Source organism: Diplotaxodon limnothrissa, linkage group LG13, assembly GCF_057381915.1.
Source record: "Diplotaxodon limnothrissa isolate DT_005_m linkage group LG13, D_limnothrissa_male_GT1.1, whole genome shotgun sequence".
Lineage (NCBI taxonomy): Eukaryota > Metazoa > Chordata > Actinopteri > Cichliformes > Cichlidae > Diplotaxodon > Diplotaxodon limnothrissa.
Genome location: NC_140608.1, coordinates 1,706,899 through 1,851,077, shown reverse-complemented (window position 1 = coordinate 1,851,077; position 144,179 = coordinate 1,706,899). Strand labels below are relative to the sequence as shown.

The 144,179-nt window shown below is 39.9% G+C and overlaps 1 protein-coding gene across 2 annotated transcripts; it reads right to left on the bottom strand.

Moving 5' to 3' along the window:
- Positions 1 to 55,169: 55,169 nt before the first annotated feature.
- LOC146619656 (uncharacterized) lies at positions 55,170 to 138,916 on the bottom strand. Of its 2 annotated transcripts, XM_085369715.1 has the most exons (6): positions 138,806 to 138,916; positions 76,039 to 76,143; positions 68,624 to 68,760; positions 61,951 to 62,075; positions 59,058 to 59,458; positions 55,170 to 59,009 (listed from the first exon to the last, which is right to left on the bottom strand). In XM_085369715.1, the coding sequence occupies exons 1-6, from the start codon at positions 138,914 to 138,916 to the stop codon at positions 55,170 to 55,172; spliced, it is 4,719 nt and encodes a 1,572-aa protein (XP_085225841.1). The 2 variants fall into 2 exon arrangements, with proteins under 2 accessions (XP_085225841.1, XP_085225840.1); XM_085369714.1 differs by having other exon boundaries at positions 55,170 to 59,458.
- Positions 138,917 to 144,179: the final 5,263 nt, after the last annotated feature.

The window sequence follows — 144,179 nt, the reverse complement described above, 5'->3', positions numbered from 1 at the left end:
TTAATTTAAGATTTCATGTTATTCATATAAACTTAACCAACAACAATTTTAAAAAAAAAGTCAGTAAACTTGAGTCATGAAGAAAGGAAGCAAAGGCAGAGAGAGGTGAATATTACTGAGAATACATCAGACTGCCACCTGCACATGCATACATCTATAAACATATACATATTTATTGTCTTTTCTGGCCCTTCTGTTATTGCAGCAGGGATGTCTCTGTCTGTCTTTATTTCTCTCTCACTGAATATTTCTTTTCCTCCTTTCGATCTCTCTCCTCAACCATGAGATTACCTGAAGGGACAGCAAGCTATCAGTATAACACACACACACACACACACACACAGACAGAGAAATGCTCACTTCAGTGAAAACACACACACGCACATTCACAAGGAAGAATGCACAAGAATGTCCTCCCAAATGAGCGCATGTACAAGGGTGAAGATTGGAGGCACACACATGCAGAGGCAGGCAGTTGTAACAGTCAGCAGGGACAGTTAGTTGAATAGCACTCATTTAGATGGAATGGCCATTTCACACTGTGTGTGTGTGTGTGTGTGTGTGTGTGTGTGTGTGTGTGTGTGTTGTGTGTTGTGTGTGTGTGTGTGCGTGTGTGTGTGTGTGTGCACCGTGCAGGGCTTTGGGAATAAGACACTATTACCTGAGAGAGTCTATGAGAAACTCTGTAAATATTGACAGAGAGCAAGAGAGAGAGAGAAAGAGAGAGATGAGCCAGCGATATGAACCCTGAGGGGGTTGTGGATTGATAATTTGATGGTTTCACTGGGAGAGAAGATTGGATCGAGAGGAGAGAGAGAGGGGTGAAGATTGGAGGAGGAGGAGAGGAAGAGGTGGGATTTGAACCCTCACTGTTGCCATGGCAGCATTTGGCTGTTAGACGAGTGCAAAGCTCGAAAGAATTTGTGCAGACAACACTGGAGCGAGTTGCATGTCGTTGCCGTCAGCGCCGCTGAACAAAAACAGAATCTCCGGGAGATAAAGGCCTTCAACAGAGAAAATAATTAACTTTTCTTAATTTAAAATTAGCAATTGTTATGAGTCAGCTGCTAGGAGCGGTGCTACGGCAGGACTTTAGGGCTTTCGTGTTTATGTGTCCCATTGAAAAGAAGAATTAAATGTTCCCAGAGGAAAAGGCAGAAAATTAAGTTTCAGTCCCACAAGGGAGTTTCGTCAAACGAACATAAGATCACCGGTGTTAAAAAGAGACAGTAATTATCATCAAGCCTTAACTATCTGGAAATATCAATAGAATCAACTCACTAATTAAATGCTTATGTTACAATTAAAGTTTTGGCAAATCTGTTCATAACTGATAATTCATTAAACACTGTTCACCTCAGTTACTGTATCAAACTTATCAGTGACTTTTTAATACAGCCAATCCTTGATTTGGGTTGTTATTGTAAGCATGCTTTCTACTCACCTGCTTTAAAAATTATAAGAAAATCATACAGATTGGATTGAGACTACGATGACTAGGCAGCGCAAAAGACTAGAAAACATGACACATTAATCTGCACTGATAGCAGTGGATGGACGATATACGTGAAAGGGCTGCCAGTTAAACCTGAAGCATATTAATAATCTACACTAGATGTCACACCTAGAAAATGAAGACTACAAAATAGGACACGCATATCTCAGCCTCAGCTTCTCTATGACAGATAATGAATATAAACCACAATGTGATGTAGGTCTCCAGATATGACCTTCTGACAGCATGACGCAGAACAAGATAGCGCACCACTATTTCACCACTATTTCATCAAGTCACTTGTTCATTTTTTCTAGTAATGTCACACATTGAAGTTGTGTTTCTGCCCCTATAATTAAAGTCAGCATTTCAAAAGTAAAATCTGAAAGGATGTGCATAGCATATTCAATACTAGTATTGTGAGTATTTTAGGAGGTGGGAGCTTGAATCTGGAAAAGGGTGGACCTGCTGAGAGAGTTTTCATGGTCCTGGTTCTTATTTAACTCTTGTTTGTTGATGTATTTCCTTCATTTTCTTATCTCTGACTTTCTCCGTTTTGTCTGTTTGTCTTGTTATCTGCTTTTTTGTTTAGTGTGTTCGTGATTCTCTTAATCGCCCTCAACAGTTTCCCTTGTGTTTGTTTCTTCTTTTTGCATTTGGATCCTGTCTACAGCATAATGCTGTTGGCATGAGTCACATTTCAAAAGCAACCTTCCCATGAGTGCTGAAATATCAGTTTCATTTCACAGTTTTCATGTTTACATTTTTGTCTTAGTACAAAATCTCACCATCAACCTACGATAAGCGATATCTTCATTCATTTTATTATGGGCTTTCTTTCATAATTTGAAAAGCCTTATATTTAGTATTTACGCTACACTCTAATGCACTTGAACTTGAGTGAATAAATAATGTTACAAGATGAAAATCTGGCCTGATCTTATGTAAAGGTTCATCGTGAGCTTGATAAATGAAGTGCACAAGGTTCGTAAAACAGGGTGGTTCTCACTGCCTTGTGATTAGATGGAGGTGGAGATGACTATTGATTTTACTGAGCACATGTGACATCAGTGTTTAGATCAGCCTTTCATTGATCCCATGTGGGATGAATAATTTCCAATAAATCTGACAGTGAAACAGTTGTTCATCTTTCTCATTCATTTTTGATTTTAGATGTGCATGTGTAATCTATCTAACGATGTTAGAAGGTTTGGCAATAAATAAGACACTTGAGTTTTACAAGCCCATGAGACCAACTAAAGCTTTTAAAAACATTTAACCCGGAGATGCTGTGTTTAACACTGATAATGACGTGCACAGTATATTTTATGGTTTCCTTAAAGAACCGTGAACTTTCACTCTCTTTGAGAAGTCAATACTTGATGAACAGCAAGTGAAACGCATCTGTTGTGTTCCGATTTTCAGTTTAAATCTCATCAGCTGTTGTTTTAACAATTTACTCCTCAGTGCTTTTTCCCACCTACCAGTCATCAGCCTGGTCTGGATCTCGTTTCACTTCGGCAGCTTCTCTACTAATGAGCTGCTGCTGTGATTGTCAGCCATAGGAGAGGCTGAAAGTTACTGGAAGTTTGAGCTGAGTGGTCAATTTCAGGCGGGTCAACACTGACACTGCAAGAAAATCTGAGATGTTTACCCGAGAACTTTCTTTTTTCTTCTTTTTAATGTCAGAAACTCTTACAGTTTTATGATGAGTCAGCTTTTCACTGACGTACTAAAATCAGCAAAATTGCCTGAATTTTAACACTGAAGTTTTAACAGATGGTTATTTTCTGTGACGGAATTATTTTTCCTTTTTACAGTTAATTAATGATTTAATGTTTGAATATCAAAAAACTCAGTTATTTCATATATTTCTTTGCCTGTTTGTGTGGTGCAGTTATAATCATTGAGTCAACTTAAACTGCTGTAACTTTTTTTGCTGTTATGTCGTTGATCACCTAGGCAAAGGTGGCATTTTGAACTTTGCCTTTTTTATGACAAAGATATTTCACCTATTTCATTCTCTCTTCTGCTCAACTGAAATAAATGTGTAACAAATGACAAATTTATTTCAGTTGAATTGCTTTGTGTACAGTCATAACACTTTCTATTGCTGCTGTCATACCTCCTCTGGTAGAGTGTGACTGTATATAATTAAACACTTTTCAGGTGCATAATTTGAATATTTAATCCAAAAACCCATCTTACTTACATATTATTTTCTTGACCAAACAGCAAATTGGCAGTGTTCAGGTCAGAAGTGCAATCTTACAGTTTTAGACAGAAAACCTACTGGGCACTCAAATTCAGCATTGGGTCAACAGTGAAACAGTGAAACAGTGGTAAAAACAGTGCAAGAACAGAACAGATGCAGAACAAATACTGCATGTGTATTTTACCTATATGAAACTGCTGACCATGCTTGAAATGTCACTGAAATGCGTAGCATTTTGCACCCTGTATACCTCCCAATTAGTTTGCAGATTTTGGCTAACCTCAGCAGTGCTAGCAGCCTTGGCTTCGTACATGCTAACAGCCACACTCTGGTTGAGAACTTGATGACACATTTAGTTCAGTTGCGTGATTATACTCCACTGTATTCTGACAAAGCCAAAACTTGATGTTTTTAATCAGAATCAGAATCCTTTATTTATCCCCAAGGAACAATTAAGATACAACAGAGCAGCATGACGTAGAAGATAATGACAGGGTATAAACAGGCAATAAGAGTGAGATAATAAATACACAGAATATACAGTATATACACAGTTTTAAAATTACACAGTTTTAAAATTAAAGTGACTGAAGTACTGCAGAGTAGTGCTGGTTAGCATGGTTGTTATCAGTTCACAGTTCACATACTGTCAGTGCTTCATCGATTAGTGGCCAGTGGTGTGGTAACATATTTCAACTGCTAACTGCTATTGTAAATGAATAACAAATAATAAACATACATATGTCTGGTAATCATTAGAAATGGCCGCAGTGTTTTAATGTCTAATCGATTTGTATAGTTAACACCTTCAGTCATCTGAGAGAGAACATTTCGTAGAAATGAACTAACTGTCTTTTGGTCTCATGTACCGCCTTACGGCTCAGATTTGGCTCAGCTCAGCATTATCCTCTTCCCCACAATGAAATTCAAGTTGAAGGATCTTTGATGTGACTTAGAAGAAAAGATCCAGTGATGCACTGGCAAAACTGACAGCTGTACTGAAAGTGGTCCAGTGCTCCTTGAGGAGGAAACCTTGAAGGGGAAATTGGGTAACAAGATTAGCAATCCAAGTAGTGACAAGTACACCTCCCTCTCCTGGGGTACTGCCTATATCTATTTTGAGGGACATTGAGGCATTCCCAAGCTAACTTAGAGACAAAATCTCTCCAACACGAGTCCTCCAGCCAGTAGGACACCGCAGTTCCAAAAAACATCTTAGTTAAATGGCTCCTTTCAAAGAGTAGCAGAATCCGCTATACTCTGAGCTCCACCCGACTAACTAAACTCATCACCCTGTCTATAGGGAAGATTCCTATCCCCTTACATTAATCAATTTCCACTGATTGTTTTGATCACAGAACTTTTGTTACTGCAGAATTACAAATTCTCAAAATCCCCGAATTTCAAAAAGCTGGAATGAACCCATATATGTTTGCATTTTTTACTCAGCCAGTGCTTATCAAAACAGTCAAACCAATAATCAAAAATAATTAAAAAAGAAAGAAAGTGTACTTTATTGGTCCCCGTGGGGAAAATCCCTCTCTGCATTTAACCCATTCATTCAGTGAAGCAGTGGGCAGCCACTGGGCGCCCGGGGAGCAGTGTGTAGGGACGGTACCTTGCTCAGGGGTACCTCAGGGTAGCTGTTCAGGGGAATCGAACCCCTGACCTTCCAATCATGGGGCCACCACTCTACCTACTGAGCTATCCCTGCCCTAATTATTGCACTGTTGCATTGTTTGTTATATTTAAATAAATTATGAGCATTCTTCTTTCACCACTACAAGTACAGTATTGATGTATCTTTTGTTCCAGTCATGCTGGAGGGACCCAGATGCTTTCAGTCCGTGTGATCCTGACTGTGTCCTTCCTGTCAAAGCTGAAATAAAACCCACACTCTAATTTTTTTTCCCCCATCCCACAGGCCCACTTAGCATTCTGGTTTTAGTTGCTTGGCTCTATCTTGATTCACAGTAGGCATATCTTGGTGGACAGACACACATAAAACACACACACGCACAAAGGCAGGAATGAAAGGCATCTCAGTGGAAGTGTGATGGAATCAATGCTGTTGATTTGTCATTTGGTTGGTACACTGCAGGCGGCTGCCAAACAGCCACTGATACGGTTGCCATGGAAAGAGGACTGGTTTGATGCATGCGAGGCAGAAATCTGATTTGCTGCCATTCTGGGTCTGGTTCATTTTTCTGTTAGATATTCACTCTGCAAATTTGAGCACATGCAAAGAACGGATAACGCCTGCTATCATTCACTTTCTCCACTTCACAGCATAACAAACTTATCATTTTCTGTGGTTTTACAGTGTAGCTGACAGGAAGAGATGGTAAGATATGTGCTCCAGCTCAAGTTTTGATAAGTGAAAAAATCAAAGCTCATTCACTGTCAGTCCATCAGCGTTAGGCTGTATTTACCTTTGAGATATCTATATTTTAGTGTATGCCGACCTTCATATCACTAAAGAAGCCAAAGTTAGAAAAAAAAAAAAGTCTCATCTTTCCTTGACTTGCCTTTTCTGCTTTATTTACTTTTCATTTTTCAGAATAGTTTTTGACAGGCTTCCAAAGTGAACTTGTTGCTTTTAGCTTTCAGCTTTTGCAGCAGGACATTTTGTTTTTCTTGTCAAGAAAAGTGAGATTTGTGTGAGTCGTGTAGCTTAAAACAAAACTTGTCAAGTGGCAGCATTATACTCCGTACTATGCTGGCAACTACCACTGCAGGAATCTACACCCCAGTCCGTTTCTTTGGAGGAATTTTGTTTTCCCACCCAAATGATGTTGTGAAAAATGACAAGTTAAAATTTGGCAGTTTCCATGACATCATGCTCATGCTGGCAACTTGTATTTTTCTGTGTAGATGAAAAGCATGCATCCATAGAAATGACATCTGATTTAAACTGCTAATGACACGTGCAGATTGCAGTTAGTCAGCCATGACTGCAGTGAAACATAACTGACTGTATGAATCAGTCTCCTCTGCCACACTCCTTAAAGCTGTATACAGTATGCAGCAATGGTGTCAACTGCATATAGATAATATGTTTGTTTTCCACATCATATGCATATAAATAGCAGCAATATGCAAAGCTCAAAAGGCTCAAAACAGTTTAAGGGTTTCCAAAGCATAAATGTTAAACAGTGTTTAGCTTCATCTCATCTAGTATGAGGATTTTTTAAATGAGAATCTGCTAACATATAAAATGTGTTTAAATCCATTTATTCATTGTATAAGATCAAGTAATCATTATTATCATCACTGTTTAATGAACATTTATTTACAGATGCATTACAGAACATATTCCAATGACCCTCAATAACAAAAATGATCGAATAAAAAGTTTGTATGAACCACAGTGTACACGTGAAATACACGTACTGTATATGTAACGTCAGCAACATATCTTTTTTATATATTATATAATATAAAAATAATGTCACTGTTCATTTTGAGATAAACGAATAGTCATAATATACATAATTTGTAAGGAATTAAGATTCCCAAAAGGTATAGAAATGTTGATAATCCAGATAATTTGTGTAGAGGATGTCAGGGTACAGACATACATACACTGTCATCATTATAATAACAGTCTGTAGCATTTTAGAAAAGACAAATTAGATGTTAGATTCTTAAAAAAAACCTATCTGCTTTGATAACAGCTTTACACACTCTTCAGTGTCTCAGCCAGCTTCAGGAGGTCGACATCCAGAGCTTTTCCAAAAGTCTTGAAGGAGTTCCCACATGCTGAGCACTTCTTGGCTGCATTTTGTGTACATGACAGTCCCACTCAGCCCAAACTATCTCAGTTGGGTTTACATAGAGGTGATTGCAGAGGCCACATTATCAGAGGCAGCACTTCATCAGCGTGATTCTTGGTCAAACCTCTCCTATAGAGCCTTGATGTGTGTTTGGGGCCATTGTTCATTCAACAAAAAGAAGAAAAAAGTCTTGATTAAGTGCAGATCAGATGATAACCTTGAATTCTGGATAAATCTCCAACAGTGTAAGAGCAAAGCCCTGCACAAACCACCACAGCTCCCCATATCCTTTTAAATTTACTTTAAAGTTAACAAAGGTGACAAAAGTACAGATACTAGCATTAAAAAAATACTCCAGTGAAAGTTGAATTACCAATTTAACATATTTTCTCAAGTAAAAGTGGAAAACGTATAATGTATGCATTAATAGATGGGAATGTAGCAATGTAACCTGTTTGTCTTGCACTAAACTCCAAGTATTTTCATACAATCTTACATAACATAGTCTAACTTAACTTGTCTTGCGGCATGTTTCACATTATGAAAAAATATTATGTCACATGTAAAAGGCTCAATATCTGATTCAAAAACATGAGCACTCATGTAAGCTTTAAATTTGCAGTTTATCAAATACCGCTGAGCAGTCCTTACCTTTAAATATAACCTCTCTTCTTCCTCTCCTCTCCTGTCTTTCTTATCTTTTTTCATCTCTGAGTAAAGTTACCTCTCTTTCTTTCTTCTGCCTGTATAACACAGCAGCTGGACGTTTAGCTAGTCACACACTGTGCGACAAACTGTAAACACAGACAGTTTGTGTGTTTGCTGAAGTTTGTTGAGTTGGTAGAAACATTGCATTTGAAACTGCCTGCCACTTAAAAAAATATTACTCCCTTTATGCTCGCTCTGCTTTTGTAGGGTTAGCTGGCTGCTGAAGTTCCGCAACTTATGGACATTTGCAGTCATTCCTGTGTTGTGTTAAAAAAAACCCCAAAACATAAACCCCTGATTGTGGCACACGGTTTTGCATCTTTAATTTATTTTCATGTGATTAATACACAAATAGGATTGGCTTTCATATTCAATGTTTTATGATTCATGCAAACTGGGAAGATTTGTTGGTCCATTAGGAGCTAGGATAGCAGGAAGTAATCTAAAGCATGAGCAACCATGTTTTTGACATTGTTCCCTGGTGAAAGTAAACATCTACACGATGGTCTTCAAGGTTGCACATAGGCTCTACACTGGTCCAAGTCACAGCCATGGCAATCTCTGGATTCAAACATTTTCCTCCAGCAGTTTATATTGAGATGCTGCTGCTACTTGAACTCTACAAAGCACTGATGTGGATTCTAATCTGAGGTGCTATTAATTGTTACCTCCTGAGGCAGGTCCCTCTAATGAGCTTATTTTTGGCAACAAAGAAAACTCTTGGTCTTCCTTTGGGATCCTCACAAAGGTCAGTTTCATCTCAACGTTATGTGGTTTTTTACCTCTGCGTATGAAGAAATCTTTCAGTGTTTTTATTAAACTTAATTTCTTCAAGTAATGGCAGATTTTTTTCTATATATCTGAGTGATGCTTTGCTATTTAATCCACAAAACCGATGGTCTCAAACACCATCAAATGGTTACCTTGAAGATGGGGAAACAGGTTTCAGAGTTGGATGTCTCGAGACCGGTCTAGGTCTCAAGACCACTTTTACGTGGTCTTGGTCTTGTAAATGGCCTGCATGTGTATAGCGCTTTTCTAGTCCATAGGACCCCAAAGCGCTTTACACTACATTCAGTCATTCACCCATTCACACACACATTCACACACTGGCGATAGCAAGCTACATTGTAGCCACAGCTGCCCTGGGGCGCGCTGACAGAGGCGAGGCTGCCGGACACAGGCGCCACCGGGCCCTCTGACCACCACCAGTAGGCAAACACGGGGTTAGTATCTTGCCCAAGGATATTTGGCATGCAGCCAGGATGCAGCCTGGGATCGAACCACCGACCTTCTGATTAGTGGCTGACCTGCTCTGCCACCTGAGCTACAGCCACCCAGTCTTGGTCTTGTCTTGGTCTCGGATCTCTTGGTCTTGTCTTGGTCTTGCTGTCTCGGTCTTGCCATCTCAGATCGACATAGTCGTCGGGAGATTTGGAGACAACAGTATCCATGACACACAACGTAGCGTTCGATAATGTGTCATGTGCAAAAGCATCAGCTCTAAGAGCTGTGCTTACAGAGTGCTTTGTAGTGAATCAGAAGAGTCGACTCCCATTGAGCGGGAGCCGGCTCCTCACTTAATTTCCTTTCGCTGCTCAGCTCTCTCACAGTGCTTCAGCTATGCTCCAATCCTTCCATATTGTGGCCAATCACATGCAAGGATATAGGATAATATCATTATGTGAAAAACAGAGAGGGTGAGAGACGCGACAGTCAAGTGGAGCGTGCATCTCTCCTCTCAGTAAGTGAGTGAGACAGTAGACAGCGGTGAGGAGGGCTGTGCGAGTGCATCGCAAAAACACATAAATATGCCTGACACCCGTAAACGAAGCAGCATCTGGCTGCAGTTTAAAGACTTTTTTTGTCTCGGTCTCGGTCTTGGTCTTGACTCGGTCTGTCTTGGTCTTGGTCATGTCTTGGTCTCGATACCCTCTGGTCTTGGTATTGTCTTGGTCTTGGTTTAGGCAGTCTTGACTACAAGTCTAACAGGTCTGCAACCTTGCATGCATCACAGCAATTTTGGTTCATCAAGCAAAAAATGTCACAGTCCTGGGTCGGTGATTCAGTGTTTTGTGTTATTAAGAATCTTTGATTTCATCATGGTTTATCACTACTACTCTTTTTGGTTAATGGTTCTGTATTTCTAGCTCTCTAGCTCTTCTTTGTTTTGTGATTTCTAGTTCTCGGGTTTTGTTCCTGTGCCCCTCATATTTAGTGTAGGTTGAGTTCTGTCTTCATGTTTATTTTCCTGTTCCCTTGTCAGTCGCGTCTCATGTCGCAGATTGTCACTCCTGTCCCTGTGCTCCGTGTTTGCTCTGTTCAGTGTCAAGTCTGTGCCTGTCATGTGTTTCCTGATAGTTTCCTGATAGCAGACACACTGTCCTGTGTGCAGTTTGCTTCCTTGTTTCGTTAGGTGTGATTTGTCCCAGCTGTGTTACCACCTGTTCCCCATCCTCTCATTGTCCTGCTTGTATATTTTAGTCCTGTGTTTCTCTCCGTTAGTTGCATTGTACCCTCACGGTGATGTGTTTCTTCCCTCCGTGTTCCGAGTTAATTCCTAATTCTCAGTTCCTGGTTTAGTTTCTTGTGTTTTCTTGTTTCTAGTTTTGTTTTTGTATTTGTAGTAAGTTATTTTCAGAAAAACAAAGCTCTTGTATCTATGTATAGAAAAAAAATCACATTAAAGAGAAATTAACAGAACCTAATATATTTGAAAATGAAGTGGTAATACAGCTATTTAACTGCAAAATTAGATATTACGTCCATTTGCGACTACATGAGTTTATTTATTTATTTTATTTTGAGTTGTGCTGCAGTCAGTCAGAGTTGTTCCGCAAGAGTTTGGAGACAGGTTGTCTCCCACCCGGCCAAGCATAATGTGCCTGAAACATGCTACCCAGATGTTAAGGGTCCTGCGTGCTCAGCCTCTGACTGAATATTTGGATTCTACAGATATATTTGCAAAAATAAAATCAATCGAATCCCTAATTTTTTTTTCCTTAACATGACGTTGTTATGCTTTTTTTTTTTTTTTTTTTTTTTTATTTATTTATTTTTTACCCTTATGAAACTTAGCCATAAGATATTGTCAGTAGTGAAAGTGGTAATCAAAGAGTGGGTACTCTGATGGAATCTTAAATATGCAATATTTTTTTTCTTTGTTTATTCTATTCTACATAATTTCATTTGTGTGATTTCTGTGAAATAGCTTGTTTTATTTTTCACAAGATCAGTGTGTTATCTGTTTAGTCTGTGGAAAGACCTTTTTTTTTTTTTTTCCACAGAAGATATCTGGAAAATGTTTAATTTACTTGTACTTGTGGAAAGATGTTTTCCCAAGAGACATCTAGAATGATGAGGTTTCATTTATCATTCTAGATGTCATCTCCTAGCATGTCATAGTGAGAGATGCCTAGAGTATCGTAATGAAATGACCTGACTAATAATACACACCATCGAAGTGGCCTGTGCTTCAGTTTTGATGTTGAAATTCTAATAATTTACTCACATCCACACTAATTAGTTAGTTGCATTGGAGTGCATCGCATCTGTACAGTTATGGGTGCAGCTTGTGTTTGCTGATACCTTTCTTCACTCTCCTACCAAAAATAATAATTTTTGCTTCCAAAAACCCAACAAAGTGGCACAGAAAACACTTAAGGTTCAAATTTTTACTCGTTACCTGAAGGTGTTAATTCATTTGTTACCTGTAGGTTAACAATTTAACACCAAACAACTTTCACCAGACCGGTGAGCATTAACCAGGCATTAACAACCACATCTCCATATGGCTAATTAGCAGGAACAACTCAAGTGTTGTTCCTGCTAATTAGCATAACATTACATACACATATTACCAAAGCTATTTTCAATCTATATGTACACCTATGCTTTACAGCAACACAAAATGTACTCTTGAATTAAAGAAAAGGCTTACATCAATGATGAAATGATCCTTTCCTTTCTCCCCATGTGGCTGGGACATAATCCGCATCTTTTGCCTGTGTTTTCATGGCTGAAAACATTGTGCCCACCATGACTCAAGACTCATACCAAAAAAAAATTTTATTAGCAGGATTCTGTTTGCAACATAACAACTTTAAACTGTCTCACTTGCAAAAATGTATATGATTATTTACAGTGTTTTGGTACTAGTCAATCAAGCAAATGGTTAATGATTAAAAAAAAAAAGATCTATTTTAGAAAGTAGTGGCAGTCTTAAAACCAGTCACTGGTTTTCTGGTATCACTGCAGTATTTTCATTCCTATTGCAAACCCAGTCCAAAGGAAACCAAAACAAAAGAACAATTTTCACATCTATTACATTAGACAGTGGAATGTCTAAACAGCAAATAAAGCTAAATTCAAGAAGGCAAGCACACTAAGCGAAAATGTGGAACAAAACAGAAGAAAGCTGAGGGAGCTTAAACGACTCTGACAAAGGAAGAAAAAGAAGACTAAATACACACTCCAGAGAGGGGTAATTGGCCACAGGTGAACTCAATCAAGGCAATAATGAGGGCAGGAAAAAAGGAAAAAATGACTCAAAAAGCCACATTAGGAACTAACCTTCAAAATATAACAGGAAATAAACTAAAAAAGGGGCAATAAATGAACTCATGCTGGCAAACAGAAAGACACATGACAGGGGGAGCAAAGCATGAGACAGAAAAAACAATAATCAGAAGGAAAAAAGAATTTGTTTTTCAACACAAACACAATTTCAACACAATAAATTCACTTATCCATTAAATTCATTACACCACTACTGTGTGTGTGTGTGTGTGTGTGTGTGTGTGTGTGTGTGTGTGTGCAATACTTCTCCTGTCAAAAGGTTCTTTTGATCAGTGCATGTCCAGACCACTGAGGAGAAGTTCGCCCAGTTGTTGAAAACAATACTCTGATGGAAATTCACAAAATAGCATGTCAAACTAACTGCATGGGATTCGTGATTTTAAAAAAAAATTCTTCTTTCCTTTTTTAAACTAATCTCTTTTTTTAACATAAAAATTATTATATTAGGAGGAAAAGAACTAGAAGAAAAAAATACATGCATTTTATTAAGCTTCTAACTTTTAGTTAACGTGTGTGTGTGTGTGTGTGTGTGTGTGTGTGTGTGTGTGTGTGTGTGTGTGTCTACACTTTAATATCATGGAGCACAAAATCTGTCAGAACCTTTGGTAATTATCTTTTACATTACATATAAGCAGTTTGCATATTAACCAAACACATAAGGTCAAGTTGATTAAACCGTCTTACTAAATACTAAATAAGGAATAGATACTAAAGAAGGAATAAAAGAATTTCATAGCTCATTAGAGATTGATTTCTTCTGGCTTATACTCGAACCCTTTGTCATTTCTGAGCAGAAATACATTAGTATGGGTTAAAGACATGGAGGGCCTGCCACAGAGCCAGCCGATATGTGACAGCTTTAAAAATATATCTGCGCAACAATTAGCAATACTTAAACTTCTCTGTACTGTCGTCATGACAACACTGTGACAATGTCGGTCAGGGTTCAAGCAGTTACAAAACAACAGAATGCGATTGCAGAGAAAATAGACTAGAAGAGGAGGAGTTACAGAATGAGAGAGGAGGCAAAACAGATGGGGCTGAGGAAGAGAAGTCATCAGATTTGTTAAGAGTTAATTTTTCGCCTTGAGTCTTAATTCACTGCACAATTACAGGAATTTGTGTTGCGGACATTTTAAGAGCTAAATAACATGAGAAACTGGAAACAATGAGGAACAAAAAGTGTAACTGATAGTAATATGAATAAATACTTCAGAGAAATTATATTTTTGCATAAAAGTTTATCTTTTTTTCTTTTATCACTCTGTTCTGATTTAAATCTCACTGATGACAACATACAGATCGTACAGTTACATCGTTACCTTCGTTCTCTGAGTGAGAGACTATCTCTTCACTCCGTTACATATTCCATATGTATGGGGTATAAACCCCCCCCCGCCCCGGTCGTGGTGTGTGGATACTTCTTTAAGACACTCTGACTAGCCTGGCCACCAGAGATGGGCAGTAATCTGATTACTTTTTTCAAGTAACGAGTAAAGTAAGGGATTACTATTGCAAAATCGGTAATTAGATTACCGTTACTTTCCCGTAGGAACGCTGCGTTACTGCGTTACTAAAACCGTGATTTTTTTGCCAGAATGTCTCATGACAGTGGCGTAAGCGAGTGCGCCGTTGGTGACAACAGCTGTGTGCAGATCAACAATGGATCATATATCGATTGTGGGAGAGAGTATGAGCGTGCAGCATTTAAAGCGTGGAAGTACTGACCTTATTTTGAGTTTGATTCCATAAAAAGTGACAAAAACATTAGCGTCCGTTGTGCGTGGGAAGAAAACTTTTTACAACGAAAAAAACCCCTAAACTTTCAAGCAAGCACCGAGTGCGCAACGACGTAATGAGAAATTCACAGAGAAACTCGCGGATTCTTCAACTGACCGCAGCACACCTGCACCAGGGTAAACCTCCGCCTACCCAGTCCTGCTTTACAGGTGAAAATAGAGCAACAGGACCGCTGAGTCTTTGACTTTATTTATTTTCTGCTGTGTTTTACTTGCATCTATTTGAAAGAGTGAGTGTAAACACAAAAAATATTTTATTTTATGTGCTGGAATGTGCAGAAAATAGGTTTAAATGTTAAACTAATTTATTCAAGTCAGAGAATGTTGCATATAATTAAATTTTTGCTTGATGCATAAAGTTAAGATTAAAACTGATAAAACAAGTTTAAAAAAAAGAGACTTTTCCATTTGATTACATTTTGTATGATGGATTATGCAGAAAAAGTAGAATTGGGCTGAAAGATCTGTGCTTTATCACCTCTTCAGGTTTTAAATCGTGTTTTTAAAAAGTAACTAAGTAACTAAGTAATTAATTACTTTTGAAAATAAGTAATCAGTAAAGTAATGGGATTACTTTTTGGGGGAAGTAATCAGTAATTAGTTACTGATTACTTTCCTCAAGTAACTTGACCAACACTGGCCACGCCCCACAGCTTACGTATGAAACAGCTGTGCAGACGTGAAACCGGTTATAGTTTAATCCGAACAGTCTCTCATTCAGAAAACCAAGGTTACAATGTGACTGTATGTTCTGTATTATATTGAGACTATCCCTCACCTCCACTCCATTACATATTCCATATGTATGGGGTAACTCTTTAAGACACCCCGCGAGGAGACAGTACAACCGAAATCCCAAGTGTACCAATGAACTCTTTACAAATATACATATATATACATGCCACCCCGATCAAGGCCTCGCCAGATGCAAAGGCTGAGCCGAAGGGCAGAGACATCAGTCTGCCAGATGCAAGACTGGCCTGAGCGAGTCCCACAAGATGCAAGGACCGCAACTGAGCGGCCGCTGATGGTCAGTTCACAAGTCTTTAGGCTGACCACGAAACAATGCCTACCGCTGATGGGCACCCAACATCCGCTCCCCAAAAGAAGGGCTGACTGCCACGTTCAAGCAGTAAAACCACGTAAAGGTGGTAGCTGAGGACCATGAAACAACAGCTGGTCCATCATCCAAAACGGCTGGGTACGTGTGACGTACAGCGCTACCCTGGCCTGCAAGCTCTTAGACACTGGGAGCAACCCCTGGTCGAGCCTTTTAGCCCAGGCCCTACTTCTTCAAGCTAACACCACCCAGTTTTCGCTGGCCTCGGCAATCCCTCCTCCCAACCCAACGGCCCCAATTCCTTCTCCCGTGTCCGCTAACCTTCGCCAACAAATCATTGGCGGTAAATACACAGATTTAGCCGAGCTCATTCCTCCTCTCACGCAGCCTGCTCTTCCCAAGCTGATTGATAGCCATGACGGCGTCGTCATCATTTACGGTATGGCCCCTTCTAGGGTGAAAGAGCTCACTGCACTTGAGTTTGCTTTTGCTTTCTTGTTGGACAGAGACGTTCTCTTCTCCGCGTTTCCATCCCGAAGACAAGAGTTCAACTCCTACCTGTCGATCGTACTCTATCTCGCATTACGATTCGGTGGCACTGGCTTCTATCAGTACCACATCCAGTTTGCTTCTCAGGCAGCTTCTCGCAGTTTAATCAAGATGCCTTCTGGGGCAGTCTCGATCAGGAACTCTACTGTTGCGTCTTTGCCGCTCGTTCTTCTCTCTCCTGCAAGTCATGCGGTGCTCCATCGCATCCTGCTTCCGCCTGCATCATCCCAGCCCAAAACGACTCTCACCTCTCACGCCATCTTTCCATTCTTACCCGCTCACCCCCGGCTCCAGTACCAGAAATTCCCGATCCCACGACTTCCACTCCCTCAATGCCTTTGCCACAAGGTTCGGACAAGTGGGACAGGCCCACCATGCACCTAGGAGGCTGCTCCATCTGCAATAACTTTAACAACTGTAGCTGTTCTATGTCTCATTGTCCACTCTTGCTCCTTTTGCGGTGCCGGCCATTCCCGCCCCGCATCGTGGAACCCAGCAGCATCTCCAAGTAGCGATAATAAATAGTCTTGCAGCAAGCACATCGTCCACCTACTGGACCGCTGGGAACGCGTTCCGTTCGTTCCATAGTAACTTCAATCTTTCCTTCCCGTCATTCGACATCGGAATCGTTCCAGCATCAAACCTTACACCTTCCGGTTTCCATGTATCAAATTCCCACGATAAAGACATACCTCAGCGGCATCAACTTCTTCGCCAAACTGCTCACCGAATCCGGCCACCCTGCACACATTTCTCGCATTCGTCCCAATCTCTTCTCTGGCCATTCCTTCTGCATCAGTGCCACAACTCCTGCCTCCCGCAAGGAATCCCCGACGACATAACCAAGCTCCTCGGCCGATGGTCATCACAAGCCTACCAGTTATACATTCACATAACTGGGGGATGCCTTCTTTGGGGACCTGCCTGGCCCGGGAGCCGTTGCCAGTCCCCTTCAAGGCCTTCCCCAAACCGCAGCACCAACTCGTACTTCCTCATTCCTCCCTCTCGCTCATCGTTTCCAAGGATGTGGTCCCAGCTAGTGAAATGGCATGGTAATGCCACACTCCACACAATTTTGGGATGAAGAGGCCGCCATACTCCAGCTCAAAAAAAAGGGTCAACTGTTAGCCACTCGAGCATTGGAGCTTCTTATTGCCTTATAAGTGAGAGAGGAGCTAGGGGATAGGCAGCGCGGAGGCTGTGGAGACAGGCTCCCACAAGCGGACACCACTGCCATACACACACCGTCATGCAGTACCATACATAGGTACCAGACAGTCAATCACACACACATACTCAAGTGGAGATCAAATGATCACCAGTTTCACGTCTGCACAGCTGTTTTATAGATAAGCAGTGGGGCGTGGCCGGGCAAGCCAGAGTGTTTTAAAGAAGTAGAGTTACCCCGTATATGGAATATGTAACGGAGTGGAGAGATAGTCTCGATATGATAGAGAACCATAAACTTCTCTGGTAAGTTACAGAGCATTATACACACTTCCTGAGGCCTTAAAAGGGCACAGTGAGCATATGCTGGGGTAATATAAGGTTGTGCACACAATGTAAAGCAAAGTGATATTGTGCAATTACTACCTCAATAGCAAAGAACAGCAGGGGAGCACTGCTGCAGGGGGGTGGACACAATAACACGAATATCATTCAGTCTATAATGTGCGATACAACAAAACAACAGCTGTGCAGCAAATGCTAATCCTACAGGCCTAATGGGGAGGTTTGGATGAGATAGTGTGCAGAGGTGAGAGTGACTCACATATAGTTACTCATGGAGATGGGTATGCTGTTGAAATAATGGTTTTGTAACAGAGAAAAAGAGATGTTAAAATTAGTTTGGGAGAGTCTTCTATGATAGATATATGCGAGTTGTACTGAATATCATAAACTCTAGATTGTAAAGCCCCCTTGAGACATATTTCAAACTTGCGATAATAGGCCAAAGCTTGAAATGACTCAAATGACTTTGATAAGGAGTCTTTCATCAACAGCCTTCAAAATTTCTTTTTGACTTATTCTGATTATTTATGACTTTTAAGGTTCTAAGTTAGGTTTAGATTCCCAAACTTCTTAGGTTTAGGAAAAGATGAGAGGCTGGATTAAAACAATAAACCACACAGAAGCATCTTTTACATTTCAAGTGATGAAAACCTGTCCATTTAATATGTGTAATATGTTTGGCTAACTTAAAAGGAACTAACAGTAGTAAACACTCTTTACTGACAATGAAGTTTAGTTTGATGAAAAGGCACTTTTTAAAAGGCAAGGTATATTATAGGTGCACAGGTAATCTGAGATGAATTAAGATTTTATGTTTTTAATATTAATGTCATGTAATTTAGAAATACTTGTGTTCATTTGTTTTTAATTGAAACTCATTTTTACAAGCCAAAGCAAAAGTTGTTTAGACACTAAAAGCAATTTGCAATGACATGGCAACAAAAGAGCATACAGAGTGATGATCCAGAACCTCCAGCAGCTATGGGCTTTTTTTAAGTCTCAAGGATGTTGCTGTCATGTTTTTACTGTGATGTGACTCATTAGACTGCTGAATAGGTGGATGAACACACAAAAAGCTGTTCTAACATTCAGTATTTGAGTCAAAAACTCAAAAGGATTCCTTTAAAAAAGGAATACAAGAAAAATGTTTCCATTTGAATGTGTTGTTGTTTTTAAAGGTGTTCAGCACATTTATTTTGTATACAAATGTAATTACTCTGTATTGCCAGATTTATAGGTTGTATAAAAAAATCTAAATGTTAAGCTGTTTCAATAAGTCTTCTTGCAGTCCAAAAATTTTTACAACTTCTCAGGCAGAACAGCCACCTCACCTGAGTCCTCACTGCATCCGTTTTATTCATTTTATTCATTGAGTTGTCGTACAGTGTGTTCATGCATGAGTGCCACTTCTTTACCTTGCAGCCCAGCAGAAGGTAATTTGTGGGAGTCTCTGCTTATGGCTGAAGGAATTCTTCCCAAGGCGGTCAAGGTGAGAGGAAAGCAGTGTTTGATAAAAAGTAGGTGCTGGATATAGAGAAATCACAGAAAACTGTTCTTTAACTATTTTTATGCATACATATACATATTCATGAATTTTAAAAAAAAATTCTCAATACTTGAAAAACTTCAAAGTACATTTCTTGAAAGATTTATCAACTCTTACCAAGTCTTCAGTCAGAAAAGCAGAAATTTAACATCTCTTGGGGCAAAAATTATTGGATTATTATGTGTTTTTGCTGAAAATAACATAGAGTTGTATTATTTTGTACTTTGCATGGGTGGACTGGTAGGTGGGTAAAGGACCGACATCCTACTGACAATCAGATTAAAGAAAAAAAAATTAAATTCATGTCCTTCATTTTGCATAACACAGTTAACATTGAGCATGTGAGGCTGTGAGCCAGTTGTATGGGAGGTACGAGTCCAGATCCTGTGGAGGTGTGCCGAGCTCTGCAGAGGAAGCCGAGCGGTTTGAGAAGGGTGACAGAAAAGAACAGTACATTCCCAAAGCGCTCCTCACTATAGTTCCTACACTCAAAGCAACACAATGTTTCCTTCACTCTTCAATTGGCTCCCATTACCAACCTCCTGACAATGAAAACACTGGCTGTCTGCTACAATAAATCATCCTCTGTTTGTGTTATGGGATGCCTGTGCTTGTGAGAGCTAAATTCAGAAATATACTGCAGACACACTAACACATACACACAAACAGAGAGAATCAGCACAAGTTGGACTTCAGTAAAAATTCAATGAAAATACAACCACAGTGGAGTAACGGCAGATCCTTACTTGAGAATGTTAGGGTGAAAATTACTGAAAGTTGCATTAACATTAACTGATTTCAGAACTATACACTGAGGAACTCTTGTTTGTTTGTTTTTACAGTTCACAGCAGTCATTAAAGTCTTTAAGATTCTTGGAAAGCAGGCGATTACAGATCTTCTATACTGTACTTATGCGTGAGCTTCATTTGTGAAATTTCCTCGCTACTAAATACTCCACAGTCAACTGTTAGTGGTATTAAAACAAAGCGGAAACAACTGGGAATGACAGCAATTCAGCCAAGTAAAATCACAGAGGGGGGTCAGCAGATGCTGAGGCAATTGTACACAGAGGTCAAGTCACTCACTACCGACCTCCAAACTTCACAGGCCCTTCAGATTAGCTCAAAAACAGTGCATTGAGAGCTTCATTCAGTGAGTTTCTTGAACAGCTGCATCCAAGCATCAGTTTAATGCAGTGGTGTACAGCACACTGCCACTGGACTCTAGAGCAGTGGAGACGTGTTCTCTGAAGTGACAAATCACACTTCTCTGTCTGGTAATCTGATGGACAACGCTGGGTTTGGCGGTTGCCAGGAGAACTGTATTTGTCTGATCGTACTGTGTCAAGTGTAAAGTTTGGTTGAGGGATGATTATGGTGTGAGGTTATTTTATTTTTAGGAGTTGAGCTCGGCCCCTAAGTTACAATGAAAGGAACTTAATGCTTCATTATGCAGAGACACTTTGGACAATTTCATGCTTTCAACTTTATGGCAACAGTTTGGGGACGGCCTCCTCCTGTTCTAACATGTCTGCACACTAACGCACAAAGCAAGGTCAATAAACTTCTTGATGCATGCATTCAGTGGTGCTAGTTTCATTCATTATGGTAATGTACTGTTTATAAGATTGGGGAAACCTGCAGTCAGTTGAGACTGAAGAAGTCACTTGGATGAGTGACGAAATCTTTCTCCCACTGAAAACGCTACGTCCAGATGAACAGAATCAACTTTTGGGGACAAGGTCAATAAAAACATGTATGATTGGTGGTTGCTGTATCAATCATCCATGTTGGATCTGGGAGAACAACCTAACTGAGAATCAGAAAGTCAGTTTTACGATATTGGGTGCATTTGAGCGATGCAGGTAATCTTCTATACATTAACATTTCTAAATTGCACCACAGTAATACTGAAAGCTATAATGAAATCATAAAGTGTTTTTGTGAAAGTAGCTCCCCGGCATATCAAGCATGCTAATGGTGCTTTTATTTCCTAATTTTCTGAAGTAATAGTCCAACATCAAGTGAACTACATAAATGTAATTTATTAATTTAAGATTGATAGCTACCAAATAGCTTACGCCTCCAGCTGTTTCACAATGCTAGCCAATAAATATGTCATACCGATTCTTAGGTCTCAGCACTGTAGATGGTGTGTGTGATTCACAAAGGAAATACGCAAGCTTTAGGTAAAGATATAATAACTAAAAAAACAAGTTTGTAGCGTGCATGGACACAAACTGTAGGTTTTTTTTGTTACAGTGTTTGTCAGTAGGAAGGATGCTGTACCATGTAAGTTCTCCTCAGAGTCTCATCATGCAGTCAAGAAAACAAACTTTTCAAAAGTGGCAGAGAAGTGAACCAAGAAGTTTTCAGCACCTAAACTAACCAAAGCACAAATGAAAATGTGTCTGAAGTGTGAAAGATTAACCAAAGAGAGTGTAAAAATGATTGGTTCTATCTGGGACTCATGCTACCTCTGACCCTCCCAGCCTCCAAATGCAGTATTTTCCACTTTCAAACCTGGAAAAAAAAATCCTTCTGTTTACATGGGTGTGTGTGATTTTGAGACCGGTCAGATGGAAATAGGACAAAGGACAACATTTGTGTCCAGGACTATTAATGAGTTAATTATTACATGAAGTGACACAATGTGTCGAAATATCAGTTCTTCTGATCTAGATGTTTCTGTTTCGGGAATGGATTCCTACAGTTTAAGGACATTTCAAACTTGATGATTTATAATTTTATTAATAAAGGGGAACAGAGGGGAATATGAATACTGTAGAGCACCTGTTTGGTAGGAACTGCTTTTCTTTCCTCCTGCCATGTATGCAAACTCTCTGATAACTGCATGAACCACTGAAGCAGGTCTGAAGAGAAGAAGAAAGGCTCGTCAGCATGTGACAGACTTGTCACTGAGATCTTTCGGCAGTGGCATTCAATATCTAGGTACAGTGAGACTTCAGCTTGTGTGTGTGTGTGTGTGTGTGTGTGTGTGTGTGTTTTGGAGAAAAAACAGTAGTGTGCCTTTATTTAAATCAAATAAATATGCCACTGACATAAATACAGAGTCATGATGTAAATTGTTAAATAAACAAATGCAATAATAAATAGACATATAAACATTAACTTGGCGTAAGATTTGCATCATCTTACATCGACTACCTTCTACTACATTCATCTATTTTTTAAAGATTATGTGGCTAAAATCATTTGTTTATACAACAATATGAGTGTACAAATCCATTTTATTTATACATTCTGAGCCAGTCTAATTTATTTTTTTTTGGACTGGCAGCTGAGAATTTATTAACTTAGCTATATATTTACCATGGCATTTATTATCCCTGGATGGATAAACATTTTTAATTAAAATTCTATAAATATAAAAAATATCAAGCCAGTGTAACCCATAGATTCTTCTCTTCTTATCTTCATAATATAGCACAATCTACAATTAAGGAAAAAGAGCAGCAAGATGGCTGGTGTAATAAAATGTGTATGAAAAGATCAATGTTTTTGTATGCAAGAATGTCCATCGTTTTTATAGTACAAGCCTAAGTTTTACTGAAATAAGTGCTATGGCACATCATTGGTACTCTATGCGCTATTCATTAATAAAATGAAAGCTGGAGTACTTCTTCAAATGTGATGGCTTCTCTAAGAGCGCAAAGTGTTCTAACTATATTATAATTAGATAGCTGGGTCATTATTATTGATGCATTAACATGTAAACAGTACTTTTAAAAAGTGATCTCTCTCTATAATTAAGTTGAATTACTGACAGAGATACAAGTCCTCTCAGGGCTTTCATAACGTCCAGAGCAACTGTGTTAAACATAAGGTACTAAGAGGTGCATTTCACTCGTAGCTTGTTGTACTGATTAAATGTATGTCCATAATTTAAATACCTGACCACTACAAAAATTTATGGAAGGACAATAAACAAGCTAACGTTTTAATATCTGGCTGAAGTCGAGTGGAGTTTTTACTGCAGTGTTTACTTTGGGTTATTTCAATCAATATAACACCATTACATGCACACGTTACAGATTTATAAAGTGTTCAACAAGGTAAGATATTTGCCTCTGAAATGACTATAAAAGAGCAAAATGAAGAAACGAGTCAACGTTCTGGGGTTATCAAATTGTTACTGGTCCCAGAGTAAATATTTAACCTGAAATAAAACATTAAGCAGCCTTTAGTTAACACAGTATACAGTATAAAAAGAGTGGTGACTCTTAACAGCTCATTAAAAGGTTTAGCTTGTTATTTAACCCCAAACATACTACAGCATTGTATGAGATTCAAATGCACTTTTCCCGTGTTTCTGTGTCATCTCAAAGCTCAGACCTCAGAGAACATAGTACTGGGGTCATGTTGTCATGGAGAAGAAAGAGCTGGCAATTCTTATTGAGGTGTCACAGTTTGAAGGCTGTGTGAACTTTAGACTTCAACGGGCCCCAAAGTGTGGAAATAAGAAGACAGAGTTTATTTGAACCATGAAAAAACCACATAAGCATTTAGTGCTGATGCCCAGTTTTCGAGTATAACAAAATCCAAAGTCCAATCCAAAGGAGACCAAAAATAGCAGGGGCAAAAGAATTCGACATAGTAGTACTGACAGACAATGCAGACTAAACAAACAATCTGATAGTAAAAATGCAGGGCTATTTATACACACAGACACACTGACTGGGCAAAGGAGACACAGCTAAGGAATGAGACTGGGAAGGATGTAATGCTCAAAGCACAGGGCACAGGAGACAGCAGCTTTCAAAACAGGAAATACAGTCAGAACCCAGCAAAATACACAGATGAGACAATTCACACGCATATTAAAATAAAGGTAAACTTTAGAGGCTGAAAATCAAAACAGGTATCAAAAAGTATGATAACACACAATCTGAGCCATAAAAACATAACTGTAGCTGAGGTATTTACAAGATAAAACTGAAATGCACAAAATCAAAAACTGAATAACTCAAACTAATACTCCACAAAAAGAATTGAGTGGAAAACCAGAGACCTGTACTACAGAAAGGATTTGGACTTATCCTGGTAACTTTGGGGTTAACTTTAGGTTTTCTGCACTACAAGGATGATTCACTTCTTACTGGGGTCCATTGCCGTGGTAACTTATTCTGTATACTTTACTTGCTCAGAAGCATATTAGAGATCAGCACTTATGAAAGCACTGCCTACTGTAAAATAACCACCATTCCTGTAAGATGCCTCGGCGTCTGTATGTAGAGAGTGGAAATGTCTACATTTTTCAGTAAAGTCTTTAATAAGATTCCTTGACACAACTTTATTCAGTTGGACAACAACATATTTATATTGTTCTATAAGTATGAAAATATGATGATAAAATAAGACATGATTTACACGGTTTATTTCTTCACAGTTTATGACTTATAAGATTGCTATTAAGCTGTGCAATTATTACTTTTTTATATACCAACTACACTCGACCTTGCAAAAATAGGCACATACTGCGACTGTCAGTTTTCCTCTCTTCTTTGTGCAGCCTACCTGCTTCATTCAGCGCTTATACCACTGTCACAGTCAGAATTTGATATTATGAGAAAAAGCAGGCGGCTCTCTGCTGCTCTTATTTACCGACTCAAACCGGCTTTCATATCTGCAGCTCAAAGTGTTTTGACTGTGTGAGATGCTGTTCAGATGTGGTACTCTTTCTGTTTTACTGCACTGCAAAGGAAAACAAAGACTGGTAGTGTTTTGTCTGCAAATCATGTCTGCAAATCACCACCTACTGCTATCCATAAGCAGATAAAAGGAAATTAAAAAGAATAACATTAAGAATGGAAGTAAATGTGCTGTTGTTTGCTTTCTAAAATATACTTCACAGAGAACAGTAGAGCTTAAAGTCAATTAGTTGATTAACGGAAAGTTAATTAATTGCTTTGATGGGTGATTAATTAATCTTTCAAGTAATGTTTCAAACAAACATGCAAAACATTTTGTTTTGTGATTTGTGATTATTTGCTCCCTTTTTTAAGTGACAAACTGTGGCTGTGAACTCTTCTTTGGACAAAACAGGACACCTGTTGCTTTATATAAATGTAACTCTTCACAATTTTCTGACATTTTACAGTAATGTGGATGACCTCTAATAGTTGGCCACACACTAATCCCTGAGAAAAGTCTTAGGTGAAAAACTTTATTCGCTTGTTTGGTCCGAGGGGAAAAAATAGATTCACAAGAAGGGCCAATGCTCAGTCACACAGTCTGTTATGAACAGTGGCTATCATTTACACAGCTGGTCCTTGCTTTTAATGGATTGTAATTGCAACAGCAATCAGTAAGAAAAATCATAATGTATGTAAGAAAATCCAAAGTGTGTGATAATTCCTGGAGTCACCAAGAAGGTAACTTGCAAACTCTGCAGGCAATCATTCAGATTGCCTCATTTGAAACACATAAATAGCTTGGCTTTTGCTCGTGGTGACATTAGACAGTCCTCCCTGCTGGTAGGTGTGACATTCAAAATTAGTACAACTAATGTCATTAACATGCTGCTCGATCTGTGCGCGCACTTAAAAAACAATATTTTGAAGGCTTGTTATACAATTTGGTATTTCTCTATCATGATGTCCTGTGTCAAGGCTGTTTCTTAGAGAACAATGATCTTTCTTACCTGGCAAATAAAATTATTTTTACTCTAAAATATCTATTTAAGTAGTTAATTAGTCACCGCATGACTGTAAAATATATATATTAACTAATTGCTTGAGTGATTACTAGTCTTCTGTCTCTCTTTTGTCTCTCTCTTCTCCTCTTCCTGGTCTTTATCTTTGTCTCGTGTGTGTGTGTGTGTGTGTGTGTGTGTGTGTGTGTGTGTGTGTGTGTGTTGTTGTTCTATCAGTGATAAATGAAAAAAAAATGCAGTAAAAAAGTAACCTGAAATGCACAGGAGGAATCAACAGTACTGAACAGATGAATCGCAATACTTGGGGGCTGCATGTCGGGTCTGCAGTTATGATGTAGCTATAGTGTATAGAAGCACAAATCCGCAGGAAGACTAGCTTCTACAGGGTTGGCCATTCTCCTACTCAGTGCAGAACAGTCGTTCTGGCCACTTTGAAATTAGTTGCCTTGATCTGGTTCTAAACTTTTACTTTCCTTACTTGTCTTCTTCCATCATAAAATGCCAGCATCCCCGCCTCTGGAAATTAATGCCCGTATTCTGGAAAGAAACACACCTGCCAGGCAAAGGTGAAAGCTGTGGTACAAATAGATCTGGAAAAGCCGTAGAGGCCTTGAAAACTGAACTTGAGTATCCTAAAGGAAAAAAATCTATTGATTAATTCTTTCTTGAATGCACAGTGCACAATCTTGACCTATAACACCTCCCTGAGTGCCTCATTAATACCTGTTGAGCTTTCAGCTTTTTGACTGTGAGTCCTTTCAGCCCACCCATAACACAACCTGTTGGCTGCTCCTCATGAGTCACGGTCAATTTTGGAGAGAGATCACTTTTTGAAAATTCTGACTTTTTAAAAAGCCAAATCATTCTCAGACTCTGGCCTGTGGTTACCTGATGCATTCTGAAAAATGTCATGACTGTTTCTTTCTATATAGACCATTTACCTGCATGCATCCAAAGCTTGCTCAAACATTATTGGTCACTGGAGCTGGGACTGAATGTGTACAACAAATGAAATCCCAAAAAGCTCCCAGCACTGAAATCTTGTCCCTTGCCTACAGACAGTTCAAATTCAGTATATCCATTTGCAGATATGTATTTGGAAAGATTAAAGTGAATAACTTTTAATAATCTTTAGTTGAGTTAATAATGGAAATGTTTCCACAGCAAAGAAAACTGTTCTATTTCAAGCTGAAGTAATCTTGTTTGAACCAGCTTGTTAACCGAAACGTTTTGGGATTTTCTTAATAATTTTTTGGGGCAAACAGAGTAACTTTAACTCCCTATTGGAGATTTTTTTTGCACACTTGGATGTAAGTTTGTTCTCTACAAACTCAGGATGAAAACATCTGACTCTATAGGTCCTATGTACTCATCTTCAGTGTGATCTTTACTGTGTCTGTTTGGTGATGCACAGGTAGTGAACAGTGGTTTATCGCAGTGTGTTTGTTGAAAAGGGCTGCTTGCTGCTGCTGCTGGTAAACGAGGTTTCTGAGAGCACTGAGGCTGAACCATACTGTGCCTTAAAATTTAAACTGAGCTGAAAGTGGCTGAAAACTTCTACAGAGCTGCAGTGGTTTGCTAAGAGAGTCTTCGTTTTTTTAAGAAAAAAAAACCCATAACCATCATTTAAGTTTGGTTAAAGATATACAGTATTTTAATATCCTTAGAGGTTGAATTTCCACAGACATCAGGTAGATACTGTACTTCCCATCATTTGACCTCCTGTCGCCCTTTTCTCAGTAAACTGACACTGTCCTTGTCACTGAAGGTGTGTGACAGAGTTTGTGTATGTACCTAAAGTGGCCGACAGCCTTTGTCCCTCAGCACTCAGACTTCCTGATTGCTGCTATTTGGTCAGCCATGGCACTCGCTCACTGCAATTTAAAAGATGCGAGAGGTTGGGTGTGTATGTGTGTGTGTGAGCGAGTGAGTGAGGAGAAGCGGGAGAGAGAAGAAGAGGAGGAGTGAATGGAAAGAGAAGAGTATGGCAATTTGGAGTAAGCACAAGTGTGTGTCTCCAAATGTGTTTGTGCGTTGTGTGTGCAGACAGTTCAAGCAGCAATTTGGAGTAAGCAAGTGTGTGTGCACATGGTATGTGTGTGTCTGTGTGTGACTGTGTGTGTCGACAGCTCCAGCAGCTTTTCTAGTGGCTACTTTGATGTCTGACCCACTTTGGCTGTTGCTGAGTATAAAGCTATTTATTTAGTTTCGAGTGTGTGTGTCTGTGTGTATCTCTGTAGTGTGTGTGTCTGTGTGTATCTCTGTAGTGTGTGTGTGTGTGTGTGTGTGTGTGTGTGTGTGTGTGTGTGTGTGTGTGTGTGTGTGTAAAGCTATTTATCTGGCAGTGGACTGGGAGAGTTTTGCTGTGTGTGCGTTTGGACCGTCAGCATCTGCTGGTGGAGACAGCAGAACATCTCAAACCCGTCTGCTTCGCCTCCCTCTTCTCCTTTTCTGTTTCCTTTCTCCATTTTCAGTATTTTCTTCTTTCTTCAGCTCCCCTGCCTGTGCTGCTGTTTTTCCTCCTACTCCTCCTTCTCCTCTTCACTTAGTGTAATGTGTTCTCCTCTTCATGCCTCGTAGTACCCTGTTCTTCCATCTTCCTCGTGCCATTAACTCTCTGTGATATAGTGGTTAGTTGCGGTTCTCAGTTTTGATTGGTCGAATCGCGTTAGAAGCTATTACAAAGCACCAGATAAATCTTTTTTTTTCTCCCCCTTCCAGACTTGAAAATGAACGCTGCTGTCTAGAGTTGTGTAAAAGTGCCGTCATTGGAAGGGAAAACCAGAGCTTACAGTACCTTAATAATAATACTATTAAAAATCTATGTAAATGCTATTAAAAATGACAAATCTCACCAGCTTTCTACTCTCTCTTTAATGAGCAATTTTATTTATTCGCCAATTTCTTAATAATAACCACAGCACAGTCTCTGTGATGAGGGTGTGAGGATATCAAGTACCCCCACAGATCTACTAACATCTTATTATTAAAATAGTTTGGATTTCATGTTACTATAATCCTGGCACACCTTGACCACAAAAGCTAGCATTTTCTAATGAATGTGTACATTTTTATTAATAACTTATTGTTTTTATTAATATTTTTAGTTTAAAAAATATTTCAGTAAATCAGTCAAGAGGAAATGTTGGGGCCTGTTTTCCATGCAAATGAATCTACACTACAGGTCCAAGCTGCAGTATCATGCATAATTCAAGTGTGTGGATATAAATGAGATGTCATTGTTGTGAAATTGAAATGATACAGTCCTTTTGTAAGGTGTTATAAGTGCATAAATGTTATACAAATTGGTCCTTTTAGCTTGTTCGTAGGTAGTTGCTAGGCGACATGATGCCATCATAATTTGTGATATAAAAGACTATTCAGGGTCGTAAGATGTACCTGTGTGCCGATTTTGAATGCTCATCTGTTCGAGGACAGTACAAATTTGTACATTTATGGAAGCGGGGTGATGGGACTGAATTAGAATAACCAGTATTACTAAATACATACTGCATATTAGTTAACTCAAAATTACTCCTTCCTCACAAAAAAGCGACTGCTTCCAGCTATAACTGCGCAGCTGTAATGCTACACTTACATCTGCTGCAGAGAGTGCTTGGATACCATTTCTACATTACACCCAAACAGCTTTTTTCTATACAAAAATATTGGAAAATATCAGCCAACAAACACATTTACAGTATACTGAGAGAAAGGCCAATATGGGCTTATAAATGTAATGATGAAAGAATTGGTGTCACAAAACTATATCAGTGTAACATCTGTGGGTTGAATCATTTCATTTTAGGTTCTGATATCTTCATGGGATTTATAGACAATAAGAAAAGACTTTTTTTTTCGAAAGTTCATGTGAACTTGATTTTTGTCTGATAAAGACGATAAACGGTGAAGCAGATAAGCACACTGTTGTTTTTAAAATGCAATCATTAATTTAATATTTTAGGAAACCTGCTTGAATAAAACGAGTAAACCTTTTTGTGTATTTCATCTGTACTGAAAATCTGTTAATGAAGGTTTACAACAAATGGTGATAATACCACTAACTTGTTTTGACATGTGACAAAGTAATCTCACTAAAGTCTGATTCTGTTTTCCTTTTTTTGTTAATATCATACAACCCTCATTGGTAGATGGAGTTTGCACTGTTTTCAATGGCTCGCTTTGACATTATATGCTGACATTTACATTCCTCTCTTTTCGTTATGTGTATTTTCTGCAACAATGCTGCTCTGTGGCTATTTTTGTACTGCGGTTTTTAGAAATCATTTGTCAGCGCAGCCAGTGCTATGACGTCTTTTTTTTTCTTTCTGTGGATAATCTGTCGACCACAGGAGTGCCCTTTTTTCCCTTTGTATGTGGTATTTCAGGGCATGCTGACTCTTCGGTGCTTTTTAAGATATAAACTCGACCTCCAAATACAGCTTAGACATTTGGACATGCATCATGTAATACTATAGCAATGTGCCGTGCATATCGATTAATTGTTCTGGTTTTGTTTTGAATGACCTTTACAGTTTTCAAAAGCCCAAGAATGACTCTTTTGTTTGTTCTGTTCCAACATCCGTCATTATCACAAAGATAGTCAGATTACACTGCTTTTTAACTTTGAAAAGCAGCAAGTTGTCACAGAGTAGATATGTCTGAAAAATGATTTCCATTAAATGAATTATTAAAATATAGATTGATTTATTTGCATTGATCTCCTAATTATTGTTATTTTATTTAACACATTTAGGACCATAGGTTTTTTTTAGTTTAGCTTTTTGGGTAATGCGACAATTTTTGGAATTTTCCCCTGGTACACCACCACAGCAGACTCTAAATAAGAAAATCAAATATGTGACTGCATTTACTTCAAAAGGCTTTGGCATAAGTATTGGAAATTATGTTCAGAAATTACAAACATTTTTACACAATTTAAGCTAATAAAAGATCTTGAGTGTTGCATTTGATATTTTTACTTGAACTCTCTGGTCCAAAAAGATGCTAATGCAGTGGAAGGAAGCTATCATTAGACTGGAAACCAAAAAGAAACCTGTCAGAGCAATAGGAAAAACTTAAGTGGCCAAATAATCTTCTGCATTCTTTAAAATAATTAATACACTAGCCAGTTCACTAACACTGAATGGCCAGGAAGACCAAAAGTGGATGAAGTCTTTGTAGAATTATTTCCTTGCTTAAGAAAAATCCCATCATAATACTAGCTCAAGTAGAGAAGACTCTCAAGGGGGCAGGCATATCATGCCTCATGCCTTGAGGTAAACAGTGTTTACCTCAAGGCACTTTATACTTGATATTGTACTTTATATCAGCAAACACTTGGCGACAGTGGGAAGGAAAAACTCCCTTTTAATAGGAAGAAATCTCCAGCAGAACCAGTCTTGGGGAGGAATGACTGTCTGCAGTGACCAGTTGGGGGTGAAGGGCCACGTTTGACATTCGTAGTCCTTTCTGAAGTAACTTTGAGCACGTAAAACACCCTCAGATGAAGTTAGACTCCTAAATCCTTGGATGAGGAAGGGGAAGAGGAAGACTGACTGCATGGAGTCATATGAGTTTAACCTTTGATTTAAAATGAAAACTTCCCTGACAGTAGAAACCTTGGCATGCAATGGGATTTGAGTCAGGTCACTGGAGTTGAAGGTAAATACACACTTTGATCCACCAGCTCAGCCTCCACACTCTGACTTTGCACTTTGCAATTTCACTCTTAGACCTCTGACTGTATGTGCCGCTGCCTAACATATTTTTCCCATTTTTCATGCATTTAGTCATTTCTCACCATACCACATTTCTTCAGCTCTGTCTGTCACCCTTGTTTTATTAGACAACACATGAAATAGTATTATCTGTATGTATACACTGGCAAAATTTAGAAACCCACCACTCCTTTTATTTAGCATGATCTTCAAAGTAAAGACGCATTACGCCATAGGAACACTGCGCCAGAGGTGTGGACTCGAGTCACATGACTTGGACTTGAGTCAGACTCGAGTCATTAATTTTATGACTTTAGACTTGACTTGAAAAAATGTTCTAAGACTTGTGACTTGACTTGGACTTTTACACCAATGACCTGGGACTTGAATTGGACTTGAACCGGTTTACTTGAAAAGACTTGATATTTCACCCCAAATATAAAATTTAACATGCATATTATATAGAGATTGAAAATGTGACGTCATTCACGGGTAAAACCGCAAAGGATTCTGGGAACTCGTGGCAAGAGGTACTAGCGCACGCAGGCTTTCAATTGAAATCAGTCACACAGCGATAAAAAGAAACACAAAAATGTCAAGAAGCTGTTGTATTATTAACTGCAATAGCCGGTCGCATGACAGCCACGGGAAGCCGACGGGTAAAGAGATCGGTTGTTATCGGATTACGTCGTTGAGGAGAAATTGTTCGAGCCATGTTTCCGAAGTAACAAAGACGCGACTGGATTGCAGCCATTCAAAGACCAAATATAACGTCCCAGAACACTCCAGCTCACAGGTTAGTCTGCTCCAAGCATTTACACGAAGGTCAGTCTGCTGTTGTAGTTAATGAGTCATTTTCATAACATAATTGGTGATATAGGTTACAAGCAAGTCTGGCGCTGAACAGAAATTGTGGCGCTATGCTCCTTTGTTTATTGTGCATAAATAGTGAATTGTCCTGACACAATATTGCGTTTCGCTTCTGTTATTATGGTACACTGACAAAAACATATACTTTTATTCACAGGATAAAACAGGGTTTTTGTATCACTAATTGCCCAGTACGATTACAGCATACAGTATTATTGTCACTGCTACATTTCTGTGATGGGTACCAGAAATTATTTCCACTACTAATTAATTATTGTTGAGCTCAAAGGTCCTATTAATAAACGGTTAACGAATGTGTATTTATGACGACGATTTGTGAGACTGGTAAACTTATGATACGTACGATGGTCTTTCGTTCTACACGGTGCATTTCAAGGTCCTGCACCCATCCGTCGGTAAACTGTACCTGGGCTTGTTGCAGTGACCTGAAGTTACTAAACTTCATGAGTGTATGCACTCACTCCAAGAACCGTATGATTATAAATATGCATATAAATATGCTAAGATGAGATAGCTGACTTCATCTAACTAGCAAATGTTGTCCAGGCTACGTTGGTGATGCAGTTTTTTTTTTAATGTGTATGATATTTTTGTCATGCGATTTTAAAGCCGGTCCTACAACCGCATCCAAGAATAACATGCGGCTTATCTCAGAAATGTCGGTGAAAATTATTCTTGGAGCTAGGTTTAATTGAGCTGCATTTTAAAGAGGTGCAATTTCACAATTTGTGTATATTTTCTAAGTTCACTATTTTGTCATGTGTTGAGAAAAACACAGATTTAAAAATTACATGGTCTAATATTTACATTTAGCATAACTGCAACATTATTTTTTCATTTTTTTTTTTTAAAGACTCGAAAGGACTTGAAATTCAAAATTTCAGACTTGTGACTTGACTCGGACTTTTACACCAGTGACTTGAGACTCGACTCTGACTTGCCTGACATTACTTGAGACTTGACTTGAGACTTGAGGATAAAGACTTGAGACTTACTCGAGACTTGCAAAACAATGACTTGGTCCCACCTCTGCACTGCGCCCAATCAAATTTTAGATTCCAGCTTTGTCATATATAACACTGTAGCCTTTTTATTACACTGGTGATAAGACTATTTTATACAAGCAATAAAAGAGCAATAAACTGCTTGACAGCTTTCTTTACTCTGATGTTAAATCAGCTAACAGGATTTTTAAAAGGCAGAGACTTCTCTTCTGAAATCACTCTGGCCTCTCGTGGTTTATTCTTTAATTTTCTGCTCCTCCAGTCTCCTCTCAACTCGATCCCTTTCTTCTTCCTCCTACATCTCCCTCTTGCTCTCCTCCTCCTCAGCTCTGTGTTTTGATGTAATTGAGGAGGAGGTGGTGTGCAGTTCTCCCCCACAGCCAAGGGTCCAGTGAGCAGAAACGTCTAATCAGTGATGTCAACAGCCGACACTTTACAGCACTGCAATAGATGCTAGAAAAAAGACTGACTTTGTGGACTCGTAATGATTGTCTGAGCTCCTGACAACCAGATCACATTCATTTCAGCAAGGCTACAACAGACAGGAACTGTAAAGACACTTCTCTATACTAACCCCAATGCTAATGCAGGCATACTCTCGCTTTTCCCCTTTAATGTGACGAGGCTTGAAGTGATGAAAGCCCAAGAGGCTGAGGTGGAGATGTGAAGCCTCACACCAAGCTGGCTGTTATTTCTTTAACAAAACAGGCTGTAACACAGAAATGCTCAATAAACGGACCTCGCTCCCTGTCCTCTTCTCCTTCCATCGAGCAGTTTAGCTCCCGTCAGGGTTTGAAGGCTGATCTTCTTTTGGCACATTAACATTTAAATTAACATTCATGCGGTCACAGGTGTTCGTTTATTGGGTATTTAAAAATGGCTTCAGCTCAGCCAATCAGAGCCTAGGACAAGAAGTATCCATTTTATAAGTCATCATTAACATCGGCGAGCGGCACAGATGTCATACTCGCTGATGTTTCTGGGGAGCACTATCTGCGTTCACAAGTCTATTTCTGACTTTCTGGGATCTCGTCTCAATTATTTTTTTACACTTAAAGGCGGGCAGGACTGAAATCACCTCCCTATCTTTTCTTTATTATTGAAGGGGGAAGAAAAAACCTGATGAATAAACAGCACTTAAATGAGAGACAGAGCCCTGCACTGTCATCTGTAGAGCTTCAGCTCAGATGTCACACTTCAGTCACTGTGGATTACGTCTTTAAAAGGAGCCTCTGTGTGCATTTCTGTGTGCACATTTTCAATATATACGCAAGGCTCTTACTGAATTGTACTTCAGCCTTTACTCTATTAAGTGATTTTCTGAAAAAATACATACACTTAAATGGCTGTATGGTTATTTTGTGTTCAGCTCTGAATGCACACATTAGTTGAGAAGCTATTTATTAAGATTTGTTCACATGTTATGGGGTGTATACAGTGGGGCAAAAAAGTATTTAGTCAGCCACCGATTGTGCAAGTTCCCCCACCTAAAATGATGACAGAGGTCAGTAATTTGCACCAGAGGTACACTCCAACTGTGAGAGACAGAATGTGAAAAAAAAATCCATGAATCCACATGGTAGGATTTGTAAAGAATTTATTCGTAAATCAGGGTGGAAAATAAGTATTTGGTCAATAACAAAAATACAACTCAATACTTTGTAACATAACCTTTGTTGGCAATAACAGAGGTCAAACGTTTACTATAGGTCTTTACCAGGTTTGCACACACAGTAGCTGGTATTTTGGCCCATTCCTCCATGCAGATCTTCTCAAGAGCAGTGATGTTTTGGGGCTGTCGCCGAGCAACACGGACTTTCAACTCCCGCCACAGATTGTCTATGGGGTTGAGGTCTGGAGACTGGCTAGGCCACTCCAGGACTTTCAAATGCTTCTTACGGAGCCACTCCTTTGTTGCCCGGGCGGTGTGTTTTGGATCATTGTCATGTTGGAAGACCCAGCCTCGTTTCATCTTCAAAGTTCTCACTGATGGAAGGAGGTTTTGGCTCAAAATCTCACGATACATGGCCCCATTCATTCTGTCCTTAACACGGATCAGTCGTCCTGTCCCCTTGGCAGAAAAAGAGCCCCATAGCATGATGTTTCCACCCCCATGCTTCACAGTAGGTATGGTGTTCTTGGGATGCAACTCAGTATTCTTCTTCCTCCAAACACGACGAGTTGAGTTTATACCAAAAAGTTCTACTTTGGTTTCATCTGACCACATGACATTCTCCCAATCCTCTGCTGTATCATCCATGTGCTCTCTGGCAAACTTCAGACGGGCCTGGACATGCACTGGCTTCAGCAGCGGAACACGTCTGGCACTGCGGGATTTGATTCCCTGCCGTTGTAGTGTGTTACTGATGGTGACCTTTGTTACTTTGGTCCCAGCTCTCTGCAGGTCATTCACCAGGTCCCCCCGTGTGGTTCTGGGATCTTTGCTCACCGTTCTCATGATCATTTTGACCCCACGGGATGAGATCTTGCGTGGAGCCCCAGATCGAGGGAGATTATCAGTGGTCTTGTATGTCTTCCATTTTCTGATGATTGCTCCCACAGTTGATTTTTTCACACCAAGCTGCTTGCCTATTGTAGATTCACTCTTCCCAGTCTGGTGCAGGTCTACAATACTTTTCCTGGTGTCCTTCGAAAGCTCTTTGGTCTTGGCCATGGCGGAGTTTGGAGTCTGACTGTTTGAGGCTGTGGACAGGTGTCTTTTATACAGATGATGAGTTCAAACAGGTGCCATTCATACAGGTAACGAGTGGGGGACAGAAAAGCTTCTTACAGAAGACGTTACAGGTCTGTGAGAGCCAGAGATTTTCCTTGTTTGAGGTGACCAAATACTTATTTTCCACCCTAATTTACGAATAAATTCTTTACAAATCCTACCATGTGGATTCATGGATTTTTTTTTTCACATTCTGTCTCTCACAGTTGAAGTGTACCTCTGGTGCAAATTACTGACCTCTGTCATCATTTTAAGTGGGGGAACTTGCACAATCGGTGGCTGACTAAATACTTTTTTGCCCCACTGTATGCTGGTGAGAAGGTCAAGTGTAAAAGAGCATTTCAGAGTATGAAAGCTAAAATCTAACACCTGATAAGAGAAAAAAGAGACAGTATAAAAGTACATTGACATTTTGGGGGTCTTTCATGATGGCAAGATGTTAAGATGACGAGGGCTGCAACTATCAATTATCTGTTATTCTGTTTATTTTACTTAAAAAGAAAAAGAAAACCACAGATAAGAGCTGATATTATATTAAAAAAAGCAGCAAACTGTCACAGTGCATGACCAGTTTTTGGAAGACCTATTATTCACATCTTCAGCTCTATGTTTTTATTCTTGGTCTATATTAGAGTAACTTTGTGAGATTCACAATTCAAATTAATTTTTATTTGTCTTATATCGGCCAAAGATGGAACCCCACAGTCAAAGGAGCTTGCAAAGAAAAGCGTCTGGACTTCTTTAAGTTGCTTGAAGACGTTTCACCTCTCATCCGAGAAGCTTCTTCAGTTCTAAGGTCAAATGGTGGAGAGTCCCAGATATAAACCTAGTGGGAGTAACCCCCCATAGAGGGACAAAAGGACCCCCTGATGATCCTCTAATCGCCTGAGCCAAGGTGTGAAACTGGGTGTGGGTCCCAATCAGGCAGAGCTTCGGGTGTGTTCATTGTGAAACCTGGCCCCACCTTATCATGCGAATTCCTGAGGTCAGATGGCCCAGGATGTGAGTGGGCGTTAAGGCGTCTGGGAAGGGATCTCAAAACTGGATTGTAGATGGCAGAGAGTTGGTGTCGTAAACCCCCGCCTCTGTACGACACCAACTCTCTGCCATCTATAATCCAGTTTTGACACTATATAATCAGGGGGTCCTTTTGTCCCTCTATGGGGGGTTACTCCCACTAGGTTTATATCTGGGACTCTCCACTATTTGACCTTAGAACTGAAGAAGCTTCTCGGATGAGAGGTGAAACGTCTTCAAGCAACTTAAAGAAGTCCAGACGCTTTTCTTTGCAAGCTCCTTTGACTACGATGACCTGGATGACTGAGAACTATACCTGATGCACGGGGAAAAATTATCAATATGCTTTTTGTGATGTTTTTGTTTGGTGGTGTGCTGTGTTTTTTTTCTAATGTGAAAATCTCCAAAAGGTTCGGAAACACGGACCTACTGTAACAGGGAACACCAGAAGCCCCCTGGTTACAGTAGGATGAAATGTCCCGTTGATAACAGTGATCGTGCATCTTGAAAAATTCAGTTTATTCAGGCCATTTAATTGTGGTATAAAGGAGTGTCCAAGCTCATCTATATGGCAATGAGTTGGGAGTTAAACTCATCTCACTATTATCATATTCCAGTCTATTATGTCATGGCAGATCTTGCTCCATTAACCACTATCTGTGCTTCTAACAGCCTGTACACTATGCCTTATGTACAGTTAATTTATACGAGGAATCTGTTCAACTATTGATTCAGTCAGGTAAATGTATGGCACTCAGTAAGCAAACCATATTTGTAGTTGTTGTTTTTTTTAAGTACATTTATCTGTAGTTTTAACCTCAGCTACTTTGTTTTGTTTTCTATTTCACTGAGCAATTTTTTTCTTTGCTATTTGTTCTGTTTATTGTTTTAAGTGCTGTAACACAGAAGTGGTAGAAAAAAGTACATCTTAAACTGTTATCTTACATCTTACTCTATTTTATTTCTCAAGCTCCCACACAACAAATAAAAAAATAAAACTTAATGAAAAACTAAACCAAGGCCTAGGCTGTTACAAGCAAAGAAATCCCATAAAAGCATGTAGTTATAGTAAAAATGTGCAAGTTTTGCAGCTCCCTGGTAGATTCTACAAACTAAGTTTTATGACAGCAAAATCACTGCCAGCACTTAAGAGGAACAACTGAGAGACTTTGACTGCAAGATGAAAGGGGAGGTTTTAAAACATATCATAAAGTACTCAAGACAAATCCGACCTGTCCACCTACCTGTAATGTAATTTGAGAGACTGACAGTCAGCACATTAATGTCACACCAGCTGAAGGACTGAAGGTCTATGCTCAATCGCCAAAGAACCACAGTAAAGCTCTCACATGAGGCCCATTCATCCACTCTGCTGCTGAACCATAATCACTTCGCTGCTCCGCGGCTGGCCGGTGTGATCGCCACCTGTGCGACAGCGCTGGCAACGGGAACAGCAACCGCAGCCAGGAAGTGCATCAGCATTTCACCACCACACCGCGATTAGAGCACACACTCTGTACTTCATTTCATGGCATAAGAGTCTGTGAGATTTCTGTTCCACAGCTGTGAGAAAGCAGTAAAAACAATAAAGTGTGAGTTTTGCAGGTAAAATGTGAGAACTGACTGTTGTTGGCATTATGCTGCTCTAAATAATTTCCTGCTGATTTTTTTAAAACTGTTTTGACATTTACATTAATACGAAAGTCTAATTCTCCTTTTATTGAAAAAGTAAAGACCCCAAGTTATTCTTAAACTACACAATATTGCTTTAAATCATCAGACTGATCCTTCAGGAGATTTTGAACGTATAGCTTTTAAGGTCTGCTATAGAACTACCATACATTAATAAATACATAGGTAAACACGATGGATTCCCATCTTACATCACTTCATGTTGAGAATTATCACTGGTAGCATGATCGAGACGTTTGACTATGACCGAGAGACCAGGAAGCAGTCTTTGCGGAGGAAGATTTCAGAGTCCCCAAGCCAGAAGGACAATTTTCTTCAGCATTGTGCTCCATCTGTCCACAGGGTAAGAGTGTCAACACTATCATCTAACATAACTGTAACATCGTGATGCCTCTGAGGGAAAACACTGGTTGCAAAAATCTCAGATGTGACACGCCAGCAGTTGGGTGATCCATCACAACACTGCACAAGTTTTTTTGGAGCTACAAGTATCACTGCCCACTCGTCCTCTTCACCAGATTCACCCTCATGAATGAAATCCAGGTGTCTTTCACACAGCTTTGTGTGAAAGCTGTGTGAAATAAATATATATATATATATATATATATATATATATATATATATATATATATATATATATATATATATATATATATATATATATATATATTTTTTTTTTTTTTTTTTTTTTTTTTTAAGAAACAGACGGGCTGTTTGTGTTCTGATAGTGAAGAATTTGGGAAAAGGAAATTGCTGCATCAACACACAGAGTCACTAAGTAACCATTTTGTTTTAGCTCATGGTTTAGCCAAATGCTGCCAATAGGTTCTCTTCTTTTGGAGTTCACTGCATCTTGTTCCTTATTTTCTGTCATATAAACATAACATAACATGAAATTCAGTTGTGGACATTTATATTAACTATTTTTTAGCATTTTGGCCAAAAAGCTCAGACTCAGAAAGCTCGAATTCTATGTGGTCATTTACTCCATGCACAGAATAACACAAAAAATGTTGTTCCGAGGCAAAAATCTGCCCAAACCCAAACAACCTTTTAAAATGAACATATGTTCAAAAAAAAAAAATAGTCTATTGGCGTAGTATTACCAGCATACAACAAGCATACCCAAGCATATAAATTGCTGACTGGGCTGAGTTATTAATAAATGATGTAACTGGTTAAGTTTATTTGCCTTTTTAGCATGAAAATTGGTTACATTTCAGTCTGTTTCTGGAAGCCAAGTGAGGGGCAGCCAGTCAGAAGGAAGCAGGCACATATATGGGGAGACTGGCCTTAAAGGACAGGAGATAAAGTGGCTTGTTTCAGAGAGAAGATGAATCGAAGGCCTGCATGAAACCCCAAGATGAAAGAAATATGGATTATTTTGAACACTGGTATGTGCAAAGCTTTAGACCAGAAAATAAACATAATAGGCCTTTTAATGTCAAATCAGGCAGTGATTCATAAGTTATTAACTTTGTGGGTTTTCTGAGAGGGTTTTATGGCGGGGGTAAAAACACTTCACACTTGTTCATTCGGGAAGGTTCCCCTGCAAAAAAAGTCATCCTTGAAGCGTTTTTCTCTCTTAAAAGTGAAACATGAAATAGCATCAAAGGCAAACACAAATCCCATAGTTGCCTAGTTTCTCTGCCAGTCACATAATCAAACAGCTTCTACTGTCTGGTTCTTGCAGCCGACGAACATTTTGCAGCCCTTCAGACATTTTTCCTTTTGTCTTTTTTTAAGCTCCTCGTTATGACACTCAGTGACAGCAGTAATTCTTGGTTGCTCGACAGATCATTTGGTCCCCAGTTTGTTTCGCTTCGCTAGTAAAAATATTGAGAGATGTTTCCGACGTTTTTTGATGGCATTGAGGAATTTATTTTCACTTTTTTTTTCTCTAGCAGCAAAATGCATTACCTCCCCCAGTCAGAAACTACTGAACATTAACCTGATCTTCCCATTAACTTTAAGGGCTGGCTAAATCTAAACGACACACCATAAAGAGACTTGAAGAACATCGTGAGCCTAGCACCATTAAGGCTACTAATGACCCATAATGCAGTGTCACACTGGTGCTCTCTACATCCGAAAAAACTATATCTGAATAGATTAGTGTCTCGTCCTCACTTAGAATATGACCACAAATGCAATTTTCAAAAATAAATGTAGCTGCACGTTTGGGTCAGTACTAAATGAGAAATCCAAACTGCCCTTCAGTCTTTAATTTTATCCCCAAATGTTTTCATTAAAGGAAATAGATCGTTTAACTGAAAAAAAAACAAAAAAAAAAAACAAGTCAATCCAGCTTCTTTGGTCGATCATGGCAAAATCAAGATTCTGCTAATGATTTCTCTTTTTTTCGGAGAGCAGTTTAAATCCATTGCACTCTCAGACAGGCTGGATTTGACTCTGTGCCACACGTTGTGTAACTGGGTTTTAGGCTTCTTATGGAGAAGAAAACAGGTGTTTGATGAAGCTTTAAAACAGTTGGTTATTGAGCACAGGAGCTGCTCAAGGTTGTTCCGCCATCCTCCGTTGTAATTTCTGCACAATTGGTTGTGTTTATCAGGCTGAGTCTGTAAAGTTGTTTAAGCTCACAGACAATGCCGCTGTTGTTGGGCTGATTGCAGATAATGAATCACTTTGCATAGCTAGCACTGAAGCACAGTGGAGAGGTTTTCAATCCGAAATAACCTTTTGTTTCGCCTGAACAGGAGCAACACTGAGAAAGAAACTCCAGGCGAGAAATGAGATGCAATCAGTCATCCTAAATGAGCAGAAAAGTGGAAAGGCTAGAAAAACTTTTTAAGTTCCTCAGCGCTAAAATACTGTCAGCTTTGAAACTGGAGAGCAATGTTGACAGCGTGGTGAGAAAGACCCATCAGAGATTCCACTGACTCAGACGACTACAAGATGTTTGATGAGTTTCTGGCAGCCATGACCCATTTCTGCAGTAACAGGAGTGATCAAAAATGTTAGAACAAATGTTATTGCTTTCTGTTGCTTCCCTGTGGTTTGGGGCTTTCTGAGTCTTGACTTCCTGTGAGAGGAAACATTCACCCATCCTGCTTAGCCATTACCAACCATCCCAGTGTGTGTCGGTGCACCACACACAGGCAGAGTAATGCCTTGAGGATCCCACTGTTGTTCTGCTTCCTTGAAGTTAATGTAGTAATGCCACAATGGTATAAGCCTTCGTTACAAACAGAAGTCATTTAAGGACATATTTTCTTGGTAAACATTAGGAGTAAAATTAATTCAAATAGTCTCTGTCAGAATTGAAGAAATTAACACAGTGAAGCATAAAAATCGCCAAAGCTACAGATAAAATGTTTAAGACCCACCAGAGGAAGGATTACATGCTCCTTCACTGGCTGAGGTAAGTCTCTAAAACCCTTAAGATAATGTCTAAAAGTAATTTTCATCGAGGACATATTTTATAACCCCAGCAAATCAGAACCTGCAGAGCAGCTCGAAGAGATACTTCTCAGATAAATGTAGCCGTAAAAGACAAAGTAAAATAACTTCCCACTTTCTTTAAAAAAGGAGAAATTGTATTTACCACCCACAGCTCCAGTCCTAAACAGAACGGATGGGGAGTCTCATGTTCCTCGGAGTCATAGAGCCTTTCAGCCCAGCAAAGATAAATACATACATTAAAAAAAGCGCAAGCCACCTTTCAGTCTTGAGGTTTTTCTCTAAATTTATCCTCCGAGTGATATTTCACCATCATCAAGAGCGCCAAATCCATCTCTATAAAAATGAAAATTGCTCTTTATATGTCTGTGTTTAAATTTTTCACATGTATTAGATTATACAATGCAGCAGACAGAGAGCAGCATTCAGTGCTCATAACTAAATTCTGTGTATTATTATTCTGCCGAGTTTCTATAAGCTATGAGCTGGGGTATATTATGCTGTACCCTTGTTATGGTGCTCTATTGACAGAATTTGATATGTATTTATTATTTTCCAGTATAATAAAATCCCATCTGCTTCAATAGCTAATATAGCTAACAGTTTCTGTGAACAGCAGCACTCTGTTTGAAAATGTTATCAATCCACTAAATGGTTTTTATCAGTCCCATATTGTGAGTTGGAACCCTCCTCTGCCTACTAGAAGGTTCTTATCACATCTTATCACATTCTGTGGGGTCATTTTGCCTTTCTGAACAGATGAATGGTAGAAATGAATGGTGTGTTCTCAGTTTAAAATAAAAGAAGCCGTATCTGGATGCTGGAGGGCTGGAAGTTTTTCAGTCCGCTCAACTTCTTTTTCCTGCCGCTCCCTTTAGCGGTCATCAAAGCAGATTATCTGATTCCATCTCACCCTATTCCTATCATTCTCCTCTGTCACACCATCCCTGTGTTTGTCCTCCATCACTAAATCTATCCGATCTTCCTCTTTTCCTCCTGCCTAGCAGCTCCATATTCAACATCCTTTGTTTAATATCCACCATCCCTCCTCTGCACATCCAAACTGTCTCAGCCGTGCCTCTCTAACTTGGTCTCCAAACTGCTCAACCCGAGCTGTCTGATTTATTTGTTTCTAATCATGTCCATCCTAGCCACTTCCACTGAGAAATCTTAACATCTTCATCTACTGCCACCTCCAGTTCTGCGTCCTGTCTTTTGTAAGTGCCACTGTCTCCAAACTACATATCAAAGCAGGTCTCACTGCTATCTTCTAAGCCTTCCCTTTCACTCCTTGTGTCAACCTTGACACTCGTCTCCACCCACTCTACCCTACCGACACTTTCTTCTTCACCTCTCTTGTGCACTTATCATTACTTTAGATGGTTGACCCAGGGTATTTAAGCTCATCTTCTTTAAGTACCACTACTCCTTTCACAAGATATTTGATTAGGTGAGGCATCAAAAGTTAGTGGTAACTAACTTTGTTAGTTTTGGTAAAAAGATCATCTCTTCACTTAAAACACATACATTTCTGAATTTCAAAGCACATTTTATAGAGGCACATTTGCCAGCTTATGGTAGTCATAGTCCAGTGGACACATCAGAGAGCAACATGAGGTTCAGTATCTTGTCCAAGGATACTTGGCCATACTTGGCTAGGCATTCATACTGGAGATTGGAGCAGCTAGAGATTGAATCACCAACCTTCCCATTAGGAGATGACCTGCTCTACCTCCTGAGTTAAAACCACCCTGGGTGGGGTACAGTAACACCATGGAAAAGTGGTTGGAGATGCAGTGCAAATAAAATTATTGTACCATGTTCAATGAGTCCTTGCCTTCAACATTTAAAGGCTGAACCATGAGATAATTGCTAAAATTTCTTTTCTGTTTTTTTTTTTGAAAATGGAGTGTTTACTGAACCTCCTGACAAATTTAAGAAAAAAAAGAATTAAATATTAATTTGTCTTATGTGTGCTACATTAGGCATCCTTTTTTTGCAATTTATTTCTTAAAAATGTAAAAATCTACATGATACACTTGGCGTGAAAGGATTAAAATGATTGATTCAAAGACAGGGATCCAGATTTGTGACCACTTGCAGTTGGTTGTGATGTTCAATGCCACTTTGGTGAATCAAGATGAGAGTAAACCAGCAGTAAAAGAGAGTCTGTCTGCTACCAGTCTAATTCGACTGCCACTGTTTTGATGCCTCCCACCAGGCAACCTGTGCATTCGCCTTGTAATCTAAAGTAGTCGCCCAGAGATTGAAGCTGTTGCACACAATTTAGTGACCACCGCGACTTCTAGCAACTGGTCTCCAACACCAAAATAATTCAGTGCAGCGACCAAACAATCACTCATTTTTCCCAGTTGCAAAGAGGTTGCTCTCCTATTTTTACTTTGACTGAGTCTGAACACATTTACTGCTCATATTTTACATGCACTTCTTAACATGATCTCTAGAAGTTTTTACATCGCCTGTGTGTCTCTCCGTTTGTGGCTGATTAAATTGCATAATAACAGCCTGCTACTAATAACAACTGATCAGTGCCATAATATCTGAATCAGATGCGAGCTTCAGGGTCGTAGCTATGTAAATTTTCATCTGACACATTCCATGTCACATGTGGATGATGTAGCCTCAAGCAGAGATGAATTTCAGACTACAGCCGTCTGCTAGGCTCACTTTTTCTGACGTCACACTTCCAGATTGTTTTCAAGCTCGTAGTCATTAGCATCAGCCAGCAATTTATGAGACTTGGCTCAGCTCCCTCTGGAGCATCAAAAGGCTTTATACGTCTTCTATGTGAAATATGTAGACCTCTGACCTGTCAACAGATTTTAAAGTGTTGTTCCCTTACACTCGTGTGCTGAGCTGTTAGTTGATATATATACAGACAAAACATGTGCGTAGGGGCCCGTGACTGCCAAAGGCCCTGTTGCGCAAACATATTTTTCCCTTCTGCAAATATAAATTGATACATTTGGTAATTATAGGCCTCAGTACTGTCGCAGTGCATAACAATCAACTCTCTGCCCTCCGAACATAAGATTCTTCTGTGTGCTTTTCCAGCACTGCCCAGTTGGCTCAGTTGGTTAGAGCTCATCTTTACCAACATCAGACAACGTTTTGCATCAGAAATGGAAACAGACCTGCTTATATGCGTAACTGTAGCAGCTTTTTGATGTAAAACACATTAGCAATCGTAAAGACATTTTACACAAAATGGACCAAACACATCCAATATATGTCATCCAGTCCTTTCTTTTTTAAATTTTTTTGAACCTTTGATCTGTTTTTTAATGTCTGGACTTGAGAAATTTTTGTTGAAATCAAGAGAAATCAAATGACAATTAAGACATGATGGCATTTCCAATTTTGTGAAAAAGGCTTTTTTCCTGTTTCAATATCACAATGCGTCTTGTGCCACATGTCAGGTAAAGAAAAGGTTTGGCCTTCTCAACCCTTTAACCCCATCCAAGAATTTTACAATGACCTGTATCGCCGCCTGTAAACCCGCTCTTATCGCCAAAATGCAATTGACCTTATAGATACTCTCGTTGCTGAACAGAGGCAAATCCCAGCAGCCAGGTTTCAAAATCTGGCAGGACTGAAAACAGAGAGTGGAGGCTGCAGCAAATAATAAATTGCTTTTTGTAGCTGTTAATGAGACTTGTGCAGTTCTCAGCTGGTGATTTGGCCCACTCCTTTTAAACAAAATCCTTCACCAGGCTTGATGGGTGCCCTTTTATTAGCTGTGAGTTTCAGCTTGTTTCATTCAGGATCTATCAGATTAATATCATGCGTCATAGCAAGGCAATTCATAACAATTAGTCTTTGTTTTTCATCCATGTATGCAGGGAACATGACCTACAACTGAGGCAGACTCTATAACGCTGGGCTGATAGTTTTCCGATTTCCTTGTGTCCTGAGCCAACTGCTCCAGAGACACCAGATAACACAGCTGAGCCTCCTCTGTGTTTCACAGTAGGGGTGCTGTTTTTCTTCTCTGACAGATTCTCTTTTTATCATTGCATGAACACAGGACTTATGAAACTTGAAGTGACAAAAAACACTAATTTTGTTTCATCTGTTCCAGTGACATCCTCCCAGAAGCCTTGTCAACATGCATTTTAGCAAACTCCAGTTGGGTTTTTTATGTTTTTCTTTTAAATGTGAGGATTTTTCTTCCACAGAGCCCACTTTCCCTCAGAAAGCCACATACTGTGCAACCTTGAAGACTTTTAATTCACCACTCAAACCCTGCTTTAATCAGTCTGGTGGGTCAGTGTCTTGTAGCCTTTACCACAAGCATGCTTGTCAATTATTTTCCTTTCCTCAGTCAGCAACTGTCTTTAATTTATCTTGTTAGGATAAAGCAGTATGACAATGAATGTTTTTCCCTATTTAAAAAGCACTTTTTGCCATTGAAGATAAGTGCAATAATACTTAAGGACAATTGGAATTATTAAGATTTTTCTTCAAGATCTCACTTATAGTAAATAGCAGCCAGTTGCTGCTAATCAAATACATTTGATTCATCAATCATCAGCAAGTGTGGCCACCTCTGCAAAAGCAGAAGTTTGGTGAGTTTGCTGGTCTGGAGCATTCAGGTATGTGTTAACACATCTCATAATCTTCCCAGGAGTTGATGTGTCAGCAAATTCACCCCAAGGTCAGACTGTGGTTGGAGAAATAGCAAAAAACCCAAGCGCTACATGTCAGACTCTACAGGCCTCAGTTAGCATGTTAAATGTTAGAATTCATGACAGAATGAATAAGTATGGACAGTTTTGAAGGCTCTTCGCTACCAAAAAACAATATGGAAGAATGGGTCTGAACAAGCCACTTTTTCTGGAAGAATATTCTTTGAAAATATGAGACCAAAGTAGAATCATGATTCTGGCTGGTAATGGTTGAAAAACTGTAAATAATATTAATAATAATAATTTTTGTAGAGAACAAACAAATTCAGTTATGAAAATATTAATACATTACTGATTTGTGCATGAAATGTTTATATGCATGGTTTATGCATTAAGTTGTGCAGTGGTCCAATCAAAGCTCAGACCTCAACCTGACTAAAATGCAGTAGCAGGACTTTGAGATTGAGGTTTGCTGGCATTATTTAATTAAAAGTAATCTACTGAAACTAGCACTGTAAAGAAGGGTGGGCCAGAACTCTGTTCTCTGTCAACGTACGTACTAAAAAAATCTCAGCTATGGGCGTAAATATTGTAGTAGAAAGATGGCGAAGCCAAACACCTGCTAAGTGTCATTGGAAAGTGATTGCACATTAAAGTCACTCCGACACAATGTTTTAATTATTTATTTATTTATTTATTTTAGCAAAGACGGGAAGCACTATCTAACCACATGCTCTCAAAGTTTTTACAGCTCCGCGGGCTTTTCTCTTTTACTCAAGTAGGTTGAAGTTACATGAACATGATAAACTGATGGTTTGCCCAAACATCTGGCTTTTTTTTTTAAAGTGATTCATTGGAGTGACTTTTGTGCACAAACTGACATTATTTCTTTTTTGAACATGCTGCGTCCTATGTTTTGGTGGTATTGTTGGTTGAAGTTAGCTCATGGCACATATGATATAAGTCCTCTGGAGTTCTTCCTATGAAGGTGCCAAGGAAGACCTAATAATATGCTAACTACCCAGTTAGGTACATTGAGTACTTGTTGATCTTATTAGATAAAGTTTGCTTATTTTGAACAATGACAGAACATTTAACCAAAGACATGAAGATGACTTTGCAAGTGCAAGTAAGTAGAATTAGCAGTTAACATCACTAGTTTTGAAGTATTCTCAAAGTAGGCTACTTGTAAATTAATTATTTTGCACACAAAGAGAGTGTCCTGCATAGTTCCAAAGGTATTGCATTTCAAAGTAGGCCTAAGCATGCTAAAAGATAATGGAAATCATTAAAAGTTTTTACCAAGTTAAAATTATTAGTTGCACCTCACCTTAACAAAAAGGCTCAAATATGTTTTAGTTTGAATTTGTTTCACTAGGAATTGCTTGAAACTGATGGTAAGGGTTGCTGACACCAGTGGTAGAAGGGTGGGTCATCCATACACCTGACAAACGTTTAACAAATATACTCTGTGTTAATGCCTTCTATGGATATATTATTATACAATGACGCAAGTGTTTGTGTTTTTTAGCAAGCACTGTCTTATAGTTCTTTTTTTGGTTTAGTTGTGATTAGCTTGTGTTAGACTACACAAAAGGAAATATCTGCAGCTTGTTTTTCATCATCAGTGTTCTTCACGCTTGATAGAACGATAGTTTGCCCAATAATCAGCAAGTTATGTTTTTGAAAGTGCCTGCCCTTTTTCAAACTGTTTCCAAGCAGGATTTCTGTGACCAGCCATCTGGTGTGTCAGACACAAAGAAGGAAGCATTTGGTTACATTTGTACATGTCCCAAAATTGCGTACACACAACATTATAAATGAATGAATCTGAATTTAACTGGGTAAAACTGGCAATTTACTGTTCCTGGTAAAAACATTTTTACATATAAATCTCTTACATATAAATATTTCTACAGGACGCGAGCGGCTTTCTAGCTTTGAGTGCTTCTGCTACAGAATTTATTTTTGTCAGAAAATATGCATTTTTCAACATATTTTGTTTCTAATTGAGCCTGAAGACAGTGAAAACAGCAGTTTCTGTTCAACCTACTCTCCATGCTCCCTGTGCACAATGAGCCACTGCTGAGGTTTTCTTAACACATTGTTGAGTAGTTTCTGTGGTTGGAGCAAAGGAAGTGGACCATAATGTAGTGCCGCTGATGCACCGCGAAGTCTATTAACTCATTCACCATAAAGTGCCTGCCTGACTCGAGACATCCATCAACCCTTTCTGCCAAGTGCGGGGAGAAAAGTCAAATCACGGAGGCTGTAAGAAGCTGACTTCAGGGCCGAAAGATCACACGCACTCTTTGTGAAACTAATTCCATATGGTTGAGTTTTAATGTCAGAAGTTTCTTTGTTGGTTTTTAAAGGTCACTGAAGCAAATTACTGAGAACCGTTGATTCAGTAATGAGGTGAACTTGAATCGTCACACTCGCTGCATTTGTTACTTCCATACCCTAAACACGCTCACACACAGATGGAAACACTGTATGCATGTACACACTAACATAGCCCAAGGTGTTGAACATGTTGAATTTTGCTGCTATTTTAGTCATTGAACATGATGGTCGCAGCTGTCGGTGGGCCCTCTGGACACATGCACACACAGCCACACATGCATAAGGTCTCAATCCCAAAGCAAGCACGGATCATCTGAGGGAAATCTATGAATTCCCAGGCATGCTTTTGCCCCTAGTTTGCGATCCAAGTTTGAAAAATTATTAAAATATTTTCGAAATGAGCGCTGTACTCTTTTTGTCTTCATTTTCTTTATTGTTTCACAGGCAGGGGGAATTACAGGGATGTGGTGGTAAAAGGTATCGATTCACAGTTTCATGGACTGGGCTTATGAAAGCAAGTCAAAGGAAGAGAAAAACAGTGACAACAAGACACTCTGATATCAAGTCCACTGATTTATTTCCATTTTCAGAGTAATTCGTTTTTCTCAATGGATTTACTAGATCTATTATATTAGCAGGGTAATATCATTGAATATGAGTTTGCAGAAATGAGATTACACAAACAAATCAGCTAAATATTAGTTTATCAGATCTCAAGACAAAACAGGATAAAATGCTTTCTGAAGAAACTGAAATAATGCCTTTCGAACCCATTAATTGATGACCGGACCTTTAAAAGAACATACAGTGTGCACAACAGCTCAACAAGAGGACATAGTAGGTGGGCGTGGGGGTTTGTTTACTAGCTAAAATAGCATCAGAGTACATGATACAAAAACTGTGCCTCATTCAACTGAGGGTTCTCTACAAAAATACATCTAATAACAGCTTTTTTTCCTTCTTTTCTAATGTACACAGTTTATCACAATAATACAGAAAACCTATGTTCATAGCGAACATATGGTTTCATACCCCGTGTGGTGCACGGCTACAAGGAGAGGACACCTTGCTGTGTCATCACACTAGCTATAATTCTCATGTTTTCTTGCACACACTGCTGCAAGAAGAGGAATAAGTTTTGAGGTTTGCTACTGTTCGTAAGCTGCATGTATGTCACCGCAGGCACCTATAGTGTCACTGCAGAGACATGTCTAACCTACCAAAGGTGAGGAGGCAGCATTTACTTAATGATGAGCTCTGGGAAAAACAGCAGAGCAGGCAAGGCAGGCAAAGACTGTTCCTATTAAGTTGTGTGTGTGCGCGCGTGTGTGTGTGTAGGTGTGTGTGTGTATGTGTGTGTCTGCGTGCGTTCAAGTTTCTGGGATCAATAAGACCAATATATTTTACAGAGCATGCCTTAAGATTTTAGTGAGAATAAGGATGCCAATCTGCCCACAAAAACTGATTCCTGTTGTTGAATTTTAATGCATATTTTTATTTGTTTTTATTTTGTCATAGACGCCTGCACCAGAATAATCCATATTCGCTGAGATGAATAGGTGCTGCCAGTGATGCCCCACAGCAATCGCAGCCAGATGTTCAGCTTCAGAGGAGCGAGAGAAAAACAATGTGTAAGTAGGTGTGGGCGTTTCTCCGCTCTTCCTTCCTCGTTACTCCTGCCATTCACGCCTCTGAAAGTCTGAGTGTCATGCAGTCGGGAGCGGCTCTCCGGATTTACGAAGAAGCGGCGCATTTTGTTATCTGAGACAAATTTCTCCTGCACTTCAGCCGAGATCATTTAAATGCGATAGATTTAAACAAAGAATAAGGGTAGAGCTACGCCTTTTCCGTATGTACTGTGTCGTATCCCTCTGCTTTAAAGGAAAAATCCACCCTGAGGCGTTGTTCAGATAGAAAAAGAAAGAACACTTTGAACATCCTGCGTTTGAGTGAAATGATGTGACTGCGCTTGGGTTATTTTGTCACACACCACAGAGTGGAAAATCACCTGTCAAAGTGCAACAAGCAACCAGTGAGTGACAACAGAGGGGTGAGAGTGTTAATTTAAAAAAATGGTTATTTTTTCATTACCTGTCAGTCAAATCCTCACATCTTTCTACGTTTCATCGCGGCTCTGTCTCATGGGGAAAACCCCTGTTGGAGTCAACTGTGTCCTGCGGCGTGCTAAATCACTCATTGTGTGCGTTTAGGCCTAAATGGGTGAGTCACTAAATGCAAAGTTAACCACCTCTTCGGGATGTTTGTAGTTCAGCTGCAGTGGAGTGAGACGGGAGAAAATCAACAGTCTAAAACGTCAAGCGTAAAGGTCAGACGCTGGAGCCAGTTCATCAGAAACAAAGAGCAAAGGCTTATTTCTGAACTTAACATTTTGTTCTGACGTTCAGCCGTCACAGCCTGAAGACACACTGCAGTACAGACTCACAATTTATGTTATACCATAGACGATAGTATATAAAAGATGTACGTGGTTTCGTGGTCTAAAAGGGGAAACGTTGGATTTTCTTAAAGCAGGTAGTATATGGTAAAACAACCCTAATCCTCACCTGATTTATGACCTCTGATTATTTTATTATCTCAATAGCTAGTTTCAAGCCTTACTGAATACAACGTGTCGTTCGTTTAGTAACTTATGGTTGCATTTAGAGTCAAACAGTTCATAAACCAGGGTATGTTTTAAGGCCAGAGGTGGGCAATTTAACTTTCCAAGGGGCCACAAGAGATGTTGGGTCTGCTGGAGGGGTGCACCAATAGGCTTGTAAAGACTTAAATGAATATTGAAAAGAATTGAGTTCAACTTATTGGTGCAGCTTTCCACTGTGTCTCGTGTGGTCCCATGGGAAAATGCATAGCCCACTCCTGATTTAGCCAGTGCCAGAATATAAATAATAAAGTGTGACAAGGGGTATTTTACAACCATGCATGCATAGGACACAGAGAAATGGAGCTATAGTTGCAAAGTGCAGAAATATCTGTCTTTGATGGCGTGTTGTGGAAAACAGGAAAGTAATTTTTCCTACGTGCAGAAGTGGATTAATGAACTCGCTGCACAGAATTACAGTCGGGGTCACAGAGAGAGCGCAGAATGTGCTCAACACATTTCCATTTGTTTTGCGATTTTTGAGTGAGATCATGCTTTCAGTTACAAAATTGTAGGATTTAATGTAGCTGAGGGAGCGCACAGTTGCTACCTTATAATAGATATACAAAGTGCTGCCATGTGAGCATGTATTTCTTAGTATGAAGTCTTGGCAATGGCCAAAAACGCTTCAGTCAAGGTTTTAAGATTTTACAAAGCATTATGTGAAATCATTGTGGGTTTGTTCATCTATTATTTACAATCAATGGCTTTTGCTGTAATGGCAGCATTAGCAGTCCTATATTGATTCAGAAAATAGAAAATAATCATTAACATTTTACATTTTACTGTAAGTTGTGTTCGTGTTATCCACTGATTTTCCAGCTATTCACACCTCCCCCTTTTTTAAAATTTAGTACTGTAAGTTATAGGGTAATACAACGTAAAACAAAGACTATATTTTTGATACATTTATAAATTTACTTATAAACAAATAAATACATTTAATCACTTTATTGCTATGTAGGATTTAGGACATGGCTTTTCTGTAATTTCAGATGTCAATGTAAACTCTAGACAAATTCATCTGCAAGGTTGCTCTTAAGTGTTTCTTGTGTTTCTTTCCCACACAACTGGGTCAAACTTGTCTGATGCTTGGTTCCGAGATACCTGTTGTTAAGCTTTGATTGGTGTACATACAGACTGCTCTGCGACCTGCAGTTATCCCTAACACTCATCTCTAAATACAGGGAAACCAACATCTTTCTCTGCTGCTTTAAAATCTCATTGAGCCAAGGTTTTCAAAGGGCGACCCACAGGCCAGTGGCAGTCCTTGGTGACATTAGGTAACAACAAGTCAATTCTAGGTAATAACAAATCAGCTTAGAATTACCATCAGGAAATCTGCTCATCCTTGAGCAAACGCAGATGTGTTTGCTGCATCATGTGCTGGCTCCCTAAATTGGCACTTTTAAAACCTCTCTCAAAGAAGGTTTTTTTTCTCTTTGCACTTCCTGAAAATCATTATTCATCTGTTTTATTGCTGTACTGGACAGTAAAATGAAAACATAATTTTGAAAGATAGGAGAAAGAAAGACAATTTTGTTACACAGAGTCTCTTAAGAGACCTTTTTTTTGGCTCATGCTGCATTCACATCGTGTTGGACCCTGAAAATTTCCTGTTATTCTGACTAGATAGTGTTCACATTATCTCGGCCTACTTATGCTTTCACGCCCTGAACATATTATCTGTCTATTACTATGCCAGTCTTGTAGTATTCTACCATTTTAGCATATATTAACTCTGCTGGACCCACAATGGGCAAATTTACTGTTAAAGCAGACTAAAGAGATATCATCTTTTTTAATTCCATACATTTTCTTCCTTGTCTTACTCTGATTCCTACATTACCCACAGTGCCGAGTGACTGCAGATGGTGCACTTCAAGGTTTGGGTATGTTATGCTAGCATTGGATCCTTTAGCTCCAAGCCTACAGCTTTAGGCAGCGATGAGGAATGGGCTACATGTGCCTGCTGCTAAGCTCAGTTCTTTCCAAACTCCACACCCCCAGATTTTATTCAGTTTCAAACTTTAGTCCCAGCCAGTTGACTCAAGGGCAACTCCACAAGACCTGTAAACAGTCTTTGATGTGTAGAATTTGTGGAGTTCTCCTTTAATTTTGCGCTTTATTTAGCTCCAAGTTAAAGAGGATTTGCTGCCATTAGTTCTATACAAATATCTGAGATTCTGTCTAGAATATCTACGATTTTTCAAGTTTGTTTCATTATGGTGTGGATGTGTTTTTCCTGTCTGTTAAATGGTGGATGCTTATACAGTACTAAACAGGGTCCTTTGAACAGTGAATCACACAGAGCTACTCCAGTATAGTTTAAGAATAAAAACATGTAGGTTTAAACTAAGTGAATGTGGCAACAGACTCATATTTTGTTAGTGAAATCTAACCAGAAAATACCCTTTCGTATTTGTTAAACGATGAAGCTTTCTAATTATGCAAAACAGCAAAGTAGCAAAAAATTGCGTGTTTAATGTTTTTAGAACTTTGGGTTTCTTTTGAACCCATTCTGGGAAAAACAACTTCCTGTTGTCCTGTGCAAATCTTGAATGCCATCAGCTCTTGATGGCCAGCGACCCGGAACATACAAATTAATTTAAAGAAAAATTCCCGCACATCTACGATGACAGACTGAAGAAATCTGAGCATGCGAGGGTGAATTCATCCTTTAAAGTCACAACATTTTCTAACGTGCCTCATGAGCAAATCGCCAGCTTAAAATGCAAAACAGCAGCTCTGACTGATTTCTGCTGAGGGAAACGAGCCCAGCTGTGTATCCCTACCACGATCCCGCTGGCTGCACACCTGAGGCTCATTTCAAGTGGGATTGCAGTTGATGAAGATAATTAGCCATCTTTATTGTTTTTCAGATGTGTGAATCAGTGCTTGAGTGTTTGGACGCGGTGATGAAGTTTTCCAGAGGATTTGACTTTAAGAAGGATCAGTTTTGTGTTTTTACTCAAGAGTTCCTGAAATTCCTCACATTTCAGCTACAGTAAAAGTATGCAAGCGATGACACCCAAAGCTGTTTGCACCCACCTGACAAGTAATTTTTTGTATCACAAATGTGAACATGTACCACTCTCAATTCTTTCTTTTTGTTCCTCTTTTTCAGAACAATAACTGCAAGGGCAAAACTGCTGGATGTGGAGTGGGGTACAGAGATGGGTGGTGGCTCTGCACAGGGTGAAATGCTGCTGCTAAGGGATATGGACCAGGGGCATCCAGGAGAGGGATGGGAGAAGATGCATAGAAAGTGGGAGTAAGAGCGGGAGGAGGAGGTAGTGGTGGTGGAGGTGGTGGTGGAGGGATGGGAGATAAATGTGGGGAGAAAGAGGGAATAAGATGAGGGTAGGAAGGAACAGGGAGGTGTGGTGCGGGTGGGAGGAGGGAAAGGTGATGTTGGATGATGGTGTGATGGAAGGAGATAGAGGAAGAGGAGGATGATGAAAAGGATGGCTGGAGCAGGAGAGGAGGATGGAGGTGGATGCACGATGGAGGGAGGCGATGAGGAAAGCGGGGCATCTTCTCTGGGAAGAGAGGTTCAAAATCTATCTCCCTCTCCTTACTTCTTTCCTCCCTTTCCTTCTCCTTCCTCCTCACCCATTCCTTCTCCCACTCTTCGTGCCTCTCCTTCAACTTTTTCCTCTCCATCTGTTTCTCCTCCTCCTTCTTTCTCTCCTTCTCCACACCGCTTTCATCCTCCATCTGCTCCCTCACGGGTGCAACTTCTTCATTCACAGCATTAGCACAGTGATTACAATCAGTGACATGATTACCGTTAAAATCGTCACACTGACCACCGTCAATATCATCGGCTCCACCTCCAACACTTTGCTGAATCCCTACGCCGCTTTTGTAATCAATCACTGAATCAGAGAGGCTGTTTTTGTGTCGAATGTGGCACTGAGATTTGGCTTTCTCCTCCTCGCTGTGGTCACTTTTGTTATTTTTCTGGCTGTAATCGCAGTTATGACTAAATGCGTCATTGGCTTTGGAGTCATTAGACTCTATTTCATTCACTGTGTTTTTACATTGACAGTGGTCAGTGTGTCTGTTATTAGTGCTACAGGCAAAATAATCTTCAGAAAGGCCATCCACAGGTGTGTCTGCAGTTTTCTCACTGGCTTTTTTAGCCACGTGACCATGACAAAGACTTTTGTCTTTCTCAAAAGTAGCACTAGAGATGGCAGAACTGTCACGCTTATTTTGCATGGTGCCCTTTCCATCATCCTGACTGTGGTCATTGGGTTTGTTATTGGTATGACAGTCACTAAAAGGTTTCTCCGGTGAACACTTCACCTTTTCCTCGCCTCCAGAGGGACCGACGTTAAACTGGCTGTAGTCATTAGCGTCTGCATTGCTGAATTTGCTGTCATCAGAGCTGCAGTAGTTATCGAGTTTGTCAGCGGTGTTACCCTCCCTGGTATTTGAACACAGAGAGTGTTTTGTCCTGCAGAGCAAATGGCAGTCAACAGTTTTGTCCTCTGAAGTGTTGCAGGTGTCCTTGCTATTGAGTTCAAGCGCCTCGTTACCATCCTGAATGCAACAGGCCTCGCCCTCGTTTAAATCCGAAGTCATATCAGTGCAAGCTCCGTCTTGCCTTAAAACACTAGCGACTCTCCTCGCCTGTCTCCTTCCCCTTTTCCGTTTCTTCCTCGGCGTTGCCCCAGCCTCCGGCAATCCGCTCTTCCTCTTGCTGGCTGTTGCTGCTCTCTTCGACATCCCTTCCTCTGAAAGCGCATCGGCAGGGAGGGTCATGTCTACACAGGCCGGCCTCAGTCTGGGCTCTGTTTCTGTCTGTTGGGCAGAGCAGCATGTGGTCGGGCTTGACACAAGATTGCTGTGTCCTGCAGGTATTGTTTGTCTTTGACTGCACGCTGTTTCTCTAAAAGGAGCAGGGACAAGGCTAATCGTTGGTTTGCATGCTGTTTCTCTGTGAGGTTTAGGAACAAGACAAATTTCTGCCTGGCTTGCAGTGTCACAACAGGAAAAAGGAAGACAGCTAATCGCTGGGTTACATGCGTTTTCTTCAGCTTTCGGAGCAGCGCTTATCTCTCCCTTACTCAGATTCCTTTGCTCCTCATCTCCCTGTCTGTCCTCCTTCCCTGCTTGTGTATTTTTGTGTATCACCCCCATCTCTCTGTCATTCTGAGCAGGGTCGGGTGTAATTGCAGGACAGCATGGCATCTCTATAACAGACCCTGGGACGAGGCTAATCACTGAGTTACATGCTGCATCCCTGCAGAGGAGCTTTCTGAGCCCCTGGCCCCACCCGGAGGCTGATTGCTGAGATTGATGCTGGCTGGCCTCCCTTTTCACCTGCAGACACAGCTGGTTACACCGATTACACCGATTCACAGGAAGATTACTTAATAGCTCCCCTCTCTTCTCGTCATTTCTACCTGCCCTCTCTTGCTCTGTCTGATCTCGTCTTATCCTTCTCTCTTCTCCCCTCATCCTCTTTTTTATCCCTCCCACCAGCCGATGTGCTGCAAGATTACTTAATAGCTCTTTTTCTCTCTTCTCCTCTTTTACGGTGCCCTCTCTTTGCAGCCTGTCTTCTCCTTTTCCTTCAAACATCTGATTCACACAAAGACTGCTTATTATCCTTTTTCCCCTTTCTGACTCTTTTCTGTCTGTTTCCTCTCCTCTTTTCTTTCTCCCCCTTTTTCTCATTCCTCTCCTTACCCCACCCCTCCTCTTCCTCCTCCTCCTCCCTGATTTTTGAAGGCCTAGCGTCGGAGCATGGTGGCCTTCTGCAGAAATGGGAACAAATTTTAAAGCGCTTTCATCATGGCAGCTGGAGCGATCCGGAACTGCGTCGCTACCGCTACAATGGGCTACAAGTTCCATAGGCTTTCCTGCCTGTCCTCCTTCATCCTCTTCTTCCCTTTCATCTATCTTCACCTCCTTTCCTCCCTTCATATCCTTCTGCCTCTGTTGGCAGTCAGGTTGTTTGATCACAGATGGCTTTATTCTCTCACCCCCTTCCTCCAGCCCTCCTTTCTTTTTTTCACCCCCTTCCTTGGCCTTGTTATGCGCTCTGAAGTCATAAAGTAGAGGATTGACACTGTAGGAAATGGAGGGCGAAGTTTTGGTGTAGCTGACCATCTCCGTTGGCCACAGAAGAACCCTGCTACCATCTCGGCTCAGGACACGACAAAACGGCTCTTTGGGACGACTTGGAGGCAAAGAAGCCGACTCTTTTGATGGAGCGGAGTTTGACTGGGGAGATTGGGGATTGGGGAGAGGAGTTTGCTTGGGCTGTGCTTGAGCTGACGTGGTTTCAACACATGAAATTGATTTTTTAGGCTCATTTGTTGTAGGACAAGCCAGATCTTTTACTTCTTGGGGTTGGGTTAAATCTGTCTGATTTTCCACAGCATCATGGATTTCAACTTTGCTGCTTCCGCATTCTGAATCTGTGCTTACACTTTCAGAAATATGTCCTGAAATGCCACTGTTTAAATAAAAATGAGCTCTAGTCCCACTTTCACTGCTGACTTGGGCTCCAGTCCCATCGTCCTTACATAAGGAGAGCTGGGCTCCATTCCCATTGATAATTGAGTCCTCTACTCTGATCACATTGCGATTACATAAAGAAACCTGGGCTCCAGTCCCAGAGAGTCCCACAGTTCTTTTCTCAGTAGACATAATGGCTCCAGCCTCAACGGGTCGAGTTTCAGTTTTACTCTCCTCACTGCACTGGTTTCCAGTATTCCAGTGATTTACACCAACAGCAACCATGTCTGCGGATGATTTGAGCTGCTGATCGGTGACTTTCTCCCCCAGATTTGTTTTCCTGTCATGCACTGCCGCACCTTCTTGCTTCCCTGACAAGCCAGAGCCCTGCCCTGCTTGGATAAATACGGCAGCTGATTGGTGTAAGAGGACACAGCTCCTTTTGGGGAGCGAGAAAGAGACAGGGCGGACTCTGCTCAGGATAGACTGGACGTCAGAGGCTCTGCATACTTCCCTGCTGCTGTTGATGCTGACATTGGTGGTATTAGTAATGGAGGGGGTGGTGGAGTTCTTGCTGATGCTGGTCACTGTGGTTTTGTTGAAAATGGAGCCATTATGGGTGGCGCCAGAGGCTGTTGTTGGGATGTTATTGGGAGTAATGGGATGGCTTAAATAATCATGAGCCCAAGGGATCTTGTTAAAGTGGCTGTTTTCTGTAGAGCTGTTGGTATCACTGTTTGTCAGGGTGGTGCTGATGCTGGGTGTAATGGTTGGCAGTTGACTGTAATCCAGATGGGTCTTGTCAAGCACGCAGGAGTCAGAAGCAGCAGTAGTTGTGGTGCTGTTGGCGTCTGTTTGCTCATAGGTCCACTGTGTTTTGCTCAGGAGTGCGGTTTCCAGAGGAAGGAAGGGCTGTATCCGGGGGATCTGAGACTCTAGATGGAGAGGGGAACAGAAAGGATTATAGCAGCTGACACTGGTTACATTTACATGTAGAACATAACAGGATTATGTGTCGAACCTAACTATAAAGAAAAGAGTAGGAAGGGATACAAAATACCCTTCCTACAAAGAATACCATTCATTTTTAAGGCTTCCTATACAGTAATCTCCTTAGGCTTTTTTGAGCATTTTGGTACCGCACCATTACTCTTTTGTTGCTTTCAGCACGTCTAAATATGATTTATGGATGTAGGATGGACTTAGGAAAAAATAAGCGCAGATTTGAATGTGTCTCACTTAGAAATGGCAAAAAATAAGACTTGTGTAATATGTGTAATATCCATCTTTTTACAGCCATTATGGGGCTCACCGTGCTGTCAGACATTCGTCTGTCTATACGTCAGTTTGGTGAGAGATTTAGAGAAATTGTTTGTTGAGTGAAGGTTTTAAGATGAATCATAACTTTAAAAGTGATCTATAATATGCTACATCAGAAACCTTGTTTGTAAACTGTTTGAATTTTAGAAGGGGAATTATGAGTCTTCCTACTCTAAAAGTGAAATGCATTTAGGACTTCAACTCCACTTAAATTCAACCCTTCTTGAACTTTTGCACTGATTTCAAATTTAAAATGAGAAGAGGAAACATATTGAACGCGTTGCTGTTGCTTACTTTTGATCTTATTGAGTTATTCTCACAGCATTTCTATTGAGACATTCACATACACTGTGAATGTGTTGGACAAAATACTGTAATCTCAAGTACAGTATAATAAAATAATAATAACTTATCTCAAGTGCAGTTTTCTCCCTCTTAACTAAAGGAGAAGTAAAGTAAAAAGTAGTAAAAACTCTATAATAGTAAGCAACTTGACCCAGAAGCATCCTTTAGTTATGCTGCTATAGGGAGGTTGCTGGGGATTTCCCATGATGCACTGACTACTTCTTCTCCAGGCCCTGCTACCACAGCATGTCATTAACTCTTGTATTTTTCTTTCCCAGAGTTTGACTGATGTTTTTGTTGTTCATGGACTCTCTATGAGGAGCTACAATCTTTTCTGTCTTCTATATTCTCATGGCTGCACCTCCTCTCTCTCTACTTCTTCCTGTTACAAAGAAATTCCTTCACTGGGACTCTCCACCATTTGACCTTAGAACTGAAGAAGCTTCTCGGATGAGAGGTGAAACGTCTTCAAGTAACTTAAAGAAGTCCAGACGCTTTTCTTTGCAAGCTCCTTTGACTCCTTCTCCCCACCTTCACCAAATGCTTGTTCATATCATCTGGGATCATCTGATCATTTATAATTTGAGTTTTTACCTTACAAAACAAGCCGCCTTGAGACAAGTATTCTTGGTGCTATATCAGTAAAACCGGTGCTATACATGAAACTAAATTCAGTTGGAAAAATATTTTTGAACAAGATACGAAATCTTAAGTTGCGATAGTTATATACCTTCCACCTGTGTTGCTTCCCGTTTCTTTCATTATTCTGTTCTGCTACAGTGTTTCCTCTATCTCAGGTCCACCAGGTAGACTAATTAAGGATTACCCTGCCCCTGCTTATAGGAGGCTGGGAGAAGGGTCTCACTGTCTCCCAGACCAAGTAGCTCTCCAGCATCCCTGCTTCTTTGCTTATTTTCTGGTTCAGGACTCATTGTTTGGCTTGCCCGGACTCTTTATATACTTTTTGTTTCTTTTTTTGCCAAACTTCTAGACATTTACTTCCCATTTTTTCCTGGTAAACTGAAGTTCAGGTGTTGTTCTACTGGGAACAGCAACTTTGTAATGTGTTAAGGTGAGCATTTTTGTTTTTCATCGTAACTATGATAGTCAAGCCACTTCCTTGCAGAGGACAGTAAAAGCAGAGATATAAGTGCTAAGTAAATGCCACCATTTATGCTCAAGCTCCTTAATGCACAACTAAAATACCCCAGTGTCCGCCAGAGCAAAATATAAACTGTAAAATGCTCATATGATATGATTTATTCTGGAGTCTTAAGCCATTCCATTCGCACAAAGGTCAGCACTGCTGAGATGGGTTGGAGTTGGTCAACAGCAAGAAATTGTGTGTCAAGGTTCATCAATGTTGAACACAGGGCAAAATGTCTGTGTTGATTTATTACAGCAACTCCAGTGATAGCTTAATTTTCCCTAATATTCACTGCAACTACAGAGACCCTAAAGCATCATTTTATTCAGTGTCTAACCAACCAGATTAGGTGCTTGTTATGTTGTACTCCACTCCTCCTCAAACCACACCCTCTCATATGTGTGCATTTCAGGTCTTATACATTGGAAAAGAAGTGAAAGCTCTGACATCAGAGTCTGCTGTCAACAGAGATATTTCAGCGATTCTGCAGCAGACCACACGCTATTGAATCCCTCAATATCAAGAGTGATATCCTCATCACCCAAACCAAACACATACTCATAAAGTATTTAAGAAGCCTAGTACATGCCTTTTTAAGTGGATAAAAGCTCTTACTTGTTCCCAGTGTGGTGTTGCTTGGATGGATATTGCTGCCGTTCTGCACAATCTCTGGTCTGGACTGATCGGCTGAGTCGACAGCCACGGTGGTGGACCGGAACATGGGACCAGAACCGGGAGCACTAAGGAGAGGAGGATACAAAGACCAAAGCGTTAAAAGACCGCGAGAACAGGACGCAGCAATAGATCAGAGAATGAAATAAACAGAATAAATTAAAAGAAGAGAAGAGAGAAGAGTACAAAGGAAAAAAGGGAGAAGGGAAAGAAAATGGGAAACGTAGACAAAAAGATGAAGGTAATGAGAGAAAAATGACAAAAGAAAAGATAAGGAAATCAGAAAGAGGGAGATAAAAAGAGATGGAGAGGAAAAGGTTAGAAGAAAGAAAATGCAAGGAAAAGAAAATGAGGAGACAAGAAGAATCAAATGATGAATAAGAAGAGATGTGAGGAGAAAATGAAGTGGAAACAAAGAGGAGAGGAAGCAAGGAGATAGGAGGGAAAGATTTAAAAAATAAAGGCAAAGAGGACAATAGAAATATAGATGGGAAACTGAAAGGAAAAAAATGAAGAGTGGAGGAAACAAGAAGATGAGCATTGAGGAGGGCAAGAGGAGAGTAGAGCTGAAATCCAGCTGAAAATCAATTTGGCCACGCTTCTCTTCTCTCTCCTTTTGTGCCAGGAGCCAAACTGCATTGTTGCAAATCTGAAAATGGCTATGACAGCCGATACTGATACATGTACCCACTCTCCTACCTCCCTCGCTTCCCCCCCTTCCTGACACCATGACACCCCCCTCCTCCAATCCCTCTCTCAGCAGCAAGACATCTCCCCCCCTCCCCTCCTCCCAAACATCTCCCAGTGTCACAGTGGATCAGGTCAGGAGGCAACTGAGGAAGCTTCGCCCCAGAAAGGCAGCAGGCCCAGACAAGGTGTGTCCTAGGATGCTAAAGGCGTGTGCTGCTGAACTTGGGGAGCCGCTACAACGAGTCTTCAACCTCAGTCTGCGACTGGGGAGAGTGCCCGCCCTATGGAAGACATCCTGCATCGTCCCGGTCCCCAAAAAGAACCGGCCCAATGAGCTGAATGACTTCCGACCGGTGGCACTGACGTCACATCTTATGAAGACTCTAGAGCGGCTCTTCCTCAACCTCCTCCGACCACAGGTACAACATGCCCAGGACCCACTACAGTTTGCATACAAGGCGGGTGTCGGAGTGGAGGATGCCATCCTGTACCTCTTACACAGAGCCCACTCACACCTGGATGGGGGAAAAGGCACGGTCAGGATCCTGTTTCTTGATTTTTCCAGTGCCTTTAATACCATCCGGCCCTGTATGCTTCAAGAAAAACTGAACAGGATGGAGGTGGACCCCTGCCTGGTGGCTTGGATCTCCGACTACCTCACCGACAGACCACAGTACGTCAGGCTGAAGGACATCACGTCTGACACAGTGGTCAGCAGCACAGGAGCACCACAGGGAACTGTGCTGTCCCCTCTTCTCTTCACCCTGTACACCTCTGACTTCTGCTACAACTCTGAATTATGCCACATTCAGAAGTTTGCAGACGACACAGCCATCATGGGGTGTATCTGGGATGATCAGGAAGAGGAGTACAGAAGTCTGGTGAGGAACTTTGTCGCATGGAGTCACACAAACCACCTGCAACTCAACACCTCAAAGACTAAGGAACTGGTTGTGGACTTCGGGAGGTCTAGAGCAGGTCCACTGCCGGTTCAGATAGAGGGGGAGGAGGTGGAGGTGGTCAACAAGTACAAGTACCTCGGGCTGTGGGTGGACAATAAACTGGACTGGTCATGCAACACAGAGTACCTGTATAAAAAAGCCCAAAGCCGACTGTACTTCCTCAGGAGGCTGAGGTCTTTTAACATCTGCAGGAAGCTCCTGAGGATGTTTTACCAGTCAGTGGTTGCTGGAGTACTTTTCTATGCTGTGGTGTGCTGGGGGAGCAGCACAGCAAAGAAGGACTCATCCAGGCTGGAGAAACTGATCAGGAGGGCTAGCTCTGTGGTCGGCATGAAGCTGGACACTCTGGTGACAGTGGCAGAGAAAAGGACATTAAAGAAACTGATGGACATTATGGACAATGCCAGGCATCCTCTGCACACGGCCATTAACAACCAGCAGAGTCTGTTCAGTGACAGGTTGCTTCTCCCAAAGACAAGAACTAACAGACTTAAAAACTCCTTTGTCCCACACGCCATCAGACTGTTTAACTCCTCTCTGGAGGGGAGAGGGAGGGGAAACAGGAGGACAAAGGAGGGAACAACTAAGCTGTAGTGCCTCTTCACCTCACTGTGCAATACCTTTTGTGCAATACTTTTGTAAATAGTCAACGGTGCAATAGACTCAATACTTGAAATGTGCAATTCACTTGTATTTTTATTTTTATTCCTATTTATTATATTTATCCCCTTCGTATATTTTATTTATATTGTCTCTGTATTTATATATATGTGTGTGTGTATAACTCTGTAACTTCTGTCGGTGCTGTGCTTTTTTGGAAATCGAATTTCCCAGAGGAACCCACCCGAGGGATTAATAAAGTTCTATCTAATCTAATCTAATCTAATCTAATGTACAGTGAGTGGGTTCAGCCGTGCAGCGTGATTGGTCAGAAACACTTCATAGCCACTCTGAAAATACCCGTTAAGCACAACAAAATGCATTTTATTGCATTGTGACCAACGAGATTCTCAGTGATCTCTCTTTTCTTCTTTACTTGCAAGGCTGAGAGACAAACATAGGTCAGTCCAGGAACACATGAAGAAAACTTTCATGCATGGAGTCAAAAGTTGGATGTTAGATCATGTCTTCAGAGAGTATTTTAAGGCAGAGATCAATGTTCGCTTTACGTGGGCGTGCTCGGGTTGGGACTTGCAGCTTTGAGCTCAAATTGTGGATTCGTGTGCAATCGTATACATTTTGAGAAATCAATTTTTTGTGCTTGGTAGCTCGCCAGATGAACCTTTCTCATCACACGCTTTGAGCAAGAAGCAGCCAAATCTGCATCATCTGTTTTTGGACCTCTCTGTTTGTTTATCATTATTCTTACAGGATTTTTTTAAAGACAAACAGCACGTGAGCACAACAACTGTTTGGCAGCCCACTTGAGAGTCCCAGATGTCGGAGCCTCCCACTGGCACATGAACAAACAGACTGATATGTAGATTTTTCAGCAACATTAACACGCAGCTGTAAAGCAGCTCTGACAGACATAAACATGGCGGGGTGTTCCTCGTAATGGATAAGCCAGCTCACGCAAGTTCATCATTTCTACCGTCTGATGATCGTAACTCACTGCAGCTACATGAAAAGGACAGGGCTGATTTAGTAAAAGTCATTCCTGTTCAGTCGGGCGTGAGAAAGTACCCACCTCCAATATTTTGTGAGCTTCTGTTGTGATAATTGTGGTAATTTTGAGGCATATTTTCCACTCATTTTGCATCCTATCTGCTGTTTTCAACCCCTTTCTAGTAACTGTAGATATTTGTGTTAATTTTGTGCAGTCGGAAATTATATTTCAAATTAAAGCCTTAATTTGTTGGTCAACTATTTTTTCAATATTTTGATTACAGGCTTGTGTGGGGCAAACATTAGGTTATTTTTAACCACTCTGACAACTATACTGTAAACATATTGGAACAAACATAGTAACTGAACATGCATAATATTTTACGTAACACCCATAATTTGCTTCTGCAAACCCAGAACTTATCCAACACACCCACTCTGGATGTTACAATAGTACTGGACAAATGCAGCTACAAAGACACTATAGAAATAAGTACAGTGAAATTTTCCTAAATGGGTACTGCACATCTGTAAAATACTTCAAGTTAATTTAAATATAATCAGTTACACCAACTTAAAAAGGTCGAAAATTTCTGAGACATTAAAATGATTGAACTAGGATTTTCTAAAGTATAAGTTTTGATACAGTTTTATTCAATTATGTTAGTATTTGTCACCATGCTCTTCACTCTGAAGCCACCCATGGGTATAACTACTACAACTACTGTTTAGGTCCTTAAGTTTTGTGGCGTACTGTATTTGGGTCTCACGTGGTTACTTAAACACATAATTTTAATCAGATGAGGGTATACATACTAACAAGCGCAGCTATATAAAGTACTCTACAAGTTCTTGAAATATCAAAAGTTTGAATGTGTTCTCACGAGGGTCACCACATGGGCTACACAGGAAACAGGGAATGTCTTTGGACGTGAACACATGAGCAGCAGCGAGGCCAGTACGAGCGCTTTGGTGTTTGTGGATTTTAAATTGTTTTCTTGAATGAAAAAGATGTGCTCGGAGGTTAGACAAGTTTCAAAATGCAGCAGGTGAGGTTGCTGTTTGATTAGTGACATTATTATCCTGTAATAATTCACACTTTGCATATTGTTTACACAGAGTACTAAAGTAAACCAGTGGAGCTATCAAACTGAGACACAGTGTGAGGCTCTTAAATACAAGGCCATCATTAATTCACATTTGAACTTTGAATGTGTCAAGTTCACTCTGCTACCACATGACTGTACCGCACAGTGCAGCTCAAATCACATCATCAAGTTTGCAGATGACACAACAGCGGTGGGTCTCATCACTAACAATGATGAGTCTGAATACAGAGAGGAGGTACAACACCTGGTGGACTGGTGCCAGAGCAACAACCTGTCTGTTCAGGAGACTAAAGAGATGGTTGTTAACTTCAGGAAGACACCCCACTGCACATCAATGGATCTGCTGTTGAGTTGGTCAACAACGGGAAGTTCCTGGGTGTGCACATATCAGATGACCTCTCCTGGAACCTGAACACCACCACCATCACTGAAGAAAGCCCAACAACATCTTCACTTTCTCAGAGGCTGAACAAGGCCAGTCTCCCTCCTCACGTCCTCACATCTTTTTACCGGGGAACCATTAAGAGCGTTCTCATTCCTCACTATCCAGTACGGGAACTGCACTTTCGCTGAAAAGAAGTCTCTGATAGTGAGAACAGCAGAGAGGATCATTGGAGGCCCTCTCCCAATCATTTCCTAGCTCATCATCAAACACATCATCCGATGTGCAATCAGCATAGTGAATGACACTTTCCACCCCTCACATGCACTGTCCTCCCTTCTTCCATCTGGCAGACGGTTTCACAGCATCAAAACCATAACGGCCAGACACTGCAAGAGCTTCTTCCCCCAAGCAGTCAACTACCACCAAAGGGCCGATAAACATAAACACTTTTACAAACAAACACTTTGACAAACATAAAGATCTCTACAAACATTTTTACAGTACTCACCAGAAGACTCAATAATAACAACACAAACTTTCACATCTACATTATGCTACACTTGCACATTTTACATCTTTCACATGTCTTCGTCTTGTCTTGTCCACAATATCCTGACCATAACTTGAACATAGTATTCAATACCAACATCTCACTTTACTGTAATTACACATGATCACTTTGTATTGTCTTTTGTCCGTGTTTATTATACATAGATATAGTTAGTATTAGTACCTTTTCATCTTTTTCATTTTACTTAAATATAGTGAGTTATTAATTTTTTGTCATTTCTAGTTTTATATCCCCTGTAGATATATTTTGATACCCTTATAAATGCACCATGGGGGGCTTGGGGTGAAATGGCATTTCGATAGATACACTCTATACTATATATATTGTTGTATTGACAATAAAGATCTTGAATCTTGAATCTTTTCCCGCCATCTATTCTGGAATGAGCATTGTCACAGTTTTAAGTCCTGTGTGATGATGAAGCAGAAGACAAACTAAGTGTGGACAGATTATTAATAATATTAGTCTGATAATGTGATTTATTTAGCTTAAAAGATAGAATAAGTTTGAGATTAACCTCATGCAGGACAAATGTACTTATTTATGAGCAATTTTCCAAACTTCTTATAAACATAATGGAAAAAAAATTGTATTTGATAACATTTAATATTACAATAATGGATTACACAGAACTGGGCAATAAATGTCATTACACTAGATGTCTTTCTGAAAGTGCTGTAACTACGTTTAAGGAAGTACGGCCTTCACTGTTATCTTCTTTAGTGCCATGTAGCAGGACAAAGCAGAGCAGCTACCTTAACTCTACTCCCACAGAATGCAATACAATGCAAAACACCTTGAGGTGACTGTTGTTGTGAATTAAATTCAGTAACAACTGAATTTCATTTTTAGCTTATTCAGTAGTCCATCTAGTTTTTTTCCTCTAAATCTGCTGCTTGGTGCTGGTGGAAATGGTACTCCTGAGAGCTGGAAAGTGAACCAAAACTATAAATCTTCTTGGTCATAAAACAAAAAAAACAAAATAGATTTTTTTTATTCATGCTCTGTGGGGCTGAAGAGAAAGGCAAGAGAAAGGCAGATGTGGACATTGTACTCTTTTCATCCCATTGAAAAACTACAGCTTGAAGTCCTAAAAAAGACTTTAAAAGATAAAGAAAAACACAATGTTTAACAGTTTCACTGATTTTTGGAAAACATATTTTTTTACCAAGTCGATTTTGAAACATATTCCATAAAATATAAATGGAGCAACTGATACAATTGAGCTTTTTACACATAAAATATAATAAATGGGTTGAAAGGAAAGAAAGAACTTATGGATGCTACTAACCACTCTCCCGTCCTCCTGACTTCATGCTGATTGAGTCTCCTCAGCACTCTCTCCTCTCTCTTCTCCTCCCTGCGCCTCCTCTGCCTCCTGCAGGCCAGTGCTCTGTAAAACTCCCTCTGTTTCAGCTCCTTCAGTCGCTGCAGGACAAGCAGAGTGATTAACAGAAGCAGATGCGGTCGTATCAGGGCTGCATTAAAAAGGAGATGTAAGAGGTCAAATGGATAATGCATTAAAAAGATGAATTTAAATGTTTAATTTGTGAGGTAAGTGGGTGGAGTTATCAGTCTTGTGTATTTGCTCTGTCTGTAAGCGTGTGTGTGTGCATTGTTTGTGCATGTGTGTCTATATGCACCGTCTAAGTCAGCCAGTGTCAGCTTTAGTAGAGTCCAGACCAGCTTAATTCACTTATTGAGCTCTGTCTGCAAGCTGTCTGCTGACCGGAGATACTGATACAGTGTGCGAGTGTCATTTGTGCCCGTGTGTGTGTGTGCCTATGTGTGTGTCACAAATAATAATAATGATAATAATATACCTGTGGGTTCACATCTCAAATAGACAGATGACAAGAGACAGACAGCGAGGCGGGCGGAGACACCAGCAAATAGATAAGCAGACATAAATAGACAGACAGATAAAACATGGAGGCAGGCAGGGAGACAGACGGACAAACAGAGGCACAAAGAGACAGGCTGGAAGACAGACACTGTGGGGTTTGTTAAAGTTTGTTATGTAGCCTGTGATTTTTCATGGAAGGTGTACATACAGTGTGAAGGGTGGACAGAATGACAGGAAGCCTCACGGTAGACCATAACAACGCGACAAACTAGGACTGAATCAACACCGTTAGCACACCGTCAACCGTTAAACTGTGAAACATGTAGACTGGTTTACAGCATATCAATATAAATACGAACATTTAAAAAAAAACAACCCAACACGTGATAGTTTCCTGCAATACCAATGATGTTGCCTATTAACCTGAGGTGGAATGAAGGCTATGTCTCTTTTGTGCAAACTGAGCCCAAATGCTCTTTTTTTGCTAACATTTGAGTGATTATAGCATCATATTTTTTAGCACTGATTTAGGCCACATTCATTCATAACACACACATTTACTGCTTACTTTTGAACCTATTTTTAACAACCTTTCACACACTTACAGGGAAATTCAGGGGATTCAAGGGAAATTTGGGGTTATGTATCGTGCCCAAGGACACTTTGACACTTTGTGGAATAGAGCCAGTGTCCTTCCAGATGGTCAAGCTGCACAAACTCCTAAGATACATTCATTCAGGTGAGCCCTACATACCAAATCATATCATAGAATGGAGACTACAATAATAGAGCCCTTGAAAAAGTATTTGCCCTCTTTCTGATTTTTTTCTTGCATATTTGTCACACATGTTTCAGATCATCAAAACATTCAATATCATATACAGATAATTCACATGATTAACTGATTATCCACATTTTCTAAGAAACTAACTTACATTTCATCAGCCACACCATGCTCAGATTAATGTTAGACCTTTTGAATAAATAACTCACTTAAATATAACCTGTCTGACAAAATGAAGTATACTATCAGATCAAAAAGCAACACATCATGCTGTGATGTAAAGAAACAGATGAGAAACAAAGCCATCCATCGGTCTGGAAAAACATTATAGAGCATTTTATAAGGCTTTGGGACTCCAGTGAACCACGATGAGAGCCATTATCCACAAATGGAGTAAACAGTGGGACAGTGGAACAGTGGTGAACCGAGTTGCTGGCCGACCAAAATTACTCTAAGAGCGCATCAACAACTCACCCAGGAGGTCACAAAGGAATCTAAAGAAAACATCCAAAGAGCTGCAGGCCTCAGTTGTCTCAGTCATGAGTTCATGAGTCAACAATAAGAAAGAGAGTGGGCAAGAATGGCATCCATGAGTTCCAAGGCAAAAAACTCTTTTGGGAAAATATTTAGTGGACTGAAAAGACAAAAGTCGAATCTTTTGGAAGGTTTGAGACCCGTTACATCTGGTGTAAAACTAACACAGCGTTTTAGGTCATACAAACAGTCAAACATGGCGGAGGTAGTGTAATGGTCTGGGGCTGCTTTGCTTCTTCGGGACCTGGCGACTTGCTGTAATTGATGCAATCACAAATTCTGATGTCTAACCATCAGTTTCAGAGTCATTACCAGTTGCTGCAAACATTTGATTACAGTTCTTGCAGGCAAGGGTGGCACAACAATTTATTAAGTTTAGAGGGCAGTTACTTTTTCACACAGGCACTTTTAGATACCGGTTTTTTTTCTCTGAATAAATGAACTGATCATTTAAAAACTGCGTTATGTATTTACTTGTGTTTAATATCAAAATGTGTTAGACTAACATGTTCAGATCATCAAAGAAAGATACAAAAATAAGAGATTAAGAATCACAGCATTATACATGCTCTACAACTATCTAGGAACATGAAAGTCGTGCATTGCGAACAGTAGAACCTCTTGGAGTCTTAGGATGATGCATGATGACATTTTTCATCCAAATTTCATGTTGTCACATTTAGCTGAATACAGTTTGAGTGATAAACAAAAATAAGCTATTTCCAAAAACAGAAACATGATATTAACAGATTTTCTGGTATTTCCCCTGTTTGTTTTCAGTAATTAATTTGCCCTGTGGTACACAGCAAGATAATGAAATCAGAGGAATTTCCATGTACTTTACATTGTGTCAGCTGGGATACTGAAGCGTCATTACTCAGATGTGAAGCTATCAACCAATGCATAGTGTTTATAAAACAAACACCTCCCTCCACTCCTAGCATCATGTAGCAAATTCCTTTTTAAAAATATATATTAGTCTTACTGCTGTATTAGCAGCATTTTTAAATTAGACATCTCCTTTGTGTGAATCTTTTTTGTGAATATTTCTAAAGGGAGCCCTGGTTCAAGGGATCCTTATGCTTAGTATTCATCTACAATCCAAGGTTGCATTTATTTCCTCCCATGCTGATATTGTTATGTAGTGGAAATGATGCTGACCAGGTGAACTGTAGATAAATCACTGCTGGCAATAGCAAACAGGGAATAACAACTTACCCCAAACATAATGTAATCAATTGGAGTGTTTCACTACACTACACCATATAGAACATGAACAATAGATTTGAAATTAAAGATCCACATCGAACAGTACAGTTTGTATACAAAGGGCTACTGTATCTAGAAAGTTCATCAGCTGTAAAGCATTGGCCGAAAGTCGGTAGTTTCACCTCGAGGATTATTGTTTCCTTTAAGATTCACAGTGCTGGAGTGCAGAGCACACACAAAAAATGATGTGTCACCTTTCTGCTACTGACAGGTCTCACTGTTTAATTTATATATTTTATAAGATAAAAAAAAATATGTCTCTGTAAGCAGCATATATAGGATAAACTGTGGATGGTTGTTTTTCTCAGTCTGGCTCGTTTCATCTGTCACAGCAGCACATCAAGCGCTGGTGACGTAGCCCCTCTGCAAACCACTTCATTTCTAAAAGAAAATGGGACCGTGACTGACCGTGAACCAAAAGATGGGCAGCTTAGCCGAGTGTGTGCAGGCTAGAGAATATTAGTGCTGGAAAATCCATTTCCTGCAAGTGTTGCAGTCTCGAACAATATGCCCTAAATGCTCCGCATCCTCAAGTAAACCTAATAACTCTGACACACAGCTAACTGTGAAAAATATTATGCCTCTTTCATCACTTGCAAGTGAACAAATGGTAATTGCAGCAAATACATTCCTCCCAGCACCTATAATTTTGTAAACACCCAAACAGCTGCAAGTTCTCAGAGTTGCCTTCCTCCACATCTCTCTTTTTTACATCCAACTGAAGAGAGAAAAATAATGAGAGAAGAATGTTGCAGCAATGCGACAATTTCACATATTTAGTTCAGGTAATCAGGCTGCATTATTGATAATCTTTGTGTTTTTATTTAATTAGGAGAATTTGTACTGTTGATTTTTAACCTAAAATGACCCTGTTTGCCTATTATTGGCTTTATAGATTTCATTTAATCTTTATGTCTTACTCTATAGAGGTATAGACTTCGGAATATCTTCATGAGGAATGTCTATGCATGCTGGTTAGTCAACCACAAGATTAAAACCACTGACTAGAGGATAATAACATCGATCACCTCATTACAATGCAATGTCCTGCTGGGAAATCTTGGGAAATAATAGGACTGAAAGCTATATTCTCTTGGGTGAAAGTCCAGCATCTGACTTACGCCATTGCACCTTCCTCCTCTGGACTTTGCTTCTTATCACAATTTACTAACTTGAAACCTGACACTTCAATGTGTAGATTTATGAGTAACCAACACACGTGGAGCTCTTTGGCATTGATTCTCCAAGCCTTTGAACTCTGCTACAGTAACGAACACCATTTTTCCAAATGAAATTTCCTCATTTGGTGTTTTGTTGATGATGGAAAACACATTAGTCTAATGTCTTCCTTAAGTCTTCAATGCAATTCTAGTGACTGTTTCTAGGATACGATTCACATCATTTTCAAACTTATCAAATATGTGACCTCGTACCCTATCGATATGATTACTGTCATCCTAGAAGACACTAGAAGAAATGTATCATCATATGATGAACGTGATCACTCAGAACATCTTTGTATTGATTTGTGTTGACCTTTTCCTCTAAGAAGACCCAAACCATATCGCCCCACCATCAACTATCTGTACATATAAAGTAAAACTGATGACTGCTTTTGCCCAATAAAATAACTTGTATATATTAAACATTGATTATTTCAGTGTTTACTCTTACTTTTTTATATTATTTTCTTTCTCTCTTTCTCAAGTGCAAATGGCCCGTGGATGATATGTATAAAATCCAATATAACATTATACAATTTTGGAGGGGCATAATACTGATATACAGTGGGCTGTGTCATCAGATAAAACCGCCATGCATTATGTGAAAAAAATCTATCGTTAATGGATTTTAAAAAAAGAGGAGAAGAATATTTGTTTTTGGCGAATCTTGTAAGTTGAATATCTGACTGGTTGTGATACTTAATCACATTGATACGAAAATCATTTTTAAAAAATCTAATGCTGCCATAAAACAGTTGTACTTATTGATTTGTAACATCAGCCACAATAGTCTAACACACACGAGCTGTGTAACTGTTAAAGGGGCAACAGTTTTAAACAAACTATCTAAATTTCTGCTTCAGATCTCTTGGTATATATATATAAAGTATATAAATTCAAGAACTGTAACAAGGACCTAATATAAACTCATTTTAAACTTTATTAGGTACACCTGTTCAACTTCTTGATAATGAAAATATCTAATGAGCCAATCACATGGCAGCAACTGAGCAATTCAGGACAGGGGATGAAATGTGATTTAAGTGACATTAAGTGTAGGCGGTCGGAGTATTTCAACAATGGCTGATCCACTGGATTTTCACACACAACCAGCTTTAGGGATTACAGAAAACAGACCAGATAGAGAAACTCTACAGTGAGCGGCAGTTGTCTCGGTGGAAACACCTTGCTGATGTCAGAAGTCAGAGGAAAATAGCCAGACAGCATTTACCTGAGAGAGGCAACAGCAACTCGAATAACCAGTTACAAGCAAGATATGCAGAAGAGCATCTCTGAATACACGACAACCTTGATACTGATGGCTTTCAGCAAGAGAAGACCACAACAGGTGCCACTGATGTGGGCTAAACAAAGGTAACTGAGGCTACAGTTCACACAGGCTCACCAAAATTGGTCAGTAGAAGACTGGGAAATGCTGCTTCATAGGAGGAGTCTGGATTTATGTTGCAACATCTGGATGGTAGGGTAAAAACTTGGCATAACCAGCATGAAAACCTAAAGCCATCCTGCCTTTTATCAGTAGTTCATGCTGGTGATGGTGTAATGGTTTGTGGGATACTTGCTGCACGTACCTCCCTTTGAGCCTCTTAGCACCAACTGAGCATCGTTTGAACTCTACAGCCTGCCTGAATGTTGTTGCTGACACTGTCCGTTCCTTCAAGATCATAGTGTGCCCATCTTTTCCAACAAGATGTAATGCACCATGTCACAAAGCTTAAGTAATCTCACACTGGTTTCTTGAACAGCACAATGAGTTCACTGTATTTCAGTGGCCTCCAGAGTAATGGGACCTCAGTCCAATAGTGCACCTTTGGGATGTGGTGGAACGGGAGATTCTCATTATTATCATACAGTCACAAATCTGCAGCAACTGTATTACGCAATAATGAAAACGTGGACTAAAATATCTCAGCGATGTTTCCAGCACCTTTGTGAATCTATGTCATTAAACTTTAAAGTAGTTCTGAAAGCTAGAAGTGTGTGCCTAATAAAGTGTCTGTTGTGTGTAATGTTGTTGAATACGAATATATTTAAAAAGTAGATCAAAACGTATATTTCAACACACATAAAGTTGTTCAAAATTCTGGTTTCTTCTCTTGAGTGTGTGCTTTCCCTCTCGCTCTCTACCACAGAGAGCTAATTACTATAAACTCAGCTTTTTTATTTTTGTTTTTGCTTTTTTTTTTTAGCACCACTTGGTCAAAAGATGCTTTGATACATTTTCTCTGCTCATCACAGAGGAAAGAAAAACCCGGGCTTTATGGTTTGATGTTCTGCTTGCTTGTCTTGTTTGCCTATATGTTCTACTGCTGTGCGGTGTGTGGGCCAGACCATCAGGTCAGCTGCAGACGCTTTGGCCCAGTGTTTCACCCATAAAACTAAACCTTTGGGGGCCCTTGTTCCATATGCATCTTTGCTTCGTGCCACTCAACATTCCCACCAGCGTACTGTTCACTAATCCACTCACACATTCTCGGTACTGATGAAACTGACTTCCAGAGCTCACGGTCGTCTTTGTGTTGGTATTTTTATGTTAATTTCATGTTTTTTGTTAAAATAAATTAGTATTTACTGGCCTTCACCCTGTGTCTCTGTCTCTTGTCATGGCTTCTGAGCTGAGGTCTTGGCAATTTGCATATATTAAGAACATTATTATCCATATTAATCACATTATAATAGTGGGTTACCAAACAACGGGCTTTGCCTAGTGCTACTCTGTCACCATGTCCACTCCGAGTAAAAAAAAAAAAAAGAAGCTAATCCTGTCATAATGTAACTGTCAATTCTTCCATGAAATGAATCAGAAGTGCTGCAATTTTTAGTCATAGTGGTCATGAGGATGGATACGGTTATGTGTTAGTGGGATTTTGTAGACCACAGCGAGTGTGCCGTGTGTCTGAAATCAGACTCGAGTGCTTGTTGTGGCACTGGGATGTAATAAATCCATGACCTTGGTCTGGAAGGTTTAAGGTGTTCTGTGGCAGGATAAACCAGACCTCTTGGTGCCTTGTTAAGGTGGCATGACTCACCTGCCTGTGGTGATGGTCGTAGGAGTTGATGTGGTTGTCAAACTGTTGGTGTCTCAGATACTGCTTATCGCAGAGCTCACAGTAAAACCTCGAGTCCCCCTCCTCCTACCGAGAGACAAAGGTGAGAAGGAAATCAGACAAGGAGAAAGGAGTGAAGTCTTAATATGAAAATATCATTTCTTATATTGTGTCTGTGTGGTGACCTTGGGAGTTATTGCTCCATTAACAAGACATATGGCTCTTTATTCTCAGTTTATGATGATTTTTTATTAGAAAAATATTCATTTTTTAAATGGTACTTTTTGAAGCATGAAGCATATTATTTTCTTTATTTCATGTGCAAAAGGATTCTGGTTAGTGCAAAGGGAGTACAGTGTGAAAAAAAGGAGGAAAAACAAAGATGAAGCTGTATCACACAAAGTTTCTTTCCAGATTAATTTTCAGCAAACTATCACAGTTTTATCTCTTTAAAAGTTTGGCTATAGCTTCCTCCTATACACACTTTTCCCTTTGGACTTTTGAAAATTAAGAACAGACTTAAATCATTCTTTTTAATAAAGCTTGTAATTAGGGCCAAATCAAACTCAGACTTTCTGTGATACACAGACCATTTCTTTCCCACCCTCCTCTATTATAGGCGTTTGTACACCATCTCTGCATGTCATAAAACTGTGTCTTCTCTGTCCCAGGCCAGTGTGTGTTCTGTTTCCCTGTGCCTTTTTTTTTTCTTCTCACCCCCGAGCTGGTCAGGACAGATGTTTGCCCTGCTTGTTCTGCAGAGGTTTTGTTCTGTTAAAAGGGAGTTTTCCTCTCCCTCTGTGTAGTACTTGGTCACTGGGAGCCATCTAATTGAAAACCTACTGGGTTTCCATACTGGTTGTCTGTTTTTCTGTGCTGGCCCTGTAACAGGCTGGTGACCTGTGCAGGGTGTACCCTGTCTCTCGCCCTATCATAGCTGGGATACACTCCAGCAGCCCATGACCCTGAATTGGATAATCAGAATAGAATGGATGGATGAAGTGAAATGAACTAACTGAATGCATTGACTGGATATTGAAACCTTGACTCTTCAGTATGTCCTTTGACATCATGGTATCTTGAACCCTGGCAGGAAGGTGAGGGTGAAAGACGAAGGACCCCCCAGGTTTATACAGTAGCAGCCTGTCACTGACAAGAGTAGAAACCCTACCTACCCTATCATACCTTGCTTTATCATCTATTTTAGACGGGACCATAAGTTTCTAAATGAATATCATGGTATAATGCACAAGACTTGCAACCAGTGACTGAGACTGTAAACTCTTCTTAAACTGTTACTCAAGTCATAGTCTGAGTGAAAAGTGAAGTCATATTCTCAAGGTCTTCTTTACAATTGGACTTCTTTTGTGCAACAAGAGAAGTCACCCGAGTGCTGGTCATTAGAGATAATGCAGATCAGAGATCTTTTCGATTTGTCTATGTGTGCTGACCGTAATGAATTTTAGGTAATGGTTTTTCTGTGTAAACACTCTGCTTATTACAGAATAAGAAAAAAGATTTGTAAACCCTCTAATATATATTTTCTACATATCTCCAACAAACATGAACTAAACTTCACCAGATCTGCACACAAGTCCTCAAAGGCGATAAAGAGAACCCAATTAAACAAATGAAATGAAAATATCATTACTGGTGATTGTATTTTTCTGGGCTAGATGACATTTTAAAATACGTAACACTATTCGGATCACAAGGCATGCAGCTTTTAAAAAATGTAGAGTTTGTTAAATTAGATTGAAAATAGTCATTCTCACAATATCCCAACAGAAATTACAAACAATACTTATACTAAAGCACTGTAAAGTATTAACTAGCTAATATGTTTTTTGTATTCAAATCATCTGATCAAGATGTTAAATACAATGCATAAATGTATGTGAAGGCCCTGAAGGTGTTTTGAGAGAAATAGCTGATTACAAAGACGTAGATTGTTATGCAAAACCAAACAAACTAACAAAGCCTCAGAGTTACACAGAATGTTTTTATTTTCATCTTATTGCACAGGATAAAAAATAAATATATAAACTTTAAGGACCTTCGGGCTACATGATTTAACTGTGGAAAAGCCCAGTTTGCATGATGAACACTTTTAGTGTTGATACCCTTAAGGAATTTGACTTCTGCCAAGTGGAATTTAAAATACAGATGTTTTTCATATTGCCATTTTCACATAAAGAGGACCAGTGATGCTCATTTTCATATCCTTTATGTAATCTTCAGGTCTGCTACAGTAGCTTTGATTCTCATTGTTCAAAATCAAGGAGTATTTTGATGTTATTATCTGCACTGATGCAGCCACTTTTAGTTTATGCCCTGTCTGTAGCAAGGTATTTTAGCATCCTTTCCTCTTCCTTTAAGCCAGCCTTGCCCCTTATTAGCACAAGGATTGAATGTGCCTACAGCCAGGGCTGTGTGCTTCAGAGGAGCATATAAGGGATATCCCATCTGTCTGATGTCTTACAGGTCCAAGCTTACAAAAAATGAGCATTTAGCGCAGTCTGAAACCTTTTCGCTCACAGGGATCAAATGCACATATGCACATGTTTAATATGAGCATTCCCAATTCTAACAGTAAATAGTTAACAGAAAATAATAAAATAATAATAAAAGCACTTTAGCTGTGCATTTTGTAAAGTGTAAATGTCTCTTATGACCATGTCTAAAGCAGATTTACCTCATATACTCTTTCCTTATCGAAGAAAAAAGAAGAGAAGACAGAAACAAAACTGCATTAAGCCGCCTGCTGATTAAATTATTAGTCATAGACTCGAAAAATCAGTTCACAGCCATTTAGATTATGTAAAGAAAAATAAAATCTGACTTATCAGATAAAGATGGAAAAGTACATTTCAAAGTGTGTTTGCATATTTATAAATCATGATTTTGAAAGTTGGCCATAGGAAGCAAGATGAAAACAAAATGTGTTTGTGGAAAATCCCTCTGTGTTGGCTGGAGTGGTAAATTACAGCCATAACCAGTATCGGTTGTAAAATGCGTTTATGGGGATGTGTATTCATCATACTCAAGCTTTTAATTTGTTACCTGTCATATTGTGTGTGCGTGAGTGTTTGTGTGTGTGTGTCTGTGTGTGTTCATTGTTGAGTTTGTCATTTGGAGTGATGCTGTCTCTATTGCTTCCGATGGCTAATGGGCCCTTCAATCACAATTATTGATCAGCAATCTGAGTGTCTGAGTGAACACACACACACACGAGCTGATACACACCCAAATATACACGCACAAAAAAAACACACACAGTTTTGCAAACCCATATGTGATCATTTCTCTTTATACAGAACATACAGAAGTGTGTCTAAAGCCCACGTGCTTTCACAAATGCAATGCAAGATTTTAACACGCACGCACACACGCAGACACACACATTCTCCATTAATGGAAGATTGATTTATCTTTTAAAGCAGGGAAAACTCAATCTGTGACACGACCTTCAGTGGAGGTCTGGGTACTCGGCTGTGTGTGTGTGCGTCACAGATTGCATAAGTTGGAAAATTCCAACTTTTTGTCTCTAAAAATCGAGAAGCTTCCTGAGCACTGTGAGCATTGTGAAGAGGTCTGTGGGAGAGGAGGGGCCAGAGACAGAAAGACAAAGACAGAAAATGTGATAGAGGACAGACAGAGACAAACAGAAAGCCTGTGACAAAAGCAGAGGGGAAACGCAGACAACCTCCCTTAATCCCTCAACGTCCCAGAACGGCTGCCATCCTCTGCCATTACCGCAGGGATCTCCTCCTTTACTCAGCATTAGCTCATCAGAGAAGTGATTACCGTAGCTACCATAATTCCATTAACTAACGAATTTATGTTGCATTATTCTATTACACAACGAAACATTACATTTGCATTATTTAATCAAAGACGGCATAGGTTTGCATTATGTCATTAAAGATGTCGTTGGGTTGCATTAAGCCCGCTGAGGATGGGTTTCCATGTCCATTACACATGACTTGCTGGATAGTTTGGAAATTGCTGCTCAGTAAACTCAAATTAAAACACATTACAGTTTAGAAGCTTTTGGTGCACTGCTGTGCAACAAAATAAAGATGTTTTCTTGCTGTTCTTTGAAAATCGCATTCCTTTTTTAAAATTTTATTTTATTTTGTTTTTTTACTTCAGTTGTGGGAGAGCTTTGTGGAAGAGTTTGGGAAATTGTCTGACCTGTAGAGTGAATGAATTTTTTAAAACCCTTTGGACAAACTCAGATGCACAGTTGTGAGGAGAAAAAGTAACCTCCCAAATCCACACTACATCTTACAAGCACAGTTTTCAGTGTGAAAAACAATTTCTGAATAGCTGCTTAGTCAGACCACATGTATTTAAAAAAAAAAAAAAAAAACTCAGCTAACTGAAGTAGAGGTGAGTCACGACATATCAGTCAATCTCCAAAAGCTGGTAAACAACTGCATTTAAAAATACAGATGTGATGCTGGCTGCTGCATTCCCTGCTTTAATTTCCAGTTTATTTCAGTGCTCAGGTGTTTGGTTCATGAGAGAATGAGCATAACATCTCACTGTTCTGCCTTGTGACCTAAGTGGGTGATTGGTAATTCATCCAACTGTGTCTGTTCAAGCATTACTCAAACATTATTCAGTTGCAGATGAGTTTGAAGAGACTTAAGTAAAAGTAGCTGCAGTAACATTGTCTTGGCTGTTTGACTCTCTATGTCTTTACACACCACTGTGCATTTAAATATTACTTATTATTAATCTCTGGCTCTCTTCCATAACATGTTTTTTGTCCTGTCTTTCTCCCATTATCCCCAAACCGTGGCGAACGATGATGTCCCTCCATGAGGCTAGTGCCTTGCTGTTAAAAGGGAGTTTTTCTTTCCGACTGTCACCAAGTGCTTGCTCATAAAGGGTCATCTGATTGTTGGGGTTGACTGCATTATTGTAGGGTCTTTACCTTACAAAATAAAGCGCCTTGAGTCAACTGTTGTTGTGATTTGATGCCATATGAATACAACTGAGCTGAAACTGAATTGAATAAATCTGTTTTCCCTTCATGAGACACCAGGAAAAAAAGAAAAGAAAAAACAGGGAATTCACTTTCAATCACTTTCACCAAATTTACTAAATCATATAACTAAATAGCATATTTCCATACTTCTGTGTAGAGCTTACATGCTCTCCCTGTGCTTGCAGGGGTTCTCTCTAGTTGCTCTCACATTTTAATACATGCATATTTGGTTAATTGGTGATTAGTTCACTCGGAATTGGTCACAGGTGTGAATGTGAGCATGAATGGTTGTCTGTCTCCCGTGCTGGCTCTACGATAGACTGGCAACCTGTCTTGTGTACTGGACCCTATCCTAGTGTAGAAGCCTGAATTGGATATGCAGTTAAAAAGATGGATGGAAACGCAAAAGCAACTCTGATGGACCTTCATCTTATCAACATGCCAATATGAACCTATTGGCTAGTCTGTTGACTTGATTTTCTGGGTACAACTCCCAGTTTTTATGGATTCTGGTCTAGCCACAATAATACAGAACATGCATTATATCTATACCCAATGATGAATGTCCAATTCTTTCATTTCTAATTCTTTAAAATGGAAATTGATGCTTTCAAGATTGTATTTTGGTACTTGCGTGCAGCCAAAGCATGTTCAAACATGATTGCTCACGAGAAATAACAAAAAAAACTAGAAGACTTCTGGTACTGAAGATCTTGTCCCTTGGTTACAAATTCTACATATTTATATGATGATATCTGATTATATAGACATTAACAAGAAGTCAATAGGTAAATTATAAATAAGATACAACCGTTAGATGCAGAGCAACATGAGCATCCTCTTGATTTCATGATTCTGGACACTTGACTAATGTTGAAAGGTTGGAATGAAGCTATTAGAAGAAAAGATAACTTTCTCCATAGACCTACAGACAGCTGGTATACATTTGTCTGAATTTGAGTTTCCTTTTTCATATTATGAAATCAAAACAGGGCTCATATCTGCTTGCAGATGCAGAATTGTCTGTTATGTCTTGTTACTGTAATTGTCAACATCTGATTAGACCTGAGTGTTTCATCTTGACTCCTCTGCTTTTTTTTACATTTCAAGTTGAAGAAAATATATGAAAGAAATAGAATATAAAGCATCAAATAGTCCACATTTTGCCCCGCTCAACTCAATATCTTGAAATGTTTTACTTTTGGTGAAACAAAGCTGTCGGCTGTAACTAATTTGATTTTCGATGTCTTGTAACTGGCTTGATAAGTCTGATGTGTGAAGTGAAGCCCCTCTGCAGCTTTTTTCCTGCCTCGCATGCTCACTGAGCTGCTCCTGTAAATGACTTTCTTACTGACAGATTTCTCTTCCTCTGTCTCCCTCAGGGTTATGTTCTTTCTCCAAGCTTGTACTTTCTTAACACTAATGACAAACCACAGTCAGGATGTAGATAGACTCTTTTATCAGGTTTAAGGGAATAAAAAGGAGAATATTGATCATTTTATGCTGCCCATGGTGTGGCTTAATCATCACTTTAATGCACTAAAAATTAGGGACAAGGTCAAAACATTTTTCAAAAAAAAAAAAAAAAAAGGAGAAAGAAATGAAAGAAAGATGAATTATTGAATATTTTCTGTCAGTGTATGAAGAAAAAGACGAGATCTGTAGGAAATGCTGCGGCATTTGTTCACCTTTATACTGACTGAGCTCTTTAAATGTTCTTTCACTGCTTATAATGAATACCGGCTGATGTGACAACTAGGTGATAAGTAGCCTGGAAGGTTAGCAGCATTCAATAAGAAAAACTGAGTCAACCTTTTAAAGAGCATGCAGCAAGGAAAGATGAAGTCACTGCTCACTACTAGTAAGGCCTCTGTGTAATATCTCAGAGTGCCAAAAGTCAATAAAATATGTAATATAAGTAAATATGAGGTTACTTTATTACCACCGACCAAAGAATGCCACATTTTTTATTGATCATCTTTTCAAAGGGCCACATGGAGCTATTGACTCGTGCGCTGTTATTTTGTGTCTTTATATTAAACGCAGTTATAATTTTCTTTGCATTTGATCCGTTTTATTCATGTGTGGTTTTGGCAGGTTTTTTCATCATTACATCCCTTCTGGAAAAATAAAGGCTTGCAATAAAAAAGGAAAATCAAATTCAGTTAAATGGTACTGTTCTCGTGTGTGTGTCAAGTGTGTGTAGTCGGAATAAGTATGTTCTAATTGCAAGAAGAAGGAAACATGGTTCACCATTTTATCAAATGTACCAGTCTCCAAGAAGGACCTATTATATTATATTATATTATATTATATTATATTATATTATATTATATTATATTATATTATCTGTAGGTTCTGGTCTTCTAGAGGGGAAATAAGCATTTATTAATTTGTTGTGAGAACATCAAGGCCTTCACATTATGGCAGACCAGCTCTATTACATTTTAGAAACTAACAGACTCAGTTTTAGAGCTACAGAAATGTATTTTGCCTTCAGTGGATAAATATAAAAACCCTTCCAATTTAAGGCTAAATATGAGAGTTTCAGTCCCTTTATTTCCTCCATGAGTCTTCAATTGATGAGTGCTTTGTAAGGTCTGGTAGTCCAGCGAATATTGTCCCTTGTTCATTTACTGGAGATTGGAAATGGTTCAAGAACAGAATGACCCGTCCTGCCAGAAGATGTACAGACAAGCTCATGTACATATAACTGAAAACTGAATTGGTTGCTCTTTGAAAATAACAGTGTTTGTTTAAGGGAGGTAAGCTGATTTAGAAAGAAAGAAAGTAAACATAGTATTTGCAGTAAAGGTCTTTTTATAGCCTTGATGCTATTCTATATGAATTAAAGGCAACCTATTTGGATCAGGTCCAGGTATGTATTTCTTTTGTTGGACAGAGCAGCTTTGCATGCCCTCCAAGTCATCCAAGTCTTTTTAGCTCTACCCTCCCTCAAAGCCAACTTCCTTCCAAACAGCTCTGCTCTGTATGATATCATGCAAAACCAAGAGTAAAATTCTATATATAAATAAAATGCATATGCTCATCTCATTATTTGAAACTATGGCCACCTTTAACATAAACGTCCACCATTATAAGTATGTAATATATAAGAAAAGTAAAAAAAAAAACCAAACAAACAGTTGTTTAAAAGAAAGCTCTCCTGATATTGGGACTGATAAAAATGCCAGTGTTGTGTTTGAATCTTTGTTTACCCCAATAATCAAACCAGCAAAACGACTTTCAGATTCATTCTTTCGAGTATGTGATTCATTAGAGATTCAACAGTTATTTCTCTACTAATAACAGAAATGTGTACAGATTCTTGTCATACATAGTTTTAATCGCAGATGTCAGTAATGCCTTTGAAAAAAAATGAATATTAAAAATCAAACTTAGATTTGCAAGCATGGAAAAAGACATTCAAGGAAAGGAGGCAATGCAAAGAACACTTGTCTGCATATAGCACTTTGCAAGAGTCTTGAGTCTTCTTTATGGTTTACTAGGAAAATGGGAAAATGCTGCAGCATTATACTGAAACATAGGAATACAGCATATACTATCACCACAGCCTGAACCCTTTTAGGCAACTTCATTGTAATTTTTTAAGCAGACCTCGGGAATACTTCTCCAGGCTTCTTGAAGGACATTCTTCTTTGGATGTAGAAGGACTGGACTGAAAGTAAAACATTGAAAAACCTTCAGAAAGTCCAGAGAACTATTCATAAGTCTCAAGAAATCTTTAAAAAGTCTGCATCTTAAGAGGCAAAATACAATGAAATGAGGGATGTAGCTCAAGACTTTTGCACTATTATTATCATGACTATTATTATTATTAATCATGGTAATAATTTTATATTACTATAGGTAACTTGTTTTACTTTCAGTATCCACTGATGTGAATTTATGTCAGAAGAGCTGCACAGAAATGTTTGGCTGTATTTCAAGCTTTGCTCTGGGGAGCACACTCCTGCTCACTCAGCTGTTGGAGCTGCTGCATTTCAGTTAGCCAAAACAACTTCTTGTTTTGTACATGCAGGGGACCTGCGGGATTACTACACATTTTATAACATGTTGTCAGAGTCAAAGTATGCTGGTAGAGTCAGAGTTTCTGCACTGAGGGACTGCAACAAAGAGAGGCTGCTGCCTAAAAGCACCACCAGTAGCTGGGACTATAAAGGCCGAGCTGTCCCCAGCCGACTGGATGCGTCTGTGCTTAACCTCATCGCGCTGCAGTAAGGTCTTCTCTGGACTCTGTCTTTTTATGCCATTGCTGACAACAGCACTGAAAGAATGTGTGTGGAGTATAAAGAGGCTCAAAATTTTCCTGGGTGCCAAACTGAAGGAAACTGTCACTGCTGGACAGCAAGAACTATTACTTGGATTTAAAAAAATGACTTCTTGAGTATTTCTGCAGTGATTTAAACAAGGTGTGCATCAGTCATGGTTTTTCAGTTTTGACCATGCTTAGCCTCGGGCGATTCTCTGTGATCCCTTTTCATTGCTGTCAGTTTAACTTCCTCCCTTTGTTGGTTTTCTCCCCAATTTCCTCCACCACCTGTTCTTGATCAGTTAATCGCTCTCCCCAGCGTACACACTCCCCTGTTTCCCTCGCCAGATTGTCTTGTCACTGTCCAGTCAAGCTTCCAAGTGGATATTCCTTGAGCTAGATTTGACTCCTTGTGTTTTTCTTTCCCAGTATTTATCCCATGTGGGGTTTTTTTCCCTATTTTAAATTTTTCTTGCATGTTTTTCATAGTGTGACTCTGCTCACGTGTGACCTTTCACCAGAATCATCTGCCTTACTGACTGGGAACCCATGTATGACCATTGGTAACTTTGAAAATAAGCTTTTGATTTGATATTTTGCATTGTTTCGTGTTTTTGGTTTGTTTGTTTGCTTCCCTCATTGAATTGATACATCATCAGATGGTCATCATCATCTTTGGTGTCATTACATCACACAGTAAGTTCAACTACAGTCAGTCAAAGAAGACACTGATACACTGAGATAAAATAATAAAGTAACCACCTGATCATTGCAACACCCACAACTTGATGTCTATTTTTTACGATTGCAAACTTTTAGAAGCAGTGAAACTGGATCCAAGTTATTCTATAGGTTGCATGAATAAATTATTATAAATTATTATTATTATTATTATTATGTTTGTTTGTTGCATTATCAGAAATGCATTATATTATTTGGTGTTTATGGCTAAGACAGGCTAGTATAAGGATATCTTACTCGGTTTACTTGGTTATTACAAATGTGGTTATTATTGTGTTGGTGGGACAGGACGCTTTCTGCAGTTAGACATTAAAGGCTGCAGCCAAGTAAATGTACTTTGGTTTGAGTGTTTGCTTCATTCATACTGGCAGCCAAGTAGAAAAACATTTGTCAGCTTCGTGGTTGAAATAACAACTAGTAGATTTAGAGAATATCAGATGGCTACAAGTTCTCCTGCGTGAAGATGTGCCAAAAAATAAGTGCCAAAATGGCTCCAAAGCCACCATTGCTGGCAGTTTACTAGAAGTAAAATCCAAGAGTACAACTAATTACAAGAGGCATACACAGTATGACCTGGTCTGTTTATTTATACATGCTTTAAATTAGAAGCCCATTATCTTTAGGCTTCTGTATATTTGGAATGATTATGGGTCTAGAAATAGGTATAAGCCACATGAGAATAATGTGTGAATGCTTGTCCTTGAGTATATTTTTGTCATTGTGTGTCAAAATAATGTGAACATTGTGAAATATGGTACAGTACACGCAGGATCTCTGAAGTGGAGAGTTCCAGTTTGTAGAGAATGCTGAAGTGGTAATTAAGGACTCATGCAACCAGCACAGACTGACATTCATCTAATTAGAACAAAGACACTGTGACACTGGAGGTATTTTTGTAAAACATGCACACCTGGTGGCCCGAAGTGATACTGAAATGTTTTGATCCAACCTAATGTCTCTCACAGAAAAGTGACAAATTGTTCTTACCTCCAAGTTATCACATATTGATATTTGGGCTACGTCCACACGTACACGGGTATTTTTGAATACGGAGATTTTCCGTTTTCATTTAAAAAAATAATCCCGTCCACACGTAAACGCAGAAATGAAGGAAAACGCTGCTAGGAACATGCCAAAGCAACAGGTGGCGATATATTCCTAACCGTGTAGAAATGTTGGCCAATCAGAAGTCTAGAAGCCTCGGTGGGAAATAGTAAACAAAGCTGGGGCATAGAAGCAGAACCGAGTCGTATGTGTGGAGGGACAGTAACTGTGTGTGTATGTAAGAGAGAGAGAGTAAAATTAACAGTAACAGTATTGTAGAAATTAATTTCACCGAAACAATAACGTGGCGCACAGTGTGACGTCAAAAAAGGCGCACACCTCTGACGCTGCGTTTTCTCCGTTTTTTTTCGTCCACATGCAAATGCAAAAACGGAGTTTACGAAAATATCCACCCTGGCCGGCATTTTTAGAAATCTCCGTTTTCAGTGACCGAAAACGCCGTTTTCGTGTGGACGAAAGGTGCAAACCCATAGAAAAATCTGCGTTTTCAAAAATACCCGGGTACGTGTGGACGTAGCCTTGGTCAGAACTCATTTCCACTTAGAGGTTAGCCACTTACCATCAACTTTTTTCATCTTCTTGTGTTGTAAACTAGACTTCAATATGCTTGCTGGTGTTTTCACAGAACCATTTAACAAAGGAGGAGAAACCTCTTTGCAAATGGAAGAAATTTGCTCTTTATCATGTGGTTCAAGTTGTTGAAGAGTGTGTGTGTGTGTGTGTGTGTGTGTGTGTGTGTGTGTGTGTGTGTGTGTGTGTGTGTGTATATATATATATATATATATATATATATATATATATATATATATATATATATATATAAACACCCAGCACGCCCCTGCGGGCGGTTTATCCTTCAAGCTCAGGTCCTCTACCAGAGGCCTGGGAGCTTGAGGGTCCTGCGCAGTATCTTAGCTGTTCCCAGGACTGCGCTCTTCTGGACAGAGATCTCCGATGTTGTTCCCGGGATCTGCTGGAGCCACTCGCCTAGCTTGGGAGTCACCGCACCTAGTGCTCCGATTACCACGGGAACCACCGTTACCTTCACCCTCCACATCCTCTCGAGCTCTTCTCTGAGCCCTTGGTATTTCTCCAGCTTCTCGTGTTCCTTCTTCCTGACATTGCTGTCATTCGGAACCGCTACATCGATCACTACGGCCGTCTTCTTCTGTTTGTCTACCACCACTATGTCCGGTTGGTTAGCCACCACCATTTTGTCCGTCTGTATCTGGAAGTCCCACAGGATCTTAGCTCGGTCATTCTCCACCACCCTTGGGGGCATCTCCCATTTTGACCTCGGGACTTCCAGGTTATACTCGGCACAGATGTTCCTGTACACTACGCCGGCCACTTGGTTATGGCGTTCCATGTATGCCTTGCCTGCTAGCATCTTGCACCCTGCTGTTATGTGCTGGATTGTCTCTGGGGCATCTTTACACAGCCTGCACCTGGGGTCTTGCCTGGTGTGATAGACCCCAGCCTCTATGGATCTTGTGCTCAGAGCTTGTTCTTGTGCTGCCATGATTAGTGCCTCTGTGCTGTCTTTCAGTCCAGCTTTGTCCAGCCACTGGTAGGATTTCTGGATATCAGCCACCTCCTCTATCTGCCGGTGGTACATACCGTGCAGGGGCCTGTCCTTCCATGATGGTTCCTCGTTTCCCTCCTCTTTCTTGGGTTTCTGCTGCCTGAGGTATTCACTGAGCACTCGGTCAGTTGGGGCCATCTTCCCAATGTATTCTTGGATGTTCCTTGTCTCATCCTGGACTGTGGTGCTGACACTCACCAGTCCCCGGCCCCCTTCCTTCCGCTTAGCGTACAGCCTCAGGGTGCTGGACTTGGGGTGAAACCCTCCATGCATGGTAAGGAGCTTTCTTGTCTTTATGTCAGTGGCTTCTATCTCCTCCTTTGGCCAGCCTATTACCCCAGCAGGGTACCTGATCACGGGCAGCGCGTACGTGTTGATGGCCTGGATCTTGTTCTTACCATTCAGCTGACTCCTCAGGACTTGCCTGACCCTCTGCAGGTACTTGGTGGTTGCAGCCTTTCTAGCGGCCTCTTCATGGTTCCCATTTGCCTGCGGGATCCCCAGGTACTTGTAACTGTCCTCTATGTCTGCAATGTTGCCTTCTGGTAGTTTAATCCCCTCAGTTCTGACTACCTTCCCTCTCTTTGATACCATCCGACTACACTTCTCCAGTCCGAACGACATTCCAATGTCATTGCTGTATAGCCTGGTAGTGTGGATCAGTGAATCGATGTCTCGTTCACTCTTGGCATACAGCTTGATGTCATCCATGTACAGGAGGTGGCTGACAACTGCTCCGTTCCGTAGTCGGTATCCGTAGCCAGTCTTGTTAATGATCTCACTGAGGGGGTTCAGGCCTATGCAGAACAGCAGTGGGGACAGAGCATCTCCTTGGTAGATCCCGCACTTGATGGTGACTTGTGCTATGGGCTTGGAGTCGGCCTCTAGTGTTGTACGCCACATCCCCATTGAGTTCCTGATGAAGGCTCTTAGGGTCCCATTGATCTTGTACAATTCTAGGCATTCCAGTATCCAGCTGTGGGGCATTGAGTCATAGGCCTTCTTGTAATCAATCCAGGCAGTGCACAGGTTGGTCAGTCTGGTCTTGCAGTCTCGGCTGATTGTTCTGTCTACCAGTAGCTGGTGTTTTGCGCCTCTGGTATTCTTGCCAATTCCTTTCTGTGTCCCGCTCATGTATTGACCCATGTGCCTGTTCATCTTAGCCGATATGATGCCTGACAGGAGCTTCCATGTAGTACTGAGGCAGGTTATTGGTCGGTAGTTGGAGGGGACCGGTCCCTTCTTGGGGTCCTTGGGGATCAGGACCGTCCGGCCTTCAGTTAGCCATTCCGGGTGTCTCTCGTTAACTAGCAGCTGGTTCATTTGTGCTGCCAGACGCTCGTGGAGTGCAGTCAGCTTCTTCAGCCAGTAGGCGTGAACCATGTCGGGCCCTGGTGCTGTCCAACTCTTCATACTGGAGACCTTTTCTTGGATATCTGCCACTGTGATGGTTACTGGACCCTGTTCAGGGAGGTCGCTGTGGTCTGCCCTCAGATCCTCTAGCCACTGAGCATTGCCGTTATGGGTTGCATCCTTCTCCCATATGCTCTTCCAGTATTGCTCCGTCTCCAGCCTTGGTGGTGCTGTTCTCTTATTGTTCCCTTGCCACTGAGAGTACACCTTTGCTGGTTCTGTGGAGAACAGCTGGTTTATTCTCCTGCCTTCTATCTCTCTGGTGTACCTCCTCAAGCGGCTGGCCAAGGCTGTGAGTCTTTGCTTGGCAGTTTCCAAGGCCTCAGGTATGGACAGCTTGCTGTATTTCTTAGGCACCTTATTTGTCGCACCTTTCTGCAACTCCGTTAGTTGGCTAACCTCCCTCCGTGCTACTTTGATCTTGCCCTCTAGCCTCCTTCTCCATGGAGGGTACTGCCCCTTGTCGCTGTTCAACTTGTGGCCAAGCATCTCACTGATCACTGCTGCCGTATTGTAGATCAGCTTGTTAGTGTCGGTAATCGTGGTTGTAGGTATTGCCCGTAGTGCTGCATTAACATCATCTAGCAGACCTTCTGAGGGTACTTCACGTAATCTTGGTAACCGGCTACGGGGGATCCAGGTATATATATATATATATCCAAATCCCTTTCGCTAAACGTAACCAAGTAGACAAAGTGCCTAAACACAACCAAACCAAATCTATGATTCTGTCCCCACTTAGTGTCATCTATGAGTACAAACTGTGTCCATAGGTGGGAATAAGATTGCAGATGCAAGTGGGGCAATTAGCTTCCTGGGCTCCCCTCAGTGATTTGCATGAACCACTGCTTTCCTGCATTGTAGTGTGGCATCTAACTAGGATGCCTCCTGGACGTTTTCCATGGGAGGTGTTTTAGAGAATAACCAATTGGGAGAGGACCCCGGGGCAGGCCCAGGACATGCTGGAAAGATTATGTCTCTCAGGTGACTTGGGAAGGCTTCATTATCCTCCCGTATGAGCCGAAGGAGGTTTCTGGCGAGAGGGTGCTCTGGGCATCTCTGTTTAGACTGCTGCCCCTGCAACCCAGACCCTGATAAATGGGAGAAAATGAATGAATATATGGATGGATGGATCAAAGTAAAATAAGTGGGAAAATAGTGGTCCCAAAAGGGATATGAATCCCCTTCTTCTCAAATCGAGAGATTATGCCAACGACATCATTATGCAAATTTGACTCATCTGGCAAAATGGTATTCAGGAGCCTTACCGTGTATGTTACCTGGTGAGAAAGCTTCTCTCCAAGTATTAGCATGTGAAAAGTTGGGACTTAAAACACGTTTTGGGTCTTTTCCATCAAATGGGGGGAAAAAAACAAACACAGAAATACACAAACAAGCAGTATTAAGAGCCAGGGTGCTTCACGACTTTATAGAGCCTTAAACTGACAACAACTTCTTTAGACCCACAGCACATAAGGAGTTTTAACCTCAGAAGCGATGTCGTGCTAAAGATGTCAAACATATGGACGTGCCTCTGGCTTCATGTCCACAACAGATTTTATACACTTTTTATAAGTTGTGTTGCATAAACAGGGTGAGGATGTGTAACATTTGGAATGGGGATGTGCTGCAAACACATTTAAATTGATGTTCCTGGCTACTTTAGACAATAGCACCCCCAAAGAGCAGCTTATATACTGTGGATGATAAATACTGCATCCTACTCTGTGCTCGAACATCCCAGCAGGGGATTAAAACCTGAACAGGCTATCCTTACAATGGTTTTGCAAATCAGTTGTTTTTTCAACTTTGCAGACTTTGAAATGTTTTTGTACATTTATTGAACTGTTGTCCCCTGGTTGACTCACACTGTTTTGTCCCTGCAGTACCTTGTTAATTGCAACAAATTAACCCAATTATCTTAATGGGACATTACCTCATTATAGAACTATGATTGACCTCAGTTGGAACCAGGTAATTGCGGAAACATCAACAGGTCTCTGGGATAATGTGTGGCAGCCATTAATGCACGACAGAAATATTCCACAAAGATTTAATTTGATATTTTAGAGGTTTTAATATTTCTGGATGATACAGAGACAGAGATATCTGATATATGGTCTCTGTAAAAGACTGAATTTGATTTATTTTTGTTATTTTTTTATTTCATCACAGATTTAAAAACAAAACCCAGCCTGAAGACACTATTACTTCTATAAAGTCAAATTTCGTATACATTATTTTCCCATATGGAAAAGAAATAGAAAAAACGTATAAAAGACTTGCATAAGATTTGGCTTACTTCATATAGTGAATCATGTAAGGCTTATATGATTTACTCATGAAAGTGGCCACTTTCTCATTACTTTCATATATTGTTTAAGTATGTATCCAAAACATACAAGTTTCATTTATATAATTTTTCAAGGGATCTTATATCTGTTTTCACTCTTGTATGCTTTTCATATAAGTTTCGCACAAGACAGATACAAACTTTATAAGATTTATATATATCTTTTCCATATGGGTTGTGAGACCTAAATGTCAATGACAGTATCAATACTTTTATGAAAGACTACATCTACATTATGGTGCAAGTAGCATTTTTATGTTACTCATATTTCACCTTTTTAACAGTAAAATTCAGTTTGTCTTATAAAATAAATAATTCTATAGATCTGTATTATATTTCTTTAATAATATTTCAATGAAACTTAAAATACATCATTTAGATTATTATATTATTATAAAACAAATCTACAAGGTTCAGAATAAATGGTAGCTAACTTATAAGCGTTAACATGAATAAACATCTGTTTCATTCTGTTATTGTCAGTGGTCCAAAATATTTTTGAATTCTTAACAGACATTTCATTAAATAAATAATATTTTACTTATCACAATAAGGATACTGTAAAACAAAAAGTGATTCATACTCAGCTTCTCTTAAGTGACATAACTTACATACCTGCTGCCCTCCTTTATATTTGTAAATCTGCCAAATTTAAGAGAAAAAAGCAGGCGTCCTGTTTGCTGCTGGTGCAACTAAAGCTCTTTGACCATTTGATAAATTTGCAGAACTTTTTGGGCCATAGTTATGCTTGATCTAAATATAGATTGGCAATTTTCTTCGTGCCCATCTTAGATGATAAATTATATATTTATACAGATATATATTAGTTCCTTAACAACTGCACTGGAGCTCCAGAGGCCACAAAAATTGTTTGATTTACTAATTTAATATGGAGTAATTTAATATGAAAACACAAAACAAGAGTGTAATCATTCATCATTTGATATTTTCAATCTATTGATCCAGAAATCTATCCCATAACTCTATCACAGCTCAGGCAGCAATTATTAATAATTACAAGAGGTTCACTTGATTGCATCTCTAAACCTTTTCTTTCATAGAAATTACACACTTAAAGAAAATCCTTTGTGCCTGAAAATGGCTTCAATGTATCTCTACACCCCCTTAAATATGTGCAGATCTATGCATCTATGAATATGCAAATTGTTCTTTGCTTCGGTCTCCACCGTCCCTCCACCAAGAGCATACCTGCTCACCTCCGACTCTGCAGAAACCATTTGAAAGTATGCAGTGGGAAGTTATATAATTGGAGCACTTTAATAGTTCGTGCTCAAACTGAAAAACAATACTGAACAATAACAAGAAGAGTTGTTGTGGGTTGTCTTCATGGGAATTTTATGTATCAGTCTTTATGGTAGAAGTGGAGTGATAATTACTAAAATGAGCCTTAACAAACAGATCAAAATGTTCTGCCAGTGTTATATTAGCTGAACCTTGACTCCTGAAGCCTGCTTTGAATAGACAGCCATACCCTGGAGTTGTTTGAAATTATTCCATAGGTTTGTTATTTATAAACAGATGTCTGAATCTTTGTTTTTGAGGCTGCAATTCGTCCACTGCACTCGCTTTGTAGTAAAGGAGTGGTCAGTGGCCCCAAGTCTGCCTACCCAGCACAACCTAAGTGCTTGGTCATAGAGCTGAAGATACCACCAGTATTATTTATCTGGTAGACCTTTCTTGCAGATCCTGCTTGAGTCTACTGTTTTTAATTGTAAATATTTGACCAACAGAACACAACTACCCATTACCTTTTTGGTATTTTAGCTTTCAAAACAGTTGAAAAAATGTTCTTTTATAAATTGTATCAGATTTATTTTCTCATTAATTGAAGGTTATCATGGTACCTCATGGTACACTTTAATGTGGGAATCAGTCTAAACTATAAAGAAATCATATAGCTGAATTATCAAAAAAAAAACTTGACTATTTGCCACACAGACACAGAGTGAGACATCAGTTTCTGTACCATAATGGTCACAGCAAGGGAGCGGTACAGAAACTGTCCCGCTCTGCCACTGTCATTTCATGGCAACTGCTCACCTGTGGTGTTGGCTCTTTTGTCTCATTTATCACTTTATTCATCCCTTTTCTTTCTTTTTCTTTTTACTAATATTTGAAACATGTTAGCAACTATTAATAATATTTTGTATATTTTTTCTATCTAATTTTTTCACATTACAATTTTTTAATAATCCTCTATTCTAATAAAGTTTAAATGAATGGGCTTTAAAATGTTCATCCAAGGTGTATATGTCATTTCACTTATCTATCAAATTTAGAAAATACAACTTTTTCATTTCTAACATTTTAGCCAAAACTAATTTTTTTTTTTTTTTTTTTTTTTGGGGGGGGGGGGGGGGTCCTTTAGATGCCTAACAAATGGTATGTTAATTCCTCAGCAAGCTTTGTCCACCTTGTTAGTTAGCAGTTCTTTTTTGTTATAAAATATTTGTTAAAAATGTCCTAAATTGCAAGTTTGTTCACTATATGTCTTTCAGAGGTGCTTAATTAATATTTGTTCTTCAATGCTGTAACACGTAGAGGCTGTGCTGCACATGCAAAAATTACTCTGCACAGCAGCCTGCAGCTTAACATGTAGTTGAGGAAAATGTTTCTAAGATAAATTTGGTATTGGATGAGTGTTTACCCTTTATTAAAAATAACGATATTTTGTTTTCTTTAGGGACCTACAGAGAAAATTACGTGTTTTTGATGATTCAGCAAAACCTGATATTGTGGTCAGGGATAATTCCTGCAAGAATATCTTTACATAGCAACTAGTCAGGTTTAGGGGATGATTGTGTTTTATTAAACAATAAAACACAATCTTCTGTGCTAATTTAGTAAATTTGCTTGTGAGATTTCTGGCTAGGATCTCCGTGAAACATCCTCTCTCCTTGGCTGGTCAGCTGTGCAGCCATGACTAGATTCACAATTTTTAGCAGCCAATTTGATTTCCTGCCTGCCAAATTACTTTTTGGATCACAGAAGTCGGATCAAACGCAGGTGGGCTACCTTCCAGAGTGGCTAGTAGACCTGACAGACTTAAAGCCAAAGTCATAATGCACACAAACACCCACTCTCATGTGCACAGCCTGCCACCCACACACACAGAGATACACACACTCAGAAACTCTCTCTGTGTCTTGATGGCGAATATTTCATGGCTCATTTGTCTGAGTGTCTGAACAACAGAAAGCAAGAGAGACAGAGAGATAAAAACTAATGATAGAGACATGAAGAGAGAGGATGAATAATAGAAAGAAAAGATGAGAGGGAGTGCGAATAATAATGAAAAGAGAAGATGAGACAGTAGAGGGAGAATGGGTGTTGAAGTAATGATGCAGGAATAACATCCTCCTTATTGTCTCAGTGTATCTATGTGTCTCCTATCTTAGTCTTATTCTGTCTCTTCCCCTTGCCTCTCCATATCTCCGTCTTTCTTTGGCGGTCTCTCATCTTTCAAGTCATTTCATTATCAGCCATGCGGCAGAGACAAAGCCGAGTCAAAAATCACTCAGAGACTTTTTTTTTTCTTCAGATTTTCACTTGAACCAAGACCGCAAAGGACCTCTTTGTGGTTTACATCAATGGATAACTTACTAAACATGCCTACTGAAGATGATCCATGACACAAACACATAACAACCAAACAGAGATTAAACAATCAGAAGCAGCCAGAAAATGACCACAAAGAGATACAAAATCACTACAAAAAGATAGGAAATATCGGCACATAGAGAAAGGAAATTACCATAAGAAGAAAAAAAATGATAATATAACACGGTAAAATGGCAATGCAGACACTTAAAAAAAACCAAATACATAAAATAACAACCAAATCACTCAAGAAGTGAAATATGAGCACAAAGAGATTCTAAATGACTACAAAGACAACCAAAATTGACAAAAAATTGTCTTAAAAAAGAAGCAGAATTGCCATAATTGTCCATGAAATGGTGCAAAATGACCAAGGAAGGCATGCATTTACAACAGAGCAACACAAAATGACAAAAGAAAATGGTCAAATGAACAGCAACACTATATAAAATTACATCAAATAAACACAATGTGTTGCAAAGCATGACCAAAAAACAAAATGCCAATCAATAGACAAAAAGTAACTAAAAGGATGTGCTACTGACAAAATGGAAATGGAATGGCCACAAAGAAATGATCATCATTACAAACAGAAAAATGGGTGTGCATTATCCATAATTAGACACAAATTACCCTAATAAGATGCTAAATTGCAATACACTTAAATCCTAGCAAAGTAGAAAAAAAATGGACACAAAGAAACTGAAAATGATTATGCAGACAGTCCTAATCTCCATAAACAGACACAAAATGACTGCAAAGAGATGTAAAGTGACAAACTAGATGCAAGCTGCAAAATTTCTACAAAGAAACCTCAAATGTCTACAGACTATAATGACTGAAAGGAGAAGCAAAAGTGCTTTAAAGGGATTCAAAATTACCACAAAGAATGCAAAAGCATGACAAATGGCCTACCACGAAACCTTAAAGTGACAGTAAATTGCAGCAAATTTGACAAAAAAAAGACATATAAAGCAGCCATAAAGTTACATCACAAAAAGATAAGATTAAAAAAAAAACAAACAAAAAAACAATTGCAAAGATACAATGCAGCAACTGAAAGAAATGCAAGTGAGTCCAAAATATGCCAAGGGAGATACAAAATGTCAATAAAGTGCCTTCAGAGAAAGCCAAAATACCAAAGAAATACAAAACAACTATTTAACTATTGTGGCAACAAAAAGAAGAAAATTTATGTTGAAGTATTTTTTTTTTATGTCTGCAAATAGAAACCAAAAGAAGGCAGTGAGGTGGCTATATAGCCTTAAAATGACTCAAACATGAAACAACCACAGGAATATTTCATTGGCCAAAAGCAGTCCAGAACCAAAAAGAGAAACAAAATGAATGCATAACCATAAAATGAAATGAGAAACAACTACAGAAATAAGTCACAAAAAGAGAACTGAGACTCAAAATGACCACAATCAGAATTTAAAAAACAGACACAGAATGGACCCAATGAAAAAAGCCACAAATAAATATTAAATAGCTACAAAGAGAAAGACAATGACAATAAACTATAAAAAAAAAATAGAAACATAATTCAAAAGTACTACGGAGCAATGTAAAAGAGTGTCCCTTTTTTTCAGGGTATTTATCGGGGGGGTGGTATGGTTTTTATCGTTAACCCTGTTTCCCTGGGTCTGTTCCCGTGTATTATGAATAAATCTTCCTTTTTTTGATACCGGTACTGGTTTTATTTTGTTGGAGATTATGTACCAGAATTTCAGGAGCAGGACCACGCCTCCAAACACGCTCCTTCCGGTTGTCGTCTATATAGGTTCCCCCAGTTCTGCAAGCTGTTCATTCTCGTTTACGTTCCCCACCATCCCTCTGCCAGGACCTGCCGGGCCCGGGCGCCGTTGCCAGTCCCCTTCGAGGCCTTCCCCAAACTGCAGCTCAATTCATGTCCAAGCATTCACCTTTACCTACTAAAACACTGTCAAACCTAAAATGAGGATGTGGGCCCAGCTAGTGAATTGTATTTATCTGCAACACCTTAAAGGCCGGTCCGTGAAAATATTGTCGGACATAAACCGGTCCGTGGCGCAAAAAAGGTTGGGGACTGCTGTTTTAGTTGACCTATCCGCTTGTCTTGTGTTCACATTTGATCTTCACAACTGTTTCAAGAAATCAATTCCACTCTCAAATATAACACAGCAAAATGCACATAGGTTTCCCCCTTGCAGGCACCTTTCTCTCACAGCTAATTTAAAATGAGTGGATTCATATGTTGCAGACATTGGCTCTACATCTCCAGGGAGGTTCTTAGGCTACACGTTACTTTACTCTAACTTTAATGCTAGTCTTAATTAACACCCCGCAGGCATCACCGGCTTCTCTTTTCTTACATGGACTGAAGCGATCAAAATATGTGTGTCTTTGTCCTGTTACGCCTGTTTTGAATTGCTTAATTCCAAAACACAGAGCTACAGTGAGGCTCAGAGGAACAGGAAATCAGTTGCTTGTCTGAGGAGCTAGTTCCTTTAATAGGAGTTTGACATCCTCGAATCATGACTTCTTTCTTCTCAGCTTCTCCCTCTGACCCACCCCTTTCCTCCTCATCCTCCACCTCCTTGTTCTCCTCCTCCTCCTCCTTTTCTTCCTCCCCTCCACCGCCTCATTACGTGCTGCTTTAATTAGCCTGTCTGATATTGCAACCGGACTTCAGAGAAGCGGCAAGAGATGAAGATAGAGAGATAGAGACAGGGACGGAGGAAGGAATAAGTAAAGAGGGTTTTTGAAGTCGACAGTGTACTTTGTGGGTTAATTACACAGCTTTTCCCTCCCACTTCTCTTTCACTTTTTACTGTTGTCAAATGATAAGTGCATGTAGGGATGTTGGACTAAAACTGACAACAAGCATACGTTTGACACACTCCCAAACCATCTGCTGAAGTCCTCAGAATTAAACATAATTCAGTTGTTAATAGTTTAAACAAATTTAGACATTTGGAATTTGTTTCTCTTTTATATTACCTCATTAAAACTAGTGGACTGACTAGAGGCTGTAGTTAAAAAAAATGCACTAAAATGCAAGTAACACAAGCATAAAAGCAGTATAAAAGTAGATCAACAGAAACATTGCACTTCTTACACCCTTGTCCCAAACTGTAAGCCACGCCCATTAAAAATGTTCCTGTCCAAGGACAGCTGGGAAACATAAAACCACAGAGGGTATGTAAGAGATGGACATTGCTACTGAGGAGTTAGATTTTGAAGTCTTATTGCTGGGTTTTCAGAGCCCGATGTGACCATATTTGGTCAAGACGGTGGAGCGCTAAGTTATCAGCTAATGCTTGCAGGCTTAGCAAGATGCATGGGTAAGCTACAGGGCTAAATGCACAGACATGCATGCACTCATTACCTTTTTAAGTTTCACAGCTGTGTCTTTCTGTGGGCAGAACTAGTCACTTTTAATTGTGTTCCCTTATTGTTTTGTAATTTATTGCTAGGTGTCAAACACTTGGGGGTCTGGCTAGAAAAGCACAAACTTCTGGGACAGTCAGCACCACACTGCAAGAGATATTATTTCGCAGGTAAATCCATTAAAATGCTAACAACTTCACAAACATAACAAGAGGCCCTTTTTGGACTGACTTAGAATTATGAGCTAAATGATTAATTGGTTAATGGAGAAATGAACCAGCAGGTTAGACAATAACTTAATGTTATGTATTTAGTAAAATCAGTTTATAGTTTGTGGCACTACTTTCTGTTATTGAGTGTAGAACACAAAGTGTGGTGTATGCGCGCATTGATATGCCTGCGCCTTGTTTTCCTTAGATTGGTTATTAAAGTAAATTCCTACGACTAAAGAAGGCGTCGTTACTTACCAGTTAAGTTATAAGAGAACATAACAGACTGGCGACGAGGATTAAAACGGATCCCCGATGTGCATTGGACGACAGAGAGGGGGAAATCCTTGTGAAAGTGGCCAAAAAGACACGAAAAACGGTTAGGGCCAAAACAACTAACCCTCCGTGTGGATGCTAGCTCACCTGCCTGGCTAAAGAGAGGACGTGAGTAACATCAATTATTTTAAGTGAAGGACGCTTATAAAAATACCGAAAAATGTCAGGAGGCGTTGGACAAATGGACGTTTTCGATAATGGCACAGAGGATTGGACAACATACGTAGAGAGAGTTGAACAGTATTGTCGAGCTAATAAAGTAGAGGACGAGAGGAAAGTTGCTGTGTTACTGAGTGTGATGGGAGCGAAAACATACAACTTGTTGCGCAGCCTCATCACACCGATCAAACCAGCTGACAAAAGTTTCAAGGAGATCACAGAAGTGCTCCAAAAACATTTCCAACCGAAGCCACTGGTTATAGCCGAACGTTTCCGATTTCATAAACGAAATCAACTAAAGAATGAGTCCACATCGGAGTACATCGCGGAACTCCGGCGGCTGTCGGAACACTGTCAGTTCGGGGAGGGGCTGTCAGATGCGCTGAGAGACCGTTTCGTCTGCGGCATGAACAATGAAGGCACACAGAAACGACTTCTCACAGAGGATAACCTCACTTTGCACCGTGCATTAGAGATAGCGATATCGATGGAGACAGCAGCAAAAGATGCCGGAGAGCTTCAGGGAAAAGGCACGGAGCCGTGTTCTGTAAACAAAATATATCCGCAGCGCAATAACAAATTACCGATGTGCTTCAGATGCGGCAAGAAGTCACATGACGCTGCTAATTGCTGGTTTAAAGAGAAAGAATGCCTGCAATGTAACAAAAAGGGGCATATACAGAAAATGTGTAAATCAAAGCAGTATGATAAAAAGAAAAACAAAATGTGGAAAAGAGACAGAAAGCTGCATGAAGTAAACGAGTCAGAGCCAACTGATTCTGAGGAGGATTTGGCATGCCTGGAACTGTACACAATGCAAGAGAAAGATAACGATGCAATATGGCTCACACCTAAAATACAAGGGATTGAGTTACAGATGGAACTGGACACCGGTCTGCTCTCTCACTGATTTCATATGAAGATTATAGAAGCAAATTCCCCAATCTGAAACTGAAGCACACCTCGGTGAAACTGAAAACGTACACAGGTGAAAGAATAACTCCTCTGGGAAAACTAAAAGTGAAAGTGGAATATGAGAAAAAGAAATGCAACCTGGAACTTTATGTTCTGAAAAATGGAGGTGTGCCATTATTTGGGCGTGACTGGTTGAAACACATCTGCCTCAACTGGAAAGAAATAAAGTCAATGAGACTGAAACGAGGCCTGAGTGCAAATTCTGTAGATGAAAGACTGAAACAGATCCTTAATAACCATGCCCAGGTGTTCAAAGATGGAATCGGCACCCTGAAAAATATTAAAGCACAGATCATACTAGAGGACAATGCAAAACCAAGATTCCACAAGGCACGCCCTGTACCTTATGCTCTACGCCCTAAAGTTGAAGCAGAGCTTCAACGCTTGGAAGAGCAAGGAATACTCACCAAGGTGGAATGGTCAGATTGGGCTACACCAATAGTATCAGTAAGCAAGAAAGCAAGTGACAGTGTGCGGATCTGTGGTGATTTTAAGGTTTCAGTGAACCCAGTTCTCCGCATAGATCAATACCCACTTCCACGGCTAGAAGACATATTCACAGCAGTAGCAGGTGGCAAACACTTTTCAAAAATTGACCTTGCCCAGGCTTATCTCCAGATGGAAGTAGAAGAGACATCCAGAAAATATCTGGTAATAAACACTCACAAAGGCCTATATCAGTACAACAGACTGGTATTTGGTATTGCCAGTGCCCCAGCAGTATGGCAACGTGCCATGGATCAGGTCCTACAAGACATTCCAGGAACACAGTGTTTTCTGGATGACATAATCGTCACTGGTGTTGATGAGGAGACTCATCTGGCTAACCTAACAGCAGTCCTGGCCAGGCTAGAAAAATATGGACTGAGAGCAAACAAAAACAAATGTGAGTTCTTTAAGGATGCCATTGAGTATTGTGGACACAAGATCGACAGACATGGGCTCCACAAAACCAAGGACAAAGTTGAAGCAGTCCTGAAGGCACCAGAACCTAAAAATGTGAGTCAGCTGCGCTCTTTCTTGGGCTTAATTAATTATTACCACAAGTTTCTACCAAACCTTTCAACAGTTCTGCACCCGCTGAACTCTCTGCTGCAACAAAATGTCAAATGGAAATGGACAAAAAACTGTGAAGAGGCATTTAATGGCGCTAAGCAGCTCATTACATCAGAGGAGGTTCTGACACACTTTGACTCCAATCTACCACTTCGCCTCGCCTGTGATGCCTCACCATATGGCATTGGTGCTGTGCTATCTCACAAAATGCCTGATGGATCGGAACGCCCAGTTGCCTTTGCTTCAAGGTCCCTAAATGCAGCCGAACGCAACTATGCGCAGATAGACAGAGAAGCACTCAGTCTAGTGTGGGGCGTGAAGAAGTTTAATCAGTATTTATATGGACGACACTTCACCCTGATCACAGACCACCGACCACTGGTGTCCATCTTTAACCCTCAGAAAGGTATTCCAACCATGGCTGCGGCACGCTTGCAGCGATGGGCCTTGTTCCTGGGTGCACACACCTACACCATTGAGTTCAAAGGGACAAAGTTACATGGAAATGCAGATGGACTTTCACGTCTTCCACACATGCAACCCACTGAAGAACTGACTGATCCAGCTACTGTGTTTCACGTTACACAAATGGAACCCCTACCTGTCACAAGTGCTCAGGTAAAAAGGGAAACGAGCCGAGACACAATCTTGTCCAAAGTATACGATTTTACTGTGAATGGTTGGCCGTCCTGCACTGACACTCAGTTCTCTGCGTACTCCACCTGCAAAGACCAACTATCCGTTTGCCAAGGATGTGTTATGTGGGGAACTCGTGTCATCCTGCCACCCAAACTACGTACAACGGTACTGGACTCACTGCACATTGGACATTTAGGTGTGGTTAAGATGAAATCTCTTGCTAGAAGCTATGTTTGGTGGCCAGGCCTTGACTGTGAAATAGAGAACATGGCAAAATCCTGCACTGGTTGTCAGCAGATGCTGCGTCAACCTCAAACAGCACCTGTACACGCGTGGGAGTGGCCATCCGCTCCATGGCAACGCATCCATATAGACTATGCTGGCCCATTTATGGACCAAATGTTCCTAGTTGTGGTTGATGCTCACTCAAAATGGCCAGAAATCTTCCCCGTAAAGCAAGCAACAGCTGCCAGCACGATCAATAGCCTTCGGTCACTGTTTGCATGCACAGGTCTGCCACAACAGCTCGTAAGTGACAATGGTCGTCAGTTTACTGGAGAGGAGTTCCAGTGTTTCCTTCGGAGTAACGGCATACGACATATCACTTCAGCTCCCCATCATCCTGCAACAAATGGACAAGCCGAACGGTTCATTCAGTCCTTCAAGCGGTCAATGAAAGCCAGTCGCACAGAGGGGAAGCCGCTACAACAGAAAATAGACAATTTCTTACTGGCTTACAGGAACGCCACCCATGCAACAACTGGACACACACCTGCAATGCTCTTCATGGGACGAAATCTGAGATCACGTCTAGATTTGCTGAAACCAGACATTCGCAAGAATGTCCAAGACAAACAGTCTTCCATGGTGGACGCAACAAGAAACAAAACTAGATTCTTCAATGCCGGACAAAAAGTTCTCGCCAGGGACTACAGAGACCCAAGTCAGAAATGGCAGCCTGGCACGATCCTGTCACGGACCGGACCACTGACATATACTGTAGATGTTGGAGCCAACTTAGTCTGGCGTAGACATGTTGATCAGATTGTAGATGCGGAAAGCCACATGGTTCCACAGCCACCTGAGAGCACATCTACACACCAAGATTCAGAAGAGTTTGCCCTCGCTCCACCACCTGAGGTTCAGGATTTACGTGAAGCTACCGATGCTCACACACCTGAACTTACCACACAGAGCACTATGGAGTCTGACCAAATAGGCAGACGGTACCCTGAGAGAAATCGCAGAGCACCTCAGAGACTGAACTTATAGGTTTCACGTTAATTCTGTAGGAAAGCAGTTCAAATGTTTAAAAGGAAACAACCTACCTACATGTTGTAAATCACTGAGTAGGTGTCATATTTCAGTTCAAGTTAAATTATTGGTTTACAACATTATCTGAAATATTTTGATTGTTTGGTACCTATTGTGTTCATCAAGGTTGGATGGGAGGAACTGTTATGTATTTAGTAAAATCAGTTTATAGTTTGTGGCACTACTTTCTGTTATTGAGTGTAGAACACAAAGTGTGGTGTATGCGCGCATTGATATGCCTGCGCCTTGTTTTCCTTAGACTGGTTATTAAAGTAAATTCCTACGACTAAAGAAGGCGTCGTTACTTACCAGTTAAGTTATAAGAGAACATAACACTTAAGTTGCTGCAGGTCTGATAAAAAACAAACCTGTTTTTAAAATAGCTTATATCTGCGACTGGTGACTTTGGTTTGAGAGTTATTTGTTTCAGCCTTTAGAAACCATATGGGTTCAACTCCTTTGTGTATGTGTTGTTGTTGTTCCTCAGCGTGCTCCCACGCAGGACAGATATTGGCCAGATTACCAAGCTGTGCTTCATGCCAGCTACTTTTTAATGGCGATTTTGCTCTCAGTGTGAACTCCTATTCGGGAAAGCAACTTTGTTCCATAAAAGTAATAGTTCCTTTAATGCTCAGCTGCCTGAATCGGATAAGGTATGTTTTTTTATGATATGTCTGCAAAAGTTTCGCTTTCTTTTCGTCCTGCAGTCCTTCATGCTTGTATGAGAAGTAAGAGATGAAACAGATTTACTGCCAACTCTGTTTCAACACAATCGCAAAGATAGATTTGGATTTCTTGGCTGCTTAGCCATTCTTTTATTTTCTCTTTCTCTATTATCTAATAACCATTATCATACTAACATGCCTGCAGTTTAGTATTTATTAAAGTTTTCTTTCTTTACTAACTAGTTTTGTCCACTACCTCTGTGCAGATCAGCTAAAAGGACATTATATCAAGTACAGATTCTAGTACTTTTAGGATTTTATTTCTTTAAACGAATGCCTAGTTGATCACCTTTTCAACAAGTTTTTCTTGTTTTTCAGCTTTTCTACAAGCTGTAAAGAGTTCTTTAAAGGAAGAAAAAACCAAGACTAAGAGTCCTGATTCCCAGCTTTAAAATTGAGGTAACAGATTTTTTTTCATTAAATATTAAACATTCACACTGAAAAAATTTACAATTTAAAGAAAAAAATTCTTATAGTGTTTTTATAAATTATTATAAAAAATTATTTAGTGTTTGACGGTAGCAACAGATCTCAAAAAGACCATGTTTACCACTAAAAGTCTTGGAACTGAGGAGAACGGTTGGTGGACTTTTGGGAAAGAAAACATTCCCATCCTTGTCTGATAGAAGATTCTTCCTGCTCATCAGTCCTGGGTCTGTGTTGTTTTTTGCATTGTTTGTCTCATGGTGCTCCAAATGTTTTCAGTTGGTGAAATGTCTGGTCTGTATGACAGGCCACTCTAATACTACGACGTCATGCTGTACTATGAATAGCTACAGTATATGGTTTAGCATTGTCATGCTGAAATCTGCAAGGCTTTCCCTCAAAACATATGACTCGGAGCATATGTTGGTCTAAAACCTGGGTACACATTTAAATGTTCAGGCTGCCAATTCCATAGGCACTAACGCACCCCCATACCATCAGAGATGCAGGCTTTTGATGAGTGCTGATAATAAGCCAGATGGTCGCTGTCTTCTTTACTCCGAGGGATGCAATGTACATGTTTTCCCCAAAAAATGTCAAATTTCAATTCGTCTCACCACTGAACAGTTTTTCACTTTGTCTCAGTCCATTTTAAATGAGCTTTGGCTCAGAGAGGACATCAGTGTTCTGGATCATGGTTACATGTTGCTTCGTCTTTGCATCATAGAGCTTTAACCTGTATTTATGGATGGCACAGTGAACTGCGTTCACACACAGTGACTTCTGGAAGTGTTCCTGACCCCATGCAGTGATTTCCATGACAGAATTGTGTCTGTTTTTAATGCAGTGCTGCTTGAGAGCATGAAGATCACTGGCATCCGAGATTGAGTCTCGGCCTTCTCCATTGCACACAGATTTCTCCACATTTTTGGAATTTGTTGATTGTTACCACAATTTTTTTTTCTTCAAAAATGTTGAACCTGTGCTCATATTTACTTCAGAGAAACACTGCCTCTCTAAGCTACCCTTTTTATATCCAGTCATGTTACTGACCTCCTCTAACTGTATCCAGCCTTTAGTTTTCAGCCAAATTCAGAATACGCTGATATATTTCATGAAATATCTTCTCAGTTTAAATAACTGATCTGTTTTCTGTGTTCTGTTGTAAATATAAAATATGGGTTTTTATGAGATTTCTAAATCTTATTTACATTTTATTCAACATGTCAGTTTAAAAACATAGTTATATTTAAATTGTATGTAAAAGAAAACATAAAAAATATTTTATCTTGTATTAGTTGGGCTACAAAGCCGCAAAACCAATGAAATGCATCCGCTGTTGAAATTATTTGTCAATATTTCGTGTTGTTATCTGACAAAGTTGGGTGTTTTCACTTGAGAGTCTGATTTTAAAACGAATGGTCAAAATTGAAGCCTGAAAAGTCAAGATGTCCTGACTTTTATTCCCCAGAATGAAAGATCAGGTTGACTTGGCAGCTTGAACCTGATAGCATCTTTTGTTGAATCCTTCCTGCTGAGGGATACAAAACTCTTTCATATTGCCCTCCACTATTTATAACACAGACTTTGTGTTTAAAAAAAAAGTTTTAAGGTAAGGTTATTTGGACAGAGCACTTCATATAAAATGGCAAACAAAGTGCTTTCTTAATGCATTGAGGATCTTCAAAGATAAGCAGCATAAATACATCACTGTACTAATTAGAAGAGTTGAAAATGAAAATAAAAGAAAAGCATGCAAAACAGATAACACAAGTTTAAATCAGAGTTAATAGAATATGTAAAAGTGGCATCTTAAATAAGTAAAAACACTGGGTCTATATCTTAGTTGTAAAAATGACAAAAGTTGGGGAAAATCTAAGCTTCAAGGGGAGCTGATGTTTGGGTTGAACTCAGAATGCCATTATCTAACCAACCCCCGAGGAGCCGAAAGAACAACTAGACTTGTGCTCAGCAGAAATAAATCTGATGTATTTTTGGCCTGGACCACTGAGAGCCTTATAGATAATAAGTAAGGCTTTAAATTCAGTTATATATTCACGCTAACAAGAGGCCAGTGCAAGTGTCTAAAAACTGAAGTAATAGTGTTTCCCCTCTTGGTGTTTATTGAGACTATCCTTCCCCCGAAAATGACCTCATAGGTGATCGTACAAGCTGTTGTTCCTGCAGTTATGTTTTAAAGTTAACCAGCTTCCAGCAGCCTTATGAATAAACACAAGTAAAACATATATTTGTTTTGTCACCTTTAGTGGAACTCACTACCCTGGTAACCTCTGAAAAATTACGCTTTGTAGCATTTGCTTCACATAAAAAGGGTAAATCGTGTTTGTGTTTGGTATGTTTCACACAGTAGGAACCAGCAGCCACTATAACTGTTAGTTGCAGGGCTGAAGTAGTTTTGTAGAAGCGGCGTGTTTAATGAGATGTCCACTTTTCCTACTCGGGAAGCCAAAGAAGAGTGTGTTACTGTTGTCCATCCTGCAAGAGCTCAAAGTACAAATGAGGTTTTCTAAATCTTCCTTAGACACCATGTTTCTCCTTTTAGCTAATTTAAGATGCCAGGATAAAGCCTGAGTCATAACTTGGAAGTGGACAGTGAAATTTAGATCTTCATCAATGATTACACCGAGATTCTCGCCTTGGGTTTTAGTTTTTAGTGCTCTTTACGCTGTGTGAGTGTAAGTCTTCCTTCTTTATTGCCAAAAGAATTACTGCACTCTTATCTTTATCTGGTTGAGGAAAGTTTTGTTACAAATCCAAGCTGAGATAAAACTTGGCATTACAAAGGGGTTTTTTTCAGGCTGAAACCGCAGAAGAGGTTTTTAAAACAGCTTTCCCAGGTTGACTAACATTACCTGTGACTTGCTGCCTGTCTGATGCTCTGTTGCATGTAACACCAATGCAATATCTCAGTTTTGTTGTGTTAAAGTCTGATTTCAGTGAAAAGTAACGGAACGTTTCCTTCACTCTGAAGTTTTAGTATTAAGAGTAAATTAAAGGGTTACACTGTTTGTTGAGTGTAGACCCTCCAAATCTGTGACACTGGGATGAAAAATGAGACGGGCATATTGACATTAATATTACATCACTTTCAAGAGTGTTTGCCATGTTGTTTCATGAACATGACAACCCACATTCTCGCCAAACAGCCTAATCCTATGAATAAACATTGTTCAAATTAGACACGACATGCACTCCCTCCCTCACCGATGCCATATATTGTCCTCATCACTAGGGCTTCAACGCAGGGCTCATCTCTCACAATTATGGCAGTTATTTCATATTAGACTGAGACTCTATTACTCACGGTGGATTAAAGAAAGAGCCAATTGTGTTTTGTTTTTAATCGAGAGGCCGAGCATCACCTTTCCATCCCCTAAATAAATGAGAAGCGAGTCCGCTCCGAAATGAGCCGGTGGGCCTGCTGCACACCCACCATCTCCACTTTACAGTCAATATTAAAGGCTTTCATCCAAGAGACTGTAGAAATATCTTGAAATGGAGAACAAAATTTGATTTATGATGTAGATTAAAATGTATTTGAGTGGCAGCTTCAACAGGGAGCATTGTCTTTTAAAGCGCAGGAAAACCAGTGCGTGTACTGTTCACTTGTGAGTAAATGTAATTGTGTGCATGCCTGTGTGTGTGAGATTGTGAGAGTGTGCGATGTAGCAGGGAGGTATTTGCAGCCAGAGGGCCAGATGGAGACAAATGGATGATCTTTCAAGACAACAGCTCTCCAATTAACACAGAGGCACACTCACAAATCACACTCACACAAGCCACATCCACACACTCATACAAAGAAAACAGGCACACAAAGCTGCATCAGCTATACTAGACACTTTCTCACACACACACACATATATATATATATATATATATATATATATATATATATATATATATATATATATATATATATATATATATATATATATATACATGCTTATTTAACACTTAAGAGACTTTAAGATGTATAGAGTCACAAGGGGTCTCATCGGGTCACATGCTACCTGAATAGTTATAGCACCTTTCCTAAGTTTGGAGGCGTGTGCAGAGCACTAGATCATCCTGCAGTAAGTCATGCACACATGCATATGTAAGTGCAGCAGCTAAATTAAGTGAAAGTGGAGGAAGTGTATCAAGATATGTATTAATCATCCAAGTTCAGTGCAACTTTAGTTCATGTCAGATTATAATAATGTTGTCATTGACTTTTACATAACTCATAACTGAGATCTGAGTCTTATTAGGCAGTGGGTGAAGGATCAGTCAGCGAAAACTTTTGGCAAGTGCCAAATTGGTCAGATAACTGCATTTCCAAAATAACAAGGCTTGTGGGGAGCTCTGCATTAGTTCAGCATGTAGAGTTCGTAGAGAAGCAGTCTGAGGAGAGGCAAAATAACAGACTGCTGAATGGGCAGGTACTTTTACTGCGCTTGTTTAGTTGAGTGTGGGCAAAAGTGCACCTGTTTTAGGTTTAGGTGAGAGGCTTGAAATGATTCATTATAACAGACACAGTTAAGGTTATTGACTCAAAGTACATAGTTTGAAATGGAGAAACAAACATCAGTCTCCCATATTAAAGGCAAGTGTTTTATAGACCCATCCATCCAGCCGACCGCCTGTCTATTCAGACTTTGCAGCTCTGTAACTGCATCACAGCACTGCCTTCTGTGCTCTTGTCACAAATATTTGCAAGGTACTAAAGCACCTTTAGAGGTCTTGTAGAATCTATGCTTTGGCAGCAAAAGGTCAACAGCATATTAGTCAAGTAGTCATAATGTGTTGGATCATCTGAATAGAACCACATGCCTTAGCTGTCATTATTCATCATCTATTATTGTGCTTCAGCCTCAACACGATCTGACCTTAATTATTTGTAGACTAAACGACCAGCCTAAATGCAACTAAGTACTTGAGCACAGTTTAAAGGACAAACTTAAACACTGTTGATTCAAATGCGGTCTGTCTATTTAAGAGCCATTTGAAATAATCATTCACATTCTTTAGTAACCAAATCATATTTTAAATGCAGCTTAAATGTTTGACATTTTGCTCAACAGTGTACAAGTCAAGTGGCTTTATTGTCATTCCAACCATGTGCAGTGGTATAGTACACAGTTCCTCCAAGGCCATGGTGCTACATATGACATATAACAGACAATCAACACAGGACGACATAAAGTGCAATGTGCAGACACATAAACAGATTTTCCATCTTGTTAGAATGGACCTAATAGTTAAATTTCAGACATTATTGCACACAGAAAGTTAAGTACATTTTGAAAATATTCATATCATGAACTTGATTTCTAAAACTGATAAAATAACAGCCTGAGATGTATTTTTTATGCCTCAGTGTTTCTACATTTGGCCCGCCTACATTTATGACATAGACATGTTATTCTAATAAATCAGCAAGACTGGAGAGTTACAGTCTAACAAATAAATCTGTAAGCTTAAGAAACTATATTGTATGTAATTGTTCCAGTTCAAAAACTTTACATTTTGTGTTAATTCAAAGAAAATGTCCTATTTTTTTTTAGACCCACACTGAAAAATAGGAAATTTTCTGTTTCTAGTTTTCTGTTTTTGATGCTGTGTCTATTATTCTGGCATTATATGGCAGGGCAAGGTTTTTATTAAATGGCTGCAAGCATTACTGTGACTGAAACCTCTGGACTTTCAGTTTTGACTTTTATGATATAGTTAAAATTTTACATTTATGTCTTATTTAATTTAAATTTTCACATTTTGCAGAGCCATGCAGTTGGCAAAATTAGAAACTTTGATGGGCTGGTTGTAGCCCCCAGGCAGTATATTTAACACCCCTGATCTTGTTGACCTACCCTGCACATTTATTTTTAAAAATTTGTTTCAAAGCACCCAGTAGATTGATCCAAATGTTCTGCTTTTTATTTTGCAGGCGAAATATACTTAAATAGACATTTTCAGAAGCTGCAAAGTTGTATTGTTTAGATGTGTGACAACCCTCCTATGTCTCCAAGTCTGTGGGAAGTCCCCACATGCTAGTGACAAATAGATACCTATTGATCTTCTGTCTGATCTTTCTAAAGGGAATATAATTCATTCAAAATTCACACAGAGCATATTTTGATAAAACAAAATCACTGCATATACGCTATAAAGACTGTGATTCATAAGAGATGGAGTTGACGTAAAGACAGACCTGCACACACTCCACATTTAGTCATTCAAACACCTTAATGTTCCACCATATGGAGCCCAAACATCTGTGCCGTGCTGCAGTATATCTCTGACTTGCAGCACTGTAATCTGAGCAATAAAGCGTTGATGAACTGCCCAACATGCCAGGATTCTGCCGCGGTGTTATGGATTTCCTGGAACCTGCAGTGTGACCAGGAATAATGATTTTGGATCCCGGCTTCATGCGTGGGATCTGGACAGGTTAGTGCTGCTTGTACTTACACGGCCCTGTCTTTAACCCCCAGCAACCCTTCCCCCTGCAACCCCAGCTCGCCGCTTCCTCCCGTGCGTCTGTTTTCCGCCTCTCTGGGCCAGCAGAGCAGACGTCCGCTTGAGCCGGCTGAGCAAAGATAGCGTGACCAGGAGGAGGCTTAGTTTCACTTACTACCCCTGCCCTTTCCCCGCACATTTAATAAAGTGACTTTTTGTTGAACCTGAACTTTCCCTCATTGCATTCTGGGAGCTGCGTTTACCTCCAGTGAGGCAAATACACACTTATGTAGACATGTGCGTATGGACACACACACACACACACACACACACACACACACACATTCTCAGGGCAGATACAGCAATCAGCCTACGACTCTGTATCAGACTCAGACACACATCCCAAAGGCTTAGTTAGGATTAGACCACACACACACAAACACACACACACACACACACACTGCAGATATTCACTCACATCCACACACACACAAACAGATGCTCGATTTAGACACACATCCTCTGTCATACTGTCTCTCTCTTTCACACACACACAAACACACAAACACACGCTGTTTCTCATTATCATGCATAGTGGTAGTGGCTACATTGATTTCCACTCTGTCTTAAACTTAGCCCACACAAAACGTGTGTGTGTGTGTGTGTGTGTGTGTGTGTGTGTGTGTGTGTGTGTGTGTGTGTGTGTGTGTGTGTGTGTGGTCAGCTTGGCAGAGCTTCTCCAGGCTGAGTGAAGATTATGGCTCAGAGATTTTTCACTTCTCCTCCTTTTTCATCCCTCCCTCCCTTCTCTTTCCCTCTATTATACCCCCCACATACACACTCTTACTCCCTCTCCCTGTCTCTTTATTGCTGTTCACTCCATCAATCTCTGTCTTTCCTTGAAAAAAAGAAAAAAACGAAAAGTGCCGTTAAGGAATTTCTAAGAGGCAACTAGAGGGAATGGAAGGAAGAGAGAGAAATAAAAAGACAGAAGGAGATGAATTGATAAGAGAGGCGAGGGAGGAGCACAAAGAGAGAACAGATAGGAGGAGGGATGGAGGGAGACAGGGGGAGGATAGAGGGAAAATGCAAGTGGGTAAATGACAAAGAAAGATGCCTAGGAAGATGAGAAAAGGTAGGGTTTCAGCCAAATTCTGAAGTTATTTTGCAAATAGGGAAGCTGTGACAAAATCCACTGAAAGGGATTGATGGATGAAGCAGAGGGAAAAACACTCTATCGTCTCATCTCGCTGTGGTGCTTCTAATATCTGACGTCCAGCTTCTCAGACGTCAGATAATGCGGCTGGAAGCTTGAGTCGCTCCCTTCCAGTCAGAGGGGCTGTTCACATGAGATCTCTCAGGCATTATAGCTATATTATGGGATGTCTTAACCACTGGCGTTGCTCCACTCTAATTAACTACCTCACAGCGTATATCTGGCTCCTCACACATTTAGTTAATGGTTTGCAGCAAAGCATGAGCGATCCAATACCACAATTAGAAAGGTTTACTAACTATCTAGCATGAGATACCTGCAACATAATTACTTAAAGCTTAAATCCACAATAGCGAGACCCCTGTTTTTTTTTGTTTTTTTTTTCATCACAGATTTAGGTAATGAATTTCAGAGTGGAATAAATGCAGTTAATCCAATAAATCACTGTCAGCTGAGCCTCAGGCTGTATAATTCAAGCATTTGAGCAGTGAATAATAAATGCTATACAGTATGGTGCAATTTTGCATTTACATACAACTTGGGCCAGGCAGTAAATCAGCTGTATTTCTTGCATTAGATTGGGCTGAGTCAACAAGAAAGAGCCCCTCATTTAATTTTTGTGCATTTGACCCCTATAGATGAATATCACTCAGCTCTACAGCTTTGCTACAGTTTTTCAGCCTCTTTTATCCAGTTGTTTTGGTGCGATGGCACTTTTCACTTTGTCGGTCAATCTTGTTACGCTCTTTAATCTGGGTTCAGAAGCACCAAAAGACAAAATCAGACAAAATTAGTGACTGAAAGGTCAACATATAGTAATTAAAAGGTCAAATTATTCTCACAAGAGAAGAAAAAAGAGGCTACATGTAGGAAATGTATCAGTTAAATATATATAAATATATATAATAAACTTCCAGCGTGACCGCTTGTCTAAGTAAACCCTTCTTTGATGTATATTTTGCTCTTATTCCTACCGTAACTCACATTATGAACAATATAATCAGTAAGACCTGAAACTAACTCACCATAAAAAGTTGAAAGAATGCAGGTTAAAGGCACTTCTTTTCAAACGTGACAAATTTGTCCATCTTTTTTATACAGTCTGTGGTGTAAACTGGTAATCAATTCCTAACATTGTCAACTACTTTCAAAGCCAGAAATTTTGCACCAATTAAGTGAGTCAGTTCAACATAAAACTCTTCCAAATTAAATGTGATTAGAACTGAATTTGCTTGTTGTTGTCTTCTTCTGTTTTATGTATTAATTTCTGTCTTCCCTTGTTCTCACTTCTTGTTTTGCTTTGGTAATGCCTTTCCTTCCGTGTCTGCAGTGTTTTTGCTTCATTAGCTTCCTCTCCTTTGTGACCACCTACCTGTTCCTCATTAGTTTCACCTGTCTTCAGTTGTTTTCACCTGTGTCCAATCAGCCCTTTGTGTACTCGCTTGACAGTTTGTTTGTTTGCTCTAGGTTCACCTTGCTTTTTTTTCACCTATACCCCATTTTTGTTCTGTTTTTCTCTGCGTGTGTTTTTTTAATCAGTAAAGTCTACTTTGTTTTTATCCAACCCTCTCTCTAGGAGATCCAAAAACATAAGAAAATGTTAAATTTAGGTATTTAAATATGATGATCACCAGTTTGATCGTGCTATATCTAAAACACGGTTTTCATGCTTCTGAAAAGGAAAAAAGTGAACATAGCCGTGGGCTTGTGAAGTGTTTTTGTTAGCTACAGAAAAGCTGACATTTTGGAGGAATGGAAGTGGAGATGGAAGTGTTTTTTGGGGGCGGGGGGTTGTCCATTGCATACAGCAGTCTATAACAGACTGATTTCATAATGAGGATTTAAAGGATTTTGTTTACAGTTTTTGGATAAAAGGTTGAAAAGATGTGTCCATGTTTAATAGGAACATTTTCATGTTGATTTTTTTCACAATTCATATTCTCTGGGGTGTAAATGAAAATATCTATATTTTCTTAAACTGCAACTTGTGTGCAGGTATTTCCCTACAAACAGTTTTAATGCTCATTAATTAAAATGCTGTTTGTCTGACACAAACATACATTTTGAAAAAGACATTTCGTAGTTGTGTATTAGGGGGAGTTAATGCTCTAATTCTGTCTTGGCTAACGACAGCCAGTTGCTTTCAGAGTCACAGTAATAGCTGGAGATGGAGAGATGCATTGGACAGATGGAAATGTTTGCTGTTGGTTAGTTACAGTTTGTAATTTGACTAAAATCACAAACTGTTCATGAAATGTGTTAATTAGTAAGCTTGAGGTGTGTTCTTTAGGTTATTGTTGGTTATGAGTTCGAATAAAGGATTCTAACTGAACCTGTTATAAATTCTGGGAATGAGAAATAGGATGACAAAGGGAAAGGGCAGATGATTATTCAGGTTTTCACACAGAGTTTGTGAGAAACAGATCAACTAAAAGGACTGATGTAAACCCAGCAAAGTGCCGTTGGACCGTTTCATCACTTTCCTGACTGGATGTTTTTCATCATGTAAAACGTAGGCATTCACTGGAGAAGTGGAGGAAAAAAGAAAACATGTATTTGTTCATTTCTACTCAGGAATTGTGAACAGAAAACAAAGTACCAAAGGAAAAAAGGTTATCAGCTCTCTAAGTCCAAAGCAAAGGACCTTGGCAGAGGTGAAACGAAATAATCTAACTACAAAGAAACAGAAAAACGGTGCATCACTTCACACAAGGAAGCCAGAGTGTTACCCACTGCAGAAGCTATTTACAACAACCACATTTAACAATAATAATGATTGTTAATAAACTTTAAAATATATTTATACGGATAATAAGTACCCAAGCAGGAAAGCAAACAGGAACAATTATCAGCGATGTCTGGCATATGAAATGACCTGTTTTGTTCGACTTGACGCTCTAAAAACAAATGTATGTATGGTTTTAAGTATGTGTTACATCAGCACATTTTCACTGCACATTCTTCCTTTATAGAAACCTTTGTGATGATACAAAGCTACTCAAATATAGGACCCTTAAATCTAACTTTAAGGTGTGAATGGTAACAATGTAGGATCAAGTGAATGAGGCTCCAGTTTCACAGGCTTAGAGACTGACCTGCAACCCACTAGCAACCACCGGCTGCGAGTTGTAAGTATTGATTGATGGTTGATGGCAGTTGCTGGGAAAGTCACTAATAAAGAAAGTGAATACGCCTCTCCTCCAGCAACCATCTGTTGCTAGGGAAAAAGATGTATTCTCCTGCTGTGTGGTAATAACCTACTCGTGATCGCTTTGGGCACCAGCATAGTGCCGTGTTCATAGTTTTAAAAATTGTCAGGCTTGTCAACAAATGCTGTCAAAAGTTGCAGCTTGTGAAAAACAATTGTTATTTTAAGGGCAAACTTCTCCATATAGAGCAATCTTTCAAGTTTTAATAGTACTCAACTAGTAGTCAACGAGTATTCTCAGTCAAATAAGAAAAACTACAGGCAACCGTGGCAATCAGCTTACAACCAAAGCAATCACTAGTAGGTTTATGGTACAAGCAATTTTACCTAGCAACGGCAAGCAACTTCCAGCAAACACCACCAACCAATCAGAAAAGGTACATTTTTGGTGTTTTTATTACATCCAATCTGGCAAACAACTCTTGAGTAATGAGTAATGTGTACGAGATGCTGTTTTCATTATAGTTGCCATCTACAATCTTGATAGGATTACCTTAACTTATAGTATAGCCACAGTAGCTTTATCTGCTCTAAGCTTCAGTTTTCAGGGAGTTTTATTACATACCAAACAGCCTCTAACATGTATTTGTGAGAGGCGCTTATTTGTTTATGCATCAGCTCTCCCATGCTGCTTACTTGTTCTTTCATATGTTCTGCTCTGTATGTCTTTACCCCCTAAATGTGGAAATTATATGTTGTCAGTATAGCGGCGTTGAACTGACAAATGCAAAGTACAACCTTGCTGCGTCCTGCCTCAATCCCTCTTGTCTCTTGTCTGCACCAGCCATAACTAATTTTTTCCCTTCTCAGCTAATCCCTGTGCATCTTTTTTTTTAACTTGTTCACCTTCTATCACTCATTTCCCTGCCTCTATATCTTCCTCCATCGTCTCACTTTTGCCCTCATCCCTCCGTTTCTCTCTCTTTCTTCTGTCTTCTCATCCGTCTCCCGCCTCACCACTTCCCTCCTCTACTCCCATTTCTCTGCCGTCTTCATATCTATCTCGCTCTCTGTCAGGGGTAGAGGAGGCAGAGTATCATTTAGAGAAGATAGCTTTGGCAGACATGCTGATGCACTCGTGCACAAATACACACACTCACACACATACGCAAGTTAGCTCGGCTATCCATTGTCGTGTTTTGGTGTGCAGCTGCTAAACTAGATGTTATAAAGTGCAACTGGTGCTCTGTTTGGGGAGAGCTTGAGAGTTAGAAAGAATTGAGAAAGGATGAGGAGAAAGAGGGAAGGAAGTAGGAGAGGACGGGGGAACGGTGGATAGAAAGAGAGAGATGAGGCGGGGGAGATGGAAACAGGAATGAAACACAGGAAAAAGCGAGGCGGGGGAAAAGCAATCCTGTTGGCGCTGATAGATTTCTGGGAGAACAATGTTATCTCTGTCTCCCTCTCCACACACACACACACACACACACACACACACACACACACACACACACACACACACACACACACACACACACACACACACACACTCAAATGTGCACATCTTGTAATAGAGAGAGCTAACAAATCTTTGTGGAGAAGTACATGTATCCGCAGCCTTTATTTTACAACCAAGAAACACTCCAAAGGCGGCGCGACAGACTTACAAAGAACTCGAACCGGCCCGAAATAGAAACACAGTGGAACTCGTTGCCGCATACAAATCTGTGTTGCGTGCACGTGTGTGTGTATGTGTGTGTGTCTGTCTGTGTGTTTCTGCATGAGTGAGTGTGCGTGCTGGCTATGGATTCACAATGTTGGTTTATTTACATTCCACACTGCATGGGGGCGCGTGGTGAGGAAAGAGGTAAACCGAGGGAAGCCGGAAATAGCGGCGTTAGAAAATCTGAGACAGGTGAGATTCAAGCTGCGGCGAAAGAGTGGCAAAGAGGAAATGTTTGAGAGATATCTGATTCATTGAGATGATCATCTTGTGGTTGGAGTCACCTTTAACCGCAGTGACTTGGAGGTTAAAAGGAATTGGAAATCTATCTTTTGAACAGCAAATGCTAATCCTCTGTGGGTTTGAGTGTCTGGAGCTGACAGAGCAGCTTTGATTCACAGCAGTTACGGAACAGAAACTTCTCAGACTATTTCTGCAATATAACTGACTTCTTCACAGTTCATCTGCAAGTTTTAGAAGTGAAAGATTTTCAGTTCATTAGAACTTTTAATTACGCTGTCCTCTTGCTGAGACCTAAAATTTGGCTTGGGTATTTGGAAAAGCACGGGTTTGAGGATTGGAGGGTTGTGCTGGGCCACATACAGGAGCTGATCTCCAGTGGAAACCCGTGAAGCTCCAAGCACACTGTCTGTTTTTGTTCTGATGTTTTTGTGCTGATGTTCATGCCACATGTTGTGACCGTGTGTAACTTTACATTGTCTGCAGGGCAGAAGGGAACACATTTTGGAAATTGACTTGTTGCAGTGGTGGCGTCCTGTTACAGTACCACACTGGAGTTCAGTGAGCTCTATGGAATTAACTATTTTTTCATGAGATGATTAATTTTATACACCTGTGGCAACAAGACCTAAAACACCTGAACTCAAAGACAAAGAGGTGTGGTTTAACACTTTTGTCCATATAGTCGCAGGTTTGTCAGAGATACTTAGTGACTCTTTTTTTTTGTGATTTTTATTTTTCCTCTTGCTGATTTAATGAAATTCTCATTCCCTTTTATTTACCTTTATTTTAGGCAACAAAATATACTGTTAAAGTTTGCATTTTGGGTTACAGTATGAGCCTTTGCAACACTAACCTGGCACGTTGACGAATGTCTACTCTGGAGTGACCAACCTGTCTCACTGATGTCATAACCTGATACATCAGACTCTGTCACTAAAGGACATGTTGTGCATAAACGAGTCACGCCATCAGCTGTGACAAAACATTCTTAATTGATGGCTCGAATGAGAACAGCCTGGCTGAACACACAGACTGTTTACCTGTCTGCAATCTAAGTCAGTCCCAGTGTGACTGAACTATGCAGGTCAGATAGAAACTAAACTGTACATGTTCATGTGCAGATATCTGTTCATAGAGATTAGTGATTATATGCCACTATTTAAAGTGTTATAAGCTTGTTCTGATAAGTGTTGTCAGGTAAACAATAACTGCCATCATCGTCCAGTAATGACTGATTACTAATCCTTTTTTATGATCATTTTCATAATACATATGTGTTCTTTTTTGTGGATTTTTTTTAACAAAAAGGTATTATAGAGTTTCATTTATGCATTATAAAATCTAACTGTAAATCAATTCTTAATTATGACAGTATCTGACCATTTTGGCATTTCATCTGGCACAGTTGTAGACAGACACAACACAGACCATGTGTAATCTATTTACACTCTGTGCTGAGGCGTGCTATGTCCTATAGCATTGCATTTTGTGCAACATAATAACTTGACTTCAGCTCTCGCCAAAACCTAGAGCACCCGAGGAGTCATATGCAGGTCGAGTGAAGAGGAAGCTCTAAATTGTTCATTAAATGTGTTTGTTCATGCACTGAGACAGCAATGAGAAAGGTGAACTAAAAAGTCAAACTGGCCTGAGAAACAAACACAGTCGCACTCAATTCCTAGTTGCATACAAATGTGCAGAAGCTTTCAGCACCTGTTTATCTGAACTCCCCTCTACAAGGAGATTAATGGGTAACTGTAACCTCCAAGCAATTATTAGCTTGGGGATTTTGTCAGTTAAAATTCAGGTTAGAGTTAAGCACAAGTGGCCATTGTCATATACCTTTAGATTACCTGTTAACTGTAATTTCAGGGGTATTTATTCCATATTTCTGAAAGATTCATGTCCACCTGTTCCAGAAAAACCACTGTCCCACACACAAAAAACATAAGTAGAAATGCTCTTGAAGCAATATAGCGAAGGAGCAACAAAGCCAGCTGAGAATTCGAGGGTTCAGCTTTCATTGCTACGGTCGACCACGAGGCAGTGAACCAGAAGGCAGGAAATGGAGACACTTTTCCACAGTGCAGCACCACCAATCATGTGGCATTTTACACTTGTCACAGACGGTCACAAAGTGGCGGCTGGTGTGTGAAACATTTGCCGAGTTCAGCTTGCGAGTGTGTACACAGCGTGTGGAAGTGCAAAGCGAATGTGCTGCGTTGTGATTTTTTTTTTTTAATAAATGTGCCCTTTTGTCTGTGCGAAACTGTCAGAATTAGATTAGTTTTCCACAGCAAGCATGGCCTTTACACATATACAAACACACTCGAAGATACACATAGACAACTGGGCGCTCATTCACACACACCAAGAAGACAAAGAAGGACACACACAGACACACACGGACATTCAGGGATAGACTCTGTGTGTGAGGCCAATTCATTTTGCCACAAGTGGTCCCAGATTGGATCTGGTCAGAGTCCCATTACGCCTCACCTTGTCTGACCTTAAGCTGCCCGACCCCACCCCCCCAACACGCACACACACACTTACAACACACACACACGTATACGCACAGGCAAATGCACCCTCACGCACGCAGGTAGCATCACAAAGACACAGGTCAGGTCATCAGTGCAGACACACACAGACAGACATACCGAGAGTGTTATTGATTGTAACATTATCTAGATGGGATCATTCCTATTGATTTAGAAAGACGGGTCATTCTGATCAATGCTATCTGCTCATCTGCAGTGTCATTAGAGCAGACCCTGAGTGCCAAAATATCTGGCTATCTTCTTTTCCTCTTAGAAAAGAAGAAGAAATTACTTGTTTGATCTCAGGTATCAACAGCGGCCGATGCTGCTGACGTGCCCCAGAGCAAGGGCATCTATATGTCATCTGGGTTTATCTGTGTTTACACCCTCTGCTCTGCTACAAAGGAGCTGTACTGGACATTAGCTAACAGCTAGTAAACAGAGATAACAAGAGGAGTGGTTCATAGCACAGCTTCTGTTCTTAATGGACACTTAGAAACCTTCAACGAGTATTTTTGAAATACTCTCGTTTATGCTCGGGACTGAAAACGAAATGGAAAGGAGTAGTAGTAGTGTCCTCGCTCAAGGACGGTAGACAGGAAAAATATTATTTATACCTGGTAAATATCCTTTCTGTGCTTAGTGAAGAAAATCAGTCAATATCAGTCCTTATGCCTTCACTGAAATATGTTTTCATATATTAAAAAATATATCCTAAATACCATGTTCCATTTATTCAGACTGAGAATAATATCAAAATAATCCTTAATTATTTCAATCAGGCACCGGATGCAGCCCTTCAGTTCCTCCTCAATATAAAAGTTTACATTATCTGCAGGGCAGAAGGGGGAAATTATTATGTAGCTCCTCCCACTGTACACCAGCTTTCTTGTCATTGGCTGATCTTCACAAACAGAAGGACAGAACAACTGGTAGAAGGACCTCTGTGCTCAAAGCCAGTGCTGAGTGCAAGAGATATCTCCCCTCTATGACATCATCCAAAAAGACAAAAACAAAAAAACTGCAGAAAACAGTGTTTCATCCACATTATTACATTTGCAGCTTTAATATCATGATCAGTGGAAGTCCACTCGGTCCTTTTGTTGCTCATATTTCTGAGCTATCTTTAAGCATCATAAAGACCAGAAGGATTAGCACTGGCGGTAGATGTGGGCAGCAGAATGGCAGATGTCCCTAATGGCAACCTCCATGGTTCAAGCCCCACATCCTAATGCTGGCAGCACTAATGTTTGCAGACTGTCAGCAGAATTTTAAGTACTTAGGTTAGTATGCTTTCTGTTTCCAAAAGCCTTAAAAATGTTAAGCTGTGTTGGTTTTCTCATGTCTGAGCCAGAAGTGATGATTAACAGCCAGAAATGCGGCCCATATAGTGACCTATATTCAGTGGTGATAACACCAATTATTGGCCATGGAAAGCATCTCAAGCACATCAACATGGCCCACTAAAAGGACATCTTCCATTTCATTATCTTGTAGTGTTTCACTGGAATACAAATAAATATACATTTTCGTGAGATTAGCAAAATCAGGGGAATCACGTGTTTTAAACTCAGATGCTTTGAATGATCTTTTGGAAGGCCAGCAGCACTTAACAGACAATATCGGGATGTCTTAATTGGATGAAAGCAAAAGTAATTATGCAAAAAGCAGATGATGACCAGATAGGAAAAAATAATCAGAGGCCCCACAGTATCATTGCTTTCTTCAGTCTTTGTTTGCTTCAGTGCTTCCTACTTATTATCTTAAATGTGTTTATACCAAACGTAAAAACAGTTTCAAAAAGTTGTTAAATACAGATCATCAAATAGAGAATCTTATTACACGAAAGAAACCGCTTATCCCAAAGCACACTCCAAATAGTCTCACCATTATTAGTTTCCACAACATAAAACCACACAGCTCATACAGTGTTTGCCTGGAAAATGGTGGAGAATTAAAATGTAATCTGATTACATGTGTTCACAAAATTTTGTTGTCCACTACTACATGTAGGGAGAGTTTAAAAGAGCTGTGTTTCTGTGTGTGTTAGTCGACTCTCTGACAGACATATTTTTGTGGAGAGATGTTTTTGACAGGAGACTTCTGGAGAGGACATGATTGATATTGAGTCTCTGGCTGGGTCACGGTGACATGTGCTGTTGGTGCTGCTTTACCACATGTTTGTCAGAAAACTGGGATGATGGCTGAGGAAAAGTGTTTTTCCTCATCTATAGAAAACTCGAAGCAAATTTCCTGGAAATGGTGAAGTCTGCAAACCCTATTTGGTTTGTTTTTAAAACTTTGGATCAAAAAGAACATTTTCCATCACAGCTTGCATTCAGGGCTAAAGTTTAAATTTAGATTTTGACATATCTCAGCTGGAGTCTTCCACTGTGGCTTCCCTGGGGCAGTTATGACCAGATGTGCCCCTTTTGCCATATTTTTGCACCGCTGCTTCGCAAACTGGGCCCCAGCAGTTTCACTGAGGAGGTCAGTCCTTACATTAACCCACCTCTCCAGTGACAAATCATCCACTTAAATTTGAAACTGCATTTACATTTTTAATCCCAAAGTTTATCAGGTCTTATTACATTCACTTAAAAAATACTGTAAAAGTCAAACTTATACTATCAACGAATAACTTTGATGTTTTTGTACACTCCATAGTCTCTTCCCATCTAACCTGTTATAGCTCCCAATTTTTCCTATTCTCTATGTTTTGCTATGTTCTCTATATATAAATGTACACTTAAGAGCCACTTTATTAGGTACACATTGCTTGAGTAAAGCAAATTTAAACAGTTTGAGATGATCTAAACGTTGTGACACTGAGTATTCTCCTGCTTGAAGCAGCCATCAGAAGGTGGTCAGCAAAAATACTGAGGTAGGCTGGGAATTGAAATGATTCTCAGTTGGTGTTAAGGGGCAAAATGTGCCGAGAAAATATCCCTCACACCATTACACCACCAGCAGCAGCTTGAACTGTTGATACGAGGCTGGATGGGTCCATGCTTTCATGCTGTTTATGCCAAATCCTGAAAAACCAAAACTCATTAGACCAGGCAACATTCTTCCACTCTTATCTTGTCCACTTTTGGAGAGCCCGTGTGAACTGTAGCCTCTTCTGCATACTTCAGCTCAAATGAGTGGTTATTTGAGTTTCTGTTGCTTTCCTATCAGCTTGAAGCAATGTGGTTATTCTTCTCTCACCTCTGATATCAACAAGGCATTTTCACCCAGAGGACTGCTTTTCACTGGATATTTTCTCTTTTTCCCACCATTCTCTGTAAACCCTAGAGATAGTTGTTTGGAAAATTCCCATCAGATCAGCAGTTTCTGAAATACGCAGACTGTCCCGTCTGGCACCAACAACTGTGCCACACTCAGAGTTGCTTAAATCACCTTTCTTCCCCATTCCAATGCTTAATTTGAATTTCTGTAGGTCATCGTGACAAAAAGGCCATTGAGTGCATGTTTTAGTTTTGTGGCATGACTTCAGGGTATGGTTCACAATGATGCTTGCAATCAAATCTGCATGTTTGTACACATGTATTAATAAATGCATGTATGTTTGAATGTGCATTTTTTATGTGAAGAAGATTTAAGAAGGAAGGAAATTCAAAGGAAATCTGAATATTTGATCATAAATAAATGTAGAAATCATTAGATACAAATTTGACGACCATGAAAGGTAATAAGCTTCACACCAGTTTAAACTCCAAAGCAAAATCCTACCTAAATAATCCTACTTAAGTAATTGTCTAAAAGCTTAAACATCCAAATATGCTTAAGACAGCAAAGCACAAGTATTCCTTATGCAGATTCCTATTCACTACATGATTAAATCATAGTATTGATTCATGAATGTGCACATCTCTTTGATGTTATAGCTGGAGATCATTTTACTTTGGTGGGTGTTATACATACTAAAAAAAAGCATAATTTATTAGGACATTTATATTTTAAAATGGTAAATATGTGAACTGGGGTTGATGCCACCAAATAACCCCCACCCCCTGGGCGCATTTAGTGACACATTAACACACACATGCGCTTCTGTAACGATAAATACTTAAAGTCAGTAATTAAATGTTAAAAGATCTTCTAAAATGCTTTAAATGTTTCATTCACTCATGTATTTGCAGTTTCAGTGGTACAACCAGACATCACTGCAGTGATTTCCACTTGATTATCAGTTTTTACTAACTTAGCCCGGCATCACTCCCTGACCTCCAGGTGTCTTTAGTCTGAAACGTTCCCTTGAGTATCGACAAAAATGTTTCAGGATTTATCTCATCTTCCTGCGGCTGCGAGGACACGAGGTTCACACAATGACAGGAGTGAATACCCTCTCTGTTCACGCACACAGTCTCGCTCTATCTCTCTCCCCATCTCATACACACACATTGTAGAGTCGCCTCCAGTCAAGCGTGTCTTATTGGCCTTCTGTTTGACTTCCTACTCGGCTCGGTGTGTGCGTGAGTCTGTGTGGCGGTGTGAGCGATCCAGATGGAGATGGGTTTATAATCACGGGACAGTTGTTGTTTTTATTATTATTTTATCGTTGTTTTTACTGCTCACTAAACTAAGGGAGAAGAGCGCAGAGGAGAGGAGAGGAGGCGGAGAACTGAATGCAGGAAAGGATGAATAGAAAGCAGGATTTTAAAAAAAGCAAAGGAAATAAAATGAGAGAAAAGGAGAATAAACAGGAAAAGATGATGAGAGGAGGAAGGGATATGGAGGAGAGATTGCAGGAGAAGTGATGGAAGAAGGAGAATCTGAAGGAGAAGAGGGTAGGGAAATAAAGGATGGCAGAGAAGAAAGGAAAACAAGGAGTGTAAAGGTAACAATGGGAGAGGCAGAGAGGAAGCAGGTGAAAGAGAGAAAAGGCAGATAAGAGAAGCGGCATATTATGATGAAAGGTGAGCAGAGAGGAGAAACAGATCAGTTGAAAGCAAGGTTGGAAATGCTTCATCGGAGAGGAGAGGAACAGGTAGAACAAGCTTAAACATGGGTAAATATAAGGAGTAAAAAGATGAGCAGAAGGCAAATTTGCAAAGATTGGGTTTAAACAAGAGAACAAAAAGTGCTGAGGAGTGAGAAAAGAAAAAGGAGTAAAAGAAGAACAAAATGAGGGAGAAGTGGGTGGAGATTGATGTAGTGGAGAAATGAAAAGCAGAGTTGAGGAGGAAATGAGAAAAAAGGGTGTAAGATTAGTACATAAGTATAAATGACGGAGGGAGGACACAGATAAGAGGGTGACAAAACCCAAAAAGCCCTGTTAAAACCAAGAGAAAAGTAAAGCGAAAGAGAAGAGAGCAAGCAAAGTGCAGAGACATGCAGGAAAAACAAGAGAGAGCAGAGAAGCATCAAAGGTGAGGGCAGAAGCAGCTGAGGAAAAACCAGCCGCCAGGTTACAAACAAGGGAGGGAAAAAAGAGAGAATGTGGAAGAGCAAAGGATGAGTCCAAGTTAAGAAGAGGAGGAAGAAATGGTAGCATAAATAGTACATTCCTATCCCATTCAACTAAAGTGGTGCTTGAATCTAAAGGTGTACTCACACTAGGGTTGGTTGCCTCGTACCCAAACACGACTATCGCCACTCCCTCACTGGCCCTCACAGACACTGTAATTAATGTTCCAGGCTCGAATTTGCTTCAGTGGTCACTCCCTATATTTTACTTTATCCCTTTTCTCCCAGTTTCCATATCTTCATTACTCTTTAACTCACATAGAGGGATGCTTGTTGTTAAGGTTCATGATTTTATGGATTTTGTGCCTTAATTGGGGCCATTTTTGGACCTGTGTGTGATTTATAGATCTACTATTTAATCAACACACCAATTTTCAGCTGAGCTTCATGAATGCAGCTGAGGGAGTCGCCCAGGTCCACCCTAACTATGCCCCCGCTTCTCTTATTTATTCTGATTGGTTGCTGAACACTGGTTGTGTGAATATAATCCTGGAGAAGGTGGAGAATGGTGGAGAGCAACTTGCCTCCTCCCTAATTTTCTTCAAAAACATCTTTATCCTTTGGTTGTTTTTACAGCTTTGTTTATTAAGTATACGTTGAGTTGGGAGTTACCAGCACGTCCTGAGACAAGCCAAAGCCATAGCATGGCTGGTTTGTTGTTTCCTTCCTCGTTGGTTAGTTTAACCCAGGGTTCCCATCTCTTTCTATTTCCATTTGTTCTTTGTAAGTATTATACATCATTAAAAGCTTGTTGAAGAACAGCAGCATTGTTGTATCTGGTACGTTTTGTTTCTTTCAGCCATGAATTTCGGAGCTGTAACACAAACTAACTGGACTTTGGGGTTCAAACGTGCTTGGACACAATACAGATCACCAAGCATGAGTACATCTTTATCTTTGTCTTCATACGACATACCGTCACTGGAATGTTTTGGGGGGCAACCCAAAGAAGAAACTCTTTCTGGAGTAGCACCAATGACTGAGTTTATTAGCGGAATTTCAAATTTACCAGTAAGTCCTATGAATTTGTTTACTTCCACGCCTCTGCCTGCCTTCAAATAAACAACTTGTCCTTGGAGAGTCCACACCTCTGGGACTTGGTCACTTTTTTACTGAAGTTTCTGTAAAATTTTTAATTTGTGCACATGATATGCGGGCAAAATGTTAAAAATCAACAAGGAGTCCTACAGCAATGAGTACTGTTAAGGTGGCTACTTGCAGTTTTAGGGCATGTGCATATTTTGAAGAATGACTGAAGGATTTATGCATGAGTTCAGAGGAAAAGTGTTTTTGAAACAAGAGGAGAAAATGAGAGGAAACATGAAGAAAGGGAGAGAAAAAACAACACGAGTGAAGACAAAAAAATATGAGTGTGCAAATGTTTTTTCAGACTAGGGGAACGGACTGAAAGATGAGAAGAGACAAGCGAAAGAAGTGAAAAGCAGGACGTGCAAACTTCTCATAGCAACCAAACATTACCTCATTTCAGCGTTTCTTTCTTACTTTTCTCCATCTGCTTTCATTTCCTCTGTCACTTTATCTCTCTCTCTCCGTCCCTCCCACGACATTTGCAGGGTTCATCCAAGTCGCGTTGACGCCCACTCACCTCCAACATGCTACCTCAGTTTCCATGGTAATCGAGTAACGGCCATGCTACATAAATATATACTTTAACATTCAGCACTCCACAACTCATTAAGAACATCTTCAGATGAAAAATTAATCTCTCAGGGTGTTTTTCTTCTTAAAGGGCCACATCGGCTAAATTAAAAGCACTGACAGCACAAAAACCTGTAAGGTCAATGGAAAGGAATGTGACCGGGTCAAGTCATGCAGAATGAACTTGCCGTCTTCCGCAGAAGCATTTAATGAAGGCGGAGAATAAAGTTCAGCAATACAGGTTGACACGTGAAGCAATCCTCTTCTCTGAAATTCACCCTGATAACAGTTATGTGAAAATAAGCCTTTCACGTGTAATTAATATATCACAAACATCGCAGACGGCAGATCAAGCTCTGCAGGCCCCCCGCTGATTATTCCTACACATGATGTTCCTCGTGCTACATGAGCTTTGCCAGGCACCTCTTTTGAGGAAGCCACTCTAATGCCGACATTTCACGTAAATCGTGAAGTGTTGGCAAATTATTATTTCCACTTTTGTGTTTTACAAACCTAGCCTTGAGTGTCCAAACCACAAACAAGCAAGTGCATGCTCTTCAAGCAAATCAGAAAGCCCTTTGAGGTACATTCAATTTTAACCCAAGTACCACAAAACAAGTAACTCCAACCTCTTAGGCTGGCAACACAGAGAAATGAAACAGTGCAGGCTGCTCTCTCTAAATCACAGCTACCACTAATGACAAATTGGCAGCCTTTCTGAGCCAGCTGCTGCAGTAAGCTGGAGTGTGGTTGGGGCACAGGAAAAGGGCACCGGTCAAATCAGGGATGGTGGAAGGTAGAAGTGTGAAGCACTTAAGAATTGGAGGGTGGGATAAGGTTCAAAAGTAGACACCAATCAGGTGCGTGGGTCTACACATGGTAATCGGTATACAACAAATTTAAACCAAAACCAAGGGGAAGGAGTGCAGCAACCCTGGGCTACAAAACACATCTATACTACTTCTCTTCTCTTCAAACTGAAACTTGAAACTGAACCGATCCTTTTCATCTATGACCTGTTTCAAGTCATCTGAATTTTGCTTTGAGCCGGAGTGACCATACCCTAGCACACATTTTGATATTAAAAAACTGTCGATTGAGCTTCTTTTCTCTACACCTAGTGCTAATAAAAAAACAAAAAGTAAAATGCAAATTAGAAGTTGTGTTGTGAAAAACTCTGAAGTGTCATCTTACTGGACTTTCTAGCAAGACTGTATACAAGAATTGCTTTATACTATCCCTTTGCTGACGAGAACTAAATAAAAGCAATTATTCTTGGCTGAGAACAATAAGAGACATGAAAATTAATCCATGATGGGGGAGGCTCAAACTAGTGACATTAGGGGGTGTAGGTGATGGCTGTGACAGTACAGGCAACAATAAGAGCAGCAGTGTGTTTAAATTAAACGGGTAACAGCTGGTAATAGTCATCTGGGTAGATGGGAGGACTTTGGGTGGCAACCACTTTGTAGTCCAGTATAATGGTACAAATGCACGCAAGGATAAATGTATAGTAGTGTTTGCAGAATCTGAGATCTATAATAATCAATAAATAGAAATATGATCCACAACTAGCAGCTATCAGAGAGACCCCCTCTCCAGACCCACATCTCTTCCACTACCTCTAAAATCTTAGTGGATTTCTCCAGATGTTTCCCTTTGTCTTTCTACAAAGCATGCTCCTGCAGATTGTGCTCTTCATTCATTCATAGTTCAGTGGGAACCTACTTTAATTACAGTGTGCGGATGGAACAACACCATATATGCATGAATCTCTGCAGTTGGCTACATGTAGAGAGGCTCCAGCTTTATTTGAAGGGAAGGATTTAATGGGGATGAGATTAGATTCACCAACATTTCATAGAACATTTCAAAGTTTGTGGACTTTGCAAATCATGTCTTTCCAAAGTTGATCTGTCACAGAGTGTCTTGGATTGTAAGCTAAAACATATTAAAACCAAAAGATGGAAAACTAACAACAAAATGTTTTAAGAAAATAGAAGAAAATAGAAACTTCTTTCACTTTTTTGTGTTTTTTCTATGTGCACTACCATCAAAGTTGGATCATCTTTATACAATAAGGATGCTGCAATCACAGGTGTTGCTGCTTCTTAAGAGATGCACATTTACGCACCCCAAGCATGGATTTCCACTTTGTGTGAAACGCTGCATTTTATTTTTAGCAGGAGGAAGACAACTTGCTCTGCAACAGTGCACTTGTTGTGCTTTAGTACATTGTGTAATCAGAATCAGAATCAGAATACTTTATTGATCCCTGGGGGAAATTATTTTTTTGTTACAGTGCTCCATTATAAACCAACATTAACAAGACAGACAATACGCTAACTAAGAATAACTACCCTTTAGTGGTTTTTCATTGCAAAACACTCACCTGTTTTTACTTAATCAAAAAATTTACAGCATGTAATTCTTGGCAAAACTGTAAACTCAAAATTTCGCTCCTACTTTACACACACCTGATCAATAAAAGCCACTAATAATTGCTTATTTCTCTCTTGAGAAACTAGTGGTTCAAAGCTGCATTTTTATCAATTTTTCATTTTTTCCAACTTGTGTCTTTTTAATAAGACAAATTCCTTTAGTTAATTCAATGTCGTAATCAGAAGATGTAATTCAAAATTGAGAAATGCAAGGTCTGCGTCTTTTTTTTAGCACCTGTGAAGCCTGCATTGACTGAGTCTGCTTTTGCTTCTGAAATACCAGCCACGTGTCTGAGAAATTATATTCATACAGACTGCAATCTCACAATGTGAAATGTTCTGTTAAATGGTGAAATTTGCTTATTTAAATTTCTGCACAGCCTATCGCTCATACACCGTTCAGATCAAATGAGTGTGTGCATGTAAACACGAAGGTGTATGAAAACCATATCACATGTCAGCACTTGGGAAATCTTCAGTTGGAACGATTTCAATCAAAATGAAAAAACTGCGCACATGGAAACCGCTGGCAGCGATGCAGTTCATACATGTGATGCATCATTCATTCATTCAAAAAGAATCTAATTGTTGCCTCTGAACATAATCCAGCCCAAATGTGAAAAGAATTTAGTTACACGGGAATGCAATTTCAAGACGACAGACTGCATCTAAGGCAAAACAAAAAAGCTGGCATGTAAATTTTAACAGAAGCAGACAGAAACAAAGTTTCATCCTGAGGAGGAGTTGAAATAATTATTAGATACTTTAGCTGAGCAGGAATCAGCTTGGAAACTTCTTGATGTCCCACATGCACAAAAAAGCAGCAACTTGTTGGTTCAGGCAAGTAGTCAGTAGTGCACACACATACTTGTACATACACTGCACTGTCACATAAACCCACTCATGCATGTAGAGCAAAAATACGTTCTCTCTCACACACACACACACACACACACACACACACACACACACACACACACACACACACACTTGCACTCTATCTCTCCCTTTGGAGCAGATGGCTCCACAGTCATAGCTGATGTTTCACACATCAATGAAGCACACCATGTACTCACAACTACCGAATACACAAACTCACTCCATCACACACACTCATGCCATGCAAGTCACAACAGCTGAACGCACTCACACAGATCATGCTTGCACACGCAGACACATGTAACCCTTTGAAACCCAGATGAACTTGGAACGGTTAAACACACACATGCACGGACGCAGTCACACACACACACTCACACACGCACAAATCATGCACGCAGTGTCCTCCTCTGTGATAATTTATGGAGCGTGGAGCCACGTTGTTGGAGAATTAGCTCAAATCTTATAGCGCGCACACACAAAACACACAGGTTTAAAGCGTTAACAGCTGAGAGGCAGTGGGTTATGGCGTAGTATTGTCCTGGGTGTTGTTAGGCCTGATGTGAAATAGCCGATAGCACCAAATGAGTATACTGCTCAATAACCCAGCGGCTCAAGGACATTATTGCTTTTATAAGATAGTCTGCAGCACCTGTGGTTTTAACTGAAAACACTCGGCACTAAATGCAGACTTCTGATGAAGAAAATAAAACAGTCCAGAGTTAAGGAGCTATGCTGCTGGAGCTCCGGGGCAAAACGCTGTCACATCCTCAGCGGCAACTTCGGACAAAACAAATAAACAAAGACTCAAAAGGAAGTTCATGTCAACCTTTTTGCCAAGTGGGGTGCAGAAAAGAAGCGTTACTTAACTTCCGGGAATCAATGTTTCTATAGCAACATAACGCCGGCCTCACTGATATTGGGAAAGGTGTGAAAAATTCCCCGACAGCTGGGCAATCATAAATTAATGTCACCGTGGTGTCGTTGTCATGCCAGCAAAAGCACACATTTAAAACACAAGCAGACACACGCGTGATGAAGGACAGAAAATCGATATGCATGTACACCTGTTGAATGATTTCAAATGTTGCTTTAGGACCTTCATGGACAGCATGAATAGTAACACAGAGCGAAACACAGGCGACAGGCCCAAATATCTTTGGCACCTTAAAGCAATTAAGGTACAGAAAAACATTTGATTCAAGGTGTTAGAGTGATTTGTTTTCCTTTGAAGAGGAGCGAAGTGGGTGATATCAGCATGCAGTGTGAGATGTGTTTTCTCTCTGCAGCAGGGAAACGCTCACCTGTCGGACACAAAGGTGTCAAACATCTGAGGAAATAAGACTAAAATGCTCTTTATTATAAGCATTACGCAAGGTCTGAATTTTGCATAATAGTTTCAGGTGTTTCTTACATGATAGATGCCTGTAATCAAGGTACTTTTATGCAATAAAGTTAGATGCCTGATATGCCTATGATCATTTTTTAGGGCTTTGGAACATTTTACCACAGTTTCAAAATATTTTTAAATACTCGTTTGACTTGAGAAAATAATCTCACCAAAAGGTCAAATGTGATTAAAAGCTCCAGATGGACCTCATAGTGAGATTGTTTTCATAGCGGCTGTTTCCATGCGCAGCATTGAACTTTGAACCTCAATTTTGAGCCAGCATGGGCACGATGTCCTGAAAGAGGTTGGAAAAAATTAAATTAAAGTCTTGCATTTTCATGACATCTGAGAAAGTCCATCTGCTGGCGATAATGATTGAAAAAACAGGAAGAGAGGGATGCTGCTATAGCTCACCTTGTTCAGCAGGCGACCCATGTTCCACCTTGCCGTATGGTGTCCTGAATTTGAGTGCTCTTTAAACCATTTCAGACATGTTGATCCTTTGGAGTCTTTCTCTCTCTACTGTCCTCATGAATAAAAGCTTAACATGCCCAAAAAATAATAAAACATTTCAAAAAGAAGTTGCTGATCGGGGTGGATAAAAATGCATGCTGGTAATGTAGCATGGATAAAATAAAAACATGGTATAGTCAGCCTGGAGGTACAGAGCTAGGCTAGCTGTTTCGCTCCTAAGCTATGCTAACATGCTAATATATGCTAATATTTACTGGACAGATCCTCTCATCTCAACCTTTATCCAAAATGTTACTCGCTAGCCAGTTCTCAAGAAAGAGGTGTGGCAAGGCAAAAGAAGGAAGCCATTGTAGGGCTGGATTCAAACTTTTTTTAAACAATGGGAGATAAGTCTTGATCTGTACTCTCATTCAAGATGTATGCTCCTACATCTCTGTAGCTCTCTGGCAACGCAAGGAGATACACTATGTAAATTAAACCTATACAGAAGCTACGGAAACACACTCGCATGTTGCCATGGTGTCTTTGTAGTTGCCCAGTGGCAATAACACTAGCATGCTGCTTAGTTGAAAAGTTGGCTTGAACAGAAATAAAAACGACCACAGAGTTTAACATTAAGAGGAAGAAGCACAAAAAAACATCAAAGATCAAAAAACCCTCTGAGAAGCACTCACATCTCTACAAAACATTCTTTATGGCCTCCATCTTCTCTTTAAGCTGACGGATCAACAACTGCACAAACATAAAGTAGACAACATCGCTGCTTGTTTGATATATTTCTGACACTTCTCTCTGGTGACAGTACACAGCTACAACATCTATATGTGGGTTTACAAAGGTCTGTGTTGCACCTAAAGACTACCAATGCACTACCACGCCATGCCCATTTTTCCCCACCAGACGTGAGGACACCTACTCTACTGGGCATTTTAGCAGATGCTAATATGTGTCTGTCTGCCTGTGGACAGATGTCTTCACCACAGTAGCAACTCAGCCATGCAAAATGCACTCTTAAAACTTTACAGGTGTGTAGCTGTCATCAGATTGTGTCCAAAGATGGGTGATAACTGGATAACTGTACTGTAATGTAATGTAATTGATATGACCAACACTGAGAAAAGGTTATGTTGAGTAATTCAAACTGTTTAAGGTAACTTTTTGATCATGCTTTACAAAAAAAATGCTAAAAATATTGTTTGCTAAACGAGGAGTCAAGTTGAGTCATTTGAGTTGAAGGAAAGTCATCCATCCTACTGATCCCAACACTATTTTGGCGTCAGACTCTGCTGCCTATTTCTGCCCATGTCTCTCTCATGCAATTCTTTTGTGCTGGCGCAAACATATCGCTCTCATTTTCTGTGCACAGGCCATGTTATTTGAATTTTTAAAACCTCATCATTTCATGCAATTTCATCAGACCTGGCTGTGCTAAAGAACTTGAGGATAAAATTAGCTTGGGTATATGAGGATCCAAGGTGACTGGTGATAGTCATGTGTGGTTGTTTGCCAATTAAAACTCTTGATATAGCTTTCTATTCCTGGATTACGTGACGAACAGAGTTGAATACGTGCCTCTGAAATGCCACCGTTTGCTTGTGTGGGTATTAGTATTTAGTATTTATTTATTTATTGTCATTGTCAAGAACAATGAAATTGCGTTTGGGGCTTCCATACAACCCAAAAAAAAGAAGAAAATAATAAATACCCCTTAAAATCCAAGTGTACATATTTAACCCAGTGTGACTCCAATGCAATAAGACAATCCTTAGCAATAATGTTCGTAGAAATTCAGACAAAGACCTGAGAAACATGACAAAATACAACAATGCAACCCATTCAATATTATTGTACTGTGAGATATGATATCAGATATGATAGTTATCTATTTAAGAAAGAGGGGGGGGGGGGGCAGGAGGGGGAAGAGAATAAAGATATGATGCACCAATGCAGACCAGTTCATTGCTATTAAGAAGTTGGATATGGTAATTAAAGAACATTTTATTTATGGTACTCTGTTAGCAGTGGAAAGTTTACCTTATGTTTTCTTAGTTGGATATCATTTAACAAGTCTGAAAGCTCTAACTTGTTGAAGGTGCTATAACAGCTTCATTAGTTTGTCATCTATTTAATGAAGCACAATAATTAATGTGTTAGAAGTAAGTGATCATCTTTTTTTCTTTGCTTTTTATGACAGTCTTTAATGAGAAATGTGGCTTCAGTGATGAAGTTAGTTAGAAAAGAGTTGGAAATAGGCCCTGTCAAGAAGATAACTTAACAATATATATATAAGAATATATATATATAAATAAATATATGAACTTCATTTCAACATGATTAAACATTAAAACCGCTGACAGCTGAAGTGAATAAAATTGATCATCTCATTACAACACAATCTTCTCCTGGGAAACCCTTAGTCCTGACATTCATGTGGCACATACCACCCAGCTAAGCATTTTTTCAGACCAGGCATGCCCCCCCATCTCCCCACTGTGAACAGATATTACAGTGTATGTTCAACTGTAGTACATTTCATCCTTTGTCCTGTTCTATCCAAATATTCAACACATTTCACCAAAAATGCACAGCTCAAACAGAACTCCTGCATTACTGATTAAGAGATAGTATGACAACTGAAGTGAAAGTTAGTTTCTTTAATAGTTAGTGGACTGAAAGAAGTACACCAATATAGAACCAAAAGTTAGGAAAATAACATTCAAAGGAAACAGAATATATTTCTCCATCACATGACTTATGCCACTTCGATAACCTGCACAGTATCTGTTTATTTTTAAGATAGATATATCCAGATTTCAAACTGCTTCTCAGTACAGTGTAGTAATATTTTTAAAATAAACATCCTATTTCTATAAACTGTGCTGCCAGACTATGGGTTTAGAGCCCAGAGTTTTTGTCTGCATGGAGGATCCAAATGAAAAAAACAGCAGACAAACTTTGATGTCAATCTGTTTGAGACTTAATTTGAAGTTCCTAAAAATTGGTCTATTTAGCATGAGCCAGAAATAAAACCCAAACCTAACCCTAACCTTAGATGGATCACCAGAGACCCCCTGGACGTAAAGAGGTTAATAGGGAAGGTTCTGGGTCTGTGAAGGTTCTCAGTCATCCAGGTTAATAGGGACTAAAGTCACAGCAGCTATTTTTTAATGAGTAGTAAGAGGTTAAGCAAAGGTTAGTTGCTTAATTCGTTTAATGTATTATTTGTCTTTTACTCTACTATATATTGTAAGATAAAGACACTACAATATTAGAAGGGGAACCATAAAACTATGACGAGCCCTTATGGGCAACAACTTAGAAATAGTGAGGAGGAAGAACTCACTTTCAAACAGGAAGAGCCCAGGCGCAGGGAGGAGTGGCTGCAATAGCGCAAATGATTGGATTATGAGGGGAAACTGGAGATAAAGACAGCACGGAGAGACCACAAACAACAAACTAAACGTCATGTTTGCTGGATGATCTTTTTGTTGGATTTCACCGAACATCAACAGTGAGTCAAGGTTCAGACGATACTTAATTAACAACAACACATACGCAGCATTTAACAGAGATAACATTTCTCTCTTCCTTTGTTCTGTTCCTCTGTTTCCTGGCCAATTTCCTGGATGAGCCTATCCAGTGAACCCACAGAGATCCAGCAAGCCAATGAACAAGTATTCTTAAGAGTAATACTATATTGCAGTCATTGATTTTCCACTTTCACTCACTATTCAGACCTAAAAAACAACATTAGTATCTCCTAACCATGACCATAATTATCCTTGAAGTCAGTCAAGTGTTTATTATCGTCACCGTATCATCAAAAATCCCCTTACTTTGAAAACCTGTGATCTTTTTCTAGCCTAACCAGACCTCAGTCACAGCAGGGTGAAATCACAAGACACAGTCGCAGTTTTTTTAGGACACTAAGAAATAACTTGTCGAGTTCTTAAGAAACACTGACAGATTCAGCAAGCAGAAATCCCCAAAAGATAAACACGCAGGCTTTGTTTTTCCTGTTGTTTTTTCCTCACTCTGTTTTTAGGAAATTTGGAAGATATAGCATTGCTGATAAAAGTGTTTGATAAGAAATCACTTCTTTATATCACTCTAGTTAATATAGAGCGTAAACACACACAAAAAAGGGTGGTTGGGGGGGTGTTTGGAGGCGATGGTACAAAAATTTAATTAAGGGCTTTAATATTAATGCTTCATTACATGCTGGTGCAGTGTGCATGGACTTAAATCCACTTTAATTTTAACAACTTAGGCTGTGCATTGTTGCTTTTTTATTAAAAACACAATAACACAATCCACAGTGCTTTGGCTGCACAGTGCTCCACCGCTGCTGTGGGCTCTGTTGTGCTCTCTAGTTAATTGCACGCTAAGTCAAATGCATTGTTGATTTTCTGTTGTCCAGCCGGGCTCTCCTGAAGACTTATAACCCTATCATTTCACCATGACAAGCCATCGTCATTTATGATCAATGGCTGTTATTAAAAGTATTGACACAGGTGAAATATGATCTAACAGTCCTATCACATGATAGAGATGGAGTAGAGATTTAAAATGACTTCTTTATCAGCAGAACGCTGGCATTTAATTGATTTGTAATGGCCAATGCACAGCTCCCATCAGCGCTTTTGCTGATAGAACATAAAATCAGCCATGTTTTGCCATGCCAGGGTTAAGCGTGAAACTTTTGATTGATTTAAAATGACAGACTAATTTTATTTCTTCTAAACCTTGCAGCAAGTGTTTTATGCCTAATGAGCTTACTGTAGTTCTGCCCTTACACAACCTCTTGACGTCTCATGTGATGTGTCTCTTTGAAGCCTGTTGGAATCTTTGGTGCATCTCTACAAGGACTCTCAGTAATTATGTTTGCCTGCAACAGTCAGTACGAATGAAGTACAAGGTTTAGTCTGAGTTAAGAGAACCAAAAAAAAAGTCAAGACGCGTGTGACTCATCTGGTCGGGTCGAAGCATCCCACACAGTTTCATGACACCACAGTCGTTCTGAATAACTAATTTTCATTCAGGTTTTAATAAAATGCAGCGAGGGGGTTTTAATTTGTCTCTAAATGTTATCTGACTTTATTTTTAGATTCTCCCCACTTCATTAACATAAGGAGGCTTGTGATAAGAAGATAAAGGTGAAATTTACACTACAAGATGTGCAGAAAACTGCGTGAAAATGATCCAAGTGCATGTGTTTGAAACAGAGTGCTGTTGTAAAAGCGCTGAAGTGGCGTGTCAAACTAAGGATAAATGCAAATGTAAAGAGAGAACACCTACCTGACTTTTTAACTGAACTCAATCAGTAAACACTTGAAAGGTTAAAAGGGAAAAAAAATCTAATCCTGGGCATGTTTAAGCACGGACTCTGAGCCAGAGAAGCTCTTAGTGCAACAGACGGGGACCCGCACCAGCCTCCCCACCCCCATCTGGATCTTTCTGCCTCCAATACCGAGTCAATTAACCTAATGGAAGTGGCAATTAATTAACTCTACAAACACTATGATTAAGGAGCTGACAATCAAGTGAGTGGGAGTGGTTTAACTAATGATAATTTAGAGGTAATGATTTCCTGGACGTGTTTGTTGCAGGAAAGTTAAAACACTAATAGCTACACATCTGAACTCTGGATTAAACTGGATTTATGCCAATTAAATGTAGACAGAATCTAACTAACCTCCCGCCACCAAAAAGCCTCGAGTTCAAATACCAGAAAGACTCCAATAGTCTGGACGTCAAACACAGTTACACTTATGTGACCTTTTTCCCTTCTTTTCTGCAAACTCTGCATCTATAAAAGAAGTAACTGTTTGGTCTTACCGTGTTTCTTTGGCCATTGGTTCCTATTGGTCCTCTGAACACCCCCTTGATGCTCCTCAGCTGTCCGTCACGCAGGTGGGTGGAACTGATCACAATGTAGTAGCACGCCATTGGATATACTTCTCTTTCATGCAGTTAAATATCTATCTATAACTCTCTTGATCTATCTGGACTTTGCCAAAAAACCCTTGAAAACTCCTTCTTCTCCTTCTTCTGATGTTGTACTACTCAACTCTCTCCTCACTTCATCTCCCCTCCTAGGTTTTATCAAGAAGAGGAGGGACAGAGGAAATAAAAAAAAGAAAGGATGAGCGCAGTTTCCCTTCCCTCTGCTGCTCTGATTTATTCTCTCTCTTCTCTAAGTTTTTGCCAGTGACTCTTTAACTCTGCGTTCTCCTGCTCATTTCCCCTCAGCTTCTGTCTCTTCTTAAATATTTCACCCTCTGCTCCCCTTTCTTTCCACTCTTATCCTCCTGTCCTTCTCTAAATGTTTTTTTAATTCTTCTCCCTTTCTTTTCTAAATTTGCCTTCCGCTAGATGCCCCTGTCTCCTCTTAAATATTTCTCTTTAAGTCTCCTTCTCTCCAGATGTTTTGCTCAAATCTTTCATTAATCAATCTTTCCTGTCATTGACTCCCTCTCTCGCTCTCTCTCTCTCTCTCTTTTTCTCGCTGAGTCTAAATTTCTTCCCGAAATCTCAGCCGCTTATTGATCAGTCTTGCAGTTCCTTTAACTATCTCCCGTCCGTTCTCCTCACTCCACAATCTCTCTAGCCCCTTTTGTTTTCCCTCCCTCTTTGTCTCTGTATCTCTGTAAGTGGCTGGGAGGGATACTTTTTCCCCCTCCTGTTACTATCTCAGCATCTCCTCTGTCTCTGTCTTTGCCCCTCTTTTTGCTCTCTGCCTCCTTGTTAGTGTGGAGAAGAAGTACTCAGTCTTCTCCTCCCTCTCTTTCTCTTTCTGTCAGAGCAAGCGTGCAGCTTCCTCTCAGATGCTCCTCTCCTCTGCTGCGCTGCATGTGTTCACTCTCCTCCCTCCCTCTATCTCCCTCTCTCCGCTGATCTCTTGCTCTGTGGCCAGCAGAGTGGTTTGCTCCTCAGTTACCCGCGGTTACCATCTGCCCTTTTAACACATGGAGTGCTGACGCTTGCTCTCTACTCCCTCCCTCCCCATTTCTCTCCCTCCCTCCCTCCCTCCCTCTCTCTCTCTCTCTCTCTCTCTCTCTCTCTCTCTCTCTCTCTCTCTGCCTCTCCTTTTGCTGTCTTTCTTCTCTCTTTAATCATCTCCTTCTCTCCCTCCTTCTCACGCTCTCTCAAGCCAAAGGAGACAAGCTCCACCTACTGGTAAGCAGGAAATGCACAGACAGGAAAGACGGAGAAATAGAGCTTAAAGGAAAGTGAAACAAATGAATGTGTTATTTCTTTAACCCATAATGCCTTTGAATTAACTGGATGGATTAAAACTTGATAGTAAAACTGAACCATTTAGTGATTTAGTGTCTTTCTTAACATGCATGTCAGAGCAAAATCATCTTCCCATGGCGAATTTTAATCATTATGAAAAAAAGAAAACCTACACAATTAAGTTCCCAAATGATGTGCAGAAATTCAAGTATAAAGAATCTGTAGATGTCACAGGTGTCGCCACGTTTATGTTGGAGGCTGGGGTGGATGGCTGGGTTTAGAAAACACAGCCAGAACTAATAACTGCTTCACAAACCACAATCTTTCTCTGCAGCCCCTAGGACACCTCTATATAGGAAGCTCAACAGATATGGATTATTTGATTTGTCACTTTATTTGTGTGTGCACACACTTGCTGTTTTTTTTTTCAAGTTATAGTCGGATCACAGGACCAAGCCCCTGCCTAAACGGTTATAGAGCCACAATTTCAACTTAGGTGGATGAGACATAAAACATAAAACAAGTTTGATTAAAGCTTTTTGACAATGACCCAAAAAAGATGTAAAATTATTCCTTATCCCCAGATTATATTCCACTATAAGGAAAGTTGGACACAGTTTAATTAAGAGTTTAGTTCAAACATGACTTAACTCTCTACATCATTCAACCAAAGCGCTTGAACAACCACCTCGCTATTTGACATTATGAATACAGTTAGCCAAGAAAAAGTACATTTACCAAAGTCTTTTATACAGTAATGAGCAGATATATCGTTTGTCCATGTAACAGTATATTTGGTTTGTATTTTCCCAGATTGATTGCCATTTTTCGCCCTAAACAGTTAGTTAAATAATTTGTTAAACAGTTAATTCCCATTAATACAGATATTTATAGCAGAAAGCTAATTTTTCCATTAATGACAACTTAAGAGGGGTTAATTAAGGCTTAAATTTATAAAATAAAATAAAAATAAATGAAAGGTACATCATGTTGAGTGGGCATTCACAAGAGACAAGGAGTGATGTGTCTGCCAGAGACATTGGTATGTCAGTTACATCTGATGACATGTAGCAATGCCAAAAGTGAAATAACCATTAAATCAGCAGATAACAAATTATCATGTCAGCTTTGAGGCTGACAATTTAAGCAACTCCCATCTTGGATACAACTTTTGTTTTTTCAATAGGAAGAGGGCCATGTGACACATCAAACTTATTGGTAATGTCACAAGAAAAACAATGGTGTGCTTGCTTTCAATGTAACTTTATTCTTTCATGAGTTATTTACAAGTTTCTGACCACTTATAAAATGTGTTCAATGTGCTGCCCATTGTGTTGGATTGTCAATGCAACCCTCTTCTCCCACTCTTCACACACTGATAGCAACACCGCAGGAGAAATGCCAGCACAGCCATCCAGTATCCGTAGTTTCAGGTGCTGCACATCTCGTATCTTCACACCATATACTAATGTGCCACAAACAGGACTTTAATATCACCAACCATTCCCATTTTATTACGGTGTATCCATATAAATGGCCCACCCTGTATATATGTGTGTATGTTTATATATATATGGTATAAACCAGGATAAATTTTAAAATCTTACTTCTTACATACAAGTGTATCCATAAATCTGCTCCTTCATATTTGTGTGACCTGCTCCATATCACCACTGTTTCCCTCCCTCTCAGATCATCATCTGCTATTCGTCTTACCGTTCTGTCCTCATGCCTTATTACTATGGGGAACAGAGCTTTCAGTCACTCTGCTCCCCGGCTCTGAAACTCTCTTCCTCCAACCATAAGAAATATTGACTCCCTTTCCGTATTTAAGTCACAGCTCAAAACACATCTGTTTAAACTGGTTTATTCACTTTAGTGCTGATTTTATCTGTTGTCAAGCTCTGTTTTGTAATTTTAACTTGTTTTTTGTATTTTATGACTACTGTTCCTTTTATTAATTTTGTTCTTTCTAAGGTGACCATGGGTTTCTGAAAGGCGCCCTCAAATAAAATGCATTATTATTATTATTATTATTATTATACTTCAGCTCCTCCCCTTTGTGAGTGTGGACGCTTCATCTCTTTGCTCTTGAATGCTTTGCTTCTTATATTGATTTTTATTGATTTTTATGCTGATTTTTTCCCTTTTTTCCGTGTGAGCTTACCTGCGATAACTTCTGGACACTTGTAGATCATTAGGACTAGAGTGTTCTTAACAGAAACAGCAACATTTTATGGTTACCTTGTCCTCAGCGCTCCGTGTGTCTGTGGCCTAGACACAGCTGAAGCCTGATTACAGCGTCTGGGCACCGAGCAGCCTCAATAGCCTGGAAAGGTGCTAACCGCTAGGCTAACTAGCAACAAGATGCCTTCCCTCTCCACAGATGACTACCACAGCCTCCTGCAGAAGATTGCAGTACTGGAGACAAAAATTCATCGCTTAGAAGTAAACGTGGAGGTAAATGGACTGTGTGGAAATGAAACAACCTTGCCTTTGATTCAAAACAATGGCGATGAGCAAGCTAGTACACAGCTAAGGAGCACAGATAACATGACCAAGAAAGTAGACTCTGTGCATTATTATAAATCCTCAAGTGATAATCCCCCCTTAGACTGTCTTGGTGCAAAACCAAGACATAAATCATGTCTCCTGGAAGGGGGAGGACGTATCACAGGCAGGGCACAGCGAGCTGAAATCTCTGAAACCGACTGGCCTTCACTTCCTACGAGACAGAGAAGCTCTTCTACCCCTGTATACGGGAGGAAACAGGACTGGACAACCGTGAATAGGAAGGTTAACAACAAACCTCCAAAACAACTGAATGTGAAACTGCAGAACAGATTTGCTCCACTATCAAAGGACCCTGGATCTATATCGGACAACCATCCATCTAAAAGCAGCGAAATAAGGTCTGAAAATCTGTTAAAAAGTGAAAGGCCACAGGGAAAGCTAAAGGCTAGGCCTGAAACTCTGATTGTGGGTGACTCTGCCGTAAAGGATGTACAAAGGATGTGCGGTAAGAACACTAAAGTCCTCTGCTTTCCTAACGATATGGTCAACAACCTGAAGGAGAGAATTCTTCAAATTGCAGATGAATATCCAACTGTGACAAACATTGTTCTGCATACAGGGTCAAACGATGTGTCCAAACAACAGTCGGAGGTTCTGAAACGGGACTTTACTGGATTATTAAATACTGTAAACTCTCTGAATGCAGCTGTATTCATCAGTGAACCTGTACCGCCGGTCAGAGGAGGAGACGAGAGATTCAGCAGGTTGTTTACACTGAATAAATGGCTTATATCAGCATGTGCTGACCACTCAGTGCACTTTATCGACAACTTTAATATTTTTTGGGAACGCAGGCATCTGTTCAAAGCAAATGGATTTAATTTTAACAAGTCAGGGGTGAAACTGTTCACCTCCAACTTGTTTTATTTCATACGTCATCCATCCGTGCTTGGTGCCAAGGCTGAGATAAACGAGGAGTTATCTCATAAAGAGGAACAAACAGAACTCCAAGAACAGACAAAGCCCAGCAGAAACCTTGAAGAGGAGCTCCATTTGCCCCCACCCGGGAAGAGCCTCAGAAAGGAGAGACATCCATGGCATCTGAGGAAGAGCCTCAGAAAGGAGAGACATCTAAGGCAAGAAGAGGGGTCCCTATTTGCCTCCAACTCTCTCAACAACACCAACGACCAGGACAAGGGACCACGACCTTCCCCAGTCCCCCAAACCCCTGACAGGCCATCACCCTCCTCCCCCTCCCTTTCTCCCTCCTCCCCACACCTGAAATTCACTGAGGAGATGATGGAGCGGGTCAATGCTGGGCTCAGATCTACCCCCCGTCCCAATCCCTTTTTGTCCCCCATAAACCCCCCACCAGAGCGGCCAAAGGTTCGCCATCGAGCCCCACCCTCAACAGAGCAATCGAAGTCACATTGCCCAGCCTCGCCCCCCTTAGTTCCTC

Bases quoted from the DNA above. Each gene is read 5' to 3' on its own strand.
- LOC146619656 (XM_085369714.1), bottom strand. From the start codon at position 138,916: ATGGCGTGCTACTACATTGTGATCAGTTCCACCCACCTGCGTGACGGA. The intron at 62,076-68,623 runs GTTAGTAGCATC...TCCTCTCCTTAG, and splicing joins GTCAGGAGGACGGGAGAGTG to TGCTCCCGGTTCTGGTCCCA. The intron at 59,459-61,950 runs GTAAGAGCTTTT...CTCTCCATCTAG, and splicing joins CAACACCACACTGGGAACAA to AGTCTCAGATCCCCCGGATA.